This window comes from Neoarius graeffei, chromosome 11 (genome assembly GCF_027579695.1).
Source record: "Neoarius graeffei isolate fNeoGra1 chromosome 11, fNeoGra1.pri, whole genome shotgun sequence".
In the NCBI taxonomy this organism is placed as follows: Eukaryota; Metazoa; Chordata; class Actinopteri; order Siluriformes; family Ariidae; genus Neoarius; species Neoarius graeffei.
The window spans coordinates 67,099,110-67,222,810 of record NC_083579.1 but is presented as its reverse complement, the minus strand read 5'-3'; the positions used below and the strand labels follow the sequence as shown (position 1 = coordinate 67,222,810).

At 42.2% G+C, this 123,701-nt stretch overlaps 2 protein-coding genes across 2 annotated transcripts in view; one reads left to right on the top strand and one right to left on the bottom strand.

Moving 5' to 3' along the window:
• Positions 1-2,125: 2,125 nt before the first annotated feature.
• Positions 2,126-75,120, top strand: LOC132893966 (protein unc-79 homolog). The gene is made up of 51 exons (XM_060933147.1): positions 2,126-2,164; positions 7,787-7,907; positions 11,386-11,699; positions 12,419-12,589; positions 14,905-15,000; positions 15,094-15,149; positions 15,233-15,362; positions 16,403-16,467; positions 17,589-17,677; positions 18,061-18,101; positions 20,583-20,611; positions 26,906-27,135; positions 27,572-27,743; positions 28,129-28,359; positions 28,451-28,641; positions 29,895-30,018; positions 30,632-30,772; positions 31,528-31,743; positions 31,840-32,064; positions 32,187-32,319; positions 32,921-33,000; positions 33,096-33,244; positions 33,444-33,601; positions 35,966-36,147; positions 36,346-36,547; positions 36,726-36,905; positions 38,546-38,614; positions 38,995-39,284; positions 39,475-39,657; positions 48,453-48,618; positions 48,729-48,878; positions 49,085-50,329; positions 52,071-52,172; positions 53,326-53,511; positions 53,554-53,692; positions 59,415-59,555; positions 59,768-59,806; positions 59,915-60,027; positions 60,124-60,209; positions 61,427-61,600; positions 61,741-61,809; positions 61,976-62,086; positions 70,696-70,800; positions 70,901-70,978; positions 71,073-71,162; positions 71,306-71,481; positions 71,570-71,753; positions 71,850-72,053; positions 74,118-74,195; positions 74,325-74,366; positions 74,466-75,120. The coding sequence occupies exons 1-51, from the start codon at positions 2,143-2,145 to the stop codon at positions 74,652-74,654; spliced, it is 8,157 nt and encodes a 2,718-aa protein (XP_060789130.1). The 5' UTR covers positions 2,126-2,142; the 3' UTR covers positions 74,655-75,120.
• A 38,999-nt stretch (positions 75,121-114,119) lies between these two features.
• The window catches only part of LOC132893965 (proline-rich membrane anchor 1-like), a 14,773-nt gene continuing 5,191 nt past the window's right edge, over positions 114,120-123,701 (bottom strand). The window contains exons 3-4 of the mRNA XM_060933146.1: positions 122,133-122,259; positions 114,120-114,213 (exon numbers count right to left, since the gene is read on the bottom strand). Coding sequence (XP_060789129.1) covers positions 114,120-114,213; positions 122,133-122,259 — 221 coding nt within the window. The remainder of the gene's footprint in view (positions 114,214-122,132; positions 122,260-123,701) is intronic.

The following is a 123,701-nucleotide window of genomic DNA, read 5'->3' as shown; positions in this document are numbered from 1 at the left end:
TTAATCTCATCTCATTATCTCTAGCCGCTTTATCCTGTTCTACAGGGTCGCAGGCAAGCTGGACCCTATCCCAGCTGACTATGGGCGAGAGGCGGGGTACACCCTGGACAAGTCGCCAGGTTATCGCAGGGCTGACACGGAGACAAACAACCATTCACACTCACATTCAGACCTACGGTCAATTTAGAGCCACCAATTAACCTAACCTGCATATCTTTGGACTGTGGAAACACAGGGAGAACATGCAAACTCCACATAGAAAGGCCCTCGCCAGCTGCTGGGCTCAAACCCAGGACCTTCTTGCTGTGAGGCGACAGTGCTAACCACTACACCACCGTGCATCATGGTCTTGTAGTTACATTAAATAAATACTGTATTCAGATTGGGCCGGCACGATGGTGTAGCAGTTAGCATCACCTCACAGCAAGAAGGTCCTGGGTTCGAGCCCAGCAGCCGGCGAGGGCCTTTCTGTGTGGAGTTTGCATGTTCTCCCTGTGTTTCCACCACAGTCCAAAGACCATTTGGTCTCCCAGTAAGTATGTTAAAAAATGCTGTCTGTGTCTATGTGTCAGCCCTGCGATGATCTGGTGACTTGTCCAGGGTGTACCCCGCCTCTCACCTATAGTCAGCTGGGATAGGTTAGCTTGCCTGCTACCCTGTAGGACAGGATAACCAGCTACAGATAATGGATGGACAATACAATAGCTATACTAGGACTCGAGCTATTCTCCAGCTTGTAGTAATTTGCAACAAACCAACTGTTGCACCATGAGCTCACCCTACAACCTATATTATGAGAAGCAAAGAGCAGTTTCAAAAATGCATCATTTAATTAATCTCATCTCATTATCTCTAGCCGCTTTATCCTGTTCTACAGGGTCGCAGGCAAGCTGGACCCTATCCCAGCTGACTATGGGCGAGAGGCGGGGTACACCCTGGACAAGTCGCCAGGTTATCGCAGGGCTGACACGGAGACAAACAACCATTCACACTCACATTCAGACCTACGGTCAATTTAGAGCCACCAATTAACCTAACCTGCATATCTTTGGACTGTGGAAACACAGGCAGAACATGCAAACTCCACACAGAAAGGCCCTCGCCGGCTGCTGGGCTCAAACCCAGGACCTTCTTGCTGTGAGGCGACAGTGCTAACCACTACACCACCGTGCATCATGATCTTGTAGTTACATTAAATAAATACTGTATTCAGATTGGGCCGGCACGGTGGTGTAGCGGTTAGCATCACCTCACAGCAAGAAGGTCCTGGGTTCGAGCCCAGCAGCCGGCGAGGGCCTTTCTGTGTGGAGTTTGCATGTTCTCCCTGTGTTTCCACCACAGTCCAAAGACCATTTGGTCTCCCAGTAAGTATGTTAAAAAATGCTGTCTGTGTCTATGTGTCAGCCCTGCGATGATCTGGCGACTTGTCCAGGGTGTACCCCGCCTCTCACCTATAGTCAGCTGGGATAGGTTAGCTTGCCTGCGACCCTGTAGGACAGGATAACCAGCTACAGATAATGGATGGACAATACAATAGCTATACTAGGACTCGAGCTATTCTCCAGCTTGTAGTAATTTGCAACAAACCAACTGTTGCACCATGAGCTCACCCAACAACCTATATTATGAGAAGCAAAGAGCAGTTTCAAAAATGCATCATTTAATTAATAATAATAATAATAATAATTATTATTATTATTATTATTATAAAAAATCTTGAAGTCATGACATCCCCCTCTAACAGTGTCCTGGTCGCCAGAAATTAATATCATCAATGGAATATGTTCGACACGGAATAGTCCATTCGCAGTCCAAAGGTGAGTCGTGTCGACCAGCCTACCTATTGTTGATTTGTTCCTGTGAATACCAGGAATACGAAGTAAACATTCAGGCAGTCTCAGAGAGAAGGAGATGCGAGGAAACCACAGAGTGCATCTGAGAAAGAGGGACTATTGAAGTTTATTTCGGTTCCTGAATGTGGTTTGGAGCTGCTGTGGGAATAGTGGTATAACCTGCGTGAGCTGGAGCGCAAGGGGGGCTCCGCTCACTTTTTCCTCACTGAGGGGGGAAAGACCGCAAACACTGCAGGGTTAAATCACATCTCCTCTGTGACTCCTCTGTGATTCTCACCGAGCGTGCAGCATGTCCACGAAAGCAGAACAGTGTAAGTACATTTGGTACACGTTTGCGTTTTAATGCACGCCGCCGTGATGGTCATTATTGGATATAGGATGTGTGTAACGGAGCTGCCCTTCGTGATGAGAGAGAGAGAGAGAGAGACGCAGCAGGCTGCAACACGTCCTCCAGGCTGCAGGACATGAAGGAGGAGATGTTTTCTTCTCTAGGTGAATTATAAACGAGGTGATGGCTTAAGAATTAAACCTGAAAGAATTTGGGCAACACAAGAATTTCTCAAGGACGAGCTGGAAAATGGACACACACACACACACACACATATATATATATATATATGGGTCTGTCTCAGAAACTGGGTATTGTGGGGGTACCCCACTAAATATACTCACAGTTTTGAATAGTGATGGTTTTAATTTGAAATAAAATGATGAAAGAAATAATACAGTTAAAACTAAATGTTTGATGTGAATACTCTATTCAGAATTTGGCAAAAATTCTGCAAATTTGTGGGAAAAGGGCAGCTCGATCTGGGACATGATAAATGGTTGACTACATGGCATTCCCTTAAAAAGGTTGTAGTCCACTGAAAGGTCTACAGTTATCACTAATTGTATTTTAAGTTGTAACTTTATACACCTAAGGGTTGGTGCGCTCACAGAATAATCATAACCGTAATAAAACATCATGCAAAATATTTGATCACCGTTGTAACTCCATTTTCCGCAAACCCAAAACCAATAAGATTGTGTGTTTTGATCTAAACGGAAAGCCTCAGGGTCAAGGTCACTACGTCACCAAAAGTAGTAACTTAAAATCACTACGTCATATAAAAATGTAGTTATAAATCTGCGATTTTGTTTTTTAAAACGAAAGCTGAAAGTTAGGTATAGAATATGTTTCTTACAGAATGTGTTACGATGGTAGCTGGTCTTGTATGAATTTCTGAGCTGTAAAATGAGTTGTGGTCTATTTTTTACCGTAGCGTGTTATTTGTGTGCGGGGAAGGACACACATTAACAATTTGCATGTGTAGAATGGAATTTTCTACTCCAACAGTTAGAAGTTGATCGTACTTCCATTTGCGGTCTTTCTGTTACGCGAGTGATCTGTTCGGACGTTATCGCTGAAAAGGTGAGTTTTGACAGTTTTATTTTGTTTTAGTTTTGCAGAATAAGACAATAGAATATTTCTTTTTCATCTTTCTTTCATATTTCGTAGTGTTTGTGTATTTTTGGCCAATATTTTGCAACCATGGTCAATTTAGATCGAACTTTTGATAGAATCTACGGCCAGTCATTTTGCCCCGCTCCCGCCCCGCGCTCCGTCCGGTGCGGTAGTGATGTCCCGTTGCTTGTGCACCGCAGCAGAGACCCGCGCGACCTTCAGCTGGTACAGTCGCTGTTCTTTTACCACCGCCGTTATTCTCATCTTTCCGGTGTGTTCTTGATTTTTCCATTGTGTCCTATTTCACCATATCAAATACCCAAAATGTATCATAATATTCATATTTAAGTGAATAATCAATTCAGTCATCATAACTTGGCATTTTTAACCCAAGCAATCATCTCATCTCATCTCATTATCTCTAGCCGCTTTATCCTTCTACAGGGTCGCAGGCAAGCTGGAGCCTATCCCAGCTGACTATGGGCGAAAGGCGGGGTACACCCTGGACAAGTCGCCAGGTCATCACAGGGCTGACACATAGACACAGACAGCCATTCACACTCACACCTACAGTCAATTTAGAGTCACCAGTTAACCTAACCTGCATGTCTTTGGACTGTGGGGGAAACCAGAGCACCCGGAGGAAACCCACGCGGACACGGGGAGAACATGCAAACTCCACACAGAAGGGCCCTCGCCGGCCCCGGGGCTCGAACCCAGGACCTTCTTGCTGTGAGGCGACAGCGCTAACCACTACACCACCGTGCCGCCCCCCAAGCAATCAAAAAGAGGAAATTTATTCAATATTTTCACTCATCTGTGAAGGAGGGGCTTTAATTCTTCATGATGTAGTTATTTTATATATAAATCAATTTTACAAAAGCATTTGAATTGTATTCAAAAAAATGTTCCAAAGTGGAGGCCAGATAAAGCAAGATGCTATCTTTATTCTTATTAAACATGACAAAAGAAACATTGAGTGTTAGGTAAATGCAAAAAAAATATTCTCATCTCATTATCTCTAGCCGCTTTATCCTGTTCTACAGGGTCACAGGCAAGCTGGAGCCTATCCCAGCTGACTACGGGCGAAAGGCGGGGTACACCCTGGACAAGTCGCCAGGTCATCACAGGGCTGACACATAGACACAGACAACCATTCACACTCACATTCACACCTACGGTCAATTTAGAGTCACCAGTTAACCTAACCTGCATGTCTTTGGACTGTGGGGGAAACCGGAGCACCCGGAGGAAACCCACACGGACACGGGGAGAACATGCAAACTCCACACAGAAAGGCCCTCGCCGGCCACGGGGCTCGAACCCGGACCTTCTTGCTGTGAGGCGACAGCGCTAACCACTACACCACCGTGCCGCCCCCCAAAAAATAGTAAAATTAGAAAATTCATTTTTTGACCATAATGTCCCAAATAAAAGATCAGTTTCTGAGACAGACCCATGTACATATATGACTGTTAGAAAACTTCTGCCTGTTTCACTGAGGGATTCTATTGACTAGCCCCCCCCCCCCATTTATTCTTATTATATCAGAATTAACAAGTGTAGCAAAGCTGAATGTTAAAACACATCAGCAAACATAAAGACCTGCTGGAATTGAGAAATAAATGTAAATATTATAAAACAAGATGTAAGCGTTATACAAACAATGAACATCTCTCGTTCTCTCTCACTCTCATTTTTCTTCTCACTGTCTCTTTCTTATGATCAATAGCATGATGTGTGAACAGCGAGACCATGAGTGTTAGGAGAGATTGCACTTTATACACATGAGTATGACTCACTGGAAAACTGGAAAAGCAACAACTATCTACATGTCACTCCTGACCTGACCAGCCATGCACTAAAGGTCGCATCATGCAGGTTAGGTAGATGCTCAGCAATCTGAATCCATCCATCCATTATCTGTAGCCGCTTATCCTGTTCTACAGCTGGAGCCTATCCCAGCTGACTATGGGTGAGAGGTGGGGTACACCCTGGACAAGTCTCCAGGTTATCGCAGGGCTGACACATAAAGATAAACAACCATTCACATCTATGGCAATTTAGAGTCAACAATTAACCTAACCTGCATGTGGGGGAAAATGGAGCACCCGGAGGAAACCCACGCAGACAACATGCAAACTCCACACAGAAAGGCCCGCTGGGCTCAAACCCAGGACCTTCTTGATGTGAGACAACAGTGCTAACCACTACACCACCATCTCATCTCATTATCTCTAGCCGCTTTATCCTGTTCTACAGGGTCGCAGGCAAGCTGGAGCCTATCCCAGCTGACTACAGGCGAAAAGCGGAGTACACCCTGGGCAAGTCGCTAGGTCATTGCAGGGCTGACACATAAAGACAAACAACCATTCACACCTATGGCAATTTAGAGTCAACAATTAACCTAACCTGCATGTGGGGGAAACTGGAGCCCCCAGAGGAAACCCACACAGACATGGGGAGAACATGCAAACTCCATACAGAAAGGCCCGCTGGGCTTGAACCCAGGACCTTCTTGCTGTGAGACGGCAGTGCTAACCACTACACCACCATGCCACCCCAATTTGAATCCATCCATCCATCCATTATCTGTAGCCGCTTATCCTGTTCTACAGGGTCGCAGGCAAGCTGGAGCCTATCCCAGCTGACTACGGGCGAAAGGCGGGGTACACCCTGGACAAGTCGCCAGGTCATCACAGGGCTGACACATAGACACAGACAACCATTCACACTCACATTCACACCTACGGTCAATTTAGAGTCACCAGTTAACCTAACCTGCATGTCTTTGGACTGTGGGGGAAACCGGAGCACCTGGAGGAAACCCACGCAGACATGGGGAGAACATGCAAACTCCACACAGAAAGGCCCACTGGGCTCGAACCCAGGACCTTCTTGCTGTAAGGAGACAGTGCTAACCACTACACCACCGTGCCGCCCCAATCTGAATACAGTATTTATTTAATATAACTACAAGACCATGATGCCCCAAAACAGCCCTAGCATAAAAGACAACTCAACCCCCCTGATGAAAAAAACCATAAGTATAATTTATGAAATGTTCAATAGTAAAGCATTTGGCCCTCAAAGAAGTGTCATTTGTTTGGGTTGAAATTGTGCCATAAAACATATAATTTGTGGTAGTTTGCATTTTGAGATATTATAATAGTTGTATTTCATGCAGAATGCATTGAACCCATTTCAACTTAAAAGCAAACTTTTTCATTTACATCGTTTCCCCACTTCTATGTTGGATTGCTGTGGATAGGTTGCACTGATAGGATGAAGGGTCTTGCCCAAGGGCTGAACAGAGGCAGCTTGGTGGTGCTGGGGCTGTAAGCCCCCAATCCTCCCATCAGTAAGCCAGAGCCTTAACCCATTGAGCCACCACTGCCCCTCAACTTAAAAAGACAAAACTATATATTTTTTGGACACACATTGCATTTTCAGGAGTGGCATGGTGATGTAGTGGTTAGCGCTGTCGGCTTGTAACAAGAAGGTCCTGGGTTCGAGCCAAGCGAGGGCTTTTCTGTGTGGAGTTAGCATGTTCTCCCTGAATCTGTGTGGGTTTCCTCTGGGTACTCTGGTTTCCCCCACAGTCCAAAGACATGCAGGTTAGGCTAATTGGTGGCTCTAAATTGATTGTGAGTGTGAATGGTTGTTTGTGTCTATGTGTCAGTCTTGCGATAACCTTGTCCAGGGTGTACCCTGCCTCTCACCCATAGTCAGCTGGGATAGGCTCCAGCTTGCCTGCGACCATAAGCAGTTACAGATGACGGATGGATGGACATTGCATTTTCAGTTCATGTCGCTTTCAGGTAATTGAATTCTTGATAAGACTATGACATCTCTAATAAGGTTAATATTTTCAGCTTATGAGGTAATATCTTCTCACTGGCATTCACCTTTATAGACGTTTGTAGAAGGGGACGAAACAGAGGAAAGGTCCGAAGTCTTGCATTTCCACCACAAAAACACTTGTTAATCCCTGGTGAACGGGAACAAACAGTTAAAACTTGGCTAGGATTTGAAGGTGGATTATGTAATTTTGTAATATGTATAATGCATTCTCATGTTCTGACAGCTTATGATATAAACCGCTGGTCTCTGTTGTGTCCCAGACTTTGTAAACAAGAAAAAAAGACATTATGTGGATAATAATGCAGATAATAAAATATTTAACCAATCAGGGCAAGGAAGTTTCTCTACTTTAGTTAACATCTGCTGAAATCTTTGACTATATACTGTTTTTGTCTTCTATTTTCTGTGTCAAATCTGTATGTCACACACACTTAGAAATTCTGTGGCTTTTGAATGGCTTCTGGGAAAGATAATCTGCCTTGGCATTCTCAATATTTTCTGTCCTTCACTCTGTGTGTGCAGTCATGGCTGATCTGTAGGCCCAGTTATGTTCTTTAATTCTTAATGAAGGCACTGAGGCCTTGCTTGCTGTTGATTATGTATCACTTTGCTCTTTGTTTAGTTGCCTCTAAGATTCGATACTTGCAAGAGTATCACAACCGTGTGCTACACAATATTTACCCTGTGCCATCTGGGACAGACATTGCAAACACACTGAAATACTTTTCTCAAACGCTGCTCAGGTAAGTGTACTCCGCTTGGACCAACAGGTGATGTAAAGATACATATTACAGATATTTGTGTTATCTGAGATTTAGTGTTTAGCTATAAGTAGTTTTAGGGTATTTAGGCACAATTAGTATCTTTAATAGCTTGTTATTTGTAGTGTAGTGGAGAGAATATAGTGGCAATGGTACAGTAAAGACTGCTAGTATCTTTAGAATTCTGCTTAGTTCTCTGTTTGGCTGAAATAGTCAAAATTATGTTGTTTTTTTTAGCATTTGGCTTGCTCCATACTCTGTCTGTGATCTTTACAAAAAAAAATCAACCTTAATTATACAACATTAAAGGAATTAAACATATATTTCATTTATCTATACCACGCTGCTATTGAATGCTTGATTCTGATTGGTCAGAAGCTGTTGATTATTTTGCTATGACAGCACAACTCTGCCAATAGTTCAAGATTTATATTAGTGCATTCGTTCTAATATTGTATCGTTACTATAGTAACAGCTTACATAGGGACTTGGTGGACTGCAACTGTTGATATGGTGCAGCTTCCTCTGAGGAGTCGTTTATTTAGCATTTTTGGAAGGAGTCTCCAGTGTCAACACTTTGTAACAGAAAGCAGTTAAGCTGTAACTTTGTGTTTGCCAATTTGGGAAAGTCTTCAGGAAAGAGGGCTTTGCAGTTTCCCATTAAGACAAGCTGCATTTGTTTTGCCTTATTAACCTTGTAAGAAAAAAAAAAATAATAAATGGATGAGGTGTCTTTTTAAATATTTATTTCTGAAAATAAGTGAACTACAATCACTGGCGGCGGCACGGTGGTGTAGTGGTTAGTGCTGTCACCTCACAGCAAGAAAGTCCTGGGTTCGAGCCCCGGGGCCGGCGAGGGCCTTTCTGTGTGGAGTTTGCATGTTCTCCGCGTGGGTTTCCTCCGGGTGCTCCGGTTTCCCCCACAGTCCAAAGACATGCAGGTTAGGCTAACTGGTGACTCTAAATTGACCGTAGGTGTGAATGGTTGTCTGTGTCTGTGTGTCAGCCCTGTGATGACCTGGCGACTTGTCCAGGGTGTACCCCGCCTTTCGCCCGTAGTCAGCTGGGATAGGCTCCAGCTTGCCTGCGACCCTGTAGAAGGATAAAGCGGCTAGAGATGAATGAGACAATCACTGGCAAATTTCTGTTGTACAAGAGGAATAAAACGGTTCAGGATTTGCTGTTATTTGAAAATAATCAACTTCAGGGTGGTCATTCATGACACCACCCTGTCATAGGTTATTTTCCTATAACAGCATACCCTATTGTGTTTTATTAGTTATTTAATAGGACATGATCTTGTAACCTCGCACATAAGATAAAGGTTTTTTCATAATTCTATCAAAATGTTATTTTATTTATTTTTACTTTTTTTTTGCAGAAATGTCTAATATAAATGTAGGTTACAGAAAGGGCAACAGTGATGACAACCTGTATATGCAAGGACCATAAATCATTTTCCAAAAAGAAAAAAAAAGTAACCAGTTTCAAAGATCTTGTATGCTTATATTTTTTCAGACACCTGTTTTACAGAGAGCCCAGGGTAAAAAAGATGAGCAGCGAAGCTTGAGAGCAGTATGGCAGGGATACAGCATATGTCACAGTCTTAGAGAAAATCAGCCAGAGGATCGAGCAGCCAAATGGATATTTGATGCACGGCCACAGTAGTGTTTCAGCAGGACTGCTGCAGGGGGCTAATGACATGTAACTGAAAAGGGCAAGAAGTCTTGTGGGAAAGTTTATGTTGTCTGAGTAAGGGGTCATTAAAGCTAGTAAAATTGCATTTGATCTGGCACATAAGAAGCAGTCGAGATCAGGCTCTTCGACTGAGGGAGACAAATATACACTTAACTGTCATATTAATTATTTAGGTAATAGGGCTGAATTATATATTATATTATATTATATTATATTATATTATATTATATTATATTATATTATATTATATTATATTATATTATATCAATTAAAACATGTTCCTAATTATGCATTGCTTCACTGTTTACATAAGACAGAATTCTTTAATTGCTTGCTTGTCTGTGGTGTCTTGAATTACACATGTTTGGACATGCAGAATAGCATCAGTGTGTATGTGTGTGTATGTGTGTGAGACTGATTGTGTTTTGTGTGTTTACTGTTTGAGGAAAATATACTGACGATGAACATAAATGATTAGTTCAAATCGTAGTCAGGACTTAAAATTATACTCTTTAGGATTCACTTTATTCTGTTGTAATTAACACGTGTATTGTCCATTATACATTTGCAGAAATGGATTGATGTAAAAACTGCAGGATTGAAATCTTACAGAGTATAATTTTATGCTATTCTGTTTATATATTAGCATCACTGTTAACAAGTAATCGAAATGTTGGACTGAATTCTATCAGTGACATGCATATGTTTATCGATAAATGTTTATAGAGTTTGCAGTTTGACCAATGACACATCACACTGTTTTTATGTAATGTGCATCAAAAGACAAAATTTGTTCTCTTCCCAATGCTCTCAAGCCCATCATAGACCAATGAAATTTTGCTGCCATTTTCCTTCAGAGAATTAGGGAAAAATACTCCCAGGAGACAGCAAACACAAACGTCCATCCCCCATTAGTCCACAAGCATAATGCTACCAGCCATCCCGTTTGAAGCAACCTTATTCCTTTTCCATTACAGTTTCTTCCCTAACCGTAGACTAGCTACATTTATTTTAGAACTGAAATCCATATGCCTGTTGGATCTCATTAGTTCTCTTCCCAAATGATACTGAGCAAGTATCATAATGTACTTACATACTGACATTATTTTTTATGATGCAATAAACATGTGTTGTGACCAGGGAACGTTTAGTCTAACCTCACATACATGTTTATTACTGGCTGAAGCATGTTTCAAAAGTGTCATCTCTGTATTGTGCCCGAACCAATTTGGAATTGCTCTCATCTTTGACAGCCCCTGCCATTCTTTCTTTTTTGTTTCTTGAACAAAGCATGGTTATTTGGCCTCCTAACTGATTTGACCTGCACGGCTACCCTGCAATTGATTTAATCAGAGGGGTCAGTGTTTCTTTAACGCTCTTCCTCTGGAGAAGTACGGGGCTGCCACTGAAAACATGCCTTTTTTTTATATTTTTGCTCCTTGTCACCAGATACGCATGAGATGCAGTGATCATTGCAGTTCTTTGCAAGCTTCTGTTGGCACCTTTTTGTTTTTCAATAAAATTAAAAAAAGGAAGTAATGCCACTTTCATAAGTCAAAAATAATTTTAAAAAATCTAAAAGAATAAAAAAACATATGCTCAGTGATGTAAGAGTGGAGACACTGCATCCTATGTGGGGTTTATCTGGGTTTGGTTCTTTTCTACTTACACTGTCTCTGTAGAGCCATTTCAATGTAATGTGCTGTTTCTTTGTGTCTTTGTTGTCTCTTTTTTTCCCCTGTTCCCCTCTCCCCCGGAGCAGCATCCTGTCCCGTACAGGCAGGAAGGAGAGCCAGGAAGCTTCCAATTTGGCCGTGCCCATGACCATGTGTCTTTTTCCTGTGCCATTCCCACTCACCCCATCTCTAAGACCACAAGTCAGTTCCATCAACCCTACAGTTACTCGCTCCCTCCTTTACAGCGTTCTGCGGGACGCCCCGGCCGACCGGGGGGGGGCCGCCCAGCAGAGTCGGGACGCTCAGCTCTCAGAGTACCCCTCTCTGGACTATCAGGGGCTTTATGCCACCCTCGTCACCTTGCTTGACCTGGTGCCCCTGCTGCAGCACGGTCAGCACGGTGAGTGATCCGTAATCAGGGTGCTCAACACTCTAACACGTCATTCAGTCCAGTGAAACAAAAATAAGTAAAGGACCGTAGTTGTACACTTCTGATATACATGCATAAACATATACAGTATATCAGAATTGTATTATAGTCTGATCAATCTATATATTGAAAATCTCTTCATGTTATTGATTCACAACATTTAAAGAATCACTGACCGATAGCTATGACTTACTGAACTTAATTCATCCCTTCAATATTCAGAGGTAGCTATTTTAAAAGATCGCGATCTGTTTTAGTGTCTTTGCGAGCAGATTAGGTTTTTGTATGGCATGAATAGTTTATCAAACTTTAGAGCCCATGTTACTACTCACGTGCTCTACACCCCACTGAACATTAACTGTCTCGCTCTGGTGGCTTTTACTGAAGCAAAGAATGATCCACACTTTCTATGTCTTTTATTAAAATAGCTGTAAAGTTTCTTTTTCTTTATAGATTGAATTTCAGAGATTTGCTGAATGTCTGGTGTCATACCCACATGTACACCCACATATATACACACCCACAATATTCTTTCTTCCAGTATTGTTTGATATAATCAATGCGAATAATTTCATATTACCTTGAACATGACCTGAAATTGTGTGAATCTAAATCGACATGTCGAGCAGGAGCCTGTTACATTAGTCTCTCTTTTTGTCTTTTTACTTTTCTCCTCTTCCCCTCATCAGATCTGGGGCAGGCAATATTTTACACGACAACTTGCCTTCTACCCTTTCTCAGCGATGATATTCTCAGCACTTTGCCCTATACTATGATCTCTACCTTAGCCACCTTTCCTCCCTTCCTGCACAAAGACATCATAGAATACCTGAGCACATCCTTCTTGCCTATGGCCATATGTGAGTATTATGCTGTTATTATTTATATAAAGGGCACTGCTATCAACCTTTAAATAAAATTTTATTATTATTATTATTATTATTATTATTATTATTATTATTATTATTATTATTAATTTAATTGTAGGGCCATCAGTAGTGCATATTTTGCATGTAGAATCAAGTAAAATGGAACATTCTTTCCCAAAGATCAACATGATGTTCCCACAGCCTGAATTCCCAGGATACTGTGACATTGAGAGTCAAACTGTACACATCTGTTTGTTATCCGAAATCATTTTAATGGGAGGTAACAACAGGCTATAAACATTCGTGTTATTCAGTCTTGCAGTCCTTTTTCATTTTCCCCCAGAAATGCTTTACATTAAGGTTCCACTGAGTGGTACTATTTAATTCATTAGAATGAGTAAACCATTTACTTCAGCATTATTGGACCTTAAGTGACATTAGCAGTTAAATAACTACCACTTATATTCATTTTTGCTAATTTATGTGGACTTACTTTTAATCCTGGACTGCATAAACATTAGCGAATGACATACAGTGGTGATTGAAAGTTTGTGAACCCTTTAGAATTTTCTGTATTTCTGCATAAATATGACCAAAAACATCATCAGATTTTCACACAAGTCCTAAAAGTAGAAAATAGAACCCAGTTAAACAAATGAGACAAAAATATTATACTTGGTCATTTATTTATTGAGGAAAATGATCCACAATCATATCTGTGAGTGGCAAAAGTATGTGAACCTTTGCTTTCGGTATCTGGTGTGACCCCTTTGTGCAGCAATAACTCCAACTAAACGTTTCCAGTAACTGTTGATCAGTGCTGCACACCGGCTTGGAGGAATTTTAGCCCATTCCTCTGTACAGAACAGCTTCAGCTCTGGGATGTTGGTGAGTTTCCTCACATGAACTGCTCGCTTCAGGTCCTTTCACAACATTTCGATTGGATTAAGGTCAGGACTTTGACTTGGCCATTCCAGAACATTAACTTTATTCTTCTTTAACCATTCTTTGGGAGAATGACTTGTGTGCTTAGGGTCGTTGTCTTGCTGTATGACCCACCTTCTCTTGAGATTCAGTTTATGGACAGATGTCCTGACATTTTCCTTTAGAATTCACTGGTATAATTCAGAATTCATTGTTCCATCAATGATGGCAAGCCGTCCTGGCCCAGATGCATCAAAACAGGCTCAAACCATGATACTACCATCACCATGTTTCCCAGATGGGATAAGGTTCTTATGCTGGAATGCAGTGTTTTCCTTTCTCCAAACATAACGCTTCTCATTTAAACCAAAAAGTTCTATTTTGGTCTCATCCGTCCACAAAACATTTTTCCAATAGCCTTCTGGCTTGTCCACATGATCTTTAGCAAACTGCAGATGATCAGCAATGTTCTTTTTGGAGAGCAGTGGCTTTCTCCTTGCAAACTTGCCATGCACACCATTGTTGTTCAGTGTTCTCCTGATGGTGGACTCATGAACATTAACATTAGCCAATGTGAGAGAGGCCTTCAGTTGCTTAGAAGTTACCCTGGGGTCTGACTATTGCACGCCTTGCTCTTGGAGTGATCTTTGTTGGTCGCCCACTCCTGGGGAGGGTAACAATGGTCTTGAATTTCCTCCATTTGTACACAATCTGTCTGCCTGTGAATTGGTGGAGTCCAAACTCTTTAGAGATGGTTTTGTAATCTTTTCCAGCCTGATGAGCATCAACAACAGTTTTTCTGAGGTCCTCAGAAATCTCCTTTGTTCATGCCATGATACACTTCCACAAACATGTGTTGTGACGATCAGACTTTGATAGATCCCTGTTCTTTAAATAAAACAGGGTGCCCACTCACACCTGATTGTCATCCCAATGATTGAAAACACCTGACTCTAATTTCACCTTCAAATTAACTGCTAATCCTAGAGTTTCACATACTTTTGCCACTCACAGATATGTAATATTGGGTCATTTTCCTTAATAAATAAATGACCAAGTATAATATTTTTGTCTCATTTGTTTAACTGGGTTCTCTTTATCTACCTTTAGGACTTGTGTGAAAATCTGATGTTTTTGGTCATATTTATGCAGAAATACAGAAAATTTTAAAGGCTTCACAAACTTTCAAGCGCCACTGTATTTTGTCAACAATTAAATATCAATTCAATTACTTTGTTACTTATATTGTTACTTATTTTCTTATTTGATGAAGCTCATGGCTTCTTAATGTTAACTCATGCAGTAAATATTGTTAGATAAGGGAACCTTAATGAAAACATTAACATTGATTTCTTTAAACTGATGCTTTTTGATTTTTAAAGTGGGTTCAACTCGGAGAGAAGGAGGGGTCCCTGCGTATGTCAATCTGTCTGCTTCCTCTATGCTAATGATTGCTATGCAGTATACCTCAAACCCAGGTAGATACATTTTCTGATTTGTTTAATGAATAATGACAAGAAAATAAACATTAGCTGATGAGCTGTTTTTTTTTCTTCTTTTTTTTATGTTAGTGTACCACTGTCAGCTTCTGGAGTGCTTGATGAAGTATAAGCAGGAAGTGTGGAAGGTAGTGTTTTTAGATCCTATTTTCTTTTGGGAATATTTCCATATTGGGTATTGCCTCTCAAAATGATTGTTTTACTGTTTTAGGACCTTCTGTATGTAATATCTTATGGACCATCCCAAGTAAAGCCTCCTGCTGTTCAAATGCTTTTCCATTACTGGCCTAATCTCAAGCCTCCAGGTGCAATTAGTGAGTACAGGGGCCTCCAGTACACAGGTAAGTCAGTGTTATTGGTCCACTGTTACCCCTTTTCCACCAAATCAGTTCCAGGGCTGGTTCAGAGCCAGTGCTGGTGCTGGTTCACAACTCGTTCAACTTGTGAGCCAGCTGAGAACCAGCTTGCTTTTCCATAGCTCGCGGTGCTAAGCGGAGCCACGTCATTACGTCGCTGTATACGTCAGTTACGTCGTTGTATATGTCATTACGTCGCTGTATACATCAGTTACGTCATTGTATACGTCATTACGTCACTGTATACGTCAGTTACGTCGCATAAACCTTGGCGCGAATATCGAAGCAAACGCTGACATAAGCGGTTCTTTCCTCTGGCCCAGCAGAGAGTTGGTGCTAGCCTGGAACCGGTTTTTCTGGCCCCAGAGCCAGTTCTTTGTCAGTGGAAACAGAAAACCTGGTTCCAAACTAAGCACTGGCCCCGAACCAGCCCTGGAACTGGTTTGGTGGAAAAGGGGCATGAGTTCTGCTTATATACTATATCCACTCACACTCATGATCTTAAGGCATTTGGATCTAGTGACTTGTGCTAAACTTTGTTTCTCAGACAAAATAAATAATGAAGTAAATGTCACGTGATATTTTTAATTCTAATTTATTAAGGAATGTTAAAAAAGTAAAATAGCCCATCTTTAAGAAGTAAAACAGGACTACTGGATAAAGCCTCTCTCATAGACCTAGCTAAGAGAACTTTTGTGAAGCTGTCATGAAGGTATTTAAAATATAATTAGTTTCAATTTGTTTAACACATTTTGGTCATGGCATACTTCTGTGAAGTGTTATTTCATAGCTTTGATGTCATCAGTGTGTTTCTAAAATGTGCCAAATAGTAAAAACAGAGAAAACCTTTCTATGAGTAGGTGAGCCCAAACATTTGACTGTCACGCTAAGATTTTTAATCACCAGAATTCCTGATTTCATGCTGTTTTTCTTATTCTTTTTTTATTATTTACAGTATTTTTTAAAATCACTGCATTAAAAGGTTCCTTTCTTTTTTCCTTTGCTCCTCTCCTTCACTTCTGCAGCCTGGAACCCCATTCACTGCCAACATATTGAGTGTCAGAATTCCATTAATAAGCCTGCAGTAAAGGTACAGAAGGAACTGGTTTACTAAAGTTGATCTCATTTGACTTTGCATGCAGTTATATGTATCTATTTTCTTGCAGTTTGCACTAATAGTTATTGCCTGTGAACGTGATGGAGAGTTGAGTGGACACGTGATTATATATGTTTTCACTGTGTTCTGTCAAAATGACAAAAATTGCTCCTTGCGTCTCCTCAGTGACGTAGATTCGGCCCCGGTGAGGAGCACTGATTGCGAAGTCCCATACAATCAAAACTCTCAGGCGAGATGGGGAGGGGGATTCCCTGCTGAGGCTGCGCGCAGTGTATTAGCGCGAGCATGTAGCCTATGGGAAATGAATAGTGTGTTGGATTAGCACTAATCCCATGTTTTGGAAAATCGAAAATGTTGTCTTGGGCCCCTCTGGGGAGTCACCAATCCATGTGCAAAGTATGGAATATGTGCGTCCAGCCCTGTCGATTTGCATAGCTGAACAGACAGAGAGACAGCCGGCTTTCCTTTAGTATAGTATAGATGTTCCACTACTATAAGGCCATCAAGCATGTGCACACACACACACACACACACACACGCACCTACACGCACACGTCCCTGATAATATCTGTAGCCATTTGTTCTTCTCCGTCACTATTGACTCTGCTTGCACACTGAAGTGAGAATGAAACAGGAATAGACATGCCCCGCATTTCAATTACTCAGAGGGGGCAGTGCATCCTGGGCTGGAGGTGGGAGAGCTTAATTGGAAGAGATGACCCGGTGCTGCCGGAGGATGAGGTGATCGCATGAGTAGAAGAGCTCTGTAAATTACTGGCCACTGTATTTAGAGCTGCAGCCCAACTACTGACCCTTGTCATTAAACAGAACAAGTACTTCAGGGCTTCAATATGGCAATGAATTTAATCCAAAATATTGCAGGGTGTATGTGCTTATGTGCATCTCAAATGATTTAGATAACATCAACAAATCATACTTTTAAGTGCATATCTGAAAATAAGCTCTATGGTAGACAAGTGCGCATCATACTGATGGTCTTTTCCTATAGCTAAGATTGTCTAATTTGTCTGACAGTTATTGTGATAATGTGGGTCTAGAGTCCAGTAAAATGCCTGTTGTATTTTTCCACTCAGATGTGCATTGACCCGACTCTTTCGGTTGCTCTGGGAGACAAACCTCCTCCTCTGTATATCTGTGAAGAATGCAGTCAGAGGATTGCAGGGTAGGCTTTATTTATTAGGTATACTCTAGATACACAGCAGTCTGTGAATGAGTGTTTGACCAGCCGTGGTGTTTGCTCACATGAGTAGTTACCATGGTTATATTATCCCCTCTTTGCCGAGAGACAGTAACATTATCATTGTTAATTAAACAGTTGTGGGTTTTATCTTGTTCATTAATCTTGCCTTCCATGTGACCTCATCTTATAAATGACCTGTAGCATTATGTAAAGAGATGCTAAAAGAGAAAAAAACATTGAGTCAGAGTAAGCAGGGTTGGTAGAGTGCTACCAGTTGCCAATATTGTTTTTTTTAGCCAATTTTGTATGAGGTATAAATGTTTCATGTGTGTTCTGATGCTTTTCCTTATTATTTGCATCTGCAGAGACCATGCAGAGTGGCTGGTTGATGTGCTCTTACCTCAAGGTCAGCATTATTATTTATTTTGTAGATATTTCATGTTGAATAATAACACACCAATACATGGACACAGTCATAGACACATAGTCAAACCACACATAGAGATTCTGGTTACACATGAATAATTCTAGCCTTGTAAGTGAGATGATAGACTATAAAATAAATTAATTTATGAACCTCCTGCTCATTTTGGATTATATAAATAATCCAAATATAAAGCTTTCACCAGACATTCAAGGATGTTACACATCTGGATTGAGCTATGATGGACCTACAGTACAATACAGTATAACATTCCAGATAGTCAGGATGTGCTCACTCAAATTTCTATTTCTGGCAAAGATAAGATAAGATAAGATAAGATAAACTTTATTCATCCCTCGGTGGGGAAATTTACATGTTCCAGCAGCTCACAGATGGAAAGAGTCAGGAATAGACAGTAACAAAAAAAGAGTGCAATAAAAGTGTAAAAAAATAAATAAATAAAAAAGTAAAAAGTAAAAACACGGGCCATGTATGTAATGTACACAACAAAATAAGAATGGAACTTAAAGCTAGACTGCCTTTCGATTTCATAAAATCGGTGACATTATGGCTACGTTCATACTGCAGGCTGAAGTGACTCAAATCCGATCTTTTCGCCCATATGTGACCTGTATCCGATCTTTTATTGACAATATGAACGACACAGATCCGATTTTTTCAAATCCGACCCAGGCCGTTTGGATATGTGGTCCTAATTCCGATCCCTATCCGCTCTTTTCATATGCGACTTCAGTCTGAACCGCCAGGTCGCATTCATCTGACTTACACGTCATCAACAAGCCACAAACGTCACTATTCTGCGCTGAAGTAGGCGGCGGGTCTCTCAAAAAAAGTTACAACAACATGGCGCATAATCACGGGCGCAGATAGAGGGGGGGACTCGTCCCACCCAGATTTAAATTCACCTCGTTCGGTCCCCCCCCCCCCCCCCCCCCACTTATAGGGAGGAAAAAACATCTATGCTGTCTTTCTTTGTATAAGGCAAACCTCACGGAAAAATCAAAAGACTAATTACCATTCGGTTTATTGAGGTGCACAGCAGTGTATACATAGTTGCAACAACTCACATAAAACAAAGACTGATATTCGGTTGGTTGAGCTGCGCAGACTGCACAGGTTGCGAGCTCGAGCTTGGTTGCTATGGTTACTAACAACAAGTTTGACAGGCATATCGGGGTTGGGGTTGGTTTGCTGGCAGCTTTGTCCCCCCCCCCAGTTTTTGTCCCTCCCAGTTCAAAAAACGTATCTGCGCCCCTGCGCATGACATCAATGCGAGGGACGCTTCGGGCTGTGAAGGTTCTGAATCTTCTCAATGGAAGGACGCAGAGGTTAGGGAGCTGATTTCCATTTGGGGGGATACAGCTATTCAAGCTAGATTGGATGGGTCATACCGCAACCGGGCGGTTTTACTTCCGTAAACACTGGCCATGCTCACTGCGTGTGACGTCGTCGTATCCTGCAATGCGCATGGGGAACACTTTTAGGTCGCTTTTCGTTCATACTGAGGATCACATACAAGTCGCATATATTTGTTAATGTGAACGACCTCTTAGTTCCCTCTGAAATGTGGTCATTGTGATATATGTATATTTCTGTAATATCTCACAAAATATCAGGCCATTCTGTGGCTGGGAAGTTATTTAATTTGAGGGGATTCCCTAGCAAATAACATGCATGAAATCGTTTGCTTCGCGCAGTCAAGCAGACAGAGGAAGTCTGTGTGCACATGTGCAGGTTTATCTTCTTCTTCTTTTGGTTTTACAGCAGCTGGCATCCACAGTGTTGCATTACTGCCATCTACAGGTTTACCTTGACCGTGCACTGACAGTTCCATCATTCTGTCGCTAAACGAACAGCTGATCACACCGAGGTGCTCGCCGACCGCCGATATTTATTAGTTTGGTCCTGCATTTCCTTTCCTTCTCAACATAACGTCTTTTCTTCTCGCTTTCCTTTACTGTAGTCGGTCGTTCACGTTTCATTCGCACACTCACGCCCGCCATTGTTCTCTCCTGCTTCAAATTTGTATCCCACAATACCTTGCACAAACGGGGAAAGCCCACCATGTGATGCATGATGTAGTATCTTGAATTGTGTCATGGTGAAGCAGAAAAAAATAATGGAGAATTTAGGGCCACATAGCCCTAAATTCATAAATTGTTCTATTTTTAAAAAACTAATAAAATTGGAAGTCTGTGATTCGAATTCAGTAGCTTTTGGTCCACTAAACAAAAATAATTGGGTGTCGGTGAAAATTATTTTTATGACCTAAACTTGAAAAATCTGAAAGGCAGTCTAGCTTTAAATAAGAGTAGTACTTCACCTGAAGTAGCAATATTGCACTAATAAAATACTGGTAATAGAAATAGAAATAGAAATATTGCACCAGATAGTGAATGTTAGGTGACATTAATAACAATATTCTGTGTTTCACTCAAACAGCTGAAATATCTGCTATATGTCAGAAGAAGGTAAGTTCTTCATAAATATTATTTGATGTCTCTTGTTGTGTTGTGCTTGGAGGAATGTAGCCATGTCACTGGGACATCATGTCTTTCAGCATGGGAATAGCCCTTTCATTATGCAGATGTATGTTATTCCAAATAGAATTACAATATTTTGTCTTATATTTTCCTTTTCACTTATGTATTTTTTATACAGAATGCACCCTGACAGTTTTCTTCAGGTTACACATGCTGTATTTAGACTGGCTCTCATTGCATCTGTGACTATTCTTGTGTCTGCATGGTGGTTGCCATGGTAGTCAGGATCTCATCTGTAATAGATATAATCAGCTCACGTTCGTACATCTGCATGCATGTTGTTGCCTCATGTGAAGTCTAACATGCTCTATCAGCCTGTAGATATGTAGCAATGTTACATAGAAATGGTTGAAAATTAATGTCTAAATGTTACTCTTCAATCATTTTAGATAGTAAAATCATTAGAATTGAATATACCCTCCCATTGTGAATTGAATCCTTTAAACGCATCATTATTTTTCTTATTATTCATTTATTCATTTTAAAGTCTACTATTTGGTAACTTTTATGAATTATTCAGTAAGTCCAATGAAAGTATTAGGAAAAGAAATGTAGGTACAAGAGTGATGAATATAAGTCTGGATCAACCGACAAGTCCTTGAGGCTCAAATATATTAATGCTTATTCAATATGGTGATTTTACAATCTCATCTCATCTCATTATCTGTAGCCGCTGTATCCTGTTCTACAGGGTCGCAGGCAAGCTGGAGCCTATCCCAGCTGACTACGGGCGAAAGGCGGGGTACACCCTGGACAAGTCGCCAGGTCATCACAGGGCTGACACATAGACACAGACAACCATTCACACTCACATTCACACCTACGGTCAATTTAGAGTCACCAGTTAACCTAACCTGCATGTCTTTGGACTGTGGGGGAAACCGGAGCACCCGGAGGAAACCCACGTGGGCACGGGGAGAACATGCAAACTCCGCACAGAAAGGCCCTCGCCGGCCACGGGGCTCGAACCTGGACCTTCTTGCTGTGAGGCGACAGTGCTAACCACTACACCACCGTGCCGCCCTGATTTTACAGTACATTTATCAAATCATGATGGAATTGTATGAAAGTATACAGTGGTGCTTGAAAACTTGTGCAGAAGTTTCTGTATTTCTGGATAAATATGACCTAAAACAGTCCTAAAAGTAGATAAAGAAACCCAATTAAACAACCGAGATAAAAATATTATTGTTGGTTATTTGAGGAAAATGATCCAATATTACATATCTATGAATGGCAAAAGTATGTGAAGCTCTAGGATTAGCAGTTAATTTGAAGGTAAAATTAGAGTCCGGTGTTTTAAATCAATGGGGTCAATCAGGTGTGAGTTGGCGTTCTGTTTTATTTAAAGAACAGGGATCTATCAAAATCTGATCTTCACATCACATGTTTATGGAAGTGGATATTTGCATAAACAAAGGTGATTTCTGAAGGTTGTTCAGCAAGAGTTGTTGATGCTCATCAGGCTGGAAAAGGTTACAAGACCATCTCCAAATAGTTTGGACTCCACCAATCCACAATCAGACAGATGGAGGAAAGTCAAGACCATTGTTATCCTCTCCAAAAGTTGTCATCATCGTCACTGCCGAACCCGATCCGGGCGTGAGGCGAACTATGGTGGGGTTTATATTAGACCGTATCAGCGGATCATCAGATTAACGTTTTTAAAACGATTAGCGTGCACACAGCAACGCCAATACACGATTAGTGTGCACACAGCAACGCCAATACACGGATACGCTCGGCTCCGCAGGCATCCTGCGCTCCAAATCACTCCGCCCTGAACAGCGAGTGCCCTCTGGAGGGTGCGCACTCCGGCCCTGCGCAGCTCACAGAGCGCGTGAGTGAAGCGCACGAGCAGTGATTCGGGACTGAGCCGCTGTGTGTGTGATCCCAGTGCATATTGGGCATGCGCGTCACTTACCACTTGCAAGTGGAAGGATGGCAAGCCTAAAGACAATCATAACTACACAATGGGCAGTATTTGCATCAGTATTTGCAGTATTTTCATACTTTTATACTCTTTAATGAAAGGTGATACAAGGCGGAAGTCTGCGCCGTTTTTCAGCAGTCGCGTCACATGACCAACGCCAGCGAATCAGGAAGGTGGATGTCACAGTGACGTTGTCCAATGACGATGCCAGCTAGAGCTCAGCACAGCGTATCCGCGTATCCGCGTATTCTCAATGTTTACACAGCACCGGACCAGACACGATCTGGATTGAATACGTGGACGCTGGCGGATTCCTGTTTCCCGGCGTTTCCCGGCGTTTTAATGTAAACGGACAGTGCATCCGCGAAGAAAACGACACAGATACGGTCTAATGTAAACTTGGCCTATGTGTCAGCCCTGTGATGACCTGGCGACTGGTCCAGGGTGTACTTGGCCAGAACTGCAGCAGTAGGGTGGCCAGTTCCTTTCTGCACATTTACACCTATGAGCAGTTTAGAGTGGCCAGTTAACCTAACTGCATGTCTTTGGACTGTGGGGGAAACTGGAGCACCTGGAGGAAACCCACACAGACACGGGGAGAACATGCAAACTCCACACAGAAAGGCCCCTGTCGGCCACTGGGCTCAAACCCAGAACCTTCTTGCTGTGAGGCAACAGTGCTAAACACTACACCACTATACCGCCCTATACCAGTAAATTCTAAAGGAAAATGTCAGGACATATGTCTGTGAACTGAATCTCAAGATAAAGTGGGTCATGCGGACAATGACCCTAAGCACGCAAATAGTGCTACCAAAGAACAGTTAAAGAAGAATGCAGTTAATGTTTTGGAACAGCCAAGTCAAAGTTCCGACCATAATCCAATAGAAATGTTGTACGAGCAGTTCATGTGACTAAAACCAACAACATCCTAGAGTTAAAGCTTCTGTTCAGAGGAATGGGCAAAAATTCCTCCAAGCTGATGTGCAGAGCTGATCAACAGTTACAGGAAACATCTCATCTCATCTCATTATCTCTAGCCGCTTTATCCCTCTACAGGGTCGCAGGCAAGCTGGAGCCTATCCCAGCTGACTACGGGCGAAAGGCGGGGTACACCCTGGACAAGTCGCCAGGTCATCACAGGGCTGACACATAGACACAGACAACCATTCACACTCACATTCACACCTACGGTCAATTTAGAGTCACCAGTTAACCTAACCTGCATGTCTTTGGACTGTGGGGGAAACCGGAGCACCCGGAGGAAACCCACGCGGACACGGGGAGAACATGCAAACTCCGCACAGAAAGGCCCTCGCCGACCCCGGGGCTCGAACCCAGGACCTTCTTGCTGTGAGGCGACAGCGCTAACCACTGCACCACCGTGCCGCCAGTTACAGGAAACATTTTGCAGTTATTGCTGCACAAGGGGGTCACACCAAATACTGAAAGCAAAGGTTGGCATACTTTTGCCACTTACTGATATGCACTATTGGATCATTTTCCTCAATAAATAAATGACCAAGTATAATATTTTTGTCTCAGTTGTTTAATTAGGTTCTCTTTATCTACTCTTAGGACTCATGTGAAAATCTGATGATGTTTTAGGTCATAAAGAAAATTCTAAAAGCTTCACAAACTTTCGAACCTGTCAGTGTCAGATTCTGTTGATTAAAAATTTATGTTTCAACACAATAAGCCCTTGAACAATTCATTCATAGTCTTTTCAAAACTGTCCCTGTTTACATACAACATACTCGACTTGTTCCTATGCGAACAAGAAGGCCATGATGGTATGTGTCCTGGAAAAACTCCATGTTGTGTTTTCACAGTGAACCAGCAAGCAGTGGGTGATAATCTCAGGTACACTGCCTGAAATAGTCACATAGCATTTTCATATGAGACAGCTGTCCTGAAGCTTACAGTGCTTTGCTCATTTTTAATCCACAATCTTTTAAATAGGCTTTGTCATTGTATAATGCAAAGTGTTCTTTTTGACTATTACATGTACTGGGCCAAGTTTCTCATTTAGATTAGTGTGTTGCTTAGAATGCATCTCATTTATAGAATAGAATAGAATAGAATAGAATAGAATGCCTTTATTATCACTATACACATGTACAATGAGATTAAAGCATCTCCAATAACAGTGCAAACAGCATGTAACTTGTTTCCATGTACACCTTTTAAGAACCAGCTGTAATAATAATAATAATGGCAGCACAGTGGTGTAGTGGTTAGCACTTTCGCCTCACAGCAAGAAGGTCCTGGGTTCGAGCCCAGCAGCCAGCGAGGGCCTTTCTGTGTGGAGTTTGCATGTTCTCCCCGTGTCTGCGTGGGTTTCCTCCGGGTGCTCCGGTTTCCTCCACAGTCCAAAGACATGCAGGTTAGGTTAACTGGTGGCTCTAAATTGACCGTAGGTGTGAATGTGAGTGTGAATGGTTGTTTGTCTCTCTGTGTCAGCCCTGCGATAACCTGGCGACTTGTCCAGGGTGTACCCCGCCTCTCGCCCATAGTCAGCTGGGATAGGCTCCAGCTTGCCTGTGACCCTGTAGAACAGGATAAGTGGCTACAGATAATGGATGGATGGCTATATCATGGAGATGGCATGTCCGAATGAATTCAACAAGAACGAAAAACGAAAAGATAAGAAAATACCAACAGCTATGTTTTGAATTATAAGAAAGACGAGAACAATTTAAAGATACAGTAATCCCTGTGATAGAATGTGAGTGTGAATGGTTGTCTGTGTCTATGTGTCAGCCCTGTGATGACTTGGCGACTTGTCCAGGGTGTACCCCGCCTTTCGCCCGTAGTCAGCTGGGATAGGCTCCAGCTTGCCTGCGACCCTGTAGAAGGATAAAGCGGCTAGAGATAATGAGATGAGATGAGATAATCCCTGTGATAATAGGGTGTTTAGGAGGAGGAATAAAACAACTGAAAGATGATATTAAAGAACTGGTTCATGAAGATGATGTCATAGAAAAACTGCAATGAAATACAAAAGACAGTAATATGGGAAAGTGAAACGATAATTAGAAAGATGACATCCAGCCTGATCAGGTGAAAATATTTGAGTTTTGTACATGGCTACCAAATCTTGCTAGCCATTGGCCTTTCCCTAATTATCCCCCCCCCCTTTTTTTTAGGGAAAGAGCATTGGCCAAATGAACAATAGCTTTGTAGACATTAGATTATACTTTTTATTTTGATCATTGATATTATTTACTGGTGGCACGGTGGTGTAGTGGTTAGCGCTGTCACCTCACAGCAAGAAGGTCCGGGTTCGAGCCCCGTGGCCGGCGAGGGCCTTTCTGTGCGGAGTTTGCATGTTCTCCCCGTGTCCGCGTGGGTTTCCTCCGGGTGCTCCGGTTTCCCCCACAGTCCAAAGACATGCAGGTTAGGTTAACTGGTGACTCTAAATTGACCGTAGGTGTGAATGTGAGTGTGAATGGTTGTCTGTGTCTATGTGTCAGCCCTGTGATGACCTGGCGACTTGTCCAGGGTGTACCCTGCCTTTCGCCCGTAGTCAGCTGGGATAGGCTCCAGCCTGCCTGCGACCCTGTAGAACAGGATAAAGCGGCTACAGATAATGAGATGAGATATTATTTACTATTGTACATTTGGTTAATTAAAAAATAGCATTTATATCAGTACAAATAATCATAAACAATTTAATTAATAAGCATCCCTGGCACTACTATACTATAATGCTGGATTTGAGTTCTGCCTATCCTGGAGAAGTAGGATTTCATGTGTCCTTACAATACGAACGTCTCACATACGGTTAATCAATTCGATCCCCAAGCAGTTGTGCCAAAACCTTATTATTAAGGGTGTCTGCAAAGCAGTTTGCTGCAGTCACTTGCTTTTACTATTTGTACTGCCATTGCTGTTTTGCTGTAACAGATGGAACCAGTAAACGAGAATATCAGTAATATAATACTTAATACTAATAATACTTATCATACTTAATGTTAATATCACATAATAACATTGTATATCAGGCATGTGCCTGTTAGGGAATGATCAGAATAAACCTATCCTGTCCTTCACCATGCTTTTTATTTTTAGCCAAATGAAACACTGTGGGAATACATCTCCCTATATTCCTTGGGTCCCTGCATATGCACGGCTTGTAATAACTGCGTTTCTGTTATGTGACATGGATGGATGTTATTGATTTCTCTTCCTCTTGCCACTTCCTTCTGTCACTCTGTCTCTGCCTGCCTTTGATTTACGTACTCTCTCTCTCTCTCTCTCGCTCATTCCCTGTTTCTGTCCAACAGAACTGCAGCTCTCATGTGAGACGGGCTGTTGTCACCTGCTTCTCGGCCGGCTGCTGTGGTCGGCATGGCAACCGGCCTGTGCGCTACTGCAAGCGTTGCCATGTCAACCATCACAGCAGTGAGGTGGGTGCTTCAGCAGAGACTCATCTGTACCAGACATCTCCCCCTCCCATCAACACGCGTGAGTGCGGAGCCGAGGAGCTCGTCTGTACTGTGGAGTCTGTCATCAGGTACCCACACTGCCTGCACTGACCAGCACTGAGCCTGAAACTCTATGACGCATATAGGACTTACACAATAACACACTTTCACGTGATCCAGCAATACTACAGTTTGAAGTACTTCTATTTAAACATTTACACAGTCCTGGATTTCTAATACTGGCTACATTATTGCTGGGTAATGGAATAAATCACAGATAGTTTTCATTTCTGATATATAGTACTTCGCCAAATCAATAGCATATAAAGAGTTATAAAATATTTCTGCAGTTTATCAATTTATTTATCAGTTCAAGCACAACACTGAGACTTCATACCCCCGGTTTTTGAAGTAGAGCATTTCTTATTATTGGACAGTGAAAACAGACATTTTGACAGCATTTTGCTGTTGTATCCTTCATTGCATCATTAGGTCTTGTCTGTCATTTGTCTCACAATGTGTTAGCCTGCTGAAAGAGGCAGAGATCCATGCAGAACAGCGGGAGTTTGAGATGAACCGTCGGCGTCAGATGGGCCTCTCCACCTCCCACCATTCTCTGGACAACCTGGAATTTGACAACAAAGAAGATGACCAGCATGATCAGAGGCTGCTCAGTCAGTTTGGCATCTGGCTCTTGGTAAGGGGTATATCCACGTTGATGTGTGTGTGTGTGTGTGTGTGTGAGTACGCATCTGTGTTTTTTTTTTTTCTGTTGGATTCTATGTGGAAAAAATTATATTTGAAATAGGTGTCAGACTGAAAACTTATTTTTGTTGTATAATAATACCATCATTACCAGTAATACTTCACTAAGGCAATAACTACTGATTACCAAAATACCAAACTTGTACATTTCACAACCATATTATCACTATTTCCTTTCCTAAAGCAGTCACGTGACAAATACCATATTCATACAGCTAATGCACTACTACGGCTGTACTAACAAATTACAAGCTCATCCTTTTAACTTCCATTTCCATCCAACTCTCCATCCTTCCATTCCCTTAACTCTGCTCCAGGTGAGCCTGTGTACCCCCAGTGAGAACACACCCACAGAGAGCATTGCCCGTCTGGTTAGCATGGTCTTCCAGTGGTTCCACTCCACTGCCTACATGATGGACGATGAAGTGGGCAGTCTAGTGGAGAAGCTCAAGCCACAGTTTGTAACAAAGTGGCTTAAGACTGTCTGTGATGTGCGTTTCGATGTCATGGTTATGTGCCTATTGCCCAAGCCAGTGGAGTTTGCCAGGGTAAGAAGAGGTTCTGAAATTTGCCTCTCTAAGTTGCTTATATGGATTTAGGCTCCTTTCAGACTGTGTGTGCGTATGTGTGTGTTTACAGGTGGGCGGCTACTGGGATAAATCATGCAGTATGGTTTCACAGCTGAAGGAGGGCTTGAACCGTATCCTGTGCTTAATCCCCTATAACGTGATCAGCCAGCCACTTTGGGAATGTTTTATGCCTGAATGGCTGGAGGCCATACGAACTGAAGTGCCTGACAACCAACTGAAGGAGTTCCGTGAAGTCCTTAGGTATAGCGATGACTACCAATATGGATTCTTTGGTTTATTCATAATAGAACACTTGATATTATAACATTTTTGCAATTACAGTTAACCTTTACTGGGGCGGCACGGTGGTGTAGTGGTTAGCACTGTCGCCTCACAACAAGAAGGTTCTGGGTTTGAGCCCAGTGGCCGACGGGGGCCTTTCTGTGTGGAGTTTGCATGTTTTGTGTGGGTTTCCTCCGGGTGCTCCGGTTTCCCCCACCATCCAAAGTGAATGTCCAGGGGAACTGGCCAGTCGGTTAACTGGCTACTCTAAATTGTCCATAGGTGTGAATGGTTGTTTCCCAAGCCCAGAATTGGGAGGGTTGCAGCAGGAAGAGCATCCGGTGTAAAACTATGTTCCAATTAATATGACGTGGCTCAATAGGGTCCACATGGACCTTGACCTAGCAACAGTGCTGGAGGAGATGATGATGACAGCTAAACTTTACTGACATTTGGTAAAAATAACACTGAACACATGGTTTTGGATCTGTTTCAGCAACAAAGCTACCACTGCACATTTTTGTTTTTGATAATAATAATAATAATAATAATGACAACCATATTTTCTGAAAAAAAACTTAACAGCATAAATTAAATGACATAAAAACAAGTCAGCCGCACTGTATTTTACACTTTCTTTTCGCTCCAAATACACTTGGACCCAGAGGCCTGAAGCTCTTGTTCAGGGTTGTTAGGAGCTGAGTGACTTCTGTGGTGGGCTCAGGAACAATCTGAAAACACTTGATAGGATAGAATATATGATAAAAAGGGGAAAATTTCTGCATTATATATGTATAAAGTCATCTATTTTCAATTGTGATTAAAACTCAGGTGTTGTGATGCATGGCTTCAAGAAACCCCAGAGGTACCCTCACCTAGCTTGTCTTGGTAACCATGGCAACACACTCACCAACTAGGTGCCATGATCTTCATCACAAATAAGGTCAAACATGGAACCCCCTTTGGCTGTGTGGAATTATTTCTGTACTGAACAGCCTTATAGAGGTCACTATTAATGAGAAGACAGCAGTTTGTGTGCCTTTAGCTAAGTCTCCTGTCCTCGTTTGTCTCCTGTATGAAAAATCCTCTATGAGTTTACGTTCTGGATTAATTAAGTCTCTTCATTTGACCTAATAAGACTAAATGTTTCTTGTATTGCTTTGGCTTTTATTGTGAAGCAAGTGTGGTCATATTGTTCCCTCTCACCTCTTTGTCTCTCCTTCTTCCTACAGCAAGATGTTTGATATAGAATTATGTCCACTGCCGTTCTCCATGGAGGAGATGTTCGGTTTCATAAGTTGCAGATTTACTGGATATCCTGCATCTGTACAAGAACAAGCCTTACTATGGCTACATGTGAGTATATAGTATATATACATGGATGTGAGAATACTACATAGACCCAGAACAATCATACATAGTCCCTGAGATAGGCACAGTAACAATGCCTTGACCTTGATTCTCTTTTCTTGTCAACTTTAAGAACTAAGTTTTTGCATGCCAATGTGTCTATTTTGGGAGGATTATGGGAAAAAAAATATAAAGGCATGGCACATGCCGAGTATGGATCTGGGTCAGTGGTATCGTGAGACAAACACAGTGAGCCAGAGCTCGCAGATTTGAGTCTTTGATGTCACATTTTTAGCTAGTGACTGTTCCTGGTGCATCCTAATTGGTGTCAGCAAAGAGCCTTATCTTTACATCCATGAAACTTCACGGTCATTTCATTTAAGAAGTATGAACATTTCTACATTTGCGGACATCCGTGTCAGAAATTGCAATGATGTCATCTCTAAACCTAGAACATTACGCTGACATTCATTGACATAGCTTTTAAAAGGTGTTGCATCATAACACTTGCAGTAATTTTTTATACAAATCCATTTGTGCATGCTATATTTGTGATGGTTGAACTATGTCCCTCAGATTATGTTGTTATAGTAAATATTTTATGACCCAATGTGTGCAGGTGCTATCCGAGCTGGACATTGTTGTGCCCCTGCACCTCTTGATTGGAATGTTCTCAGATGGTGTGAACTCTGTAAAGGAGCTAGCCAATCAAAGGAAGACTCGCGGCACAGATCTGACAGGAAATACTGGGGCCAGAAGGGTATGACTGACATTTGTCAACTTGATTGGCTTCTGTATAATCTAAATAATACATTAAGTAATAATCAACACTAGCAGTGTGCAGGTTCTTGTGCAATATGCAGAGCCTGCTCAATTATTGGGTGCAGTATTAAAGGGAGGCTGGTTGTCATGACAACAAGGCGAAGACTAAATATAGTCTCTTTAAAGAGGCTTGATTATTGGCAAAAAAGTGATACATCCAAACACCACTGGATTACTGGATGGAAAAGGGAAAATAGTCTCATCTCATCTCATTATCTGTAGCCGCTTTATCCTTCTACAGGGTCGCAGGCAAGCTGGAGCCTATCCCAGCTGACTACGGGCGAAAGGCGGGGTACACCCTGGACAAATCGCCAGGTCATCACAGGGCTGACACATAGACACAGACAACCATTCACACTCACATTCACACCTACGGTCAATTTAGAGTCACCAGTTAACCTAACCTGCATGTCTTTGGACTGTGGGGGAAACCGGAGCACCCGGAGGAAACCCACGCGGACAACATGCAAACTCCGCACAGAAAGGCCCTCGCCGGCCCCGGGGCTCGAACCCAGGACCTTCTTGCTGTGAGGCGACAGCGCTAACCACTACACCACCGTGCCGCCCCAGGGAAAATAATGTTTTCAGAAAATATTTTACTAGTGTATTTTGAAAGACAACTTGAAGCTCAGCTTAGATGCATGAAAACTCTTTTTTTTTTTCAGTGATTTTGATGTGCTTGTTTGTATGTAGGTGAGTGTGGTGTCAGACCCTGGTAGAAGGGGGCATAACAACACCCTAAGTCCTTTTCCCAGTCCGTTCCGAAGCCCATTCCGTAGCCCCTTGCGCTGCAGTCCCTTTAAGAACCTGGGCCATGCCACCGGTAACTGTGCTCTAGACTTGGACTGTGATGATGATGATATGAACCTGGGCTGCTTCATCCTCATGTTTGACCTCATTCTCAAACAGGTGATCAATATAACAGGACCACAAACGTCACTGTTTTTCACAAAGTCTGTTTTCTAAAGAAATCTAGATTATTTCAATGTTTCCACGTTTGTGCAGATGGAGCTTCAGGATGATGGAGTGACTCTGGGATTGGAAGGTAGCCTGGGAAGAGACATTGTAGGGATCATTAACAGTGTGTTCCAGGCTCCCTGGGGTGGCTTACACACCTGCCAGAAGGACGAGAAGGCTATGGAGTGCAGCCTGTGCCAGTCCAGCATCCTCTGCTACCAACTGGGCTGTGAGCTCCTCCAGAGACTCACACCTCCTGAGGAGATACGCCTGGTGGTGTGATAGCATACTCAGAGACATACACACTTACACAGACACACATCAATAAGCATCATAGGAGAAAGCCTGAAAGCAGTAAATAGTAATAAAGTAGTAATTTGTGCTTTTTCTAACAGGAGAGTACAGACAGTCTTGAGGAAAGTCTGGTCTTTCCCACATCTGAACCTTGCCTTAAGCCAGAGAATGGCACAGAAGAAGGGACCAACCAGGACAACCCTGACAACCAGAGCGATTCTGCTGATAATCAACGTACGTGTACATGACGGCTATCAGAAAAAATTACACAAAATGGAGCAGTCAGCAATATTAGATCACATCTGATGTGATGCTTTATACAGACAGCAACCCTGCCGTGTACCCTGAGACTCACGTCATTTGATTCTTCGTCATTTTGAGAAGCTCATTATGATTCCATCTCATCTCATCTCATCTCATCTCATCTCATCTCATTCTCTCTAGCCGCTTTATCCTTCTACAGGGTCGCAGGCAAGCTGGAGCCTATCCCAGCTGACTACGGGCGAAAGGCGGGGTACACCCTGGACAAGTCACCAGGTCATCACAGGGCTGACACAGACAACCATTCACACTCACATTCACACCTACGGTCAATTTAGAGTCACCAGTTAACCTAACCTGCATGTCTTTGGACTGTGGGGGAAACCGGAGCACCCGGAGGAAACCCACGCGGACACGGGGAGAACATGCAAACTCCACACAGAAAGGCCCTCGCCGGCCCCGGGGCTCGAACCCAGAACCTTCTTGCTGTGAGGCGACAGCGCTAACCACTACACCACCGTGCCGCCCATATTATGATTCCATGTTGTATTCATTTTTTTCCTCTTTACCACAGCTTTAAAGAATAACACTGAAAGGAAATTCTCATATCAGCAGCTTCCAGCTTCTCTCAGGCTTATTTATACCATACTTCAGGTAAACATCACATTCTGCTGTATTACACACTGCACATGAGGCATTTTGTTTACTTTCTGAATTCAGATAAGTATTGCTTTCCCACTGTACTGTAGGAGATGGCTAAGTCTGAGGAGCCAGACATCCTCTACAACATGTTGAACTGTGTAAGGATCCTGTGTCTGCATGGGGAGTGTCTGTATCTCGCCCGCAAAGACCACCCTCAGTTTCTGTCCTACATCCAAGAGAAGATGCTTATTCCCAGGTAGTAATAGCCTAAGCAATATTTTACCTTGTGTGTAATGGGTATTATATTTACCCTATTTTTAAGAAAATGGTTTGATATAACAACTATAACCATAAATCTGCACTATGAAAAATAGGAAAATGGACCATGATAGAAAACAAAGATGTGTTCCAGTCATTGTGTATGTGTGTGATGCAATATCTGCTCTGGTGCCCAGCCTGTGGTCCATGCTGAAGTCTGAGTTCTGCCAGCTGGCCTCTCTAGCAGTGCCTCAGCTGCTCCATGCTCTCTCGCTGTCCCTTGGTGCTGATATTTTCTGGAAATTGGTGGACAACAGTTTCAACAACAAGGACTGGAAGATTCGCTTTGAAGCAGGTCAGATGCATTTGCATGTCTGGTCTTGCTCTTTTCATGTTGGCTGACTTGAAACTGTGGTATTGTGGCACTGATCCTAGTATGAAAAAATGAGATCAATATGTCAGTATACAAGACATAGGTGTGCTTTTTTTCGTAAAACCATGTTTTGATGTTCCTTTTTGCACACTGCCTCACAGATCTTCATCTTACTAATCTATGACTGTGTGCGCACTTGTGTGCATGCGTACGTGCATGTGTGTGTGTGTGTGTACGTGCATGCATGTGTGTGTGTGTGTGTGAGAGAGTTTGTGTGAGCATATTCTCTATTGGTTGCTATGGTTACCAGGCTGTCTCCAAGAGCATTGAGGAACTGTGGGATTAAAGGGGCCTCTTATGATGATTTGCAGAGAGAAGCTGTGACCTTGTAGGGGAAGTGAGAGGATGTTCGACTCGATCATTACAGAATGAGAATATGTTTTCGATAGATTTAATGAAGTTGAAACAGAGTATACAATCTACACCAATATGAAATCTCCTCACTTTTATCTTCGGGGGTTGTACAAGTCAAATTTTTCATTCAAGCCAATCAGAGATGTAGTGCAGCGTTTCTCAACCTTTTTTCAGTCACGGCACCCTTCAGAAGTATGCAAATTCTCAAGGCGCCCCCATATAAAATATACGCAGTCACGCTGACCATACGCTGACCCCGGCAGTGACGTTGTGACGTGGGAAAGGGGGCCGTGAAACAAATTTTGATGATGCATGAGGTGGCGATGATCTGCATTAGTGTAACTATCGTTTTTTGGAATTTTAATTCATTTTATTTATTTCAATGTTAGAATATATAATTTTTTGGCAGCACCCCTAACGAAGCCAGATGGCACCCCAGGGTGCCGCGGCACTCCGGTTGAGAAAGGCTGATGTAGAGTACTACAATGCTAAAGGCTTTGATTTTTAAATGAAGAAACTAAGGCTTGTAAAAATATTTGATGACATTTTAATACATACTGTATGCGGAGGTAACATTTCTGCAGGACATCATATTGTTTTCTCTTGTTTGGTTGATGAGGGCCTTTAGCCCCATGGTATCCTAGCTGAGAAAAGTAAGTGAAGGACTGATTAAAGGCTGCTTGATGAATTTAATCATGTATGTTACTCAGGTGGACGGCATGGTAGTGTAGTGGTTAGCACTGTTGCCTCACAGTAAGAAGGTTCTGGGTTTGATTCCAGTGGCTGACGAGGGCCTTTCTATGTGGGTTTCCTCTGGGTACTCCGGTTTCCCCCAAAGACATGCAGGTTAGACTAATTGGTGGCTCTAAATTGACTGTAGATGTGAATGGTTGTTTGTCTCTGTGTGTCGGCACTGTGATGACCCGGCGACTTGTCCAGGGTGTACCCTGCCTCTTGCCAATAGTCAGCTGAGATCTGCTCCAGCTTGCCTGTGACCCTGCACAGGATACGTGGTTATGGAGAATGGATAGATGGATGTTACTCAGGTGTGAATAAGACTCCTGTTTGTCTGATACCACACCCTATTCACTAGTTTAGGTTGGATTGGTTAGAACCATATATAATATATATATCTTAGGGACAACAGAACCCGCATAATGCACTTTGTAGTTTGAAGGAATAGGAAGCAGGGTATTCTATTAGATACTTTTCTTATGCAGGCAGTATTCAGAATTGGGTTACACATTCCTAGTGATGAGATAATACCAAAACCATATATCAGTACATCAGTATTCAGACCTCAGCAGTCAAGCACCACTGTCTGACAGATTGATGTAAGCACAGTATTTCACAATTAATTGTATGTTTTGAACTGTAAATGCACTAAAAAACAATGGCATGCCATTGAAGCCAAGACTAAATATATCACTATTAATTCATTAATAGTGTCTTCCCTTTAAAGTCCAATATTTTTTTCCAGAGATATTGCTTGTCTTAAATGATGAATTAACTCGAAGCATAGCAGATTAGTGCTTGGTCAGCTTATTCTTTAAACAGTAGCAACTTTACTGATGTAAATATTGATGAACATCCAAAAATGAAAATCTTAGATTGAAAAAAAAAGCTGTAATATCTTTCAGTGCATATAGTGTATATTCTACTCCACATTATAATAAGAACTGGAAAGGAATGTCCTCTGGTGACTGGCTTCAGAAGCCAGTCAAATATGGCTGACTATAGTGCGCCATCTATTGATGCATTAGATCACATGTATTTCATGTATTGAATTAATAACTGGGGGTTTTCTTTATCCTCGTAGCTGTAGCCTCAACAACATGTTAGCATTCTACTATACGGTGATATGTTAGAATAATTACAGGAAATTACTTTTTATTAAACTGGAAACTGAACTGTAAGTGTATGTGTTTACAGTGGAGCGAGTGGCAGTGCTGTGTCGCTTTCTGGACATTGGCTCGGTAACTAAGAGCCACCTGCTGAAGTACTCACTGGCTCATGCTTTCTGCTGCTTTCTGGCCAGTATTGAGGATGTGAACCCTGCTGTGGCCACCAGAGCCAGGCTACTGCTAGACACCATTAAACGGCCATCACTGCAGGTGCGTACACACACACACACACACACACACACACACACACACACACACACAAATAACGATATACGGTACCTGAAGCCATATAACTATCACCATTACTGAAATAGTGAACGGAGTTATAGCAAACATGAAGTCATGTTAAATATTATCTATGCTATGCTCTGTGATATTGTTTTTGAGTGTATGTTTAATTCCCATCAGGCCCTGTGTCTGTGCTTGGACTTCCAGTTTGACACGGTTTTGAGAGACCGTCCCATAATCCTGAGCAAACTGCTTTTGCTACACTCTCTAAAGCAGGATATCCCTGCACTGAGCTGGGAATTCTTTGTAAATCGTTTTGAAACACTGTCCCTTGAGGCTCAGCTACACCTAGACTGCAACAAGGAATTTCCTTTCCCTACCAGTAAGCATGCATATATATATATATATGTATATAAAATCACAGCTTCATGATATTTGCTTGTGCAGTCTCGCAAGCTGTTTGATACCCGTGTCCTGTCTAATTAAATTTTCTAATGCAGTTAGAATTGTCATATTGTGGTGTTTTAGTAACTGCCTGTTTTCCTCGTTCATAATCTAAGCCATCACTGCAGTGCGGACTAATACAGCCAATCTAAGCGATGCAGCTATGTGGAAGATCAGACGTGCTCGTTTTGCACGGAATCAACAGAAGAGTGTCCGCTCGCTCAGAGACAGCGTAAAGGGGACATCCAACTCTAAACGTGCCTTTTCCCTGCCTGAGACGTTTTGTTCCAAGCTGTGTGAGTTTCTGAACTTATCTGTCCCTTCTTTTGTACCTGTCTCTTTCTCTTCTGCCTTCATCTTTCTGCTGCCTCACTCACCACAGTGTTAGAATGTGTTAATAATTTATTAGTGTCACTTTGTGTTAGACGTCTGCGCGGGACGGAATTTTTAGTCCCGCTCCCGCCCGCTCCCGCATTGTGCAGTCCCGCTCCCGCCCGCTCCCACCAAGAATTATGATTTTCAGTCCCGCTCCCGCCCGCGCCTGCCATATTTTGTCCCGCTCCCGCCTGCAAATCCCGCATGATGCAGACGTTCGCGTTATTTCTCACGAAAGTTCTTGTCATTGGCTTGGGGAATTAAACATGCTGAGCTTAGCTGAGCTCTCCACTGACCGATCCTTCATTTATTGTAAGTTTATTGTTTAGACTCTGACATTCTGCTGACACATTCCAAGTTGAGCGCTGCATGCGCTCATGATTGACAGCTCTCGCTTTGATTGACAGCTCTCGCTTTGCGCACTCGCACTCCCACTTCCGAGTCTGTGGCGTTACGATTCCAACCGCGATTTCATTCTCCTCTCATATGAAGTGCTGCGCAACCACAACCAGCTCCTCAGATTATACACTGTCTATTTCTAGCTTTAAATTGAACAATCTGTGCGATACACAGTCCTTTTTAATACTAGTTAATACTTTTTAATACTTTTTTAATACTTTTTAATACTTAGGACTAATACTCTTGACTTTTTAACGGTAAATGTACCTCTTTTTAAAGCAGCACTTACTTCTGAAGCACTGTGAGCTTCACTAGAGGAGCTCTGCTCTTCTGCCATGATCGGAGATCTCAAACACGGAAGAGCGGAAAGGAATCGGAAACGTACGCGAGATTAGACCATAGGCATCTTAAAATGTTTTTATTAATGCCAAATAAAATATCCAGGACAAATTATATATGATAGACATAAATTTATAATTTATAAATTTTATTTTAAACACGTTTTTAGTTAGCGGGACTGCAGCTTATCACCTCTCCCGCCCGCGCCCGCATTGTGCACTCCCCCTCCTGCCCGCGCCTGCAATGAGCTTTCAAAATTTGTCCCGCGCCGCACTGCTTTGCGGCGGGTCCCGCGGGTCCCGCGGGACTCCCGTGGGAGTGCAAGGCTCTACTTTGTGTCTTTCAACACTATAGTCACTACACACAACATTTCGAGTTCCAGAAAAAAAAGAAAAAGCTCACAGACGTTAAGCCATAAACCATTGTACAGTATAAGTAACTGTTTTACTGTGAGAAGTCATGGCCTAAAGATTAGAGAAGCAGCTTTGGGACCAAAAGGCCACTGGTTTGATTCCCTAGACCAGCAAGAATGACTGAAGCGCCCTTGAGCAAGGCACCTAATCCCTAACTGCTCCCCAGGCTGCCCACTGCTGTAGATCTGTCAGGGTCCCGTTGTACATCGCTTTGGATGAGAGCGTCTGCTAAATGCCTGTAATGTACTGTAACGTTATCTTTAAGTTGTACGTTGTTTTTTTTCATCCACAGACTTTCAGTGACAGGCAGTATTTTGATGTAAATGTCTGAATCATTGGTGGTATTGTGGTTGGACAGTGTTCTAACTTTTTTATTATGTGTAATTATTTTTCCATGTGTGATTTCTTAGCTCTAAGGCTTACAAGGCAAGAGCACTCTGCACCCACACTTGGTGATATGCTTGAGAAAGTCTTGCCAGGTAATTCATTTTGGCAACTAATATTGGTTGACATGAATAAATTAAAACCCTTTTTAATGATGCAGTAATATGAGCCAAATCATTCACAGTTTATTTGTTAAACAGCTAATCAGATCATCACTGTATTGATGTACTGTAGGTTTGCTTTTCATTAATTTTGCTTTGCTTGCCCACATACCACCTGTTATGTTGAAGATTTCCGAGACCTTTATAGTGATAGCCTTAAAATGAAATGAACCAGTTCTTTCATCTACCTCAATCTTTAGATGAATCACTGGGCTAAGTTTAGCACTCATGTCTTATGACTCCGTTAATATCCTGAAGCCCTCCAATCAGATACTGAATATGGAAATCTCCACTTTCTGCAGCCCATCTGCCAGGTCAAAGCTCTCCTCCTGAGAATGACTCAGTCATCAAGGACCTCCTCCCAGAGGACACTGGCATAGACCACCAGACTGTTCACCAGCTTATCATGGTGCTGATGAAGTTCATGGCAAAGGATAAGAGCAGTGCAGAGACTGATATTGGCAGTGCCAAAGCCTTTAATACGGTCAAGAGGCACCTGTATGTGCTGCTAGGCTATGATCAGCAGATTGGGTGTTTTATGATCGCACCACAGAAGATGCGTTCCTCCACCTGCTTCAATGCATTTATTGCGGGTATTGCACAGGTGAGATTTGAAATGGATATGTTGATTTATTAACTTTAATTAATTTATTCATTCCCTTGAAAGGAAATGAAACAAATGGCATTTAGTCATATCAAGTCATGTTCACAAATCAGCAAAATAATATAAAATATATTTAAATAAATGCAAATGTTCAATACTCATATATATTTGTGTTAATGCTGTTATTAAGGTGATGGATTACAACATCAGTTTGGGGAAGCAGATGCTGCCCCTTGTGGTCCAGGTGCTGAAGTACTGCACATGCCCTCAGCTTAGACCCAACTTCCAGGAGGCACCACGCTGCTCACTTTGGGCTCTGAGGCCACACATCAGGCAGATGTGGCTCAAAGCCTTACTTGTAATTCTCTACAAGGTATACAGTTTACTGGTCCTTATTTACATTTTAATCGTGCTACTTTTTTTCCAAATATACATTTTGTTATAGATGTTTATATTAAGGGGCGGCACGGTGGTGTAGTGGTTAGCACTGTCACCTCACAGCAAGAAGGTCCTGGGTTTGAGCCCAGCGGCCGACGAGGGCCTTTCTGTGTGGAGTTTGCATGTCCTCCCAGTGTCTGCGTGGGTTTCCTCCGGGTGCTCCGGTTTCCCCCACAGTCCAAAGGCATGCAGGTTAGGCTAATTGGTGGCTCTAAATTGACCGTAGGTCTGAATGTGAATGGTTGTTTGTCTCTGTGTCAGCCCTGCGATAACCTGGTGACTTGTCCAGGGTGTACCCCGCCTCTCACCCATAGTCAGCTGGGATAGGCTCCAGCTTGCCTGCGACCCTGTAGAACAGGATAAGTGGCTACAGATAATGGATGGATGGATGTTTATTGCAGAGCAAGTGGAACCCCATAGGCATAGAGTGTGGATACATAAAGAAACCCATTGAGTTGTTTTCTGATGGTTTCAGTCCTGTGCGTGCCTGCCACCACAGGAAACCCAGTCATGGCGGGAAAATCTCCATGCACGACCCGCGCGCGTCATGCCTTAATTTTTACTTTTAATTTTTTTGGCGATTCTCGATAAAAAATCAGACTCATTCTTCTTCATTCTACTTTTTGGATAAAATTCCATATAACAGTAAAGAAATAAAACAAAAGAGGCTGGCTCTGATATAAGAAAATTCTACAAGCCAGAAAGAGATGGGAGCTCCGCTTTTCGGCAGTGCCTAAATCTATATTTATTATTACTTCATTATTGAGTCAGTACAAAAGCCTTTTAAATTCCCAAACATTACTTTTCCAACCAAAAATTTAAATGTTACAGAATAATGTTTGCCAGTAAAGAAAGGAATATTATAATATAAAACTCAGAGTCTCCACGATGCTCAGTTCAACCTACCAGTGAATTTCCATATAAAAGTGCATAAACTGTACCTGAAACTACTGATGCATTTTTAAAAAGCAAAGGGTTTCCACACCAAATGTTGACTTTGTTTAGTTTATTACTGTTTAATGCTCTTTATAGTAGATTTTTTTAACATAAAAATATTTAATGCCTTTTTTGAAGGTATCTTTGCTTTACAGCATTTCTTTGCATGTACCTTTTACACAGTGCTATTTATTGTTTATTATGATGTACAGATATGCTGACAGAGGAATGTATATTTTCAATGAATGAAACAAACGAGAGAATGTGTTTAGAATTGTGCTCTTAAGCCCTTCCCCTCATTTACAGGAATGTTTCATACTGAATGACATATAAAGCCTATTACATTTATTATAATTATATAGAGGATATTACACGGTCATGCGAAGATATGAACTTTGTCTTCGAATGGTGAATATATTCACAAATGAGTGAAGCAAATGAGTGAAATATTTTCAACATGAGAAGATAAACTTCATATCTTCGCACCACAGTGTAATGTTCTTTATATTATATGGACACATCCACAAAAAACATACACAAGTTAATCAAAAGAATTTTAATTTTGAACCGGTTCACCATTTTGACAATGCACATCTATCTAGTCAGCAGGAAAACACTGGGAGTGACATCATCGGAGTGAAATATCGGAAATTATTATATATACAGGCCAATTTTTCCATGGTATAAAAACATGTATCCTGTTCCCTTCTAGTGGGTTTATTGATGGCATGCAATATTGTTATCATATCGCTTATCCTACATGTATTATGCCACTCTCCCAATGGAGAGTGTGCAATATTGTTATAATATTGCACGTTGTCAAGACAACACAACGTCACACATCAGAGACGTAAAACTTCTGTGTTAGTGAGTGACAGTGACAATTTGTAAACAAACATGGCTGCCAGGTTTGCTTCGTTAAAAACAGAAGATTTTGAGAGAATTTTGGCTGCCAGGTTGCTCCGTTGTGTGTAGCTGTCGATATTGATTTTAAAAGTACAACCCCGATTCCAAAAAAGTTGGGACAAAGTACAAATTGTAAATAAAAATGGAATGCAATAATTTACAAATCTCAAAAACTGATATTGTATTCACAATAGAACATAGACAACATATCAAATGTCGAAAGTGAGACATTTTGAAATTTCATGCCAAATATTGGCTCATTTGAAATTTCATGACAGCAACACATCTCAAAAAAGTTGGGACAGGGGCAATAAGAGGCTGGAAAAGTTAAAGGTACAAAAAAGGAACAGCTGGAGGACCAAATTGCAACTCATTAGGTCAACTGGCAATAGGTCATTAACATGACTGGGTATAAAAAGAGCATCTTGGAGTGGCGGCGGCTCTCAGAAGTAAAGATGGGAAGAGGATCACCAATCCCCCGAATTCTGTGCTGACAAATAGCGGAGCAATATCAGGAAGGAGTTCGACAGTGTAAAATTGCAAAGAGTTTGAACATATCATCATCTACAGTGCATAATATCATCAGAAGATTCAGAGAATCTGGAAGAATCTCTGTGCGTAAGGGTCAAGGCCGGAAAACCATACTGGGTGCCCGTGATCTTTGGGCCCTTAGACGGCACTGCATCACATACAGGCATGCTTCTGTATTGGAAATCACAAAATGGGTTCAGGAATATTTCCAGAGAACATTATCTGTGAACACAATTCACCATGCCATCCACCGTTGCCAGCTAAAACTCTATAGTTCAAAGAAGAAGCCGTATCTAAACATGATCCAGAAGCGCAGACGTCTTCTCTGGGCCAAGGCTCATTTAAAATGGACTGTGGCAAAGTGGAAAACTGTTCTGTGGTCAGACGAATCAAAATTTGAAGTTCTTTATGGAAATCAGGGACGCCGTGTCATTCGGACTAAAGAGGAGAAGGACGACCCAAGTTGTTATCAGCGCTCAGTTCAGAAGCCTGCATCTCTGATGGTATGGGGGTGCATGTGGCATGGGCAGCTTACACATCTGGAAAGACACCATCAATGCTGAAAGGTACATCCAGGTTCTAGAGCAACATATGCTCCCATCCAGACGACGTCTCTTTCAGGAAAGACCTTGCATTTTCCAACATGACAATGCCAAACCACATACTGCATCAATTACAGCATCATGGCTGCGTAGAAGAAGGGTCCGGGTACTGAACTGGCCAGCCTGCAGTCCAGATCTTTCACCCATAGAAAACATTTGGCGCATCATAAAACGGAAGATACGACAAAAAAGACCTAAGACAGTTGAGCAACTAGAATCCTACATTAGACAAGAATGGGTTAACATTCCTATCCCTAAACTTGAGCAACTTGTCTCCTCAGTCCCCAGACGTTTACAGACTGTTGTAAAGAGAAAAGGGGATGTCTCACAGTGGGAAACATGGCCTTGTCCCAACTTTTTTGAGATGATGTGTTGTCATGAAATTTAAAATCACCTAATTTTTCTCTTTAAATGATACATTTTCTCAGTTTAAACATTTGATATGTCATCTATGTTCTATTCTGAATAAAATATGGAATTTTGAAACTTCCACATCATTGCATTCCGTTTTTATTTACAATTTGTACTTTGTCCCAACTTTTTTGGAATCGGGGTTGTAAGTAAGTAAATTACACAGGGAAAATAATAATAATAATATTCAGCTTGACTGCGCTAGTGTTGGCCTTCGCTAACACTACACTGGCTAGAAAGTAATTAGACTGCCGCGCTAATAGCACCAAGTCACGGGTAAGCCAGCATTGGCCTTCGCTAACGTTATTGCTACGCTTGCTGGAAGCTAACTGGACTGCTTGTCTAACAGCACCAAGTCGCAGGTAAGCTAGTGTCAGCCTTCGCTAATGCTACTGCTATGCTGGGTGGAAGCTAACTGGACTGTCGGTCTAACAGCATTGAGTCGCGGGTAAGCTAGTGTCAGCCTTCGCTAATGCTACTGCTACACCGGGTGGAAGCTAACTGGACTGCCGCGCTAACAGCACCGAGTCACGGGTAAGCTAGCACTGGCCTTCAAGAATGCTGATATGAAGAGTGTGCATGTATAATAATAAAAATAATATTGGCTGGCTTTTTTCGTGGTCTACCAGATATATTCCATTCAGCTACTCGTCTTTGTCTCGTTCAATATCATGCTAGCTGAATGGAATATATCTGATATACCACTCAACACCAGCCATCCATCCATTATCTGTAGCTGCTTATCCTGTCCTACAGGGTCGCAGGCAAGCTGGAGCCTATCCCAGCTGACTATGGGCGAAAGGCAGGGTGCACCCTGGACAAGTCGCCAGGCCATTGCAGGGCCAACACATAGACACAGACAACCATTCACATTCACACCTACGGTCAATTTAGAGCCACCAATTAGCCTAACCTGCATGCCTTTGGACTGTGGGGGAAACCGGAGCATCTGGAGAAAACCCACACAGACACGGAGAGAACATGCAAACTCCACACAGAAAGGCCCTCATCGGCCACTGGGCTCGAGCCCAGGACCTTCTTGCTGTGAGGCGACAGTGCTAACCATTACACCACCGTGCCGCCCCAACACCAGCCAATGCTATTTAAATATTTCCCTCAGATCCATGATGTATTTTATATGAAAAATGCAAATTTTTCAACACGAGAAGATAAACTTCATATCTTCAAGCCAACGTGTGATTTTTATTATATAGACACATTCACAAACAAAAGTACCCAAATTTATCAAAACAATTAATCAATTTCCTCACAAGTGACGTATAAAGATTTATGTTACAGTTTTGGATCTCCATGTCCTGGATGTAGCTTGTATGAAAAATACGGTGTATTTCCCAGTAAAACACTCATGTCCATATAATATAAATAATTATGGAATGCCTACAAAATCATAATGTGTATGATTTTTGCAAAAGCTATTATGATAAATTTGAGAAACTAGTTCAGATTTTTCAACTCCTTTAAACAAACAAGCTTAATCCATATTTTATGTCACACATATAAACTTATCCCACATCAAATTATTATAGTATATATCTTATATTATTCAGTAACTACTTTGAATTAATCAGCAATGACGGTGAAAGTAATAGATAAGTTACAGGGCATGGCAAAAAAACAAAACAAAAACTGAAACAGTCCATGAAAAATTACCTTGACTTTGAAGTGACTGAGTCACACACAAAGATGCACAAGAAAGTTATATGAAGCTCATTGCCAAATAGCAGCATGTATCAGCTGTAAAAGAGGTGAGACGATTAGAGATTTCAAGAGACACCTAACAAAATGACCTAGTAGTGGCTGTCTCAATTGCAGGTGCATCATTAAAAAATATTTTAATGTCTCAACAGTCTCTAAAGTCATGGCAGTGTGCTGCAATGGGACAGTAAAGAAAACACCAACCTCACTGACCGGGATAAACAGACACTTTACAGGATAGTTGCTAAATGCCTCACATTACAGCTACCAAAACAACCAATGAATGAGAACCTCCATGACCTAGTCTCAACAAAAACACATTGTCAGCTTCACAAAGCTGAAATTCATGGCAGGGTCGCTGTTCCAAAGACATTTCCTCAAAGGCCAGTGCACAAAGACACAATGTGGTGTAAGGAGCACAAACCCTGGGCCTGAGCAATGGAAAAGCAGTAATTCCCAACATTTCCGACATCTGTAAGGATTTATGTTTGGAGGAAATAGAATCATGCCTTCAAGACATTTTTAAGTCTGTTGCCAACTGTTAAGTACAATAGAGGATTCATAATAGTTTGTGGAAATCATTAGGTCCAAATGATTGCTATAAATGGTTTTATTCTATCCATATTCACTGGGTATGAGCAATCACATGCTCTGATTGGCTACTCTACTACTATGCTATCAACTCGTATACCATGAGTAGAGAAAAACAAAATGGTGGAGCATGTTGCTGAACCAACCAAGGACGAAATAAAAACTATTTGAAAACAAAACCCCCCAAAATACAAAAAAAGCAATGAAATGTGGAATAAAACTATTTGATGATATATATACACAGTTGTGCTCATAAGTTTACATACCCTGGCAGAATCTATGATTCTCTGACCATTTTTCAGAGAATATGAATGATAACACAAAAACATCTTTTCCACTCATGCTTAGTGGTTGGTTGACACCATTTATTGTCAAATGGCTGTGTTTTCTCTTTTTAAGTCATAATGACAACAGAAACTACCCAAATGACCCTGATCAAAAGTTCACATACCCTGGTGATTTTGGCCTGATAACATGCACAGAAGTTGACACAAATGGGTTTGAATGGCTACTAAAGGTAACGTCCTCACCTGTGATCTGTTTGCTTGTAATCAGTGTGTGCGCATAAAAGCTGAGTGAGTTTCTGGGATCCAAACAGACTCTTGCATCTTTCATCCAGCCACTGACGTTTCTGGATTCTGAGTCATGGGGAAAGCAAAAGAATTGTCAACGGATCTACGGGAAAAGGTAGTTGAACTGTATAAAACAGGAAAGGGATACAAAAAGATATCCAAGGAATTGATAATGCCAGTCAGCAGTGTTCAAACTGTGATTAACAAATGGAAAATCAGGGGCTCTGTTAAAACCAAACCACGGTCAGGTTGACCAACAAAAATTTACACCAAACAGCACAGAGACAAGCCTCAAAACTTCTGGAACAAGGTAATTTGGAGTGATGAGACCAAAATTGAACTTTTTGGCCATAACCATAAACGTTACATTTGGAGAGGTGTCAACAAGGCCTATGATGAAAGGAACACCATTCCTACTGTAAAGCACGGAGGTGGATCGCTGATGTTTTGGGGAAGTATGAGCTACAAAGGCACAGGAAACTTGGTCAAAGTTGAAGGAAACATGAATGCAGCATGTTATCAGCAAATACTGCAGACAAATTTGCACTCATCAGCCCGGAAGCTGCGCATGGGACGTACTTGGACGTTCCAACATGACAACGATCCAAAACACAAGGCCAAGTCGACCTGTCATTGGCTACAGCAGAACAAAGTGAAGGTTCTGGAGTGGCCATCTCAGTCTCCTGACCTCAATATTATTGAGCCTCTCTGGAGAGATCTCAAGCGCGCAGTTCATGCAAGACAGCCCAGGAATTTACAGGAACTGGAGGCTTTTTGCCAAGAAGAATGGGTAGCTTTACCATCTGAGAAAATAAAGAGCCTCATCCACAACTACCACAAAAGACTTCAGGCTGTCATTGATGTTAGAGGGGGCAATACACGGTATTAAGAACTGGGGTATATAAACTTTTGATCAGGGTCATTTGGATGTTTTTTGTTGCCATTATGATTTAAAAATAGAAAACACAGTTGTTTATCAATAAATGGCTTCACCCAACCACTAACCATGAGTGGGGAAAAAAGTTTTTGTGTTATCATTCATATTCTCTGAAAAAAGGCCAAGAAAGCAAAAATTCTGCCAGGGTATGTAAACTTATGAGCACAACTGTGTATATATATATATATATATATATATATATATATATATATATATATATATATATATATTTTAAATAATTATTATTCTAGCATTTTCCACAAACTGCTACTGTCATTTCGCCGGTTTGTTTACATTCTAAGTGGAAATAATTTTGTCGGACGTTTTGTATAAACTTTTTATTTATCGAATTTGCAAAAGATAAAAATAAACATGCTCTGTTTCTCAAAATCCAGTGAATGTGGATAGAATAAAACAGTTATTTCACTCAATTTCGGTGTACATGACTTAAAGCCAACTCGGCCCTTCACAACTTGTTGGTTATCAGCTCATGTACGACTCAGTTTCATGGAATAACTGTTAAATAGAGCAGTCACCTAATCTGCAGCAAATTTACAGGATCAGGTGCATCCTATGGTGCAAACACACTTTTTTTCAGATTATATTCCCATATTTGAGGATGATAATGACATTATACATGCTGCTAAAATTATTCAGGAGTATTTAGTGAACACCAGGCTGCAGTCAAGTATCTTCTACGGCCTACCCAAACGCCAGATTTAAATGCCATTAATGGGGAGTCCTGGAGAGTAGCCCATAAAGTAGACATCCATTTGGAAGAATTGGAATTGGAAGATTTTTTTCTTGAAAAATAGTCCAATATTCCACTACAAACCATTCAGAACTTGTATGATAGCATTCCGAGAAATAATAAAGATGTTCTGCTGGCAAAAGGCTGCCCTACTCCTTATTAGATCCTTGATATTAATATATTATGTGTTTCTGTGATACTGATTGTTTTTGTCCACCCCTGGCATACAGTTGGGTGGCATGGTGGTGTAGTGGTTAGCACTATCACCTCACAGCAAGAAGGGTCTGGGTTCGAGCCCAGGGGCCGACGGGGGCCTTTCTGTGTGGAGTTTGCATGTTCTCCCTGTGTCTGTGTGGGTTTCCTCCAGGTGCTCCGGTTTCCCCCCCACAGTCCAAAGACATGCAGGCTAGGCTAATTGGTGGCTCTAAATTGACCATAGCTGTGAATGTGAGTGTGAATGGTTGTTTGTCTCTATGTGTCAGCCCTGCAATGACTTGGCGACTTATCCAGGGTGTACCCCGCCTTTTGTCCATGGTCAGCTGGGATAGGCTCCAGCTTGCCCGCGACCCTGCACAGGATAAGTGGCTACGGATAATAGATGGATAGATAGCATACAGTTATGGGAGTGAGGAATGCAGATCTAGAACCAGCAACTGGTCCTGGGAATTTAAAGGGTTAAATCCAAAAGAAAAAAAATAGGCAAACAGTGCTGTGACTGAAACAACTGTCCCATTTTAATATTGAGCTTCAACTTCTCTGAATATTTGTCTCTTGCAGTACCCATACAGAGACATGGATGTAAGTAAAGAGGTTGTGCTGCACCTGATCCACATCACCATCAACACCCTAAATGCACAGTACCACAGCTGTAGACCTCATGCCTCAGCCGGCCCACTCTACAGTGACACCTCTAACATTAGCCGCTATAGCGAGAAAGAAAAAGGTAAAATTATAATTAGTAGTGTGAGCATTACAAAGCACACAGTGCAGTATAAGGAGCAGTCGCTCTTGGTTTGAAATGATCATGATTTGTTGTCATGGCTTGTTTTGCAGAGGAGGATAGTGTGTTTGATGAATCAGACATCCATGACACTCCCACTGGTGCAGGCAACAAGGAATCACAGACCTTCTTTGCTCGGCTGAAGAGGATTGGAGGCAGCAAGACCGTTAAGTATCAGCCTGTGGACCTCAGTGCTCAAAGAAGTAGGTGCCTGCATAATATGCAATGAAGCCTGTGGCTTTCTACACTCAAACATTATGGAGATGTTCTTGTAGACAGTGCTACACACATTCACATGGATGAATAACATAACCATGTTGGTCAATATTTCTTTGAATTGTTTCTGAAATTTTAGAGTAAGCCATACTTCCAGTGCAGTCTTAAAGCCAATCTTTGCAATCTGTTCCAGGTGAGATTGAGTTGGCAGAGTACAGGGAGGCAGGAACCCTACAGGACAGTCTGCAGCACCCGGCACGAGAGGAGACCAGCAGCAAGAAGAAACGACTACAGGCCATGCACAAACAGAAGTCTCTTGACATTGTCAACACAGACTCCATTCTCTTCAACCTTGATGAACATCGGCGTAAATCCTGCATTGACCGATGTGACTTGCAAGGGCCTCCTCCTCCACCACCCTCATGTTCTAGCTCAGTGACTAGACAGTCACGCAGGGCACGTGCCAAGGAATCCTCCGAAGGATCCAACCTCCATTTTGATAACATCAAACCTGTTATTCCAGAAGTGCGCCTGAGCTGTATGGAGACTTTTGAGGATAAATCCGCAGGCCTCGACTCTCCCCTGGTCATTTCATCTGAGTCTGCTCATGGCAAAGAAGATGGTGACCTGATTGATCTCTCCTCAGACTGCACTTCTATACCAGAGAAGCGCTCTATTCTATCACTATCTGACAGTGACTCACTGGTCTTTGAACCCCTTCCACCACTGCGCATCGTCGAAAGTGATGAAGATTTGTTTGAGGCACTTTCAAAACCTCCAACCGGAATGCAGATTAAATCTGAGCATCCATCACCATCATCTGCCAGCACTATCCTGCGTCTATCTCCTCATGTCCAAGTGAGTGTTGAGGACTGTTCGAAAGAAAGGACAAGCAAACCTACCAGTCCTGCCAAAGGGAGTCCTGTGCAGGCATCTAAGAGTAGAAGTTCTTCTATAACCCCTACTGCCTCGCTGGACCTCCCAGATCCCATACATCATCCTGGTTTAGAGAGTCCCATGACTCTGAAGCAGAAAAGAGACCTGTTAAGAAAGTCGCCACATGTTCCGGACACATCTGTAGATTATGAATATCTGCAGTCTGAAGACAAAGCTGAAGGAAGCCCTTCAGGTAAATCTGTGTACCTCAACATTCCTGAGGATACCCTGGAAAACCTGGACCCACTGAAAGCCAAGAAAGAGGAGGAAGGAGAAGCTCACAATGAGGATGAGAATGACGCTGAAGATGATGAGGATACTGGTGATGAGAGAGAGAGCGAGCCAAAACCAGAAGATGAAAGCGACGAGGCCGAGTTTAAGATCCAGATTGTACCCCGTCAGCGTAAACAGAGGAAGATTGCAGTCAGTGCTATTCAGAGGGAATACCTGGACATTTCCTTCAACACGATGGACAAGATGGGAGAGGAGACCACAGACTCTGGTAAACAATTATTTGATCTGCATGTTTTCATTTATATGTGAGTACAGAAGTACACTTTGTCTTTGTGTCCATCTTTTTATGTATATAAATCATCCTAGCATGTTACTTCCAGCAATATAACTGCTAGTCAGAGAAAGGAGATAATTAATTTTATTTCAGCCTGATGGCTTCATACAGAATACTTCAAAATGCGAAACAAAACAAGCACTTTATTTATAAATTAAATCTCATAAATGACAATAAAACACCATTTGTAAGAGAGTGTCAGTGCTATATGTCTAATTCTAACAAAGCGTCAAAAGCTGGACTTTCCTTATTGTCACCCTTTGAACTATGAACTCTTTGATTTTCAGATGCCATACATTTGTTAGTTATGACTCACATAATTAGAGATCCCACATAAATGAATTAGCAATTAAGTATTGACAGTTTGGTACAGCACATGCAATATATAATATTACCAGTCAATAATATTTAACACTTATTCCACGAAATTGAGTGGGATATGCGTTGATAGTGCACCGAGTCAGCTATAAGCCATGTACGATAAAATTGAGTGGAATACCTGCTTTATTTTATCCACATTCACTGGATATTGAGAAACAGAGCATTTTTATTTTTTGCAAATTTGCAAATAAATAAAAACTTTATACAAAACGTCTGACAAAATAATTTCTGCTTAGAATGTAAACAAACCGGCGACATGACCGGAGCAATTTGTGAAAAATGCTATAATAATAATTCTTGAAAAATAAAAAGGATACGTTCTTACCATCAAATACCTTTATTCCATATTTTGTTGTTTTTTTTGTTTTCGAGTAGAGTTTTTAATTCCATCCTCGGTTGGTTCAGTAACATGCGCCGCCATTTTGTTTTCTTCTTTTTTTGGCGATTGACAAACCAGGTGCATTACTGCCATCGACTGGGCTGGAGTGTGGAACAGAAGATAATGGGGGGGGGGAATCTATATTCTTTTATTTGGCTATTTCTGTTTCTTTAAAATACTTGATAACAAAGTGATATAATCTGACTTGATGCACTCCGCCATTTTGTTTTTCTCTACTCACAGTATATGAGTTGATATTCTTGTAGTAGAGTAGCCAACCAGAGCGCATGATTGCTCATAATCAGTGAATAGAATAAATATTATACATACAGGACACTATTTCTATGGAATAAAAACGTGTTCTATTTCCTTCTAGTGGGCTTCATTCATTTGGTTTGATAGCATGCAATATCGTTAGCATATCACTTATCCTACGTGTATTACGCCACTCTACCCAATAAAGAATGAGTGTTGAATATGATTTATGATATTGCATGGTTATCAAGACAACATAACGTCACACGTCGGAGACGTAAAACTTCCGTGGTAGCAAGCGACTGCGACAATTTGTAAACAAACATGGCTGCCAGGTTTGCTTTGTTAAATACAAAAGATTTTGAGAGAATTTTGGAAGAGAAAGATGTGTTGAACACCCAGAAGGACTGTATAATAATAATAATAATAATAATAATGTTTTTTTTTTCATGGTATATCAGATATATTCCATTCAGCTAGCATGATATTGAACTTATCTTTAACTCATTCAGTATCATGCTGGCTGAATGGAATATATCTGATATACCACTCAATGCCAGCCAATATTATTTAATTGTAATACAGTCAGTAATATAATATGAGCTCAACATATTAGTGAGCAATAAATCTTTCCTATCAACCTCCTAAATTGCCTTGCAGATCACAAGGTTCTGTCCAAACTGGAAAAGCCCCGAGAGTCAGCCTCAGCCCCAGCACTCGAAGCCACAATCCCAGAAACAAGCAACCGCTCCTCAGTAACAAGTAGGAGCTAAATATCTTTTCATCCATTACATATCCATTACATGGTACTTCTGGCTCATAAAGCTGTCTTTGAGCCATTAAGCCAGCCATATACTATATATCTAACTGGATCCACTCATCCTTACATATAAACATAATGATGTTTACCAGCCTTCATTAATGCATTTGCTAAACCTGTACTCACTAGAGTGAGGCCTTACACAGTGATTTTATAAGATGTATATACATTTACACATAGCAAAGCTATATAATGGGGATTAAATGATTTTCAAAATAGTGACAACATACTGAAACTAAGAACCATTTCAAAACATCTGTTGATGTCAGCAGAAGGGATGGTCAAGCGTTAATTATGTGTTAAATCAAAATACAGGGTGTCCCCAAAAAAATGTACTCACTCAGGATCGTCTTCATTTAGAGCGTGGATTAATGTTGGAATGTAACATTTCCAATGAACTCGCTTCAAAATGCGATGGGCGCTTGATTTTGGGATTCCTGTCTCACAAGCCATTACAGATTTCTGTGCGGATCGGTTGAGGGTTTCCAGCAACTGATTTTCCTTTGCTGGGCTGGTTGATGACCGTGGTCTTCCTGAACGCTCCTTATGGACGTCATGCACAGTTCCATCTGATTCAAACTTATCTAGGATGCGAGCAATGGTGCGTCGCGTTGGTGGATCTTTGTGAAAATGTCTTCTAAATTGTCTTTGCACTTCCATGATGTTTTCGTGCTTCCAGTAGCACTTCATGATAAATGTTCTTTCTTCAAAACTTAGTCGTACTTTGGCCATTATTAGGGTTAATTTGATCTGAAAAGAAATGAAAAATCCAATGAGTTATGAGGAGTCAAAATGTGAGTACATTTTTTTTGGGACACCCTGTATAGAATGTGATTTTTTTCCATTATTATTAATTTTTTTTCACAATACAAAAACAATAAAACCCTCTGGTATACCTATACACATAATAAATGCCATGGTGTTTTTACTGAGAGAAATGGAAAAATGTGGTTCAGCTCTATTAAATTAATTAATTGTTTGTATTCATTAATAAGTCCATTGTGCTGTCTCATTTCTATGGAGAATGTAAATGTGTTTAAATATTAGTTGAGCTTTCCTTACACATCTTTCTGCGTCTCGGTTTATGTCTGACAGCTCAGTACCGTCAGGTGAAGCGAGGCTCTCTGGGAGCTGTGACAATGAGTCAGCTGATGAAGAGACAGCTGGAACATCAGTCCAGTGCGCCACACAATATCAGCACTTGGGAAACAGGTTCTTACCCGCACTGTAGGAAAAAAAAAACATTTCAAAAGAATTGTTCACATTCAGCACACAACACTTGTTGATACTGTCCACGAACCAGACAGACAAAGTTTTAGGAAGTCCTAATGATGAACTTTCATAAATTTGTGCCATCAGGTCTCACTAAGACAAGCCTGCTGTCAGCTCCTAGCACAGTCAGCATGTTTGTGCCTGCACCAGAGGACTTCAGTGATGAGCAACCAACCAATATGGCTGACAGGTGGATTTATTTCATATGTGTATGCATGCGTGTTTATTTATGGCTATAAATATATTTTTGTGTAATTCATATTATGATTAACTGTAATTATTAATAAGCATTTCATAAAATCAATTCAGTCTTTTTTTGTGAAACTTCTGTGATGTCTCAGAAAGAGAATAAGGTACAAAATGGTCACTCAGAGTATCAGGGTGTATGACAGTTCTAACATTAAAAGGAGACGGCCTTTCGATTTCATAAAACCGGTGAAATTTAGTAATATACGTTTATTTCTGTAATATCTTAAAAAAACAGGCCATTCTGTGGCTGGGAAGTTATTTAATTTGAGGGGATTCCCTAGCAAACAATGTGCATGAAATCATTCACTTTGCGCAGTCAAGCAGACAGAGGAAGTCCGTGTGCGCATGTGCATGGTTCTGTTGTTGATGATTTTATTGCTTGGTGTAAAGAGTTTTATTTATCTATTAATGTAGCCAAGACCAAAGATATGATAATTGATTTCCACAGGTCTCAGAAATCTTTTACACATACTGGTATTCAAAACGAAAATGTTGATGTCACAGAATACAGATACTTGGGAACCATTATTGACAACAAATTGTCATTTGAAAGTAACACTGATGCTATGTGTAAAAAGGCCCAACAGCGGCTTTTCTTTTTAAGGAAGATGAAGTCTTTCAATGTGTGCAGGGCCTTGATGACTTTATTTTATCAAAGTTTTATTGAATCTGTTTTGTCCTTTTGTATTGTTGTGTGGTATGGTGGTCTGCCACTGACCAGTAAGGGCAGGTTATCAAAGCTAGTTAATGTGGCAGCAAAGGTGGTTGGGGTTCATCTTACCCAGCTGCAAGATGTGTATGTAAAATGGGTCATGAGTAAGGCACAGCAAATTCTAAAATACCCCGACCACCCACTTTTTGGGGAATTTAGTCTGCTCCCCTCAGGCCGCCATTTTAGAATTCCTGCTGTAAGGACAAGGCGTGCCAGAGATTCTTTTATTTTAGTGGCCATTAGGACCCTTAATTCATTAAGGGATACCTAGGTTTTTTTTCCCCCTATTTTTCTGTAGTTACTGTTATGGCCCTTTTCCACTACCCTTTTTCAGCTCACTTCAGCCCGACACGGCTCGCGTTTCGACTACCTCAGAGCAGCACGACTCAGCTCGCTTCAGCCCTACTCAGCACCCAAAACTCGCACGGTTTTGGAGTGGGGCTGAAGCGAGCCAAACCGAGCCGAGTGGGGCTAGGGGCGTGAGCAGACACTCCCCTGTGCACTGATTGGTGAGGAGGAGTGTCCTCACACGCCCACACACGCCCCGCGAGCACGCTGGGATCTGTAAACACCGTAAACCCGGAAGAAGAAGAATTACGAATTAGGAGAATTTCTGAAGCCTTATGCGCCTCGCCTCATCTATACGCTCTTGCCAGTATCTGTTGGCGTTGTCGGTGACTACAAGCCACAGCACCAAGACCAGCAACACTAACGACTCCATGTCCTCCATGTTTATTGTTTACTATCCGGGTCGTGAGACTACCGCTTAAAAGGTCACTGATGTCACTGTTTGTGCCGCCTAACGACATCACGTGACGTCCACCCACTTTCGCTAACTCCACCCAATGTGTCCACCCACTTCCAGCCAGCACGGTTCAGCGTGGTTGTAGTCGAAATGCAACTCCAACAGCCCCACTCAGCTCGACTCAGCCCAACTCAGCACGGCACGGCTCAGCCCAACTCAGCCGCGTTGGTAGTGGAAAAGCGGCATTATTGTCATTGTTTAGTGGCAATAACTAACAGTGACAGTCATGGGTCTGGGTGGGGGGGGCTGGTGGGTATATCCATTTGAGTAATGTGCTTGTGTGTAAATATATTTATGAATGTGTCTGTGTGGTCCATGTCCATGTCTTCTTAACTCATGTTCTCTGAATACCTGCTGCACACCAAATTTCCTTTCTTAAAGGATAATAAATCTGAAACTTGAAACTTGAAAACATGTTTACCTTTCGGCGTCTTCTTCTTCTTCTCTTGGATTTTACGGCAGCTGGCATCCAGTGTTGATTTACTGGCATCTACAGGTTTACCTTGACTGTGCACTGACAGTTACATCATTCTGCTGCTAAATGAACAGCTGATCACACTGAGGTGCTCGCTGATCGCCAATATTTATTAGTTTGGTCCTGCGTTTCCTTTCCTTTGCATACAACGTAGCGTCTTTTCTTCTCGCTTTCTGTTACTGTTGTCAGTCTTCCACATTTCATTTGCGTCCTCCATCTTCCTCTCCTGTTTTCAAATGTGTATCCCACAATGCCTTGTGCGAACAGGGAAAGCCCACCACGTGATGCATGGTATAGTCTCTTGTATTGCGTCACAGTGAAGCAAGAAATAATAACGGAGAATTTAGGGCCACGTGGCCCTAAATTAATTAATTGTTCTATTCAAAAATAAACCTAATAAAATTGGAAGTTTGTGATTTGAATTCAGTAGGTTTTGGTCCACTAAACAAAAATAATTGAGTGTCAGGGAAAATTATTTTTATGACCTAAACCTGAAAAATCTGAAAGTCAGTCTACCTTTAAATGTTGGCGTACATTGATACCATTAGTGGTAAGAGGCATACAGTAGGTCCGATACTGTGATTTAATTTTATGTCTAAAAATTGCCAACATCTAATACCATGTGCAAAAGAACAGGCAACTTGAGCATGTTAATCAGTATAAATACGCATGGTTATTAAAAATGAGCTCATGCTGTGAATTGTATACACATGAATACCTTCAAGTGAGTGTGCACTGTTGTGTGCGAGAGCATTTCAGCTTTGTAAGTACTGAGACACTTTTCCATCACTTGCCAGCGTGTACACTTTGCTCATGAGTCCAGGTGCAATTCATGGCACCTTGTGGTCATTTTTAATAACCACGCTTACTGATACAGCTCTACAAGCTCAGGCCAGCTGCCCTCATACTCTCTTTTACAGATACTACTCAAATGCCAAACTCTCTCTGGCATATCACTGCAGTGACATGGTCACTCTGACAGCTCCAGGCAGCAAAGTTTCTAGTGGTTTCCTGTTGCCTTCTACTAGATTCACACCTATGGACAATTTAGAGTAGCCAGTTAACCTAACCACATGTCTTTAGACAATGGGGGGAAACCGGAGCACCCGGAGGCTTGAACCCGGAACCTTCTTGCTGTGAGGCAACAGTGCCAACCACTGCACCACTGTGCTGCCCAAATGCCAAACTATCTCAACTCGATGTGTTCATTGCTAGCAGCACATGGCAACAACCAGCATAAACAGAGCTAAATAAATGTTCCAGAACACTATTGATCACTTAATATTACAACCCCGATTCCAAAAAAGCTGGGACAAAGTACAAATTGTAAATAAAAACGGAATGCAATGATGTGGAAGTTTCAAAATTCCATATTTTATTCAGAATAGAACATAGATGACATATCAAATGTTTAAACTGAGAAAATGTATCATTTAAAGAGAAAAATTAGGTGATTTTAAATTTCATGACAACAACACATCTCAAAAAAGTTGGGACAAGGCCATGTTTACCACTGTGAGACATCCCCTTTTCTCTTTACAACAGTCTGTAAATGTCTGGGGACTGAGGAGACAAGTTGCTCAACTGTCTTAGGTCTTTTTTGTCGTATCTTCCGTTTTATGATGCGCCAAATGTTTTCTATGGGTGAAAGATCTGGACTGCAGGCTGGCCAGTTCAGTACCCGGACCCTTCTTCTACACAGCCATGATGCTGTAATTGATGCAGTATGTGGTTTGGCATTGTCATGTTGGAAAATGCAAGGTCTTCCCTGAAAGAGACGTCGTCTGGATGGGAGCATATGTTGCTCTAGAACCTGGATATACCTTTCAGCATTGATGGTGTCTTTCCAGATGTGTAAGCTGCCCATGCCACACGCACTAATGCAACCCCATACCATCAGAGATGCAGGCTTCTGAACTGAGTGCTGATAACAACTTGGGTCGTCCTTCTCCTCTTTAGTCCGAATGACACGGCGTCCCTGATTTCCATAAAGAACTTCACATTTTGATTCGGCTGACCACAGAACAGTTTTCCACTTTGCCACAGTCCATTTTAAATGAGCCTTGGCCCAGAGAAGACGTCTGCGCTTCTGGATCATGTTTAGATACGGCTTCTTCTTTGAACTATAGCGTTTTAGCTGGCAACAGCAGATGGCACAGTGAATTGTGTTCACAGATAATGTTCTCTGGAAATATTCCTGAGCCCATTTTGTGATTTCCAATACAGAAGCATGCCTGTATGTGATGCAGTGCCGTCTAAGGGCCCGAAGATCACGGGCACCCAGTATGGTTTTCCGGCCTCGACCCTTATGCACAAAGATTCTTCCAGATTCTCTGAATCTTTTGATGATATTATGCACTGTAGATGATGATATGTTCAAACTCTTTGCAATTTTACACTGTCGAACTCCTTTCTGAGATTGCTCCACTATTTGTCGGCACAGAATTAGGGGGATTGGTGATCCTCTTCCCATCTTTACTTCTGAGAGCTGCTGCTACTCCAAGATGCTCTTTTTATACCCAGTCATGTTAATGACCTATTGCCAATTGACCTAATGACTTGCAATTATTTTGGTCCTCCAGCTGTTCCTTTTTTGTACCTTTAACTTTTCCAGCCTCTTATTGTCCCTGTCCCAACTTTTTTGAGATGTGTTGCTGTCATGAAATTTCAAATGAGCCAATATTTGGCATGAAATTTCAAAATGTCTCACTTTCAACATTTGATATGTTGTCTATGTTCTAGTGTGAATACAATATCAGTTTTTGAGATTTGTAAATTATTGCATTCCGTTTTTATTTACAATTTGTACTTTGTCCCAGCTTTTTTGGAATCGGGGTTGTAAGTATGTTAGTCATTTACGTATCAGTATCAGGAATGATATCAATATATCCGTAATTAAATGTTTAAAAAATGCAAAAAGTCACAATAGAACTACAATTTATATTGCAGTACAAGCAGACTAAAAGACAGTTTTTTTTCTCGTGGGCCATTAGGCCTCTGAACATCAATTAATCTGTGCAATATACTGACGGTGCAATATATATCCAGTGCAATATAATTACTGTGCAATATTTACTTCCAATGACACTATAATTTGTTGCTATTTTAGTACTGATTGTGTTTGTTTTTAAAGTTTTTTTTTAATACATGAAATAAGTGATTGTGTTTGGGGGGTGGCAGGGTGGTGTAGTGGTTAGCACTGTCGCCTCATAACAAGAAGGTCCTGGGTTTGAGCCCAGCGGCCGGCGAGGGCCTTTCTGTGTGGAGTTTGCATGTTCTCCCTGTGTCTGCCTGGGTTTCCTCCACAGTCCAAAGGCATGCAGGTTAGGCTAATTGGTGGCTCTAAATTGACCGTAGGTGTGAATGTGAGCGTGAAGGGTTGTTTGTCTCTGTGTCGGCCCTGCAATGACCTGGCGACTTGTCCAGGGTGTACCCCGCCTCTTGCCCATAGTCAGCTGGGATAGGCTCCAGCTTGCCTGCAACCCTGTAGAACAGGATAAGCGGCTACAGATAATGGATGGGTTGATGGATTGTGTTTGAAATGTGTGTTTACTAATAGTCTTAATATGCACTAATCAGTAGGAGCACCTACAGTTTCATTGTACATGTTACAATGACAATAAAGGCTTATCTTATCAAGTTAATATCCATTTCATTTATGTGTGCGATAGGTGTCGAGACTGTGGTGATGTATTAGAAGAGTATGATGAAGAAACCCTGGCTTTGGCTGTAGTCGTTCTCTCAATGTTTACCCATCTGAGTCCAGACCTGGCCGCTCCACTGCTTCTCGACATCATGCAGTCAGTGGGCAGGTAAAGTTCAACAGCACAAATCAACCCACAGCATACACTGCACAGCTCATAGCACACACTACAACAATTTCCTTTTTTTTTTTTTTTGGAATAGGAAAGGACATAAAATCAGATAGTGTGAAATTAAAATACTGGTTGATAAAAACATAGTGCATGGCTGTGAAATAAATCAGCCATTTCAGTATGTTCTTCAGATTTGTTTTGTGTTATAGGTTGGCATCGAGTGCCAGTTACTCAGGCCAGGCTGAAAGGTTTGTGTATTTGTCTTTGTGTGTATGTGTCTAGGCTGTATGTCTTCAGTGTGTACGTTATTATGCCTGTGTACTCCGCAACTTATATGTGTGTGTTGGTCATTCAAGCATGTTGATCCCTGGTAATGCTGCCGGTGTAGCTAAGCAGTTCCTGCGCTGTGTGCTCCATCAGCTCGCCCCTAATGGCATCCTGCCACAGCTATTCCAGAGCAACATTAAAGGTAACCAAACATCTGCTCATGCATACTCATAAACACACTCATTCTACACACAAAACACGAATAAACACTGAGAAAGCACTTGTTTTTGGTTTTCAGATGGAAGCTTCCTCCGCACTCTGGCCACATCTCTCATTGATTTTAATGAATTGAGTTCTGTGGCAGCATTAAGTCAGCTTCTTGAGGTAGGTCCTAAAATAATTGTGTTATAATTATTTTACAAGCAGAAAAATAGGGCGCAAGACTACAGCTTTGGCAGATACGTGACACTTATAGGGTACGTCCATAAAACCAGGTTGTAAGAAATGGGACAGGGCTTCTGAGCCTTTGTTTGCAGTGTGTAATTTTAACAGAAGTGAATTTGAAAATACCCCTGCAGCAACAAATTTCTAATGTCACACCTCCTATTGCTTCACTCCCACCCTAGCATAAGCTCACTCATTTCTGGCCATGAAAATATTCAGGAGAGAAGAAGGCAAAATGGCTTATGTCCAAAAAAATTAGTAATACAGCAGCGTTATGCCACTAATCTACGCTGGCACATATGAAGTCCAGATGGACTCAAACACACACTGTAGGAGTTAATTACAACACTGTAGGTGTTAACACTGGAAATGTTGATGTGTAAGATTTTGACACGGGGCGGCACGGTGGTGTAGTGGTTAGCGCTGTCGCCTCACAGCAAGAAGGTCCTGGGTTCGAGCCCTGGGGCCGGCGAGGGCCTTTCTGTGCGGAGTTTGCATGTTCTCCCCGTGTCCGCGTGGGTTTCCTCCGGGTGCTCCGGTTTCCCCCACAGTCCAAAGACATGCAGGTTAGGTTAACTGGTGACTCTAAATTGACCGTGGGTGTGAATGGTTGTCTGTGTCTATGTGTCAGCCCTGTGATGACCTGGCAACTTGTCCAGGGTGTACCCCGCCTTTCGCCCGTAGTCAGCTGGGATAGGCTCCAGCTTGCCTGCGACCCTGTAGAACAGGATAAAGCGGCTAGAGATAATGAGATGAGATGAGAAGATTTTGACACAAAGCCATGCACGCTTGGTTCTCTGACAATAAAATTACATACAATTTACCAGCAGATGGCACTGTTGTCAAAGAGTCAAATCATTTCTTTTTCATCATCTGCTTTCAGGGCAGTCTGTGAAAATGAGATTTGCACAGCATTTATCTTTAATGTGAAGTTTTCTCGTAATAAGATAACATGCCTTTAAATGTCTTTAACTATTCTCTTCAATAGACACTCAACAGTCTTGCACTTGAGGCTAATCTGTTTCTATTTTAAAATGTTATGCGACCATTGTTTGCTTGTTTGATAAACAGAGCAGTGTCTTATATAACACATGAATATTCCTCATTTGATTTCAGAATTGCTTGAAATAATGCAATGACACGTACCTTGCTTGTAGGGTTTGAACAATAAGAAGAGTTTGCCTGCAGGGGGCACAATGCTCCACTGCTTGGACAACATTGCCACCTTCATGGAGGCTCTTCCTATGGACTCCCCTAGTAACCTTTGGACAACCATCTGTAACCAATTCCAAACCTTTCTGACCAAACTTCCTGTTGTTGTGCCTCTAAAGGTACCGTATTAAAGCTTTTTGCCTATTTATCATTTAGATTTGAATTCACGGTGCATGGCGATTGGTTTTGATCTGTCTGTACTGAAGAACTGTCAGACAACTTATTTTCTTTTCCTTCCTAATCTGATTCTTATTTTAAGTATCCACTGGACTCCAGCTTGAGAATCATCATCTGCTTACTGAAGATTCCTACTACTAGTGCAACCAGGGTAAGCTCATTTGAACGTGCACTTTGAATGTGCACTTGAAAAACAGATAATTCACACTATTTGAGAATAATTTTTAAAATCAATATGATGTAAATGACATTTAAAGTGAGTGCTGGAGGCTTGGGGTTCTCTTCGGGTAAGAGTTTTGTCTGCATTTTTCTGCCAGAGTTTGTTGGAGCCGTCCTCTAAACTGCTGAGCTTTGTTATTCAGTATGGTGTCTTCAGCCTCTCGTACCTTGTTGAACTCTGTGGCCTTTGCTACAAAACCTTCAGTAAGGTAAGTGTACAATCAATAGGCTTACACTGTATGGGTTTCCTACAGTACTGTGGAAAATGGAAATATTCATTTATGAAGGATGTTGTAATGGACAGCTTAGAAGCATTTCATGCCCTGTTATATCCATGATTAGTACTACTTCTTCCCCATAGCCAGCAAAGGCTGTAAGGGCACCACTGATGACATTTTAACAGTCCATCATTGGATGTGTCTAGGGCATTTCAACTTGGCAGAGCCCATCTCTCTCTAATGCCGCTTTTCCACTACCAACGCGGCTGAGTTGGGCTGAGCCGTGCCGTGCTGAGTTGGGCTGAGTCGAGTTGAGTGGGGCTGTTGGGGTTGCATTTCGACTACAACCGCGCTGAACCGTGCTGGCTGGAAGTGGGTGGACACATTGGGTGGAGTTAGCGAAAGCGGGTGGACGTCACGTGATGTCGTTATGCGGCGCAAACAGTGACATCAGTGACCTTTTAAGCGGTAGTCTCACGACCCGGATAGTAAACAATAAACATGGAGTCGTTAGTGTTGCTGGTCTTGGTGCTGTGGCTTGTTGTCACCGACAACGCCAACAGATACTGGCAAGAGCGTATAGATGAGGCAAGGCGCATAAGACTTCAGAAATTCTCGTAATTCGTAATTCTTCTTCTTCCGGGTTTACAGACCCCAGCATGCTCGCGGGGCGTGTGTGGGCATGTGAGGACACCCCTCCTCACCAATCAGTGCACAGGGGAGTGTCTCCTCACGCCCCTAGCCCCACTCGGCTCGGTTTGGCTCGCTTCAGCCCCACTCCAAAACCGTGCGAGTTTTGGGTGCTGAGTAGGGCTGAAGCGGGCTGAGTCGTGCTGCTCTGAGGTAGTCGAAACGCGAGCCGTGTCGGGCTGAAATGAGCTGAAAAAGGGCCATAAGCTTGATCAATGGACAATTTAGAGTAGGCAGTTAGCCTAATTGCATGTCTTTGGACTACAGGGGAAAACCAGAGCACCCAGAGGAAACCCATACAGATACAGGAACAACATGCAAACTCCACACAGGAAGGCCCCTCATTGGCCGTGAGGTTCAAACCAGAAACCTTCTTGCTGTGAGGCGACAGTCCTAACCATCGCACCACCGTGCTGCCTGATTAGTACTTAGTGTGCTGAATATAGAACCTTAGTCTCTCCACATTCACTGGATATGAGCAATTGCGTGCTCTGATTGGGTACTCTACTACTAGGCTATCAGATCATATACTGTGAGTAGAGAAAAACAAAATGGTGGTGCACATCGTCAGATGTATCACTTTTGTTATCAAATATTTAAAAAAACCAGAAATAGCTAGAATATAGTCCATATATATATATAGGGACTCTATAAAGAATATAGTCGTTCCCCCATTTAAAAACCGCCAAAAAACCCTAAAGAAAAAGAAAATGGTGGCACGTGTTGCTGAACTAAGCCAGGACAAAATAAAAACTCTATTCGAAAACAAAACTACAAAAAATACAAAAAAAGCAACAAAGTATGGAATGAAAGTATTTGATGGTAAGAACCTCATCTCATCTCATTATCTCTAGCCGCTTTATCCTTCTACAGGGTCGCAGGCAAGCTGGAGCCTATCCCAGCTGACTACGGGCGAAAGGCGGGGTACACCCTGGACAAGTCGCCAGGTCATCACAGGGCTGACACATAGACACAGACAACCATTCACACTCACATTCACACCTACGGTCAATTTAGAGTCACCAGTTAACCTAACCTGCATGTCTTTGGACTGTGGGGGAAACCGGAGCACCCGGAGGAAACCCACGCGGACACGGGGAGAACATGCAAACTCCACACAGAAAGGCCCTCGCCGGCCCCGGGGCTCGAACCCAGGACCTTCTTGCTGTGAGGCGACAGCGCTAACCACTACACCACCGTGCCGCCATGGTAAGAACCTACCTTTTTTATTTTTGAAGAATTATTATTTTAGCATTTTTCACAAATTGCTATTGTCATTTTGTCGGTTTGTTTATCTTCTAAGCAGAAATGATTTTGTCAGACGTTTTGTACAAAGTTTTTATTTATCAAATTTACAAAAAATAAAAATGCTCTGTTTCTCAAAATCCAGTGAATGTGGATAAAATAAAACAGTTATTCCACTCAATCTCGTCATACATGGCTTATAGCCGACTCAGCGCTACGTGCCTCATATGCTATCAGCTCATGTACGGCTCGATTTCATGGAATAACTGTTAAATATTTTACAAGTGATTGTCAAGCAGTCACTACGTTTTCAAAGGAGCGCTAACTCAAGGACTACTGAACAGTGCTTAGATTATGGAAACAATTCTCTGCAAAATGTACATATCATTAACAATGATAAAAATGCTGTGTACCTCTGCTGAGCACACTGAATATTATGCACCCTTCATTTGTTGTGAAATATGGTCTGTCTCTCTCACATTCTTGTTTCCTACCTACCACTTGAAGAATTCCATCAGTGTCTATTGATTTTCAGATTTTAGAAAGCTGGTCCAGAGGAGGAGGATATAAATCCACTCCAGAGGTCTGCTGATAATAACATAAGTGAATCCCTGCAGATCTTTTTTTTTTTTTTTAACTCAGTATGGGGAATTGTCCTTCACATGGATCTCCATAACATCCCATCCATCAGAGTTGTGTCTTATGCTCATGGTTATATCGATTTTTCTTAGGCAGGTTCTCTCAGTATCCCACTGTATATATTTTTAATAATATACTTTAATGGACAGTATTGAAGATACTGATTTGACTACAGTGGTGCTTGAAAGTTTATGAACCCTTTAGAATTTTCTATATTTCTGCATAAATATGACCTAAAACATCATCAGATTTTCACACAAGTCTTAAAAGTAGTGAAAGAGAACCCAGTTAAGCAAATGAGACAAAAATATTAGACTTGGTCATTTATTTATTAAGGAAAATGATCCAATATTACATATCTGTCAGTGGCAAAAGTATGTGAACCTCTAGGATTAGCAGTTAATTTGAAGGTGAAATTAGAGTCAGGTGTTTTCAATCAATGGGATGAGAATCAGGTGTGACTGGGCACCCTGTTTTATTTAAAGAACAGGGATCTATCAAAGTCTGATCTTCACAACACATGCTTGTGGAAGTGTATCATGGCACGAACAAAGGAGATTTCTGAGGACCTCAGAAAAAGTGTTGTTGATGCTCATCAGGCTGGAAAAGGTTACAAAACCACTTCTAAAGAGTTTGGACTCCACCAATCCACAGTCAGACAGACTGTGTACAAATGGAGGAAATTCAAGATCATTGTTACCCTCCCCAGGAGTGGTCGAACCAACAAAGAACACTCCAAGAGCAAGGCGTGTAATAGTCGGCGAGGTCACAAAGGACCCCAGGGTAACTTCTAAGCAACTGAAGGCCTCTCTCACATTGGCTAATGTTAATGTTCATGAGTCCACCATCAGGAGAACACTGAACAACAATGGTGTGCATGGCAGGGTTGCAAGGAGAAAGCCACTGCTCTCCAAAAAGAACATTGCTGCTCATCTGCAGTTTGCTAAAGATCACATGGACAAGCCAGAAGGCTGTTGGAAAAATGTTTTGTGCACGGATGAGACCAAAATAGAACTTTTTGGCTTAAATGAGCCTGTCTTGCTGCATCTGGGCCAGGACGGCATGCCATCATCGATGGAACAACGAATTCTGAATTATACCAGTGACTTCTAAAGGAAAATGTCAGGACATCTGTCCATGAACTGAATCTCAAGAGAAGGTGGGTCATGCAGCAAGACAACGACCCTAAGCACACAAGTCGTTCTACCAAAGAATGGTTAAAGAAGAATAAAGTTAATGTTTTGGAATGGCCAAGTCAAAGTCCTGATATTAATCTAATCGAAATGTTGTGGAAGGACCTGAAGCGAGCAGTTCATGTGAGGAAACCCACCAACATCCCAGAGTTGAAGCTGTTCTCTACGGAGGAATGGGCTAAAATTCCTCCAAGCCGGTGTGCAGGACTGATCACCAGTTACCGGAAATGTTTAGTTGCAGTTATTGCTGCACAAGGGGGTCACACCAGATACTGAAAGCAAAGGTTCACATACTTTTGCCACTCACAGATATGTAATATTGGATTATTTTCCCCAATAAATAAATGACGAAGTATAATATTTTTGTCTCATTTTTTTAACTGGGTTCTCTTTATCTACTTTTAGGACTTGTGTGAAAATCTGATGATGTTTTAGGTCATATTTATGCAGAAATATAGAAAATTCTAAAGGGTTCACAAACTTTCAAGCACCACTGTAAACCATTTGAATAAATCTGAATAATTCGGCTTTGCAAAGTCGTATCCTAAAATGACCTCAGTAAACATGACAGAAATAGTTACACTATTGCAGCTGTGTTGTCTGTGCTTCTCCTTGTACCCAGAAAGATTAAATATGCTGACACAGATCTTGCTGCTGAAAGAAAGAAAGAGAGAGGGAGCGGTTAAAACGGCTTTCTATCTGGGCTGGGGCTGTATAAGTAAAGCTGGGCTGACTGCTATTTTAATCTGCTGGTCTTCAGTATGGAATATGCATTGAGAACATTATACTGAAAATATCATTAAAGGGCGACCTGCAGTGGAAAAAACCCCCCAAACCCATAGGCTAGAAATATGACACATTTTGCACAAATGCATTTTAACTACCCTGTATTGTCACACTGTGTCGCATGAAGCAGTGCTTTAAAATTATTTTGTATTCCTGCTCACTTAAGTTCACTCACTTAAGGGCGCAGTCGTATTGCCATTTTGTGGGCAGTGTCAAAGGTCAGCATGATGTAGAATCATTGATAGATTTCATTGATTAAGTCAAGTCAAGTCAACTTTATTGTCAAATATGCTATACATGCTCGACATACAGCACAGATGAAATTTCAGTCCTCTCTGACCCACGGTGCAAACAGGCAATGCAGTAAATAAAAATAGAATAATTGAAAAAACAAACAAACAATATAAACAGTATAAACACTCTAGATAGGAACTAGACATAGACTAAACACTCAGACAAACAATATGAACAGTATAAATAAACAGTATAAACACTAGAAACACTAGATAAGAACTAGACATAGACTAAACACTCAGACAATATGAACAGTGTAAACACTAGATAAGAACTAGACAAAGACTAAACACTCAAACAGACAATATAAACAGTATAAACACTCTAGATATGAACTAGACGTAGACTAAACACTCATATATACATACATATATATATATATATATATATATATATATATATATATATATATATATACACACACACACACACCACGGGCGATTGCTCCAAGACAACGAGGGAGGCTCAGCCTCCTCTAAAAATGACGAACATCGTGTAGGATGAATTGCGCTAGGCTTATGTTATAGCCGACCTTATAACATTGCTATTTCAGATCCAGAATCATAGAAATATATGTGCTCAACCCAACTACAGTGCGAAATCATTCCGTTATAACTTTCCCCAGTTCGCCTAATGTGCGCGTGAGTTTTTCCCCCTCGTGACAGCGCGATGCAGCCCAGCCTCAGTGGACTTCAATGGCATTTGGGAGCTATGCGCTTTTCAATCTCAAAATGCAAGACGATTATTGGACAAATACTGCGAAAACGCCTGCCCACGGACTCCCACGGACTCCCAGCCTCAGTGGACTTCAATGGCATTTGGGAGCTCTGCGCTTTTCAATCTCAAAATGCAAGACGGTTATTGGACAAATACTGCGAAAACGCCCGCCCCACGGACTCCCAGCCTCACAGTGGGAGGGACATGGCAAAGCTTTCCGCAAGGAGACTGGTGATTGGTGAAAGCGGCCGGATATTTTCTTTGATTGACAGCTCGTTTCAAATATAGACAGGCAGCGGTGAATTTCAGTTCAGTCCCATGCGGATTCGCAAGTGCTGTGGTGTATTGTAAGAGATCAGCTTACATTTCGATTTCATTCATTACATACGGTTTCTACCAGCTTTTTTATCTCATCTCATCTCATTATCTCTAGCCGCTTTATCCTTCTACAGGGTCGCAGGCAAGCTGGAGCCTATCCCAGCTGACTACGGGCGAAAGGCGGGGTACACCCTGGATAAGTCGCCAGGTCATCACAGGGCTGACACATAGACAGACAACCATTCACACTCCCATTCACACCTACGGTCAATTTAGAGTCACCAGTTAACCTAACCTGCATGTCTTTGGACTGTGGGGGAAACCGGAGCACCCGGAGGAAACCCACGCGGACACGGGGAGAACATGCAAACTCCACACAGAAAGGCCCTCACCGGCCCCGGGGCTCGAACCCGGACCTTCTTGCTGTGAGGTGACAGCGCTAACCACTACACCACCGTGCCAGCTTTTTTATAGTTTGTATATATTTTCATTGTAAATAAAGTGTAAATATAGTGTTGTCAAGTTTGCTATCTTAGTTCCAGAAATTTCGTTTGAGTGACTGAACTTGAACTTGAGGGGGCTAGTCAGCTAACAAGAAAGCTGCGCACGGATGCCAAGCATTGCTGATTTAATTTTGGCGAAGCCATTTGCCAGTCTTCCTTTCGAGGAAAAAATTAAAATTAAAGAGCAGGGTAGACCAACGCCTCAAATTGACTTGGTGAAAAAGGTAGGGAATAATACTCGTTCCTTTCAGCTCTCCTGGTACGAGAAAGTGAATTGGCTAACAGCAAGTGACCCACATCAACAACAGTAAATAGGCTACTTTAGTAATATGTCATGGATGGACCAAAAATATAGAATCTATTTAAAATGTTTATGCTGAGTATATTATATTGGAATATATATTTCTCTGGATATGAATTAAACACAGCTACAATTTGGAAAACATTTTTAAACAAAAACACAGCCGAGAACATTTCACACTACAGACCTGGATTAAAAGTGAAGGGTTATCAAAATTGTCAATAAAACATTTCTCAGTCAAAATAAGTAAAATATAGGGAAAGTGTCATTGAATGAAATGTGTGGCACCCAGCTCTATGTTTGGCTCCCCAAGGTCAGTGCTTGTGCCTATTCCAGAACACTCTGCTGTTACTGCCGAGGTTCCTGACAAACAGCTGCTTTCAATAATGATCAATTTTTAAACAACATGCCACATGCCACAATTTTAAAATATAAAATGTTAAAATATACCACCCCCAACACCACCATCATGTATATTGGACAGTAGGCTAATGGGCCAAAAGAACCTGTTATTTCACAGTTTGTGACCCTGCCAACAATCAGCCAGATCAGAGGCAAGAGTATGGGCAAAATTGATGTGTTTTTTCTTTTAAAATCTGGAAATATCGTAACCGACCAGCCTCCCCTGTTTGAAAGACTACCAGACGCCACTGACACACACACACACACACACACACACACACACACACACAAATTGGTTCAAATAAACTAACAGTCAAGGGCACTTGAGGTATAGCAGGTAAACATGAAATAAGCAGTATAAACAAACTAGCAGCTGTTAAGATGAGGTAGTGCGGAATAGTGCAAATGAGTGAGGTAAAATGAGATGTGCGGTCCCTGAGTTCAGTGCGTTAATGAACGATGAGATGTATGTGTGTGTGTGTGTGTGTTGGGGGGGGGGGGGGGGAACTGTGAGAATAACATGTCAGATGCTGAAGGGAGGTGTGCGAGCAGAATCTGTGGCAGGGGGCAGAGGGGGGAGGAGGGGCAGAACAGGGAGGGAGTTGAGCCTCCTGACTGCCTGGTGAAAGAAACTGTTCTTGAGCCTGCTGGTTTTGGCCCGGAGACTCCACAGTCTCCTCCTCGACGGCAGCAGGCTGAAGAAGCTGTGAGATGGGTGGGTGGGGTCACCTGCAATCCTGATGGCTTTGTGGGTGAGGCGGGAGTTATAAATATCCATTAGAGAAGGGAGAGAGACACCAATGATCCTCTCAGCTGGTCTCACGATGCGCTGCAGAGACTTGCAGCAGGACACGGTGCAGGCGCCATACCACACGGTGATGCAGCTGCTCAGAATGTTCTTGATGGTGCCTCTGTAGAAAGTGTGCATGATGGGGGCCGGGGCTCTTGCTCTCCTCAGTTTGCGAAGGAAGTACAGATGCTGTTGGGCTTTTTTGGCCAGTGATGCAGTGTTGTTGCTCCAGGACAGGTCTTCAGAGATGTGCACACCCAGAAACTTGGTGCTGCTCACCCTCTCCACTGCAGCACCGTCGATAGATAGTGGAGCATGCTGGGTGTGCTCTCTACTGAAGTCCACAACAATCTCCTTCGTCTTCTCCACGTTCAGACGGAGATTGTTGTCCTTGCACCACATGGCCAAGCGGCTCACCTCACTCCTGTAGATTGTCTCATCGCCGTTGCTGATGAGACCCACCACAGTTGTGTCATCCGCAAACTTAATGAAGAGATTTGAGCTGGATGTTGGTGTGCAGTCGTGGGATTAATCATTAATCGTTAATAGGAGACATAGTCATATTGCATGAAGAAGCAGAGATAGGTTTAAAAAAAAAAGTTGTGTAGTCCCAAACTAGAACTGGGAAATGCAGAAGACAAAATGCAGAGACAAAGATAAAAATAAAGAGGACTTTTTTCGACATTTCAGCTCTTCTTTCTATTCTTTTTTTATTTATGCAGGAAAGGGATAAGTTCTACATGTCCCGTGTAGTAGTTCTGGAGTTGCTACAAGCACTGAAGTTCAAGTCTCCAATTCCTGATACTAATCTACTACTACTGGTCCAGGTAGTTTGTTCTCGACTCTATTTAAGAGGTGACACTGAGAAGTAGAAATATACTCAACCTACTAAACCTATCACTCTTTTTTTTCCCTGTTTTCAACAAGTTTGTATGTGTTGACATTGGAACACGTCTATCTGAGTCTACCATACTCCAAAAACACATGATATCATCGTTACCTGGGGTGAGCAGCACACTATATATAATTATTTGATGTCCTATTTAACAACAATGTCCAATGTTGATAAAAATCATATATCTCTGGGCCTTTCTTCCAGTGCACAACAGTTGCCATGGAGTGTTTGAGGCAGTATCTCAGTGAGCTCCTGGATTTTATTGCAGACATGCACACTTTGACCAAATTAAAGGTTCAGTATACATTAAACAGGAAGACATAAGTCGGCATAAAATTTATTACCTGTTGTTTACATTTGTTGGAAACGAGAGCAAATTCTGAAACTGTGCCAAATATTCACTGTAATTGGAATTGGACCATATATCCTTCCTTTAGAGTCATATGAAAGCTTGCTGTCAGCCCCTTCATGAGGATACTTTTGGCGGGAATCTAAAAGTGGGTTTGGCTCAGGTAGCTGCCATGGAAATCAGTAAAGGTAACCACCGTGATAACAAGGCTGTGATTCGTTACCTGCCATGGCTCTACCATCCACCCTCTGCTATGCAACAGGGGTAAGTGTTCTCAGCTCATAATGCTATGACAGTACATGAGTGACTTTTTTTTAACAGGTTGCGAATTGCTGTGTTCTTCTTTCTTCAGGCCCAAAGAGTTCATTGAGTGTGTTTCCCACATTCGCCAGCTTTCCTGGCTTCTCCTGGGCTCGCTTACCCATTGTGCTTTGCATCAGGGTTCCACGTCTTGTATGCCCATTCCATTGGATGCTGGCTCTCACATTGCAGACCACCTTATTGTAATCCTCATTGGTTTTCCAGAGCAATCCAAGGTACAGCAGCAGATCAGCTCAGTCTGGATTTGTTCATCTATCTGCAGCCTGAAGCAAGAGAATCCAGCATTGATATTTCTGCTCTTCTTTCACCAGACGTCCGTGCTCCACATGTGCTCCCTGTTCCATGCCTTCATGTTTGCTCAGTTGTGGACCATCTACTGTGAGCAAGCAGCTGCAGCGCCAGCTGGGCAGAACCAAAACCAGAACGAGTTCTCCTCAAGTGCTATTCTTACAGGCCTGGAGTTCTGGAGCCGAGTCACACCCAGCATCCTCCAGCTCATGGCCCACAACAAAGTGGTAAGATAATTTACATTCCACTGATATGCCATATGTATCATTAAAGCTAAATTTTCTTTATTGCCATACAGTGTCTTGCAAAAGTATTCATCCCCCTTGGTGTTTGTCCTGTTTTCTCACATTACAAGCTGGAATTAAAATGGATTTTTGGATGGTTAGCGCCATTTGATTTACACAATATGCCTACCACTTTAAAGGTGCAAATGTTTTTTTTTTTTTTTTATTGTGACACAAACAATAATTAAGATGAAAACTGGAAATCTAGAGTGTGCATAGGTATTCACCTGCTTTCATACGTATGAAACCCCTAAATAAGAGCTGGTCCAACCAATTCACTTCATAAGTCACATAATTAGTTGATTAAGATCCACCTGTGTGCAATCAAAGTGTCACATGATCTGTCACATGATGTCTGTATAAATCAACCTGTTCTGGAAGGACCCTGACTCTGCAACACTACTAAGCAAGCAACATGAGAACCAAACAGATCAGAGACAAAGTTGTGGAGAAGTATAAATCAGGGCTGGGTTATAAAAAAATATCCCAAACTTTGAATATCCCACAGAGCACTATGAAATCCAGTATAGCAAAATGGAAAGAATATGGCACCACTACAAACCTGACAAGAAAAGGCCGCCCACCAAAACTCACAGACTGGGCAAGGAGGGCATTAATCAGAGATGCAACGAAGACATCAAATATAACACTGAAGGAGCTGCAAAGATCCACAGCAGAGATGGGAGTATCTGTCCATAGGACCACTCTAAGCTGTACACTCCACAGAGCGGGCCATTATGGAAGAGTGGCCAGAAAAAAGTCATTGCTTAAGGAAAAAAAATAAGAAATCATGTTTGGAGTTTGCCCAACAGCATGTGGCAGATTCCCCAACCACATGGAAGAAGATTCTCTGGTCAGATGAGACTAAAATGGAACTTTTTGGTCATCATGGGAAATGCCATGTGTGGTGCAAACCCAACACCCTGAGAACACCATCCCTACAGTGGTGGCAGCATCATGCTGTGGGGATATTTTTCATCTGCAAGGACAGGAAAGCTGGTCAGGATTGAAGGAAAGATGGATGGCACTAAATACAGAGCAATTCTGGAGGAAACCCTGTTTGAGTCAGCCAGAGGCTTGAGACTTGGACAAAGGTTCACGTTCTAGCAGGGCAATGACCTGCTACTGTCCAATGACAATGTACCAATGACATACTAATAAAGCTACACTGGAATGGTTTAAAGGGAAACATTTAAATGTCTTGGAATGGCCTAGTCAAAGCCCAGACCTCAATCCAATTGAGAATCTGTGGCATAACTTGAAGATTGCTGTATATCAATGCAACCCATTTAACTTGAAGGAGTTGGAGCAGTTTTGCCTCGAGGAATGGGCAAAAATTCCAGTGGCTAGATGTGCTAAGATAATCGAGACATATCCCAAGAGACTTGCAGCTGTAATTGTAGCAAAAGGTGGCTCTACAAAGTATTGACTTTGGGGGGTGAATACCTATGCACATTCCAGATTTCTGTTTTTTCATCTTAATTATTCTTTGTGTCATAATAAAAAAAGGAACTTGCACCTTTAAAGTGGTAGGCATGTTGTGTAAATCAAATGGTGCTTCCCCCCCCAAAAAAAAAAAAAAAAAATCCATTTTAATTCCAGCTTGTAATGTGACAAAACAGGACAAACACCAAGGGGGATGAATACTTTTGCAAGACACTGTACACAGCATGTTTTTAGCTTTTTATTAATTAATATAGATTTATATTATATTTTGAGAGTGATTAGTATCTTTAGCATCAGTGAAGGTTGAGCCTGAGTCGTCGGACAAATGATTTGGCTGATTTGGTTTGTAGACACTAAAAGAACACCTGAGAAAAATGACCTGGACAAAAGATTGCATTTGTAATCTGATTTTTACTACATGATATAATTTTAAATTTACACCATTTGAACAGGATACTCTCCAGAAGAGTTATGCTTGTGATTGCATGATACGAAGCATAATGCTATTTTGCAATTCCTCAAGACAGCTGTTCTGAGACTGTCAGTTTTTTTCCCTTTTAGATGGTAGAGATGGTGTGTTTGCATGTCATTAGTCTGATGGAAGCTTTACAAGAATGTAATTCAACCATTTTTGTGAAAGTAAGTTTGGATTTCTTAAATATAAATCCTCATGAAGAAATTGTTCATGTTGACTGAGCAGAACCAAATGGTCAAGATTCCCATCTCTGATGCTTACACTGTTATCTTCTGTTTTGCCCATTGCTTCAGTTAATTCCTATGTGGCTGCCAATGATTCAGTCCAGTCTAAATGTAAGTATCTGTCATACAGTGTTATGCCAATAGTTCATGCCTAACCCAGATAGCATCTGTTTCCCTCAGAGCCAATTAACTTGCTGTGTTGATTTGCAGCATTTATCTGCGGGTCTCCAGCTGCGTCTCCAAGCCATCCAGAACCGAGTGAATAACCAGTGTCTCCAGGGTCCTGCTTCCAGCACTTTTCCCTTTGCTTTGCGCAAATGGCTGCAGTGTACTCAGTTTAAAATGGCTCAGGTTGAGATCCAGTCGTCCGAGGCCGCCTCACAGTTCTACCCCATGTGATGTGCGGTCCTATAGAAGCGTCTGAAAGACCAGCAGCAATCTGTGCTAACCAGCATACTTTATTTTTTTTCTTTAAAACCAAATATAGTATTTTGCAGCAATGCTTTTGTATGAGCAGAAATATTCTACATTCTGTGGATTTTGGCAACAGCAACTCTACAGGAGCGAAACTAAAAAAAATGTGACTGTAAATACCTTCATCAGGCTCTTTCTGTCTGCATGTAATTAACATGATCATGCATAAAGGGCGTGACACTGAATTATAAGGTGCCAGGACAGCAGTACATGTGAGTTTTCCTACTGTGTGCATGTATGTATACGTGTGTATGTGTGTGCGTGCACATGTGTGCGTGCATTTCAGTGAGACTGTTTAAACGGGGTGAAAGTCACACTGTAGAGTACACACCTGTAGTACGAATCATCAGAATATGTAAGAAAGGTACTCGTGAGAATGGTGATCGATGTATTGGGCTTATATTGTATTCAGTTTGTTTATAATATAGTATGTTTGTTTCATGTAAAACAAATAAAGAAAATACATATGTTTTTAACTTGTAGTCAACCTGTCATATTTACACCTTAAAAATTAAAGCTACAATATACAGTACTGTGTAAAAGTCTTAGGCACATGCAAAGCAATGCCATATAGCCAAGATTGCTTTGAAAATAATGAAATTCATTAATTGATTGATTGATTAATTAATTCTACATTTAAAAATACTATAAAGAGCAGTAAACAGTAATAAATGAAACAGTCAATAGTTGGTGTGATGACCTGATGACCCTTTGCTTAAAAAAAGTGGTAGTCTCAAGGATAATTTGTGCAGTTTTATATGTAAATTGGCTAGTTTTAGTCATTTTAACAAGTTTCACTGAGCATCTTGCAGAACCAGCTACAGTTCTTCTGGAAACTTTGTCACACTTGCTTCTTATTTTTGCAGGAAAACCCATCAGGCTTTATTATCCATCCATCCATCCATCCATCCATCCATCCATTATCTGTAGCCGCTTATCCTGTTCTACAGGGTCACAGGCAAGCTGGAGCCTATCCCAGCTGACTATGGGCGAGAGGCGAGGTACACCCTGGACAAGTCGCCAGGTTATCGCAGGGCTGACAGGCTTTATTATTATTATTATTAGTCTGAAAAGTGGCCTCTTGTGTAATACGCTGCTTTCGTTACTGAAATACAAACAGTTTTCTGTCACATTAATTTTTTTTTGCTGGGAAGCTAATGTTTTGGAAATCTAAAACATTTTTGTCACTGACTCAATAATGTAGAAGTCTACTTGATAATGTAGAATGTCTAAGATTTTTCCACAGTGCTGTATATTGACTCACTTAATTTAACATTAAAGGTGCAGTTTGTAAAGTCCTAAAATATTTCTAATTATTATATAGTTTAAAATAAACCTAACAAAAACTATCATTAACTGTTAACTATTTCAATATTGGCATTCAACAGAGCTGGCTAATTTCTTTATATGTCCTGTACATTTTTCTGGCCCTTAAATAGGCTCCAACACCAGAACAAACACTTTATTTGATCTGAAGTCACAACTTATTATTTCCAAGCTCCAACCAAGAAAAGCCAAAGAAATGTCTCCCTCACCTTGAAATTCCTACTCAGCAACTTGGGGTAATCCTCTTAACTATGAGTGATTGTAATAAAGTAAGTAAGTAAATAAGTAAAGTTTATTTCTAAAGCACTTTTCACAGACAAGTGTCACAAAGTGCTGTACAGGGAATAAATAAGGGGAAACATAGGACAGGAGTCACAATATACAAGAGACAAGAAAACAGAAACATAAAATACAAGAAACAGTACATACAGACAATGTATAAAAGCTACGAAGCACAATACACAGAAATACAACAATATATAAAAGACAAAAATGTAACAGTTACCCAAATGCCATATTGAACAAATGCATTTTCAGTAGTGTCTTAAAAGAGTCAGGAAGCCTGACGGATAGAGGTAGAGCATTCCACATCCTTGGAGCAACAGACTCGAATGCCCGATCACCATGGCTTTTTAGATGTGTACGGGGACAAGAAGTAGGTTTAGGTTGTTTAACCTTAAGGAGTGAGCTGCTGAGTAGAGGTGGAGGATATCAGTCAGATAACCAGGGGCCTGACTACGGAGTACTCTGTATGTGAGAGTGAGAATTTTAAATTGGATCCTGAAAGCAACTGGAAGCCAGTGAAGAGACATGAGTAGAGGGGTGATGTGGGACCGTCGGGGTGAGCAGTCTTGCGGCAGCATTTTGAATAGCCTGTAGATGATCTAGAGCAGACTTATTCAGTGATGAAAACAGTAAATTACAGTAGTCTATACAGAAGGAGATGAAAGCATGTATATAGGAACTCTAGTATACTGAGCATATTTCATATACTCAGTATATGAAACTACCGCTCTCAATTTACTGATGTTCCTTTGAATGAATGACCTAGTCAGTTGCTTTACATAGGTATCAAATGATAATGACTGGTCAAATATAACCTCTAGGTTTCACAGGCTTGGTTGGGCAGCAAAAGAAAGAAATCCCATTATTTGATGGATAGTGGGGATATGACTTTCAGGAGCAACAATCAGAACCTCTGTCTTACCTGGATTTAGCTGTAAAAAGTTTCCTTCTGCTCAATCCCTGATGGCACTAAGACAATCAACAAGCAGAGATAATTTATCAGTCTCACAGGGCTTAAACGTAAGGTGGAGTTGGATGCCATTGGCAAACAAATGATATGAACTGTTGAAGCTGTTAATAATCCGTCCCAGTCAAGTCAAGTCCCTCTCACGCCAGAATCTGATCTTCCCAGGCAGTCTCCTGTCCCAGTAGTAACCAACTCTTTAAGGCGTATGGGTGTGGTGCCAATCTCCGTTTCGATATTCCTTGGCCTCTAGCTTATACAGCTAGGGTTACAGTGGAGGGCTGGCCCTCTAGTAACCGCAAGAGTTTGACTTCCCCACTCACATCTGTATTGCAGCGTGCCTTGCCAGATGGTAGTAGGTACCATTTTTATGCTGGTCTTTGGTATGACCCGACCGCAAGTGGAACTCGCGATCTCCCGATCGAAAGGCGGACACGCTAACCACTAGGCCAACTCACGGTCAATCCATCCTAGTAGCAGCATATAAATCAGAAAAAGTAAGGGTCCCAGGACTGAGCCCTGGGGGACACCACAAGATAGTGGGGAGAAGTCGGACACAAAATCACCAGTGGAGACCGTGAAACTTTGGTCAGTGAGGTAAGATTTAAACAAGTCTAAAGCTGTGCCTGATATGCTCACCCAGTGATGTAGTCTCTTTATCAGGATATGATTATCTTCTGTGTCAAATGTAGAACTGAGGCCGAGTAGTACCAGCAAAGAGCAGTCACCTGAATCAAAGGACATTAGAATGACATTTGATGCCCTCAGAAGAACAGTTTTGGTACAGTATCATTTCTGAAACCTGGATTGAAACTTATCATAGACACTGTGCCTCTCAAGAACTGCAATGAGTTGATTGGTCACAACCTTCTCTAAGACTTTAGACAGAAGAGGTAGTTTAGATATAGTCCTATAATTCTTGAGGACAGCGGGATCTAAGTTAGGTTTCTTTATAATGGGCTGAAGAGTACCCTGCTTAAAGTAAGAGGGAACACACCCTGAGGACAGTGAGGAATTAACAATGGCTAATATAGTGGGGAAAAACTTTTAGAAGTAATGGAAATGGGATTACATCCAATAGACTAGAGGATGGCTTCATTTTCTTCATCAAATCTATTAAATCATCTCGGCTGATGGGTTGAAAAGAGTCCAGTACAATGAGGTGTGTGGGAAAGTCCCAGGGTGAAAGGTGGACCTAATGGCCATTCCCTTGTCTACAAAAAAGGTCATAAACTTATTATAGCCACTGACAGAATAATATGGTACTGCAGGAGAAGGCAGTGACACAATGTTGTTAACAATATCAAATAATACCTTAGGGTTTTTCTGGGAAGAAGAAATTAAATTAGCAAAGTAGGCAGTATGGGTTTCATTTACTAATGTATTAAAATCCTTTCAGAGATCTCTAAAATAAAGATGATGCACTTCAAGCCTACTGTATCTGTGACGAATCTCAGTCATCCAGGTACATAGTAATCTGTGGTTGGTTGAAGAGAGCAACTGGACTTGCTTGAAGATTCTTGAAAACGTTTCGCCTCTCATCCTAAAGGCATCCTCAGTTCTGTCTGACTAAAGGGAGTATCCAGTATTTATCCTCTCATGGATCATCATAGAATCCCAATCAGAATGCTGATGGCTGCATTGTAGGTGGCTAAGATGTCTGCCAGTTTTCTGGAAGTCCTCTCATACTCCCGCACCAGTCAAAGGTTTTTGTCAACCTGGAACGACCATCATTGAACAGAGGTGGGTGTCTATGACATCGTTTATCAGCCACCTACAATGCAGCCATCAGCATTCTGATTCGGATTCTATGATGATCCATGAGAGGATAAATACTGGATACTCTCTTTAGTCAGACAGAACTGAGGATGCCTTTAGGATGAGAGGCGAAACGTTTTCAAGATTCTTCAAGCAAGTCCAGTTGCTCTCTTCAACCAACCACAGATTACTATGTACCTGGATGACTGAGATTCGCCACAGATATGTTTCTACATACTTTGGGATGAGATCCCTTCGACTGGTGTGGGAGTATGAGAGGACTTCCAGAAAACTGGCAGACATCTTAGCCAGAGAGGATCGTTCATTTTTGTCAACCTGGAACGACCATCATTGAACAGAGGTGGGTGTCTATGACATCTTTTATCAGCCACCTACAATGCAGCCATCAGCATTCTGATTCAGATTCTATGATGATCCATGAGAGGATAAATACTGGATACTCCCTTTAGTCAGACAGAACTGAGGATGCCTTTAGGATGAGAGGCGAAACGTTTTCAAGAATCTTCAAGCAAGTCCAGTTGCTCTCTTCAACCAACCACAGATTTCAAGCCTACTGGCTTTCCATAAATGTTCTGTCCTGCAGCATTTCTGTCTCAAGTGGCGGACATCATCCGTCATCCAGGAGTAAATATTGCAGATGGCCTTAGTTGTGATCTTTAGGTGAGACATTTTATCCAGTAAGGTGGAGCAATGCTCATTAAAAGTCTGCATTAACAGCTCAACATTTTTAAGACTTATATTAAAATCATACGAGAAATACACAGAAAACAACTCACGTGTACTGGGTAATGATACACGAGTGCAGTGTTTTATTTACACACAAGGAGTCAAAATTTACAGCAGTGTCAAAGAATGTATTTATGATCACTGATCAGAAGATCCTCATATCAAATGTAATTGACATTTAAGCCCAGAGAAAAGACAAGATCCAAAGTATGACCACCTGTATGAGTGGCATCTGAGATCTCATCTCATTATCTCTAGCCGCTTTATCCTTCTACAGGGTCGCAGGCAAGCTGGAGCCTATCCCAGCTGACTATGGGCGAAAGGCGGGGTACACCCTGGACAAGTCGCCAGGTCATCACAGGGCTGACACATAGACACAGACAACCATTCACACCTACGGTCAATTTAGAGTCACCAGTTAACCTAACCTGCATGTCTTTGGACTGTGGGGGAAACCGGAGCACCCGGAGGAAACCCACGCGGACACGGGGAGAACATGCAAACTCCACACAGAAAGGCCCTCGCCGGCCCCGGGGCTCAAACCCAGGACCTTCTTGCTGTGAGGCGACAGCGCTAACCACTACACCACCGTGCCACCCTGGCATCTGAGATGCTGTATAAAATAAAATAAAATAAAATAAAATTGCTGCATAACCCGCCAAAAAATCAGCTGTTTTCCCCCCTCACTTCTTAAAAGTGAACACGTTTTTAATTTTCCTCGCTTGTGTGTATAGCTAGCCTATCTCATGCAACATGGAAATTACGATGTCAAATCAACATGGCTGCATACAGCATCAGAAGAAAACAAATGCTCTGTCTGGTGTACTTCTGTTAGTAAACTCCCATGTAGTACAGTGTGCACACTATGTACTTACTTGCATAGTGCATGAATTTTGACAGGGTAGTACTGTCTCAAATCAAACACGGCAAGCTGTGCACTTACCAGAAATAGTGATCGCAACACTTGATTGTGATTGTTGTATAACCCACCAAAAAAAAAGTCTGCTTTTTTTTTTTTTTTGCTCACCTCTTAAAAATTAACACATTTTTAATTTCCCTTGCTTGTGTGGATAGATATTTTGTGCAACTTGGAAATTAGATCGTCGTAAATGACACTCTTTCCTGCGATTGGCTGAAAATAGCTTGGTGTTCCCTCCTCTTCTATTATGTAGCCAAGATGGCGACTATTAAGGGTGAGAAGTGTGCAGTGTTGCACACTCAACATTTTGACTGTTTTGAGTACATCATCTGGGTACTCATAGTGCACTACATGTTGCCATATTTATGTGTGGACACACTTATGCACTCAAAATAGGAAGTATCAGTATGTGCATTGAGACACAATTAAAGTAGCGCTTCTTACCATTAGATGTTGTATTCTAAATATTTGCTTTAGATCAGGGGTTCTCAAACTTTTCTGCTTCGAGGCCCACCTATTCATACTTGTAACGAGTCAGGGCCTATTAAAAAAAAATCCCTAATTATTTTGGCTCATCTATTCTATTAGAATCTAATAATCTATTGTAAAGTGTATTAATGGGATGCAACATCACTCCCTGTTACAGATGGGAGCCCAGGAATTAAATAAATGCAATAAAAACAAACTGTTTTTAACTTGTATTTAAAACTGTATGGATGTGCCAGAAGCCAAACCATGCATGCAGGGCATTCTCAGTCTAAAGGGATTAATGATCCAAAAGTGGAGTCTGGTCCATTAACACAAGAACTTATTGCCATGTTTGTGTACAGCAAACAAGCAAGTTATTAAAACCAAAAAGTACATTCAAAAGAAGTGGATGTAGAAACCACTCAATGGGATAGATCCTTACACACTAACAAAGAAGGAATTTTCCAATGAGTTGGAAAATTATCCATCTGTTGAGTTCCCTGACGTTTCAAACTACCTGGTGTTGCAGGCATCGTTTTACACGGACACACAGATGAAAACCTGGAAAAGCATGGAGGCAAACACCTTTTTATATGTGGCTGGGTTAAAGATCTGGGGATCAGGACACTACAAGATAGATAGCGGTAGATGGAGCTAAGTGCAGTAAGAGTGTTTATTAGCAGGCGTGATATTTACCAAAAAAAACCCAACACAAACAAAAGCAGAATATTTAAACAGCATTATAAACATGGTTAGAGACAAGCATGACAGTGATAATGATAATACTTTGCAAGGCCTTTGTGAAAACAGCATCCATATCCATATCTGTCTGTATCTGCTGATTGTGCTCAAATCAGTATCAGGTGTTTCCCATAATGACTGGGTCCCAAGAGCACGCACAATACGCTCCGTGAGCGTGTGTTCCACTCTCTAGCTGCACCAGACTCAAGTGCACAAACACGTGACAGTCAAATGTTGACCTGCTATGTGACCACAAGTTTTAGCTCACGTGTATATCGCCATGCATGCCTCAGTTTCATTGATAATAACCCATCGCAAAGCATTGCGAGCTGTAGTGTGACTGTAGCTTAACGGGGAACTGAAGGCAATTTTTTATTATCAAAGTTTTATTTATCTCATTTTATAAAATGTAGGAATGCATTTCTGACAGCTATTTTGTCACTGCTATAGTAAGCTATGAGTGTTCGAAATATGCTATGTAATATATCAGTCCATATGTCAAAGCAATGGCCATAAACGAGATTCGCTGAGACCTGTGCGAGACTTTGTAGGACGGAAGTAAAACGTACAGCAGAAATCAAAGTGACCAACATCTGCTAGGGCACTATATAGTGGGGACGCCATTTTGTAGTGCCGTCCGAAACCTTATTGAAGATTATGTGGGAAATGTGCTCAGTATAATAGGTATTTATCACAAAAATACATGCACGTATTTATTATTTTGAAAACTCACCAGCCGCCTGATCTGACACGTTTTAATTGTGCTACAGTAATGACATAAATACCAGCACGACGGACTAGTCCTTATCCTGTCGTCTTTCCAACTCTTCTCTACTCCACGTTGGTTCGAAGTCGTATGGAATAATCTCCATCACTGATGAAGCTGGTAAATCTCGAAATTAATCTAAATTGGAATGATATGGCGATCTGGCTGCTGTGTAAACAGTTTTCAAAATGACGGTGCTGACACTTCACGTTTGAAGTCTTGCACAAGTCTCATGAAGATCGAGTGGATAAGCGACGCCTGCTGTGGACCATATGAACTACATTCAACACGGCTACAAACTGAAAAGGCTGATAAGTGTAATATAATATGCCAATACGAGTCATGATATAGGGGCGGCACAGTGGTGTAGTGGTTAGCGCTGTCGCCTCACAGCAAGAAGGTCCTGGGTTCGAGCCCCGGGGCCAGCGAGGGCCTTTCTGTGCGGAGTTTGCATGTTCTCCCCGTGTCCGCGTGGGTTTCCTCCGGGTGCTCCGGTTTCCCCCACAGTCCAAAGACATGCAGGTTAGGTTAACTGGTGACTCTAAATTGACCGTAGGTGTGAATGGTTGTCTGTGTCTATGTGTCAGCCCTGTGATGACCTGGCGACTTGTCCAGGGTGTACCCCGCCTTTCGCCCATAGTCAGCTGGGATAGGCTCCAGCTTGCCTGCGACCCTGTAGAAGGATAAAGCGGCTAGAGATAATGAGATGAGTCATGATATAAGGTTAATAAAACCGAAAACATAATTGAATAACATGTTAATTAAGAAATAAAGCAAGTTTAAAAATGACTTCAGTTCCCCTTTAATGAGGCAGATGTGACGTCAGATACAACCCAGCAATTGCACCCTACTACGAGTAAAAATTAGCTTCAACTTGGGAAAAAAATTTGCGGCCCACTAGATGGCGCTTCGCGGCCCAGTGGTCGAGAAACACTGCTTTAGATCAATCAACATACAAACTTATTAACTTGTTAAATCTATAACATTGACTATACAGATCACTATTTGAGGAGGACTTCACTCATCACAGTTGGGGGTAGCCTGTTGCTCAGAAAAGACAAACATGGTGTCCTTAATTTTTTCCTATTTTGTATGTTGATAGCCCTTCGATGACTTTTTCAATATTCAATACCAGTCAAAGGTTTGGACACACCTTCTAATTCAATGTTTTTTTTTCTTTATTTATATTAATTAAAAGACACTTCATGTCTTAAAGTAATGATGGACTGTTGTTTCTCTTTATTTAGTTGAAGTAAAAGTAAGTAAAATTTATTTATATAGTGCTTTCCCCAGACAAAACAGTCACAAAGTGCTTCACAATAACAGAAAAATTAAAAGGCTAAAACACAAAACATAATAACATAATGAGACACAGTCACAGATAATATAGCAATAGGCAGGGGCGTCAGAAGCATTTTTAATGTGGGGGGGACACACTGGCAGGGGTCCTCCCCCAGAAAATTTTTAATTAATTAGATGCCATTTCCTGCATTCTGGTGTATTTTTAACAGGTTGTTAAACACGTAATTTTACCTTCAAAAGTCACTTAATTCAATGACTATTTTCGAGACTCAACAATAAGTCCTCATTCAACTAGTCCATATATTCATCAGCCTGTTTTTAAACCCACTGCTCTGCCTAAGATAATGAGATGAATGTGACACAATTTATCATCAACAGTGACTTGCCTGCGACCCTGTAGAATAGGATAAAGTGGCTAGAGAATGACTTTATGGGTGCATTTTACTTTTTATTTTGTGTTTCCTTTTTTATTTAGTTTTAGATGTAACACAACATGCCACTGTGCCAAGCAATAGTGACACTCAACTGTATGTTTAAAAATAAGAATATTCATAATTTCACACAGTGAACAGGCATGACATAGCATCATGCAAACTTCATAACACAAAATCACACTGTGTCAAGCAACGGTGACACACAAAAAACAACTTCACACAATGAACAGGTGCAATTTTATTAACCACCAGCAGTGACTTTAGTGGGTGCATTTAACTTTTTTCACACAAAATCACACTGTCAAGCAATGACACATAAAAGAGAACTTCACACAATGAACAAGTGCAGTTTTGTCAACCTACATGCAATGGTGGTACTACAGTAACATTTACAGATTAGTATAACAAATAGATTTATAGATATAACTCCTTACATTGGTGCCACCACAATTTCTACCACTTCATAACTTTTATCCCCCTTTCCTTCACAATCCACCTGGAATAACATCCATCTCTCTCCATTGCTTTCCTTTCTACTATTCCTTCCCCATACACTGATTTCCCATGTTACTTTCCAGAAAACTGGCAAAGACCAGACAAAACAAGTTCTTCAAATCACATCACACACACATCACATTATCTCTAGCCGCTTTATCCTTCTACAGGGTCGCAGGCAAGCTGGAGCCTATCCCAGCTGACTACGGGCGAAAGGCGGGGTACACCCTGGACAAGTCGCCAGGTCATCACAGGGCTGACACATAGACACAGACAACCATTCACACTCACATTCACACCTACGGTCAATTTAGAGTCACCAGTTAACCTAACCTGCATGTCTTTGGACTGTGGGGGAAACCGGAGCACCCGGAGGAAACCCACGCGGACACGGGGAGAACATGCAAACTCCACACAGAAAGGCCCTCGCCGGCCCCGGGGCTCGAACCCAGGACCTTCTTGCTGTGAGGCGACAGCGCTAACCACTACACCACCGTGCCGCGTTCTTCAAATCACAACAGGAAATCAATAAATATCATCAGAGCAGACTTGACCTCATTCTTGGCATTACAATGAGGTAGGCATACTGGGGTTGAATTAAATGATAGCTAACAATAAGCTAGCTGATACATCTCCTAACATTGACTAACCAGCTAACTGAACTAACATTTCCATTGTGGGGAAATTTTGTCCTGTGGGGAAATTTTTACTTACTTTCCACTTCTTTGTAAAGAATGTCCTTATGTCCATTGTGTCTGCAAACAATTCATCATCAATCAAGAATACCCCATTAGGCTAAGGCTACATCCACACGACAACGGCAACGAGATGTTATTTAAAAATATATCGCGTCCAAATGGGCAACGATCAGTAAAATATCAGGTCCATATGGCAACGCAACGCTTGCTGAAAACGATGCAATACACATGCCACACCTCTAGGGGCGCTGTAAGATGGTCCCTTCGGAGACACCAGAACAATAGAAGAAGTAAGGACGCATGCGCATAAACTATTATGCGCGAGACTTCATATTAGCCACAAAGTCAGGAAAATCTGTTCGTAAAATTACATTATAATGACCAAATACAATGAAAAGTATTTTTCCAGTCTCACCTGTGAAAGGTAATCCCATGTGATCTCGTTTGGACGGCAAACCTGTTGGTACAGTTAAACGCAGCTAATCTTTATTCTCCGCTTTGACCTATCCAATATGGCGGCGAGGATGACGTATGATTCTACGCGGAAGGCGGCGTCTTTAATGGTCCGGAATAAATTGAATGCTACACGTTGATGGATTAATTTGTTGTTTCTCACCTGTGAAAGGTAATCCCATGTGATCTCGTTTGGACGGTAAACATGTTGGTACAGTTAAACGCAGCACATGAATCTTTATTCTCCGCTTTGACCAATCCAATATGGCGGCGAGGATGACGTATGATTCTACGCGGAAGACGGCGTCTTTAATGGTCCGGAATAAATTGAATGCTACACGTTGATGGATTAATTTGCTCTTCTACACCCTTTTTGAGGAATGTATTGTAGGACTTAAACCAACATCTGAAGAGGTGAGATCGCTCCTTTTTTTCCCTATTTTTGCTGGCGGGATTGACTCTGCCCTAAGGGCAGAGTCTCTCTTTCTCTCTCTCTCTCTCTCTCTCTCTCTCTCTCACTTTGCACCATTACACAATAAATATTCACAGTGAAAATATTTTGTAAGCGCGTTTCATGAACCAAGTTATAGGATTTGTTGACAACTCGCATCGAGTTCGTTACACTTCTACCCTGCGTGAAGCACTCACAGTCATGTGGTTGTGACGTCATCGTAAACAAATCCGTTCTACTCATCCAGACGACTTCACAATGGCAACGTTGCCAGATCTTTCCACTCTGGAACCCGTTCTCAAAAAGATTGCGTTTTGGGCACCCAAAACGCCGGTGCCATGTGGACGCCAGGCCTAAACGATAAGCAATTGTATCGGAGTCACCTGAATCCGTTGCCGTGTGGACAGGGCCTAAGCTTATTTCATTGTTTAGTTGAACATTAATTTAACGTGGCCTAGGGTTAATTTTGAGGGCATATCACAAAAGAATAAGGTTTTAGCAAAAGCAAGACACTGTGAGGTGGCAATGGGGCTGACGTCACCTCCTCCACTTTCGAGCAGCTGCACCAAAAATGTCTCTGCTCGCGCTGAGATTCACTCGCGCGTGGTGAGCTGTTGTAGGTAATGCCCGGAAAACCCGGAGTGGATTTTCAGTGGGATGTGTATTCTCTTATCGATCAAGTGGAATGGATTCTTTCACGAAGCAATAGAAACGGCGCTGGGTGAACTCATATTTTATGTTAAATGTGTGTGTGGGGGGGTCCAAATGAAGAATTATGAAATGTGAGGGGGACACATCCCCTTCACATTCAATGGTGGCGACGCCCATGGCAATAGGTATACAACGTTAACCAAAAGCTAGTTTAAAATGTGTGTCTTTAGCTGCCTTTTAAAACAGTCTACAGAGACAGCAAACCTGAGATGAATAGGTAGGGCATTCCACAATTTAGGAGCAACTGTCTTAACGCACGGTCACCACGGGTTTTTAGACGAGTACGTGGGACAGACAGAAGGTTTTGATTGTCAGACCTGAGAGAGCGTGCCAGTATATGGGGGTGAATTAAGTCTACTAAATAGGCAGGGGCCTGGCCATGTAGTGTTATATAGGTGATAGTGAGAATTTTAAACTGAATCCTGTACTGTACAGGAAGCCAGTGAAGGGAGCTGAGAATGGGAGTAATGTGGGAGTATCTGCTTGACTTAGTAAGTAGCCTAGCAGCAGCATTTTGAATTGACTGTAAGCGAAAGAGGACAGATTTGTTAAGGGAAAAGAAAAGAGCATTACAATAATCAATGCAGGAAGAGATGAAAGCATGAAGAAGCATCTCTAATTCTGTGTAAGACACCATAAATCTCAATTTAATAACATTACGCAGATGAAAAAAACATGATTTGGTTAACTGTTTGATATGTATTTCGAAAGAAAAGGACTTATCAAAAGTCACCCCTAGATTTCTCAGACTGGACCGAACAAAAGGTGAATAAGGCCCAATATTCTGTATAATCTCAGGTGTAACATTATCAGGAGCAAATATTAACACCTCTGTTTTACCAGGGTTCAGCTGCAAAAAATTTCCTGCCATCCACTCCTTGATGGCACCTACCTGTAGGCAGCCTAGGAGCCTAGAGAGCCTTGACGCCTCCTTGGGTTTAAAATTAAAATGAAGTTGTAAATCATCTGCATACATATGATAAGTGATATTAAAACTATTTATAATATGACCCAGCGGTAACATGTACAGTGTAAAAAGGAGTGGGCCCAGAACTAGTTGAGCAGTTCTTGACATAATATGGATTACTACGGTTGTGGAATAGGGCTATTGTCACAACCAGCTCAAAATCATGACAAATCACAGGAGGTACAAAAAGAAGTTAAAGCAAAAGATCTTAATTTATTCAAAAGCAATGTGTCTTTTGAGGATCTTAAACAAAAGTTTAACTTGACTGACAAAGGGGATTTTTGGAGGTATCTACAGTTGAGAAGTTCTGTGGGGTCTGGTCTTGGTTTGAAAAGAGAGAATAAAGAAGACAATGTGGTGCAGGAGTTTTTTAATGCTCCACCTATCTCACATGTACACTCTGCCTCTGTATTTTATAACAAAATGTCAAAAATCCAAACAAAACTGTGTGAAAACTTAAGGATTATATGGCAGAAAGATCTTGATACAGACATTGATGAGGTTGCGTGGGAAAATATTATTTCAAATGTGGGAAGGGCTACAAGGGATGCTAGAAATAAATTTATTCATTACAAAATTGTGCATAGGTATTATTTTACACCAAGTAAGCTATTTCGAATGGGTTTAATAAAGGATAATAAATGTTGGAAGTGTAATAAAGAGGTGGGTACACTTCTTCATGCACTATGGGATTGCCCATTGATAATGCCCTTTTGGAAGGCAGTTTTGAAAAAATTTGAGGACTGGCTTAGTCAACCTTTACCAGAGTCTGCACAATTTTGTCTGTTAGGAGATAAGTCATTTATGCCAGAGGGTCTTTCAAAAGCTGAAGGTAGATTAATGATGACAGGTTTTCTGGTAGCGGCTAGAATTATTCTCCGTAAATGGAAGAGCCCACATAGACCTGAAATTAAAGGAACAGTCCACCGTACTTCCATAATGAAATATGTTCTTCTCTGAATTGAGACCAGCTGATCCGTACCTCTCAGAGCTTTGTGCGACCTCCCAGTCAGTCAGACGCGCTGTTACTCCTGTTAGCAATGTAGCTAGGCTCAGCATGGCCAATGGTATTTTTTGGGGCTGTAGTTAGATGTGACCAAACTCTTCCACATTTTTCCTGTTTACATAGGTTTATATGACCAGTGACATGAAACAAAGTTCAGTTACACAAATTGAAACATGGCGATTTTCTATGCTATGGAAAGTCCGCACTATAATGACAGGCGTACTAACACCTTCTGCGCGCTTCGACAGCGCATTGATACCTTCACTCCTCTTCGGGCACGGCCAGGCGGGCGAATGCCCTGGTCCGTCCGCTCTGTCTAAAAAAAATGGTACAACTCGAGCCCCATGGTAAAACTGGGACTTTGTCATTTTTCCGCATGAGGCCCATGGTAAAACCACACTTCCAGGAGGGGCTGCCGTCTGCCTCCCAAGCCGGCCGAGAGCGCTCCTCGTCGGGCACGGCCAGGCGGGCGAATGCCCTGGTCCGTCCGCCCTGTCTAAAAAAAATGGTACAACTCCGAGTGAAGGTATCAATGCGCTGTCGAAGCGCGCAGAAGGTATAGTGCGGACTTTCCATAGCATAGAAAATCGCCACGTTTCAATTTGTGTAACTGAACTTTGTTTCATGTCACTGGTCATATAAACCTATGTAAACAGGAAAAACGTAGAAGAGTTTGGTCGCATCTAACTACAGCCCCAAAAAATACCATTGGCCATGCTGAGCCTAGCTATATTGCTAACAGGAGTAACAGCGCGTCTGACTGACTGGGAGGTCGCACAAAGCTCGGAGAGGTACGGATCAGCTCGTCTCAATTCAGAGAAGAACATATTTCATTATGGAAGTATGGTGGACTGTTCCTTTAAGGAATGGCTTCAACTTATGTCAGAGACAGCTGCTTTTGAAGTCATGATTTCAAGGGTGCAGAAGGAACCAAGTAAAGCTAGCCAAGCATGGGTGTATTTTGATTACAGTGTTGGTTTAAATTCTTAGGGGATTTGGGGTGTGTTGTATACTGTATGTATATGTATGTGTATTAATATGTCTGTGAATAGGTCATTGAGGAGAGCTGTCATGTTCTGTGTTGCTGCCGATGTGTGTGTTTTTGTTCTTAAATGTGTTTGTTCTTTTTTGTAATTGTATTATAAAAGCAATATAAAAATTTTAATGACAAAAAAAAAGCAACTCCAGCAGTCAAAACATCAAAAAGGTTATGAGGTGTGACAGTCAGTAAATCAGTAGTGTCAGTATGTATGCATGGATGATAAAATGTGAAGCAGGGTGGTGGTTTGGAAAAAAGAAAACAATAACAGGGCCCGAGGAGTGTAGGAGAGCAGAGGTTCTTCTTCCCTCTCTCCCCTGGGCACAAATGCGGCATACTCTTAAATACCAGGAACACTAGGCCCAGGTGTTCCCAATAACAAGTCAGCCACACCTAATGGACATCTGCAACACAGGCTGTGTCTGAAATCACTCACTCATTCACTACTTCCTACTCACTATCTCGGGAATTCTATATAGAGGACGATGTAGTGAGCTCGTTCATCAAATGAAAAAAAACCCCAAAACACTTTTGGACACTATTCCGCCGTGCCGTTATTTACGTCATTACTGTCACACAATTAAAACGTGCCAGATCAGTCAGCTGGTGGGTTTTCAAAATAATAAATACACGCATGTATTTTTGTGATAAATACATATAATAATAAATATATTCCCCACATTAGTAAATTCAAAGTACTTGGTGTCTGCTGCATCTTTCAGTTCTTTTAAAACAAGGCTGAATACTTTCTTTCTTCTTTGCCGCGGCCTTTTATTAAATCAAATTTGAGGCTTTTGGTTAATTCCTCGCTCTGCACTGTAACTTTTATTCTTGTCTTTTATCTGTCTAATTCTACTTTAGCTTTTTTCTATTCTCTTACTATTTTTAACTGTAATTGAATGTCCGTTTATCATGTGTTTCTTCCTCCGTTCATTCACCCCAACACACTTTATTTCTTTCAGCACAACCGCAATGCATGCTGGTATATATTGCTTGGTTAGTGACCATCAGTTGTACACTACTTTTCATGGTGCATTGTAGGATACTATGAGTCCACTATATACAGTGGTGCTTGAAAGTTTGTGAACCCTTTAGAATTTTCTATATTTCTACATAAATATGACCTAAAACATCATCAGATATTCACACAAGTCCTAAAAGTAGATAAAGAGAACCCAGTTAAACAAATGAGACACAAATATTATACTTGATCATTTATTTATTGAGGAAAGTGATCCAATATTACATATCTGTGAGTGGCAAAAGTATGTGAACCTCTAGGATTAGCAGTTAATTTGAAGGTGAAGTTAGAGTCAGGTGTTTTCAATCAATAGGATGACAATCAGGTGTGAGTGGGCACCCTGTTTTATTTAAAGAACAAGGATGCATCAAAGTCTGATTTTCACAGCACATGTTTGTGGAAGTGCATCATGGCACGAACAAAGGAGATTTCTGAGGATCTCAGAAAAAGCGTTGTTGATGCTCATCAGGCTGGAAAAGGTTACAAAACCATCTCTAAAGAGTTTGGACTCCACCAATCCACAGTCAGACAGATTGTGTACAAATGGAGGAAATTCAAGACCATTGTTACCCTCCCCAGGAGTGGTCGACCAACAAAGATCACTCCAAGAGCAAGGCGTGTAATAGTCGGCAAGGTCACAAAGGACCCCAGGGTAACGCCTAAGCAACTGAAGGCCTCTCTCACATTGGCTAATGTTAATGTTCATGAGTCCACCATCAGGAGAACACTGAACAACAATGGTGTGCATGGCAGGGTTACAAGGAGAAAGCCACTGCTCTCCAAAAAAAACATTGCTGCTCGTCTGCAGTTTGCTAAAGATCATGTGGACAAGCCAGAAGGCTATTGGAAAACTGTTTTGTGGATGGATGAGACCAAAATAGAACTTTTTGGTTTAAATTCTTCTTCTAAGCACACAAGTCGTTCTACCGAAGAATGGTTAAAAAAGAATAAAGTTAATGTTTTGGAATGGCCAAGTCAAAGTCCTGACCTTAATCCAATCGAAATGTTGTGAAAGGACCTGAAACGAGCAGTTCATGTGAGGAAACTCACCAACATCCCGGAGTTGAAGCTGTTCTGTACGGAGGAATGGGCTAAAATTCCTCCAAGCCGGTGTGCAGGACTGATCAACAGTTACCGGAAATGTTTAGTTGCAGTTATTGCTGCACAAGGGGGTCACACCGGATACTGAAAGCAAAGGTTCGCGTACTTTTGCCACTCACAGATATGTAATATTGGATCATTTTCCTCAATAAATAAATAAATGACCAAGTCTAATATTTTTTGTCTCATTTGTTGAACTGGGTTCTCTTTATCTAATTTTAGGACTTGTGTGAAAATCTGATGATGTTTTAGGTCATATTTATGCAGAAATATAGAAAATTCTAAAGGGTTCACAAACTTTCAAGCACCACTGTAGGGTGTAATAATTCTCACTATACATTCAGACAGCACTACAAAATGGCGAAATCACTATATAGTCCACTATATAGTGAGTTGTGAGCAATTTTGGACACAGGAACAGACGCACAGCCCACCCAGGAGCCAACAGAGGCGGGATTATCACACTATTTACTGTATTTTTATTATTTGCTATTGACGTGTTTGATCTCAAGGCATGAATTTGCACTAATTAACTTTTAACGAGGCACCTGTTAATTGAAAAGCATTCCGAGTGACTACCTCATAAAGCTGGTTAAGCCAATAGTGGGCAAAGTGTCATCAAGGTAAATGGTGGCTACTTTGAAGAATCTAAAATATGAAACATTTTATTTTTAACACTTTTTTGTTTAGCACATTATTCCGTATATGCTCCACGTTATTTCATAGTTTCGATGTCTTAAGTATTGCTCTACAGTGTAGAAAAGAGTCAAAATACAGAAAAAGCTATGAATGAGTAGGGGTGTCTAAACTTTTGACTGGTACTCTATATCCCAAACTACTTCTTTAAAAAAGATAAAATACACATCTGTAAATAGAGCATCTAGCAAGACTAATGGCAAATCCCATGCAAATCTAATTAGCCTTATGGACCAGTATCATCCTCCTCCTCTTCAGATTCTGCCATCAGGTTCATCTATCTTAGCACAAATCAATCAGACCACAAACCAGGCACAGGTGGCTGCGTAACTCAATCAAGCCTCCCAAATAGACAATGGAGGTAAACAACCCAGCTGAAGCAGGAGAATAATATGTGTTTTCACTCATTAATTTGTCTTGTTTTTTTTTTTTTTAAATGCAGCAAGCACAATTACATCTACCCTAGAACAAGCTTAAAGTGACTCTGCCCAGGCCTCATTAAGTTCCACATTAGCAGCTTTGCCCTTTTCTAATTTTATTTCCATCCTGATGTTTAGTGTGTTTTATTTTTCACCATTGCATATACGGAATGAGAATACATCTATAATGTGGTGTTTATTCTATTTCCTTTGTGCCATGAAAGCAATTTGAAATGACAATGAAATAAATATATGATCGCTAATGTATGATCGTTAATATTTAGAAAAGTATCAATAATGTGTTGGAAACATTCTTACTCACATAAGCACACAGCATCCCTGGTAACTTGCCCTGCTCTTGAGCAAATCAGAGGGTTAGGCACCCTTCCCATCAACCTCTAAACCCTGTTCATCAAAGACACCATGTGTGTGGTGTGTGTGTGTGTGTGTGTGTGTGTGTGTGAGTGATCAACTCCCCATGCCCAGAAGCAGCATATGCCAGGCGCCTGCCATGGTCGTTTGAACTCAGAGCCCTTTCAAATATCTCACTCATTAAGGGCTGCTTATATAATCATTCTCACAGATACTGGCTCCACTCCTGCCTGATCCTGCCTTGCCTCCACAGTCTGAACCATATGTGCAGAGAGCCGAGATGATGAGCAGCCAGCTGGAGGTCAGTAATTAAAGATGGCCAGAAGACTCTGAGAACCCTCAGGGAAGGTGCCACTGAAAAGATCTGAGTGTATAGGGTTGATGAAGGTCACCTTCACTTGGCCACAGTCTCTGATTCGGTACAGTTTCTGGGCTTGAGACTAAACACTCAGCACCAGGGTTGACCATTTGAGCAATAATGTCAACGTCATTATTTTTGCGACTATAGGCTTTGCACTCTGCCATTTTTCAACAATGTTTTGTACATCCGGCTACATCACGGTATCAGGAGCGATGAGCCAATCAACATACAGGAACCCTATCAATGATACTACAGCATGCTGACCTTTGACACCACCCACAACCATCAGGCTGCACCCTGAAGTGGAATTTAAGTGAGCAGGAATACAAAAGCACTGCTTTATGTGACAATATGACAATACAGGGTAGTCAAAACGTGCAACATTTCTCACCAAGGTTTATTTTTTGCTGCAGGTGCCCATATACAGTGATGCTTGAAAGTGTGTGAACCATTCAGAATTTTCTATATTTCTGCATAAATATGACCTAAAACATCATCAGATTTTCGCACAAGTCCTAAAAGTAGATAAAGAGAACCCAGTTAAACAAATGAGACAAAAATATTATACTAGGTCATTTATTTATTGAGGAAAATGATCCAATATTACATATCTGTGAGTGGCAAGAGTATGCGAACCTTTGCTTTCAGTTTCTGGTGTGACCCCCTTGTGCAGCAATAACTGCAACTAAACATTTCTGGTAACTGTTGATCAGTCCTGCACACCGGCTTGGAGGAATTTTAGCCCATTCCTCTGTATAGAACAGCTTCAACTCTGGGATGTTGATGGGTTTCCTCACATGAACTGCTCACTTCAGGGCCTTCCACAACATTTCGATTGGATTAAGGTCAGGACTTTGACTTGGCCATTCTAAAACATTAACTTTATTCTTCTTTAGCCATTCTTTGGTAGAACAACTTGTGTGCTTAGGGTCGTTGTCTTGCTGCATGACCCACCTTCTCTTGAGATTCAGTTCATGGACAGATGTCCTGACATTTTCCTTTAGAATTTGCTGGTATAATTCAGAATTCATTGTTGCATCAATGATGGCAAGCTGTCCTGGCCCAGATGCAGCAAAACAAGCCCAAACCATGATACTATCACCACCATGTTTCACAGATGGGATAAGGTTCTCATGCTGGAATGCAGTGTTTTCCTTTCTCCAAACATAACACTTCTCATTTAAACTAAAAAGTTCTATTTTTGTCTCATCCATCCACAAAACATTTTTCCAATAGCTTTCTGGCTTGTCCACATGATCTTTAGCAAACTGCAGATGAGCAGCAATGTTCTTTTTGGAGAGCAGTGGCTTTCTCCTTGCAACCTTGCCATGCACACCATTGTTGTTCAGTGTTCTCCTGATGGTGGACTCAGGAATATTAACATTAGCCAATGTGAGAGAGGCCTTCAGTTGCTTAGAAGTTACCCTGGGGTCCTTTGTGACCTTGCCGACTATTACACACCTTGCTCTTGGAGTGATCTTTGTTGGTCAACCAGTTCTGGGGAGGGTAACAATGGTCTTGAATTTCCTCCATTTGTACACAGTCTGTCTGACTGTGGATTGGTGGAGTCCAAACTCTTTAGAGATGGTTTTGTAACCTTTTCCATGAGCATCAACAACGCTTTTTCTGAGATCCTCAGAAATCTCCTTTGTTCGTGCCATGATACACTTCCACAAACATGTGTTGTGAAGATCAGACTTTGATAGATCCCTGTTCTTTCAATAAAACAGGGTGCCCACTCACACCTGATTGTTATCCCATTGATTGAAAACACCTGACTCTAATTTCACCTTCAAATTAACTGCTAATCCTAGAGGTTCACATACTTTTGCCACTCGCAGATATGTAATATTGGATCACTTTCCTCAATAAATAAATGATCAAGTATAATATTTGTGTCTCATGTAACTGGGTTCTCTTCATCTACTTTTAGGACTTGTGTGAAAATCTGATGATGTTTTAGGTCATATTTATGCAGAAATATAGAAAATTCTAAATGGTTCACAAACTTTCAAGGACCACTGTAAAAGGGTTGTCATTAAATTGTTGTTGCTGTGCATTAATGTCATCAGCTGTCCCTGGGGCTCCCGTTCAGCTCGGGGCCTCAGGGAATTGCCTGTTTTGCCTCCCCTGTTGCCACCTTTGGGGCTTCTACCGAGGCTACAGCTATCAGTGATCCTGAAAGGCATGTAATGGTTTCTTGGTTCTTTGACAGTGCAAGAAAACTATTTTGCTTGTTTAAATATACAGTATGCAAGACAATTACAGATGTTATTCAGACACATCAAATAATGTTGAACCAGTAATTTCTCTGCTGTCATGTATTTTTCTCAATCAAATTCATTAATTTGTTAATTTAGTTTCAATAACTGCTTTATCCTGGTCAGGGTCACAGTGAATCTAGAGCCGAGAGTTACACCTTGGATGGGACATTGATCCATCAAAGGGAATCTCACACACACGAGTGACATATGGCCCTTTTCCACTACCCTTTTTCAGCTCACTTCAGCTCGCTTCAGCTCACTTCAGCCCGACACGGCTCGCGTTTCGACTACCAAAAACCAGCACGACTCAGCTCGCTTCAGCCCTGCTTAGCCCCTAAAACTCGCACCATTTTGGAGTGGGGCTGAAGCGAGCCAAAGCGAGCCGACTGAGGCTGGGGGCGTGAGCAGACACTCCCCTGTGCACTGATTGGTGAGGAGGAGTGTCCTCACATGCCCACACACGCCCCGCGAGCGCGCTGGGATCTGTAAACACCGCAAACCCGGAAGGAGAAGAATTACGAATTACGAGAATTTCTGAAGCCTTATGCGCCACCTCGCCTCATCTATACGCTCTTGCCAGTATCTGTTGGCGTTGTCGGTGACAACAAGCCACAGCACCAAGACCAGCAACACTAACGACTCCATGTCCTCCATGTTTATTGTTTACTATTCGGGTTGTGAGACTACCGCTTAAAAGATCACTGATGTCACTGTTTGCGCTGCTTAACGACATCACCTGACGTCCACCCACTTTCGCTAACTCCACCCAGTGTGTCCACCCACTTCCAGCCAGCACGGTTCAGCGCGGTTGTAGTTGAAATGCAACTCCAACAGCCCCGCTCAGCCCGACTCAGCACGGCACGGCTCAGCCCGACTCAGCTGCGTTTGTAGTGGAAAAGCGGCATTACAGTCACCAGTCCATATGCTGGATTGTCTACATGTTTTTGGACAGTGGGAGGAAACTGGAGAACCTGAAGGAGGTAGTCACCGCACCTCAGGATCAAACCCAGAGCCCTGGGATTTTGAACTGGCCAATCAGGTGCAGTCAGGTAGACTGCCTTTCAGATTTTTTTCAGTTTAGGTCATAAAAAGAATTTTCCCTGACACCCAATTATTTTTATTTAGTGGACTGAAAGCTACTGGACTCGAATTACAGACTTCTCATTTTATTAGGTTAAAAAAAAAATAGAAAAATTAATGAATTTAGGGCCATGTGGCCCTAAATTCTCCACTATTTTTTCTTGCTTTGCCATGACCCAATTCAAGATACTATGTCATGCATCACGTGGTGGGCTTTCCCCGTTCACACAAGGCATTGTGGGATACAAATTTGAAACAGGAGAGAACAATGGCGGATGTGAGTGTGTGAATGAAACATGAAAGACCGACTACAGTAATGGAAAGCGAGAAGAAAAGACGTTATGTTGCGAAGGAAAGGAAATGCAGGGCCAAACTAATAAATATCAGCGGTCAGTGAGCACCTCGGTGTAATCAGCTGTTCGTTTAGCGACAGAATGATGTAACTGTCAGCGCATGGTCAAGATAAACCTGTAGACGGCAGTAATACAACACTGGATGCCAGCTGCTGTAAAGCCCAAAAGAAGAAGAAGGTAAACCTGTGCATGCACACACTGGACTTCCTCTGTCTGCTTGACTGCATGAAGCAAACGATTTCATGCACATTATTTACTAGGGAATCTCCTCAAATTAAATAACTTCCCAAAATGGCCTGATATTTTGTGAAATATTACAGAAATAAACATATCACAATGACCAAATTTCAGAGGGAACTAAATTTCACCGATTATGAAATTGAAAGGCTGTCTAGCTTTAAAATGCCACGTTAGATCACATCTTTTTTCAGCCATTTTCTATCCAGCACATGCTGATCAAAATAGGGTAATGTGGATGTCCCTTGTGTCATGATTTCCTGGCCCAAGGCCGCCACAACATAAAGAGGGGGAGACCACACCGATGTACAGGTAGTCTTCGACTTACAACTGCGTTTGGTTACGACTGACCGGTTGTAAACCAATCTGGTCGTAAGTCGGCCTATGTTAAATGAACATAAGTATATTGTGATGTGTAATGATATTGTAATCATCTTAAAGTCTTATTTTATCAACATTTTCTTATTTCATTACCTTGGCTCATTATTTGGTTTAAGTCAAACACTGCATACTACACTGCGTACAGTACAATTCGTTTAATATGTGCAAAACAAAAAATACGAAATACAGGTGTGAAAAATAGAAAACATTTTAGTTTGAAACATACCAAAATACAAATGTAACACATAGCAAAATACAAAATTTAGTGACCGCTGGCATCACTGGTGCTTGGCTGTGGGTCGTCTACGTCATCATCAGCTGTTGCAGCGCTCAGGCTGGCGGGAGCATTTGCTCGTTTCATAAACCAGTAGCTGGGGCGGAAACTGTATGACGGAGTGCGTGAGGGAGCGCGAGAGAGACTGCGCATGTGCCTGGGGCTGGGGCGGAAACTGTATGACGGAGTGCGCGAGGGAGCGCGAGAGAGACTGTGCATGTGCCTGGAGCTGGGGCGGAAACTGTTGTACGCGGCGAGAGGCGCTGCCGGGAGCTGGGGCGGAAACTGTCGTACGCTCAGCTGGGAAACACTTGCCAGTCATAACCAGACGGTCGTAAAGTCGATTGGTTGTAAGTCGCATAGGTCGTAAGACGACGACTACCTGTATATCAAACACAAAAATAAATTTATTTAAAAAACTATGTACAGAAGTCAGTAAATGTAAAACAAAGCAAAACTGTAGTGTATTTCAGCATAATGGAATGCAATGCGAAAAGGTAAATAAAAGTAAGTGGGGGCGCAGCCAGCACCACAGCAAGCGTGATGTCGAGCAAGCAAGCGCCCTCTCACAGACCGGGAGGTCCAGATTTTATCCGGCTCCTAATTACACCACCAATTAGTCACGTCATCAGAGCCCTAGAGCTCCCCCTGCTAGCCGAGAGACAAACACAAAACAAAAGCCAAAACACTGACAGACCAAGAGGGCTAGTGACGAACCCAGCACGAGAAAGCTGCAGCATCACACCTCCCCCCTGAAAGAACAGAGGCCCATATTCCTGGGACTCTGATTAATTATAGCTCCCATCACCAATAATAAAGAATAAACTCAATAAACAACAACAAATTCAAAACTGTAACAAATAACTCATTCACTCTGGAAGATCACACACACACACACACACACACACACACACACACACACACACACACACACACACACACACTCCTCCGTGATCAGTCACTCATGGTGGCACAACCATTAAACCCCACTCTCACCCCCCAGCCTCCTCCATGTTCTACCCTCCAGCAGATCCTAGCACCTGGACAGCAAATTAAGGACAGACAGAAACAGAGAGAAGACAAAGGTAGTAGAGACATGCACACAATCACATTGTCCCATCCGGAGCCCGAGACAGCGCATCTGCCATCACGTTCTCAATGCCCCAGATGTGACGAATAGACAGTCTGTAGGGTTGCAAAAAGAGTGCCCACCGCACAAGGCGTTGGTTAGAATTCTGCAATGACTGGAGAAATGTGAGGGGGTTGTGGTCAGAAAAGACCACCACACGATGTAAACCACCCCCCACATAGACGTCAAAGTGCTGGAGAGCCCAGATCAATGCCAGGGCCTCCTTCTCAATTGTTGAGTAGTTAATCTGATGTTTATTGAACTTGCGTGAAAAATACCCAACAGGCCGATCCACGCCACTTTCATCACCCTGAAGGAGAACTGCACCGGCGCCCACCTGGCTTGCGTCCACCTGTAACTTGAAAGGCTGATCTAACTGGGGCACAGCCAGGACTGGTGCAGAACTCAACAACAGTTTTGCATTTTCAAATGCCTGCTAGCATTGAGCAGACCACACAAACTTCGCAGAACCCTTAAGTAAATTGGTCAAGGGAGCAACAACTGTAGAAAAATTACAACAAAAATTCCTGTAATAACCAATCATTCCTAAAAACCGCATCAGTTCCTTCTTAGTAGATGGAGGAGGAAATACGTCTATGACCAAAACCTTGGCTCTGACCGGCCTAACCTGATCTTGACTGGCCACTTTGCCTAAATAGACTACAGTGGCCTGAGCAAACTCACACTTCGCTAAATTCACTGTTAAATTTGCTGCCACCAAATTTTCAAACAATGCGCGAATGCGAGCAAGATGTTGCTCCCAGGTGTCAGCATAAGAAACCACATTGTCAATGTACACTGCGCACCCCTTCAACCCCGCAATGACTCTATTCATAAGCCGTTGAAAGGTTGAGGGGGCGTTACGTAATCCAAAGCTCATTCTGTTGTAAGAGTAGAGACCTGAAGGAGTGATAAATGCAGAAATCTCTTGAGCTCTTGGCATTAGTGGCACTTGGTAATAGCCCTTCAGTAAATCAAATGGACTCACAAAACAGGCAGCACCAACCTGATCCACACAATATTCTATTCAGGGTAAAGGAAAACAGTCTGGTTTTGTGACCATGTTCACTTTCCTGTAATCTGTGCAAAACCTATAAGTGTTATCTGGTTTCTTAACAAGCAAGCATGGTGAAGCCCAACTTGAATAAGATGACTTAGCTAACCCATTATCCACAAGGTACTGCATACTCGCCTCCAAACTCTTATGTTTGTCTGGGGCGACATGATAGAACCTCTACTGAATAGGCCGAACGTCTCCCACATCTATGTCATGCTCGATTAGACTGGTGCAAGTTGGCGTGTCTGAAAATAAAGATGAAAACTCAAAAATTAAAGACTTTAACTGTTCCCGTTGCTTCCCTCCCAAATGACTCAAAAGACTGTCCAAGTCAGCCAATTTTTCTGTGTTATTCAACCGCCCTTGCAGGACTGCGTCATCTGGACCACGCACACCATCCTCATCTGCCACCTGAGATGTGGCCAAAGTGCCCTTAACAACAGACAGCCCCACTGGCTTAACCTCACCCTTACCACCATCCCCCTGAGAGACTGAAGAGTAGTAGGGCTTGAGCAGATTGACATGGCAAAGCTGCACAGATCTGCTGTGCTCAGGCATGGACACCAGATAGTTAGTGTCAGAGACCTGTCGCACAACAGAGTATGGACCCGAGTACTTAGCCCCAAATGGTGAACCAGAAATGGGTAGTAATGCTACTACTTGATCCCCCGGGATAAAAACTCTCACTTCTGTCTTACGATCAAAAAGTTGCTTCATCTTCTTTTGGGCTTCAGTTAAATTCTCACTGGCCATCTTCCAGGCCAGAAATAACTTGCGACGAAAACCCTGCACATACTCGGACAGACTCTCAGGTGGCTCGGAACTATCCAAGTCACCCTTCAAAATGGACAGAGGAGTGTGGACTTCATGCGCAAACATCAGTTCATTAGGGGAGAAACCTGTACTTTCCTGGACAACCACTCATGCTGCCAATAACAGCCACGGTAGGCCCTCTTCCCAGTCCCTTTTTAATTCCACACAATATGCCCGCAGCAGAGATTTTAACATAGTGTGGAAACGCTCAAGCACCCCCTGACTCTGTGTATGATATGCACTGCTCAGGTTGTGCTTGATGTGTGGCTGTTTCAATGCCTCAGCAAAGATCTTAGATGTGAAATTGGACCCACAGTCACTTTGAATTACTTTTGGAATACCAAAGTGTGGCAGCGGGGGCGTGGTCAAGCGTCAGTCTGTGAATGGAGGGCGGAGTCAGGGAAGGTAAGTGGCAGAATTACTGCACCTGATGTGAGTTAACCTGTGTTTGTGTGTCTTCCCCAGTGACCGTGCCCTATAAAAGGAGAGAGCAGAGAAAGGGAGCTCTCTCCCGACCCGAATGCATGTGTGAGAGAGTGAATGAGCTGAAAAGCCACACATATCATTAAAAATAAAAGAGTTTCTGAGAACTCAGTTCTGGCCTGCCGTGCTTCTGTGCTCCACCCACCTGCTCTGGTTCTACAGTGGTGCCGAAACCCGGGATGGAGCGCAGAAGGAGACAGCCCCATGGAGTCCTCCCCCTTCAAGGACCTAGTCCATGCCCTTGCCTCGGCCCAACAGAGCCAGCACCAGGCGCTGGTCGCCCTCTGGAAGGAGCAAGAACAACGGTTCGAAGCCCTGGTGCTAGCACAGCAGAAAGATCACCAGGCATTCCGGCACCTGCTCACGTCGGCGGGGTCCACCATCACCACCACCGCGGACCCTCCCCACCTCACTTTAATGAAGATGGGTCTGCATGATGACCCCGAAGTCTTTCTCGCTCTTTTTGAGCAGGCAGCAGAGGCATGGGGTTGGCCGGTGGAACAGCGTGTGGCGCGCCTCCTCCCCCTGCTAACGGGCGAGGCGCAGCTGGCCGTGCTACAGCTCCCCGCCGACAGCCGGCTGGTCTACACCGACCTCCGTAGGGCCGTCCTCCAATGTGTGGGGCGCACCCCGGAGCAGCAGTGGCAGCGCTTCCGTGCGCTGCGCCTGGAGGAGGTCGGCCGGCCGTTCGCGTTTGGCCAGCAACTCCGGGACACCTGCCGGCGGTGGCTGAGGGCCGACAACCGCGACGCCGAGGGAATCAATCATCGACCTGGTGGCGCTGGAACAATTCATCACCCAACTTCCGGAAGGAACGGCGGAGTGGGTCCAGTGCCATCGCCCGGCGTCACTGGATCAGGCCATCAAACTGGCAGAGGACCATATGGGAGCTGTTCCAACGGCAGGACAACGTGTCTCCTCTTCTCCCTCTCTCTCCCCTTCTATTTCTCGTCCTCACCCCATTCCCCCACCGCGGAGGTGGGGGCCGGCTCCACCCCAGCCGGCCCGCCGCACCCGCAGTGCCCTACCGTTTCCTACTTCCATGTCTGTGTCTTCCCCCCCTCAGGTGAGTGAGCTCCGAAACACCAGTGCAGAGGGAGAGCCTGGGCTGGTATGCTGGCGCTGTGGGGAGCCGGGGCACCTCCAGCATCAGTGCTCGGCGATGGAGGTGGGAGCAGTGGTCTGGATCCCTGATGTGCCAGAGACCACCCTTGATTGGACCGTAGCGTATCGCATACCGGTGAGTATCCAAGGGGATACGTATCAGGCTTTGGTGGACTCCGGCTGTAATCAGACCTCAATCCACCAAAGCCTGGTGCAAGACGAGGCATTGGGGAGAGCACAATTGGTGAAGGTGTTGTGTGTGCACAGGGATGTTCACAACTACCCTTTAGTGTCAGTCCACATTCTATTTCGAGTGGAGAATTTTAGAGTAAAGGTGGCAGTTAATCCTCGCCTTACCCACTCGATAATTTTGGGGACTGATTGGCTGGGATTTCGGGAATTAATGTCACATTTAGTGAAGAGTGGGGCCTGCCATAATTTAGCGGGGGGAGGTCCCGGTTTGGCATTGGCGGGAGCAGCTGTCACAGAGCCGTCTATGTCATCACCGCGTCAGAGTGAGGCGCAGCATGCTCCTCCTCCCTCTCTTGGGGAATCCCTCGCGGATTTCCTGTTAGAGCAGTCGCGAGACAAAACTCTGCGGCATGCGTTTGACCAAGAGAGAGTAATCGATGGTCAAACGATCCAGGCAAACACCACCCCATCCTTCCCCTATTTCTCCATTATTAAGGATAGGTTATACCAAGTGACGCAGGACACTCAGACGAAGGAACCCATAACACAGCTTTTGATCCCAAAGAGCCGCTAAGAATTTATATTCCAGGCGGCTCACTTTAATCCCATGGCCGGACACTTAGGGCAGGATAAGACACTAGCCCAAATAATGGCCCGGTTCTATTGGCCAGGGATTCGCGGCAATGTCCGTAGGTGGTGTACGGCGTGCCGCGAATGCCAGTTAGTAAATCCAGCGGCCATTCCAAAATCGCCTTTGCACCCTCTGCCATTAATCGAGACCCCATTCGAAAGAATTGGGATGGATCTTGTTGGGCCATTAGATCGGTCAACACGAGGATATCACTTTATTTTAGTTCTGGTGGACTATGCAACGCGATATCCGGAAGCAGTGCCTCTTCGCAATATTTCAGCACACAGTATTGAGGAAGCACTCTTCCCCGTCATCTCCCGAGTCGGAATCCCCAAAGAGATTCTCACTGATCAAGGCACTACGTTTATGTCATGCACACTGCGCGAACTGTATGGGTTACTGGGAATTAAGCCTATCCGCACCAGCGTTTATCACCCACAAATGGATGGCTTAGTTGAAAGGTTCAACCGCACCCTCAAGAACATAATTCAAAAATTTGTAAGCGAGGACACACGCAGCTGGGATAAATGGCTCGAGCCCCTGTTATTCACAGTGCGAGAGGTCCCACAAGCCTCCACAGGGTTCTCCCCATTCGAATTATTATAAGGGCATAAGCCACGTGGCATTTTAGATGTGCTGCGTGAAAATTGGGAGGAGGGACCTTCAACAAGCAAAAATGAAATTCAATACGTTATTGACCTGCGCGCCAAACTCCACACCCTCACACACCTAACCCAGGAGAATTTGCGGCAGGCCCAAGAACGTCAAGTCAGTCTGTACGACAGGGGCACATGCCTTAGGGAATTCACACTGGGAGATAAAGTACTCGTGTTGTTGCCCACGTCGAGCTCCAAATTGATCGTCAGGTGGCAAGGACCCTTTGAGGTCACATGGCGAGTCGGGGATGTCGACTATGAGGTGCAGCGAACGGACGGGGTGGGGCATTACAGATTTACCACCTCAATCTGTTAAAACTTTGGAACGAGGAGGTCCCGGTGGCGTTGGTGTCGGTGGTTCCAGAGAAGGCGGAGCTGGGGCCGGAGGTTCAAAAAGTAAAATTGACATCGCCCACTGCTCCGGTCCCCTGTGGAGACCACCTCTCCCCGACCCAATTCACGGAGGTTGCCCAGTTGCAGACAGAATTTTCTGACGTATTCTCGCCCCTGCCCGGCCGCACCCACCTCATAGAACACCACATTGAGATGCCCCCAGGGGTGGTAATGCACAGCCACCCTTACAGACTGCCCGAACACAAAAAAAAGGTGGTTCGGGAAGAACTCGAGGCCATGCTTGAAATGGGCATCGTCGAGGAGTCCCACAGTGACTGGAGCAGCCCGGTGGTCTTGGTTCCCAAGGCCGACGGGTCGGTCCGGTTCTGCGTGGACTATAGAAAAGTCAACGCGGTGTCTAAATTCGATGCTTACCCAATGCCTCATATTGATGAGTTGCTTGATTGACTAGGCACAGCTCATTTTAATTCGACACTGGATTTGACAAAGGGATATTGGCAGATCCCCTTGACTCCATTATCCCGACAGAAAACGGCCTTTTCCACACTGTTTGGCTTACACCAGTTCGTCACACTTCCTTTTGGGCTGTTTGGGGCGCCTGCTATGTTCCAGCAGCTTATGGATAGGGTCCTCCGCCCCCACGCCACCTACGCGGCCGCATACTTGGACGACATCATTATTTATAGTAATGACTGGCCGCAACACCTAAAACATCTAAGGGCCGTCCTTAAGTCGCTGAGGCGAGCGGGTCTCACAGCCAACCCGAAGAAGTGTGCGATTGGGCGGGTGCAAGTACGGTATCTGGGCTTCCACTTGGGCAATGGGCAGGTGCGTCCTCAAATTAATAAGACAGCAGCGATTGCGGCCTGCCCGAGGCCCAAGACCAAAAAGGGGGTGAGACAGTTCCTGGGACTGGCTGGCTACTATCGTAGGTTTATACTTAATTATTCGGACGTCACCAGCCCGCTGACTGATCTCACTAAAAAGGGGGCACCAGATCCGGTCCAGTGGACGGAGCAATGCCAGCGGGCTTTCTCTGAGGTAAAGGCTGCACTGTGTGGGGGGCCACTGTTACACTCCCCTGACTTTTCTCTCCCCTTTGTTTTGCAGACGGACACGTCGGACAAAGGGATGGGGGCTGTTCTGTCCCAGGAGGTGGAAGGGGAGGATCGTCCAGTGCTGTACATCAGCCAGAGGCTGTCGGTGCGTGAGGGCCGATACAGCACCATAGAAAAGCAGTGCCTCGCCATCAAGTGGGCGGTCTTTGCCCTCTGCTATTACCTACTGGGACGCCCTTTCACCCTCTGTTCGGACCATGCCCCCCTCCAGTGGCTCCACCGCATGAAGGATGCCAACGCGCAGATCACCCGTTGGTACAGGTATCTGGCACTCCAGCCGTTTAAGTTCAAGGTGGTCCACAGGCCGGGGGGCGCAGATGGTCGTGGCAGATTTCCTCTCCCGTCAAGGGGGGGGGCGGGGGAGTCAGCTGCAGGCCGGACGGCTCCCCGGCCTGAGTCGGGCGGTGGGGGTATGTGGCAGCGGGGGCGTGGTCAAGCATTGGTCTGTGAATGGAGGGCGGAGTCAGGGAAGGTAAGTGGCAGAATCACTGCACCTGATGTGAGTTAACCTGTGTTTGTGTGTCTTCCCTAGTGACCGCACCCTATAAAAGGAGAGAGAGAGCAGAGAAAGGGAGCTCTCTCCCGACCTGAATGCATGTGTGAGAGAGTGAATGAGCTGAAAAGCCACACATATCATTAAAAATAAAAGAGTTTCTGAGAACTCAGTTCTGGCCTGCCGTGTTTCTGTGCTCCACCCACCTGCTCTGGTTCTACACAAAGATAGATATGAATTGAGATAATGACTTCACAATGGACTTAGTAGTGATGCTCCTCAAGACATGCAGCAGGATACCACGAAGCCTGACACATTATGGTAAACATATACACACTGCCAGATTTTGATGGGGCAATGGACCAACACAGTCAATGATTAGGTGTTCAAAAGGAGTACCTACAGATGGAATCAGCTGTAGGGATGCCGGTTTAATGGATGCATTCGGTTTACCTGCAATTTGACAAACATGGCATGATTTAACAAAATTCGCTGCATCTCTTTTGATTTGCGGCCAATAGAAATGTTGAAGCAACCGATTGTAGGTCTTCTTCATTCCAAAATGTCCATCTACCTCCCTGTGAGCAGTTTTTAACACAATGCTACGCTATTCTTCAGGCACTACTACCTGCAACACTGGATCTGCCACCTCCGTGTCTGCATGTGGCAACCACCTGCGAAGCAGCAAGCCATTCCGCACACAGTAACTATTATCAGACTCATCTGAAGCAAGATCAAAATACTTTGCAAGACCTTTATCCTTTATCTGGGCATCCACAATTTCACGATAGGAAAAAGGTGTTGGTAATTCAGGAACAAACAATTTTACAGTGCTGGACTTGGATACATCAGCTGTGCCCTCTGCCTGTGCATGAGCCATTGCCAGAGTAACTGCACAGGCAGTGAACACCTCTGGAAAATCCCTGAGACACTCGTTTGGCTCAGCCAATGGCTTAACTTCCATTTTAAGCACAAGAGGTGGTGCTGGTAACCCCTCTGGCCAGACACAATGACCCACCAGGTTGTTTCCAATGATAATGTCCACACCATCTATGGGCAAAGATGGCCGAACAGCAATGGTAACCTCCCTGTTGACAAAACCAGAGTATAAGCAGATCTTATGTAATGGCACTAAAAAAGACTGAAGCCCAATACCACGGATTAAAACAACACTACCCGTGTCTGAGACAGAAGAAAAAGGCAAAACATATTGGCTAATAAAAGACTCTGAGGCTCCTGTATCCCATAGAATTTTAACAGGAACCCTTTGAGCATTTCCTACCAGCAACACAACACTGTCAGTAATGAATGGACTGTAATCAACACTGTCTGACACCTTCGTTTTACCAATAATCTCCACTGGCACATTTGGCTGCTCAGATTCCAAAGACTTAGAAGTAGAAGAAGCCACATCTGATTTAGCCCCCTCAACATAAACTGCAGGAACAGGCCTACTCTTAGCAACACAACCAGCAAACTTGCCGCTTGCCTTAGCCTTGTTGCGTGCACATAACAACGGACATTCTCTCTTCCAGTGACCAGCCTCAAGACAATAATTACACTTACTTTGTGCATCACTCTCCCGTGCTCTATTATAATTGACAAGTTCGGACCTCACTGGAGGACCCGAATTAAAACGACGAGGGTGATCATGACGATTGTATTCGTTACGCGGAGCAAATTCAGGCACCTGATTTTTGTGTGTTAAAACATACCCATTGGCAAGCGCAGCTGCCTCTGCAACTGTCTTTACCTGATGTTCATTTACATAAACAACTACGCGTTCAGGCAGAATCTTCTTAAACTGTTCAACAACAAGATTCTCAACCCCTTCTGCCAAGAGCCAGCGGTGAAAAAACTTATTAATTCCCTGGCCACCTCAGTGTGAGTTTGTTTGTCGGCCTTTTTCCAGTTGCGAAAGCATTGACGATATGCTTCGGGAACTAATTCATAACATTTTAAGACAGCATCCTTAACACACCAATAAACTTTTCTCTCAGCTGGAGGCAACGCAACAAAGGCCTCCTGAGCTTTTTTTTTTTAGAAGAAACCTTTATTCGTCACATGCACACTTCAAGCACAGTGAAATTCATCCTCTGCATTTAACCCATCTGAAGCAGTGGGCAGCCACACCAGAGCGCCCGGGGAGCAGTCAGGGGTCAGGTACCTTGCTCAAGGGCACCTCAGCCCAAGGCCACCCCACGTCAACCTAACTGCATGTCTTTCGATTGTAGGGGAAACCGGAGCACCCGGAGGAATCCCACGCAGACACGGGGAGAACATGCAAACTCCACACAGAAAGGCCCTCACCGGCCGCTGGGTTTGAACTCGGAACCTCCTTGCTGTGAGGCGACCGTGCTAACCACTACACCACCGTGCCGCCAACCGACTAACACAGTTTGTAGAAGCAGAGTTTTATCCTTGTCACTCCAATTTCTTTCGGAAGCAACGTTTTCAAACAAAGAGAAAAACACGTCTGGATCACGTTCATTAAATGTGGGAAGAAACTTAATCATACCAGACAATCCCGACTGCTGGGATAAACCTCCACCACTAGCGGATATTTTACCCTCTGCAATCAGATTAAGTCTCGTATGCTGAATTTCCCTTTCCAGCTCTTAGTGTTTAAGCTTTTCCAACTCCAACAGCTCATTATGTTTAAGCTTTTCTATCTCCAATAAACAGTCTTTTTCTCTTTCTTGTGCTTCCAATTTCTTTTGTTCCAGCTGTATTTTCAACAGCTCTTTTTGCTGTTCCAACGTCAGCTGGCTAGATTTAAAAGACTGCATGCTGGGAATCGAGGACGTGTCTAAAAATTGTGTTGCTGTCGGATTAATCCCAATTGATGTGTCTAAAAGTTGTGTTGCCGGATTACTAATCTCAATTAGAATGCCCCCCGGCAGCACCTGCCTTTCTTTTAAACTGCTATGAATTAAGTCAAACAACTGGTCTTTTTTAGAAGACTTAGGAATAGTTAGTTCCAGTTGGTAATGATCCGCTACACTGAGCAGCTGACCTTTCATCAATGTCGCTAACAACCTCTCCGATGGAGCTTCCAAAAACTCCCCCACTGCACTCATCCCAAAGTTTAAATGTAACGCTATTCACTCAACAATTAAACAACCAACACTCATACAAAATAAACTACAAATGGATCTTCCAGACTAACCAACCCAAATAACAACTACAACGCGAAGTACAAGCAGCTCACGAAACAGGACAAACCAACTACGGAGCTTCCCCGTATCTAAAACATTTACCCACCATATACTAACCTAGCTTCACACTGTGCATGAGAGCCAAGTTCTTTACTCACCGATACCGCTGGAGTCGTGCTGCCCCGACCGAAGCCAATTCAGCCCGAATCTCCACGGCGATGCCCTCGGCCCAGACACAGTGGCACTCCAGCCTAAAGCCCTAGCGCAACGGCGCTCTAAGCCGAGGATAAACGATAGCTCCAAAATGTTTCATCCTGCTACATAAGCTGCAAAATACATCGCGCAAAAAATAAGGTTGGAAATGAAATAATTAACTCGACATGCGACTATGCGCCACCTCAATTTACCTCAACACAAACCCAAACAAAATACAACCTGTGCAGTTCCCCCAAACAGGTAGGCCAAATGTACGCCTGTACGCCTTCACAAATCAACATCAATTACGTAACTCATACCCGCACTATACTCTGCATTAGCCAGTAGTGGGAATCGTAGCCTACACACCAAAGTACCAAAAAAATTTCCAGGTCAATTATCCCGGACGAGCCCCCAAATGTCATGACTTCCTGGCTCAAGGCCGCCACAACATAAAGAGGGGGAGACCACACCGATATATATCAAACATAAAAATAAGTTTATTAAAAAAACTATGTACAGAAGTTAGTAAATGTAAAACAAAGCAAAACTGTAGTGCATATCAGCATAATGGAATGTAATGCGAAAAGGTAAATAAAAGTGGGGGCGCAGCCAGCACCGCAGCAAGCGTGATGTCGAGCAAGCAAGTGCCCTCTCACGGACCGGGAGGTCCAGATTTTATCCGGCTCCTAATTACGCCACCAATTAGTCACGTCATCAGAGCCCTAGAGCTCCCCCTGCTAGCCGAGAATCAAACACAAAACAGAAGCCAAAACACTGACAGACCAAGAGGGCTAGTGACGAACCTAGCACGAGAAAGCTGCAGCGTCACACTTGTGAGTTCAATTCACTTGATTGTCAAAGATCCACCGTTGAACACTGGGATCACATGGACATCATTTTGATAAACATATCTGCTAATGTAAAACTTCCCATTGTCATAATGAACTCCACGTAAAAATTTAAGCAAAACGCAATAAATGTTGATAGAACTAAAAGTTTTAAATAAATTTGATAGGGGAAATTATGGTTATATCTGGTTTTATTGTGATTAACATCAACAAAAGTTTCATGGCTGTTAATCAGTCTCATAAAACCAGTAAGAATTTTTAATTTCTCTGTACAATATGTCCTACATTTAGATATTTGGGCATAGTATATCATTTAAGACACCGTATTACTCATTTTCGGGCAGCACGGTGGTGTAGTGGTTAGCGCTGTCGCCTCACAGCAAGAAGGTCCTGGGTTCGAGCCCCGGGGCCGCCGAGGGCCTTCCTGTGCGGAGTTTGCATGTTCTCCCCGTGTCCGCGTGGGTTTCCTCCGGGTGCTCCGGTTTCCCCCACAGTCCAAAGACATGCAGGTTAGGTTAACTGGTGACTCTAAATTGACCGTAGGTGTGAATGTGAGTGTGAATGGTTGTTTGTCTCTATGTGTCAGCCCTGTGATGACCTGGCGACTTGTCCAGGGTGTACCCCGCCTTTCGCCCGTAGTCAGCTGGGATAGGCTCCAGCTTGCCTGCGACCCTGTAGAAGGATAAAGCGGCTAGAGATAATGAGATGAGAACTAAAAGTTTTAAATAAATTTGATAGGGGAAATTATGGTTATATCTGGTTTTATTGTGATTAACATCAACAAAAGTTTCATGGCTGTTAATCAGTCTCACCCCGTGTCCGCGTGGGTTTCCTCCGGGTGCTCCGGTTTCCCCCACAGTCCAAAGACATGCAGGTTAGGTTAACTGGTGACTCTAAATTGACCGTAGGTGTGAATGTGAGTGTGAATGGTTGTCTGTGTCTATGTGTCAGCCCTGTGATGACCTGGCGACTTGTCCAGGGTGTACCCCGCCTTTCGCCCGTAGTCAGCTGGGATAGGCTCCAGCTTGCCTGTGACCCTGTAGAAGGATAAAGCGGCTAGAGATAATGTGTGTGTGTGTGTGTGTGTAATCAGTCTCATAAAACCAGTAAGAATTTTTAATTTCTCTGTACAATATGTCCTACATTTAGATATTTGGGCATAGTATATCATTTAAGACACCGTATTACTCATTTTCGGGCGGCATGGTGGTGTAGTGGTTAGCGCTGTCACCTCACAGCAAGAAGGTCTTGGGTTCGAGCCCCGTGGCCGGCAAGGGCCTTTCTGTGTGGAGTTTGCATGTTCTCCCCGTGTCCGCGTGGGTTTCCTCCGGGTGCTCCGGTTTCCCCCACAGTCCAAAGACATGCAAGTTACGTTAACTGGCGACTCTAAATTGACTGTAGGTGTGAGTGTGAATGGTTGTCTGTGTCTATGTGTCAGCCCTGTGATGCCCTGGCGACTTGTCCAGGGTGTACCCCGCCTTTCGCCCGTGGTCAGCTGGGATAGGCTCCAGCTTGCCTGCGACCCTGTAGAACAGGATAAAGCGGCTAGAGATAATGAGATGAGATTACTCATTTTCCAACAGTAATTAGCGTACCTGGATCAAACAACAGATATCTATATATTATTCACCCTTCATGACACATCACTGAATTAGAAACAGAGCTATCTGTTTGCATGGTTTTATTTCTACATTGTATAAACATATTTAGTCACTCTGGGTGAGTGAATAACAGTCCAGAAGGTACAGTATTTTGAAATCACTGTTTACATTCATGCATCATTCCCCCTCATTTGTACATATAATACATTTTATATATCTTAACATATAGCTGTTTGAGATTTTTTAGGATACAATGCAGATGAGAACAACCTTCACAATTGTAGTTAGACAGAGAGACAGCACTCAGACACAGAACATGTTTGAACCACTGAAACAAACCAACTGTAATGTATATCCCAAGGTTTGACCTTCTATGTTAATGCATTTTTCATTAATATAGCATGATACTTATCATACTGTCATTATAACACCAGCAACATTACAGACATTCATTATCTTTCTGATGGCGGTCTACATGAAGTTTACTGCCATCTTCCATCAGTGAAGTGTTAACGTTCATCAAATGTAGACTTTTATGGAAGGGACCTTGTTTGGTGGATTGTGAAGCTTAGCTTGTAATCACATTTGAACATGACTGTGCCTCTTGCAAAGTTGTCCACTGTCCCTATGATCACTAGAATTTTGCACAGACAAGGGAGTGTTTAGAATTCTAGCTCTAAGGATGATACAAGACAGGCATTTTAGTCTCATTGCAAATATGAAACCATGCTACACCACAGAAATAAAGCAGAACACCAGGAAAGACCTCCAGGGTTCATCCTAGGATGATGATGTAACATGTTGTGTAAGTATCTGTGCATAGGCTTGTCTCAATGTTATATCACGTTAACATTTATAAATACAGCACAAATATGAATCCACAGCCTTGCCTGAGCAAGTCAATCGATCTTTTGAACACATGATAGTTTGAGTACAAAATTTCTACAGGTAGGATTTCAATTAGATGTGCACAACATACCATGCAAACTCATCTGTTCAGTTTCCCAAAGACACAGCTGAACAACACAGCCATGTCTTTTTTTAAACATCTCATCAGAAGACATGCAGTGTCCCACATCAATGTCGGAAAAATAAATAATCATAATTTATTAAATAAATAGAAAATGCTATGCTTAGAAATTAGATTTGAGACCAGTGCATCAAATGTAAAATAAAGCATCTGGTATTATATATTGATATAATGGCATTGAAATTAAAAAAAAAAATCATGCACATATACGTTATTGTCTCTATGCCACAGTTTGCCAGTTGTGCATGGGAGTGGATCTCTGAGAGTGAAAAGCAGTAGTGTAACAGTCCAGGCTGCAGTCTTCCAACAAGTTAACCTTGTTCATGTTCTCTGACATCGGATGTACATTTGGGTTAGCGCTTCTGCTGCACATTGGGTCAGTAAGTGCTGAGAGTGCAGCAATGCAGACATCATTAGCTCTTAATGTGTGTCTGTTTCACAATACAATGTTATTTGTGGTGTTTTTCTTGCGGCAGCTCATGGCATATTCTCCACGATTGGTGCCATTTTCCTCTTTTTTAAGAGGTTTCCTGCAAAAACAAAACAAAACAAAACCCAAAGTGCTGATTCACTTTATTATTTGAACTACATATCTGTGGCATAAGCGCACACACACACACACACACACACACACACACACACACACACACACACACAATGGAAATAATTTGTTGCACAGTGCCAAGCTAGTATAACAATTTTATTCCAGCACAATAACAAAATGATCAATCTTATAGTCCTCCTACGGTTTCTCTAGCTCTCCAACATGAACAAGGAATGGAGTTTGCTACGCCCACATGATGTCGGATGTCTCTTGGTCTGTGTAAGACAGTATTACTCAACATGGACTATTCATCCAAGCCTTCATCTCTCTTTCATTACCTCAGTGGTTATTATATTTCTCCACTGCACTATGCCTTATATGCCACATCAGCCCGTAGTCATTTTTTTTGCTTATGTAACACAGAACTGAGCCGAATACAGTTAGTGCAAGCATTGTTTCTCATACTACTGTACAGTTTGCTCTGCTGGAGCGAAGATCCCTAAAGCTACATCCAGGTTAAAAAAAAGTTCAAACTTGATTTCTGTTGTTTTATTTTTGGATATCACCTGAAACATTGGTTCAAATCGATAAATAAGGAACATTTCACAGAATATTAATGTTTTTATTGATTATGCTGAATAAAAAAGGAGTATGGATTATTTAACTGAGTGTTTAACTGTATTTGTAAAACAGTCTATGTGTATTTGGGCGTCCCATGGTCCTTGTACCACCCAGGCTCCTCAATAATAGATGCCATGAGTTGACAGACACCGTGTGGTGACATAACACTTCATAGAATTGATAAATATTTCATATCAAAGCTGTTCAAGTGCAGTTCACATCCCTTTTTGAAGTTCTGAGGAGAACTCTGATGCCAGTACAAGTACTATACTGTTTAAACACACTGGAACAATGTGAACTAGGTGGGTGGATGATTCTATTGAAATATTAAAATCACAATTGTTTGACAGTTGTCTTTTTTTGTACACATACTTGTCTGGGCCTAACTCTAATGTCTTTGTTTTTAATAAGTAAACTCTGGGCTTATTATTTTATTACCTACTCTTTACACATGTTCATGTTCCTCGAATGTTTGCATGTGATTATTTGTATATGTGAATTTGATAGCAGCTCGGCCCTTCATTTATTTCCAGGATTTATTTGATGGCGATGTGGAAAGAATTTCTGTACACTGTCAGAGATGGATGACTGGCCCAAGAAACATACACGGCTTGCAGTCTTAGTCAGCAGAAGTTTCTAAATCAGGTTTTCCTCTGACAGTAGCACTTGAGAGGACAGGCCCTTGGCCAGGTCAGATTTACTGGGGAGACCCTGTAGCTGAAGAGACTATAACACTTTCTCCTATTGATTCAAAGAGAATTGCATCTTTCTAGTTTTCCCTTTTTATTGTCCAATTCTCTTCCAGCACTCTGGCCTTCCTCACTCCCCCAAGGGAATAATGTTTTGAAATAAACTGGAAACCTATTCCAAATTTTAGGTTTTCTTCCACTTATGTGTTGTTGTCTGCATCATCTTGAGTTTTGTTTGTAGTATCAAACCTATCAGAAATGTGTGAGCATATTCTAATTTAAAAAAACCCCAAAACCCAACAACCCACACACAGTACATTACCAAGGCATAAACTTGCCATCTCTCTCTAATTTAAGTTCATATTGCACTTTCGATCCCATTTTAACCTTTATTCTGTGTCTCTAATGAAATGCTCGGCTTTCCTACTCTGTACCTGTCATATACTTTACCTTAGCCTGTTACCAGATTGGATGTGAAGTGTTTGCTGTTATTGGAAGATCAGACTGAAACCAGTTCCATCAACCTTCTGCCGCTTATTTATTTTTCAACCCAATAGTGAGGGGAAGGCAAACAGGCTTAAAATTATGAAATGGCCTTCACCTGAACTGAGATCCCAGACTGAAGGAATAAATTCCAGCTTTTCTAAGTATATAAAAATCTTTCTAAAAAAGCTATTTGAGCTTAAGATTTAGGGATGGAGTGAATCTTGTGCACAGAATATTAAATAAGGACATTAAAGAGATTATACAGCTGTTAAAGGTTATTACACAGATTATAATACATGGGGCCAAATTACTCAATTCTGATTGGTCAATCAAGGAGGGCTTTTTTCCTTAACACGGGGCAGTATTTCTGAAATGCTATTGGCTAGTTCGTTGGAATGGGTAAAAAGCCAAACAAGTCCAAAAGTCTGATGAAACAAAAAGATATTCTGTGGAAATGAAGTCCTCGTGTCGTGTCAGAACTGAGTAATCTGGCCCTATGTATTATAAACAAGTAATCGTATGGTTCCTCGTAAAATTAAGAATCAATTTCACTCGTGATTTCAAAGTTTTGAAATTGCCCTCGTCGCGTCGCGATTCGGGCAATTTTCAAAACTTTGAAATCACGAGTGAAATTAATCCTTAATTTTACTTGGCCCCATACGATTACCTATACTAATACAGGTGTCTTCATGCAGTCCAGTTGGGTAGCGGCTTAAACTAACAAGCAGTCACTTAACCAGGTCAGTTTAGCCTAGTATAGAGACTCCGCCTCTCTAGGATGCTCTTTTTATACCCAATCATGTTACTGACCTGTTGCCAATTAACCAAATTATTATTATTATTTTTTTTAAGCATTACACAACTTTTTCAGTATTTTGTTGCCCTGTCCCAACTTTTTTGAAACGTGTTGCTGACATCCAATTGAAAATGAGCATATATGTTTCAAAAAAACAATAACCTTTTTCAGTTTGATATGGTGATTTGATATGCTGTCTTTGTATTATTTTCAATGAATTATAGGGTTTCCATGACTTGAAAATTATCGCGTTCTGTTTTTATTTACAGTTTACACAGTGTCCCAACTTTTTTGGAATTGGAGTTGTATATACTGTATATATCCACCTTTGCTTTCAACCATCCCAAACTATAGCTTTTTTTTAATCTGATATTTTACTGTTACATGGTATTGACATTCCAAAATAAATACTTTTCAACTTCAGACTTAAACATAATCACCATAGTCTCACTTTATCATCAGTGAAATGTTCAGTGTAACACTAAAGTAGCTACTGCTGCTACAGACTTGTGTTACTAGTGATAGGAAGTTTCAATGCCATTCAATTTTCCAAGCTTATTTAACCTCTGTTTCAATAAAACTGAACATCTGATTTAGCTGATTCAATTTAACATATAATATATTCTACAAATTGTGCTAAATGTTCATACAGTAGCCTGGGCACAGCTTACAGTACTTGCATTCACAGTTCGCACCTACAATTTTGAAGGGATTTGTTTAATAATTTTCCAAGGCCTATTTCTAAATGATCCATATTGCTAAACAACTCTTGACACTATGTTAAAGAGGTACTGCACACTTAATTTTTTTTAGTTGTAAATTAAATGATATGACTGTACTATGATGATAAATATTGACAAAGTTAATATTTTTTTATAAAAATCTACATTTTATAGGTTGAAAATAGCTCAAAACAAAACACCCAAACAGACAGACCTGGAGTGAGCTAAGTGATGATGTTTAACTCAGCGAGTTCATCAACGACCAACGCAATGCATCATGCAATTGGCATATTCACTAGTAGGTTTTTGAGTTTTCGGCTCCTTGAATATGGCCAAGAACACTAAAGTTAATTCACAGAGTGAGTTAATTGGATCAGCCTCTCCTGTGTGCATTATCAACTCAGGGCTTAGTGTGCAAGGCCAAGGACAGACTTGCATGCACATAGCACAAAAAGGAAGCCAATGGTATCCTTTCGGTCAACAGTGTAAGCAAGTGTTTAGCTGCTAATATATTACACTACATATTTATGTTACAATTTTAAGAAGTGAAATTGTTAAGTTGTTAGAACTGTACAAGAACTCTTAAAGTTTCTGACTGCAAAGTTGAATCCTGGGCAAAATGTTCTATTTCTATTGCTGTTGGAGTTTCAAGACGTTTTGCTGCTGTACACACCGTGTATCCTATGTGTAAATGTTTTGCCGAGATAAAACATGTTCCGCACTTTACGATTCCGGAGATTGCCGATGCAAGTGAGCAGCAGTATCATGTGACCACCGTGGGACGTGTTTGACCTAATTTTAACCAAAACAAGTCGGCCTGGACAAACATGGCGGACATCGCTCTCTCACCTGCTAAAAACCAGCGGAAAAGAAACGGAAAGCGTGCCTAGTGAGTGCAACCGCAAGATAGACCAAGGTTAGATGACATGTCATTTTTCTGGACAGATAAATAAATAATTCTAGCTAGTGCTTAGCTAGCTTAGCCTTAGAATGCATGGGCTCGACTCCACGGTAGCGAGAATGGAAACATACACCTAATGTTTGGATCTTACCGAGGAAGAAATAATAAAACAAAAGCATTAACAGAAAAAGATATATTTATCTTTTGTTTCACGGATCTATTCGTGAATGTCAACCACAAATCACATCCTTGCGACTCAAAACTCTCCGAGGTCGATGTAGAGTCACGATGTTTTCTGCGTGTCACCATCTTGGTGTGACCCAGTTCCATACTTATGTTAATTAGTTAAAGCTTCTCGCGTTCAGCTATTTTCGTAGGGCCATACTGTTTACCTCAAGAGGGAGGAAAACAGTCCCAAAATGGAGAAAAGTGACTCTTAGCACATCAAAATGATCACATCTCGTCCACATGATATTGCTCTTGCGAGACATAGGAAAATGCCAGGGACAATAAAAAAAATTTGAAAATTTCAGATGACTTTGCAGTCAGCACCTTTAAACAAATAGCTTTCACACTGCATAGATGCCACACAAACTGTGATTCAGATGGACTTGTTAATTAGTTTGACCTATTCATTACAAGGAACTGTTCAAGGCTCCTGACTGGAGCAACTGAATAGTATTCACCCTACTGTTGGGAGATTGCTAGTTTAAATCCTGATGATGCCACAGCCATCAGCCAAGGGAGCAAAATTGGCCGAGCTCTCTGAGTGGGAAGGATTTCACACTCTCTGCTCTGTTAATCAAGCAACACTAGCCAATCACAAGCATCTGTGAGTTCATGTTTTTAGAAGAAGATAGACAGTGCTTTCCTCCAAGTGTTTAACTGTCCTGTGATGCAGCATGAGCAGCAGTTGTTGTTGGCTGGTTTCACATGTCTGGTAGTATTGTTGATAGGGGAGACCTGGTTAGTAGGTGGAAATTGGCAGTTGACCAAATTTGGAGAGAAAATGGGGTGGGTTATTGTTTAAAAGAATGATCTGCTTACAAGTTGGACATCACTGTTGCCCCTTTTCTACCAAAGCAGTTCCAGGGCTGGTTCGGGGCCAGTGCTTAGTTTGGAACCGGGTTTTCTGTTTCCACTGACAAAGAACTGGCTCTGGGGCCAGAAAAACTGGTTCCAGGCTAGCACCAACTCTTTGCTGGGCCAGAGGAAAGAACCGCTTACGTCAGCGGGGGGGCGGAGTTGTTAAGACCAACAACAATAGCAAGATCGTGAAAGGTCGCCATTTTTAAGCGGCGAGAAGCAGCAGCTGTACAAACGCGAAGTCATCCATTATTATTGCTGTTGTTGTTGTTGCTGCTGCTTCTACTCCGTGTTGTTGTTGCTACGATGTTCGCGCCAAGGTTTATACAAACGCAGCGACGTAACTGACGTATACAGCGACGTAACTGACGTATACAGCGATGTAATGACGTGGCTCCGCTTAGCACCGCGAGCTATGGAAAAGCAAACTGGTTCTCAGCTGGCTCGCAAGTTGAACGAGTTGTGAACCAGCACCAGCACTGGCCCCGAACCAGCCCTGGAACTGATTTGGTGGAAAAGGGGTATGTGTTTAAGTGTTTATTTATATCTCTGTGTTTCTATGTAGTTCTGATAGTTGCATAGTTTTGGATACTTTACATGAATTCTTCAATATTCAACATTAAATGATGTATTTGGTACATCAAGTCAAATCATCAAAGTCCTTCCCACACCATGTGGCGCATAGGGCGGTGCCGATCTCCATTTCCATAGCCCTCGGCCTCTCACATAGCTAGGGTTACAGTGGGGGCTAGTCCTCTGGCAACCGTGAGAGTTTGACTCCCCACTCACATCTATATTGCAGCATGCCTTGCCAGATGGCAGTAGGTACCATTTTTATGATGGTCTTTGGTATGACCCGACCGTGAGTAAAACTCGCGATCTCCCAATCGAGAGACGGACACACTAACCAATAGGCCAACTCGTGGTATATTTGGTACATAGCTGTATAATAAGTACAGTAGGAGCCAGCTTTCTGCTTCATACCAGGATCCTGATAGACCTGTTGTGGTTAATTTTGTGTTAATGTCTGACTGATTGTACATTACATTGTATGTATTGTAAATACATAAGTAGAAGAACTCCAGGATAGATATCGACCACTAGGTCCCTATAGTTGTGCCATGTTAGGTGACATTCTTAATGTTCTGGAATAACTAGGTCAAATGTTTAAAAAAAAAATCTGAAGCAAGAAACGAAAAGGAAAAAGAAAACAAGAATGTCTCAAAAATTCTGTCAAATGGTAGCAAATGAAATTCAATTGTTTAGTTGTTTGTTGTTTCTGTTGTTTGTTTGTTTGTTTGTTTTTAAAGATTTTGCTGCTTAATATTCTACTTGCAGCTTTTTGATTTTGTGCAGTATTTTTTTTAATGTCAGTTCAAAATTTTGGACATTTCCTACATGCATGTATCAAACAGTTTACCTGCAACCAAACACCGTTGGCCATATTAATTCATAAATGATCATCTGAGTTCAGGATTACAGCAGCCATGTCTCTAGAATAGGAGCGCAGTGTTAAACTGAGGATGCCTCTAGGCTACAGAAGGCTGGAGAATTGCCATGATGAATTTCAAGGCCAGCCACACATTATTTCTGCTGCTTGCATTTGCCCCTGCCTTTCTCAGAAAACAGGGAACATGTCCTTGATAAGAAGTGGCATGATAAAACCTTAGGTGTTTCACAGATTACATGATTATGATGTGAGTGACCCCTATTTTTTTTATTTAATTAATTTTTTTTTTTTTTACCAAGCCTTAATCTAATATGTGACGAGTCATGGAATGCACGGGCACATGTCGGCCGAAACGAATCCGAGAAAATCGCAAAAGAAGCATTAATTAATTAATGCTTCTTTTGCGATTTTCTCGGATTCGTTTCGGCTGACATGTGTCCGTGGATTCCATGATTCGTCACATATATGTTTTACCTCTGTGTAAGCAGTCAGCAGATTTCATAACATAATTACATGAGCAGTGTTCAAAGTACAGCATCTGTTCATTTTATGGTTGGCCATTCTCTGTAATACCAGTGAAATGGTGAAATTATCATCTGTTAGAAAACTGCCTCATTGAGATAATTGACTAGACAACTGTTAATGAACGAATGCCCATTTTGTTAGTGTAATACATCGAAGACTATCTAGTGGAGCAAGCATGAAGACAGTGGAAATTTTTCTCTGTTGTTAGCCACCAATATTTAGGCAGTGGTGAAAGGTATTTATGGCCTTAGCTTGTCTAGCTGTCTGTCTGTTTGTTTTGTCTATTTAACTGTGATACTTTATTACAGGCTTAAAGGTGGGTTAACTTCCCAGTGATCTAGGACAGGATTGCCAAAGAATAGCCAGACAAACAACAGGTTCTATTGCAGCTAAATCGACAGCACTACATAGAGTTACAAAATAATCAACCATTAAAACTCAGGGTTACTGCAGTATTATAAACTCTATGAACATTTAATAGATGTGCTGATTCTGAGTCTGATCTTCAGTAACTGTTATCTTTAATAAAAGTTTATTACCATGAATGAAATATTTTCTACACAACTCAACTGCACCTACATGTACAGTATATTTATTTCATAAACAAAACCAATGAGTGACGTAAATACCGTTTAATGGCCTTGTAGCAGATGAGGAGAATTAAGAGTAGAATGAAAGTCGAAGTGCATCCTACTGTCACAACCACAATGAAGTCCATCCACCATGGCCTTAGCAGAAGAACTGGAGGTTCAGCCACTGAAAGTGCAACAAAGTGCAAGTCTCTATAAATGACATAATTTAAATCTGCCCTCTCTGTGTGTGCCTTCATTCTCTCACTCGCACAAAAGATCACAATCATTTGCACATGCATTACTATAAATCAATTTTTCTTATTCTGTTAGTTTGTCAGTAAGATGTAATGGAACACTTATATCCACACCCCACTGAAGAGCACCGTGCTTGCACAGTTTTTATCTTCATTTATCACAATTCTTGTTTTTAAGCACTATTCACTATTAATGCACATTCACATGTACAAGGCACATTTATAAATATATATTTTTATCATTGCATTTTATCTGTATGTTGTATAGTCGGCTTGTTCTTGGGATCTTTTTTTAAATTCTGTTTTATGTTGTACAGTGTGTCTTTTTCTTTTTGCATGGGTGATAACTTGCTGCTGTAACAAAACAATTTCCCAGCTTGGGATCAATAAAGTAAATCAATCAATCAATCAATTGTACAGCTAGTATGAAATAAAGTTTTGCTGATGTTAATTTAGCAAGATGAAATGACGTTGGCAAGTATTGGTAAATGCAAAAAAATAAAAAAATAAAAAATAAGAAAATGAGTCAAAAATCTTAACCATCAGATTGGGGGGAAAAATATATATTGAACTGTCAAGTTTAGGTGAACTTGTGCCACAGTAGCCTCAGTTTCCTGTTTTTGGCTGACAGGAGTGGAACCGGATGTCATCATCTTCTGTTGTACCCTAACTGCCTTAAGCTTCAATATGTTTTGTGTTCGGAGATGCTTTTCAGTTCACTTCATTTGTGAAAAGTTATTCCTGTCATCTTGAACCAATCGGTGGTGGGTTTCCCAAAAGCCTCTTAACACTAAGAGCATCTTAACTAGGAGAGAGAGTGTTCATTGTGCTGCTCGGGAAAGTCGGCACTGACCATTCTCCTCTGACCTCGCTCATTAAAAAAAAAAATTGTTGTGCATGAAATTGCAGGAGATCAGTATGGGCAGCATGGTTGTGTAGTGGTTAACACTGTTGCCTCACAGCAAGAAGGTTCTGGGTTTGAACCTCACGGCCGATGGGGCTCTTCTGTGTGGCATTTACATGTTCTCCCTGTGTTTGCGTGGGTTTCCTCTGGGTGCTCTGGTTTCCCCACAGTTCAAAGACTTGCAGGTTAGGTAAAATACCTAGCCAATGGGGTTGTACAAGACAGTGCATACAAGTGCCAATCCCAAGTCCAGATAGATTGGGGAGGGGTTGCATCAGGAAGGGCATCTGGGGTAAAACCTATGTGGAACAGATTTGCTGTGGTGACCCTGAACATATAGGAGCAGAATAAGTAATTTTTTAAATATAACCAGTCTGTCTGGAACCAGCCAAGTCACTGAGATTGCATTTTCCCTATTAAGATTTTGATGTGAACATTAACAGAAGCTCTTGACCTGTATCTGCATGA

Coding starts and splice junctions, on each gene's coding strand:
- LOC132893966 (XM_060933147.1), top strand. CDS start 2,143: ATGTCCACGAAAGCAGAACAGT. Junction 50,330..52,070: donor AGAGGAGACCACAGACTCTG/GTAAACAATTAT, acceptor ATTGCCTTGCAG/ATCACAAGGTTCTGTCCAAA. Junction 61,810..61,975: donor CTACTACTAGTGCAACCAGG/GTAAGCTCATTT, acceptor TTTTTCTGCCAG/AGTTTGTTGGAGCCGTCCTC.